This window comes from Clarias gariepinus, chromosome 25, assembly GCF_024256425.1.
Source record: "Clarias gariepinus isolate MV-2021 ecotype Netherlands chromosome 25, CGAR_prim_01v2, whole genome shotgun sequence".
Classification (NCBI taxonomy): Eukaryota; Metazoa; Chordata; class Actinopteri; order Siluriformes; family Clariidae; genus Clarias; species Clarias gariepinus.
In genome coordinates this window covers 11,305,168-11,449,346 of record NC_071124.1, presented here as the reverse complement: position 1 = coordinate 11,449,346, position 144,179 = coordinate 11,305,168, and the positions used below count along the sequence as shown (strand labels likewise).

General features: G+C 38.3%; 1 protein-coding gene across 1 annotated transcript; it reads right to left on the bottom strand.

Moving 5' to 3' along the window:
• Positions 1 to 61,752: 61,752 nt before the first annotated feature.
• Positions 61,753 to 138,234, bottom strand: LOC128513116 (integrin beta-1-like). The gene is made up of 16 exons (XM_053486763.1): positions 137,961 to 138,234; positions 126,805 to 126,871; positions 118,139 to 118,224; positions 110,670 to 110,883; positions 107,768 to 107,938; positions 98,029 to 98,267; positions 95,503 to 95,658; positions 94,750 to 94,845; positions 94,583 to 94,672; positions 91,576 to 91,716; positions 91,255 to 91,454; positions 88,208 to 88,446; positions 87,162 to 87,384; positions 84,549 to 84,778; positions 83,295 to 83,461; positions 61,753 to 63,404 (listed from the first exon to the last, which is right to left on the bottom strand). The coding sequence occupies exons 2-16, from the start codon at positions 126,869 to 126,871 to the stop codon at positions 63,339 to 63,341; spliced, it is 2,385 nt and encodes a 794-aa protein (XP_053342738.1). The 5' UTR covers positions 137,961 to 138,234; the 3' UTR covers positions 61,753 to 63,338.
• Between the last annotated feature and the right edge of the window lie 5,945 nt (positions 138,235 to 144,179).

Genomic DNA, 144,179 nt, shown 5'->3' with positions numbered 1-144,179 from the left:
ATCTTTGTGGGGGAAGGAAGCAAGTTTTTTTTGGCCCTAACTCCTTGAGAATACCTCCTATAAGTCCACCTGTTCGTGAAACACTGGGGAATGTGCTTGTGAGTGGTTGAGATAGCTCAGACTTTATGACTCTATTTGCTCGACAAAATCCCATGAATTTCCACTAACGTACTGCAGCCTACTATGGAACGGTCACCTCCTAGCACATCATACAGCCCTTCAGCCATCTCCATGTGATTTTAAATTTTGTAGCACAAGGGGCCCCCTAGCAGGAATACACACACATCCTTTACACACACACACACACACACACACACACACACACACACACACACACACACAACAGACATTATAAACATTGTACACACACACACACACACACACACACATATATCGTACACAAACATACACACAGACATACACAAATACACACACACACACACATATATCGTACACAAACATACACACAGACATACACAAATACACTCACACACACACACACACACACTACTCATCCACATACACATTTAATACATACACACATATTACAGACACACATGCACTACACCCACACACAAATACTAAAAATGCATGCTACATGCACACATGACACACACATACACTATACACACACAAACAATACACATCATATCATCATATACAGTACACACACAACCTTCAGACACACACTACACACACACTTTACATATACTTTACATACACAACACACACAAACACAAACTGCACACAAACAAAGGCACACCCAACCATTTATGCCACACATACAGGAGAAAGCCTACACACACTCACACACACACACACACACACACACACACACACACACACACACACACACACACACACACGTACACGCACACAGCCTACACACACCCTACACATCCTACACAAACCATGACCGGCCCAAGCACCCGCGCCATTTCAGACGCCACCGAGCAATTAGTAGCAATGAAGCATAGAATGACACGCGCCTTAAACTTAGGACGATGTCTTAAACTTATACAATATTTTGTGACATCAGCTTCCAGGGCATTTTAGGGGTTTTAGCGTCCTCAAAAGGCACACAGGTGGTGGCGATGGCACTGGAGCTTGGGTGCGCTAATTGTCGCTTGTTCTTCTTTTTATTTTAAAATGCAGCAGGGCCAACTTCTTGGCTTTCATCTTCAGAGAGAGCTTCTTGGTGGACTACCAGACCTGTGTGTGTCGGCCTGAGTCCTCGCCTGAGCATGCATGCTGTCGCCTGTGAGCATGCTCATCATGATGTTGGTAGCAATGAGCAAGAGACCAAGAGACCAGAGTGCTGCACAGGTCTGGCTTGAGCGAGCTTGAGGTAGGGTTTATCTTTATCAACCAGAGAGTGAGCGGTGGTACGCAACCAAAATTAACCTTTGTTGCATCTTAAATGGCCCAATGTCCCCTCCTTCAGAGGGAGGTTCTTGGAAACTTCCAGACCCACTGTCTCTGGGTGAAGGTCTGGGTCTTGGGCTCTTGCTCCGGGAAAATGGATAGACTGTGGCCAAATTGGCTGCACAGAGCAGATTGATCACACAATCCTAGGTTTTTTGTGGGGGGTGAAGGTGGCAGTTTTTGACCCTACCTCTTTGGAAATTCCTCTGATAAGTCCACTTGTTTGTGACCCTATCCGCTTGACAAGATGTCACGAGTAACCCATGCATTTCCACAAACTTACTGCCGCCTTCTATGGAACACCTACCACCTAGCACATCATGCAGCCCTTTGGCCTTGTTCATGTGCTTTACATTTGTGGGTTCTTTTCATTCCTTTTTGGTCATAGCAAAGGTCGTGGCAGACAGCAGCAATAAGCTGAGCAGGGCAGACTCTGAGTTCCAGGAATACCTACTGTAGCAAAGCATGGTAAATGAATGACACCTTCTGTCTCCCTAGATGTAAAAGGCCTAGTTACAGGTTTGTGTTCTTGATCAGCTGAGCAATGTTTAAGGTTGATATGTCAGGGACACCTGGTCCTGAAGCAGATAAAATAAGCCAATAAATGCCATGTCTGCTGTTTTTAGGACTGTTTTGAGAACACTGACTGAAACATGTTTAGGAAAGCCGCAACTTATGACAACTTCGCTGACTTTTATACGACATCAACGACCAGCTAAAAATATTTTTCACAAAATAATTTTCATTTTCATCTGATGTTTTCAGCTAATTGTATTTCTTTTTAATCGTCACAACAACTTCTGCATGTACATGTTTTTGTAACTACAAAACAATAAAGGCAGTATGGACAGTGTTTAAAACTTTTTTATATATATATATATATATAAGAATTTACACATTTGGACTGTTGTAGCTTCTATAGGTCGCAATCATTTGGTAACCTATTAGATTAATGATTTTGGCATCGGTTTAACTATAAAATGAAATAAAATACATCGCAACATAATTATGTTATCATGTAGTAACATAATTACCACAGAGACGCTGCAAAATTGGGTGATTTTTATGGTATACCTTGATGGATCTCTTCATTGTGTGCCCACACTGTTTCCCCTCTGATATTACCACACATCTGAGCTTTTGTTTCTCCAGTTCAATATAAAAAAAATGTGTGAGGCGCCATATACAGCTTAAATCAAACCTCATTCATGCACACATATGAAACACTAGCATACACATATATGAAACTGTCACACATACATACATATATGTTACTAACTGCTCAAACAACTACATATGAAATGCGCGTGCACACCCTTGAGACGCACACACAAACTCTGCGTGCACATAAAATGCTTGGGTTTCTCGTGCCATCTCATCAACAGACAGAACATTCCATTTCTGGGTTGGCTGAGGACCTTCACAATCTTCCTGGCCTTGGTCCAGCACCGCTTGCTGTATATTGAGTGCAGGTCAGGGAGCTCGGTGCGGGTGATGCGCTCAGCTGATCGCACCACCCTCTGTTGAGCTCGTCTGGGCCGCCACTGGGCTCTTGTTGATAACAGGGGTCTGATAGGGGGTCTGGTAGTTCCTCTTCTTTGTACTAAAGTCCACTATCAACACATTTGTCTTGCTGACATTCAGGAGGAGATTGTCCCTCTGGCACCATTTCTTCAGATTTCCAATCTCCTCTAGGTAGGCCGTCTCATTGTTGTTCGTGATCAAGCCGTCAGCAAACTTGATGACAGTGGTGAAGTTGGTAGTAGCCACTCAGTCGTACGTGTACAAAGAGTACAGCAGGGGGCTCAAAAACAAAATTTAGGGGGCTCCAGTGCTGAGAGTGAGGGAGGCTGAGACATGTCCGCACATCCTTACTGCCTGTGCTCTGCCAGTTAGGAAAACGGAGATCCACTGACTCATGAATGAGCCCCAGGTGCTCCAGCTTGGTGGTGAGTGTGGAGAGAATTATGGTATTAAATCATTAGCTCTAGTCGATGAAGAGCATTTTAACATAATCCCCCCTTTGAGTGTCCAGGTGAGTGAGAGGAGGAGATGAGAGATGGCATCATCTGTAGACCGGTTCGGGTGGTATGCAAGCTGTAATCATTAACCTAGTTAACCCAGTGTAAGTATGTATCCAATGATGTAAACTTAAAAGCACTTTTTGTAAGTCGCTCTGGATAAGAGCGTCTGCCAAATGCCTAAATATAAATGTAAATGTAAATGTAATAGGTCCAGTGTGTCAGGTAGTGAAGAAATGTCACCGACTAGCATTCACGCATTCACGACACAACATTCACGCATTTTGGCATACATTGTTGTAAAACATCTTTTTCGTTATTCTATAAACTAGTTTTGTATGTTTATAAACTCGTTTTGTATGTTTTACATTACTATCCATCACCTGTGAGAGAAAACCGCTTTCCTGAGGTCGTACAACCCTAAGAGCGCAGCTAACGATTGATCTCAGCTTAAAAAAGACAAAAGATCTAATAAATGATAATTTCCACAACATTCATGCATTTTGGCATACATGTTGAAAAACAACATCTTTGTTATTGTTTTTAAGATTTTGACCATGAAAAATGAACTCGTTTTGTATGTTTTGCAATGACCATGCATACAGATGTGGCCATTAAGACTGCTGTCACATCTGTACCACTACGGTCCGGGGAAATAAGATCTGGGTCTCCGGAATACTGAGCCGCAGCTTTGTCCCCCCCTAGTGTGGTAAGGTGGTAGGTCTCCCCATCACTAATGATGTGCACCTGTGTCTCTCCCCTGTGTGTCTCTATTTAAGCCAGTCGAACCCGTACAAGCTTGTCCGTTCACTGTTGGTGTCACCTGTTTGTTTTATGTCTGCCAAAGCCGAGCTATATCCACATGTCTCCTCCTCAGGACTAGCTGGAATCAGCAGGGTTGGGGATGGCCTGTCAAGGGACAGGCAGAGAGAGAGCAAGAGCAGGCCGAGACGCCGGCCACACCTGTGTTAAACTGCTTGTGACTTGGTTACTAATCTTCTGTGTCTGCGTGTGTGTGAGTCCGCCTGCAGATCCGGCCTGAGGAGGGTGACCGGGAGCTAAGTTTGTTTGGTTTTGTTTGTTTTATTGTTTATGCCTTTTTGGTTCTAGTTACTGTTCAGCTGATCCCTTGAAGGAGAATAAGGGTAATCTAAAAGAAATAACTATTGACGCTAACAAACCTGCGTTTGCGTCCTCTGATTAATACTAGAAGCATGACAACTGCGTGTGTTTTCACGCGAGATGCCGCAATTTAGCGCGTGGCGTGCCGCGACTTGCCGTAAGCAACATTCGGGAATTTAAATAAATGTGTTGTGCTTCACTGAATATCTGCCAGATGGCGCATGGAAGGACTTTATCTAAAAGCCGGACCAAGTACTGTACAACAAAGAATTGTATATAATTACTTAGCCTAAAACAATATTGTTTCCAATGCTGAAGCAAACATGAATTTTATTTTGTTTTACAACAGATCTTTCATGATGAATGTGTGTATATGTGCTTCATATTATTTTCACAATGATGAAATGAGACGCCCAAATTTGTGCTTTAAAAGTTTCTTATATAGTTTTGTAATGTCTTAACAGGGACAAAACAGTAAAAAAAAAAACATGGCAATCCCTCGGTTTAAATGGTTTTGCCAGCAGTGGTACAGTGCAACTGGGGTCATTATTTACTATTAAAGAAACTTATGATGATCTGTCATGGCGTGCGCGTGTGATGGGTGTGCGCCCAAATCTACTATCTCTACTCGCTTACTCCATAGGATCCCTGAATAGGCGGCAAGGGGACGGAGCCGCCTATTCGTTCCGGCTGGTGATAATTAACGTTAATATGATCTCGGGCTTGCTCCACATTATAAAAGCAAGGCACGGAGTTTAGTCCGTGGACCCCCAAACGTCCCCCCCGGTCAACGCCACTTCTAACCCCCCTGCGCGATGTGTATAAATGTGTGTGAATAATATGAAATTATATTTGATATAGGTATATATTAACTTATGCTCGGGTACTTTTACTTTGCTAAATTTATGAATTACACTCAAAGTATCAAATCCAATTATGAAGTCTGATTTAATTGTTACCATTAAACATTTTATATCTACGTGTTTATTTTTCTATTTCTGTTTATGTTTTGCTGGCGAAATACATTTTAGGGGGGCGCTCGAGAGCACCGAATGGAGTAGACGTAGTTTTGAGGAGCTCCTCTATTAACCTCGGAAAAACTAGTTATATTTAATTATGATCAAAACGAAACAATATAATTTGAAGCCTGAAGTCAAGATGACGAAACCAAGAGCAAAGAAATGTGACCAATCGGTTAATGTAGATGAACAGTCGATGGAGAAGCAAACACTGGCTGAACACGCGGCCAGTGCTACTGTCAGCGACGAGGCCACGGCCTTAGCCCCAATCTTAGCGGCAATCCAAGCGTCTATCCAAACTATGGATAAGTCGATGAACGACAGATTTAACTCCATCGAAAACACCTTGTCACAAATGCAAGCATCGCTTAACGAAACTAACTCTCGTATATCCGATCTCGAGGGCGCGAGAGTCGAGCATGACGGTCGCATTTCCGAGGTTCTTTGCAAGGATATTGTTGCCGCCAATAAAGCCCTACGCGTCAAGCTTGATGACCTGGAGGGTCGCTCCCGTCGGCAAAATATTAAAATTGCGGGGCTACAAGAGAAAGTTGAAAATGGTCGCCTAACGGAATTTGTGGAGAAGCTGATACCGGCCATCCTGGGAGACCAAAATTTCCCATCTGGAGTAAAAGTGGATCGCGCATATCGCATTGGACCCCTGCCAGCCAAAGGAGGGCGCCCCCCGGTTGCTAATAGCAAGAATCCACCATTACCCAGTGAAAGAATTAATCCTGAGGTTGTCCAGACAACAGTCACCCCTGCAGTTTGAGGGCACGCGGATCTCTATATATCCTGATCTGACAGCGGAGGTTCTGTCGCAGCGCCGAAAATTTGACGGAGTTAAGAATAAATTGAAGGAGGCTGGTGTCAGGTATGGACTACTGTTCCCCGCGCGTCTGATTGCCACTCAGGGATCGGAAAAGAGAATTTTCAATTCAGTCGAGGACGCCGAAGCATTCGCCAATGCAATTATCACAGCTTCTTGACTTCTTCCTACACACGTACACTTGACAATTTTCTCAATTGTGCTAAGTATATTTACATTTACATTTACATTTAGGCATTTGGCAGACGCTCTTATCCAGAGCGACTTACAAAAAGTGCTTTAATGTTTACAACATTGGATACATACTTACACTGGGTTAACTAAGTTAATAACTAAGTACCATTAGTCCAACACAACTGAGTTTTTTTTTTTTTTTTTTTTTTTTTTGGGGGGGGGGGGGTTAGTCCAAGTACTGGAGAAACAGATGAGTCTTGAGTCGTCGTTTAAAGATAGTCAAAGTCTCTGATGTACGGACATCTAGAGGAAGTTCATTCCACCATCTAGGTGCCAAAACAGAAAAGAGCCTGGATGAATGCCGCCCTCGATCCCTGAGAGATGGTGGGATGAGGCGAGCAGTGCTGGAGGATCGGAGGCAACGTGGTGCAGTGCGTGGTGTAATTAGCGCAGAGAGGTAAGTGGGTGCTGGGCCATTTTTGGCTTTGTAGGCAAGCATCAGTGTTTTGAATTTGATGCGGGCAGCTACAGGAAGCCAGTGCAGGGAGCGGAGGAGTGGGGTGGTGTGGGAGAACTTGGGAAGGTTAAAAACGAGTCGTGCTGCTGCATTCTGGATCAGTTGCAGAGGACGAATCGTGGACAGAGGCAGGCCTGCCAGGAGTGAGTTGCAGTAGTCCAGTCTTGAAATAACAAGGGACTGAACAAGCACCTGAGTAGCCTGTGAAGAAAGAAATGGGCGAATTCTTCTGATATTGTAAAGAAGAAATCGACAAGAGCGAGTAAGGTTAGCGATGTGTGGGGAAAATGACAGATGATTGTCCACGGTTACCCCAAGATTGCGGGCGGTGGTTGAGGGAGTGATTTGGTTGTTGTCCATGGATATCACAAGGTCTTGACCTGGAGATGAGTCACAAGGGATAAACAACAGTTCGGTTTTACTGAGATTGAGCTTCAGCTGATGAGCAGCCATCCAAAATGAGATGTCTGCCAGACATGCTGAGATCCGGGTGGAAACCTGAGTGTCAGAGGGAGGAAAGGAGAGGACAAGTTGTGTGTCGTCTGCATAACAGTGGTATGAGAATCCATGCGATGATATGACCTTACCAAGAGACCGGGTATAGAGGGAGAACAGAAGAGGACCAAGTACTGAGCCCTGCGGGACACCAGTAGAGAGTCTACGTGGGGCAGATGTAGATCCCCTCCATGTTACCTCATATGACCTATCTTTAAGGTAAGAAGCAAACCATTGCCACGCTGTTCCACAAATTCCAAGGCTTGTAAGAATAGATAATAGAATCTTGTGGTTCACGGTGTCAAATGCAGCTGACAGGTCCAGGAGGATGAGGACAGATGAATATCAGATGTATGAGGACAGATGAGGATGAGGACAGATGAATATCAGATGTATATCAAGCCTGTGAGTGTGGTCTGGTTTATGCGCCGCTATACTAAGCGGTGACCCGGGCTCTCGGACGTAGGACATGCGCCCGTCCGCGCCCACTAGTATAACCAGGACTTTTGACTACATTGAAAGTATCCTTTTGCGTGATTATGGTTCCGGTATTTTGGTATACTAATGTTTGGTAATGCTTTTGGCTTCATGCTAATGCTCAAAATCACTAGTTTAGTTCATTTTATGCGTCGAGGCTAGAGGAGGAGCCATTTGTTTGTTTGTTTTTTAAATTTTTTTTCTTGACAGTTAAGTTCACTGCCGCGGATAAGTATCCTTATTGCTCCTTAGAAAGCCTTGTAGCTCCACGGTTCATATGGGGTTTGTATTTTGTATTCCACTTCGTTTGGGGAAGCGGAAGGTAGAGAGGGAGGGGGGGAGTGCGCTGGGGGTTCTCTTTTTTCATGAGTGTGTGTTAAGTGTTATATGTTTTGTCCTGTTTACTGTAATAACTCATAAGTTATCATAAAATTGAAGCTCAATTGTACTGCCATATAATATGCAATCCTCAAATTGTAATGTCACCTTAGCCAGCTGGAATGTACGAGGCATTAATAACTGGGTCAAAAGGTTCAAAGTCTTTTCTTATTTGAAGTCAATATCTGCTGATATCATACTCTTGCAAGAGACACATATCAAGCATAATGAACAAAGACTACTTAGGTGTAGCTGGGTTTCGCAGGTGTTTCAGTCTACCTTTTCATGCAGGGCTAGAGGAGTTGCCATTCTGATCCGCAGAACAATACCTTTTAGGCATATATCTACCATTAGTGATCCAAATGGTCAATATGTGATAGTCTCGGGTTTAATATTTTCTGTACATATTACACTATTGAATCTATATGGACCAAATCATGACGACCCATCCTTTTTCCGTAAAGTTTTTAATCCGATTCAATCCTACATTACTCTTTGATTCTCATTTTTCCCAACATGTAACCGAATGGTTAGATGAGTATCTTATGTTCAACGACACAGGCGAAGTATCTGATTCAACACTGTGGGAGTCACTTAAGGCGGCTTTCTTAAAAAAGGAAAAGATGAAACAGATCCGGCATCATATCGTCCCATAGCCCTTCTAAATTCAGATCTGAAAATCTTTACTAAGATTCTTGCAAACAGATTAAACAAATGTATAGCAAAAATTATTCATCCTGATCAGACCGGTTTCATCCCTGGGCGCTTTTCCTTCTTTAATGTGAGACGCTTAATGAACATTTTATACTCAAAACAAGATTCTGTTTCAAATGTCGCCAACTTATCTCTGGATGCCGAAAAAGGCGTTCGACCAAATTGAGTGGAGTTATATTATTGCAGTGCTCCAGGAATTCGATCTAGGAGAATCGTTCTCCTGCTGGGTGAAAATGCTTCATGCCAAACCTAAGGCTTCGGTGCTCACCAATTTTGACAAGTCTTCACAATTCGCATTGCATAGGGGCACTAGACAGGGGTGCCCACTCTCACCCCTGCTTTTTGCCATAGCTATAGAACCACTTGCGACTGCTATTAGAAATAACCCACTTATTTTTTCACCCAAGATAGGCCAATTAGACCACCACATATCTCTCTACGCCGACGATATTATTCTCCACCTACTCGATCCAGAACGATCCATCCCACCCCTATTAGATTTACTGAAGACTTTTGGAAAGCTCTCTGGTTACTGTGTAAATTGGCAAAAGAGTGAACTTATGCTTGTGACTAATAAGACTGACCCAAGCTTTATACAAAACCTACCTTTTAAAATTGCAACAGATAGTTTAAAATACTTGGGGGTTACCATTCCAAAAAATACAAAGGATATTTATAAATTAAATTATTTAGCCATGTTAGAGAGCTTCAAGCTTAATATAGAAAGTTGAAGGACCTTTCCGCTGTCTATGGTAGGGCGCGTGAATGCAATCAAGATGGTGACACTGCCAAGATTTCTATATCTTTTTCAAAACCTGCCAATCTTTTTGCCCAAAATTTTTTTTTAAACTCTGGATTCAATCGTGTTACCATTTGTGTGGGGCTTTAAAGCGCACCGTATCTCTAAACGACATGTGTATAAACCAAGGTCGCAGGGTGGACTTGGCCTGCCAAACTTCCAGTATTATTATTGGGCTGCAAACTGCAGAGCCTTATCATATTGGAAAAAATCTTATCCAGCGGGGTCTTTAGGTGACATCCCTTCTTGGCTCGCCATCGAACAGAGTGCTACAAATTACTCTCTTTCCTCTCTGCTTTTTGCGGCGCCTGTATCATCCATAAAAGTGGTCAACAAAAACTTTATAGTAAGCAGCTCTCTCAAAATATGGTGTCAGGTCCGGAAGGTATTTAAGTTGCCATCAACCTCATTGTCCACCCCCATTGCCTATAACCACGCCTTTAAGCCATCACTCATTGACTCCACGTTTTCGATTTGGTCCAGCAAAGGAATGGTCACTGTAAGAGACTTGTACATGGATGGTAAATTTGCTACATTTTCTCAGCTGAAACAGAAATTTGATCTTTCACCATCACATTTTTTTAGATATCTACAGCTGAGAAACTATGTCCGTACATCTATCCCCCACTTTGAACAATTAGCAGACGAACATGATATATATAAATTACTTTCTGCCTCCCTGATGCCTCTAATTTGATTTCTCATCTTATGGATGTTTTTACTGGTCAGTTAGACATGTCTACCCTGTATTTGAAAGATTCCTGGGAAAAGGATTTAGGTATTCAAATTACTAATGAGGTTTGGAAAAAGTCTATTAAGGTCATAAATAAATGCTCTATTAACTCAAGACACCAACTTATCCAATATAAAGTAGTACATCGGCTTCATTATTCTCGGGTTAAGCTTAACAAATTCTACCCCTCCATCTCCTCTAACTGTAACAAATGTGAATCTGCAGAGGGATCCTTGGGACATCTTTTTTGGTCATGCCCAAAACTTTATGAGTTTTGGAGCGAAATTTTCAGATTCTGCTCTAAGGCTTATTCTTGTAATCTTGCCCCTGATCCAGCAATTGCTGTTTTTGGTTGGTCTGACTCACTTCGTGGGTTCAGTCATCAAATTAAAAAAGCTGTCCAATATGGAATGGTGGTAGCTAAAAAAATTATTCTTTGTTTATGGAAAAAGGCATCAAAACCACTTTTTAAATCCTGGCTTTCTGAACTCTCTAGCACTTTGCATTTAGAGAGACTTAGACACAATCTTTCTGATAGCATTGCTGACTTCAAATCCACCTGGGAACCCCTTTTCAGTTACCTGTCAAGTGTCAAGGATAGTAGTTTAAAGTTATGACCTTTTCATGGTATGTAAGATCATTTAATTGCCCGTGCCCACTGGCCCAGAAATATATGCATAACATTGTTAACCTATGTATAAAGCTGGAGGAACTGATGTAACAATGGTTTTAAAATCCTTTTTTTTTTTGTCTTTCCTTCTTTGTCTTTATAGTTGTTGTTGCTTTTTTGTATTGTTCTGTGTTTAATTTGTGATTAAAAAATAAAAATATAATATTCAAAAAAAAAGAAATACATTTTAGGCAGAGACGTCTACTCGGTCTTGTTAATTTGTTTTAAAACCCAAAATTCTGCGAATTCCCCCTGCAGCGAAACCGGTTTGATGACTTCACACCTGTCGTAAAGGTGAGATGGGGGATTACAGTAACTGTGTGGATACGCTTCACCTCGGAGCGCGCTGTCGCGTTGTATTCAATGAATAGACTAAAACAAAATCATGTTTGCTTCAGCATTGAAAGCAATATTGTATTAGGCTAACTTTATTAAAGATTATACACTTTTGTATTCTTTGTCCACACACGTGGGCATCTTTAATTTTTTAGATATTGATCCTTTCTCGATGCAGCGAATTTTCTGAGCAAATTAACAATAATTTCCATGAATGAAAAGGAGGAAGAAGAAAAGTTTACGCGAAAATAAGAAGTTTTAGAGGTAAATGCTGTAAATGCTTCAAATGAACAGATTATGCCTATAACAGGTCAGGGACAGTGAGGCTGGATCTAGCAGCGCACCACATCATAATACACTGGCTCATTAAAGTGGAGATTAATTTTTAAAACTACTTACTAGTATTGTAACTGCCACATTTTGATTTGAAGTTTTTTTGTATTTTTGTTTTATGTGCTTTGTTTGGCTTGTAAAGTTTATTTTATTACATGTAATTTTGTACAACACCATCGGAGGGCGCTGTTATGAGGTAGATGTTATAATGATTAGAAGAACGAAAAGAAAACACAACGCATGTTGTAAGCTAATAATGAAGAGTCAAAGGAAGCTAAAACTCTAATTCCTTTTTGTTTTGCACACAGCCAACAAGGTATGTCATGTTTCTGTTTGCATTTTGTTGTGAATGCACTTTTATATCAAGATTTGTCTTTTATTTTACACGAAGGTTAATTGTTGTTTGTCTTTAATTGATTTTAGTTTTCACGGTGTCTATTCATTAAAGTCATCTGTTAAAAGAAAACCACTTGTGCCTGGACGTGCATTAAGGGAATTATAAGTATAAAAATATAACACAATACAAAAACGTAAAACAAAGTTTCACTGAACATATATTCGGTCATATTTGTAAAACAAAGGAAAGAATAATAAGACAAACAACATGTAAAAATACAATATTCTCAGTGTCCAGTTGCACCAGTCATACAGAGAGCCAGGAAGTTTGACAACAAAATGAGACATTTTGTTAGTATTGTGATTTTTTAAATTTATTTATGTATTTTAAAAGATGCAAGACAATACTGCCAAAATGTATCATTTACATGCTGTTAGAAAATATTCTTTGCATTGTCTCTTATTGAGTCACAAGGGTGTTAAAAAGCTATTCATATCATTCAAAGTTATTCATATATCAGTGTAGTTAGTATGATTTTGAAAGTGCTATAACTCCACGTGGCGCTGTTTAATCCCAGTGGAACAATCTGACTACATGTGCAGTGCCATTAAAAAAGGATTTGCCCCTTTCTGTTTTTTTTTCTTTGCATATTTGTCACCCTTGTATGGGTGGAATTTCACCTTACCACTTTATGAGGAAAAGACAGATTGGCCTTTTTTTGTGAGTTATCATGAACATTTTGCATTTCTGGGGTATCATCTTGATGCATTGTAAGACATACCACTCATCAGTGAGTGATGAGATTAATCAAATAATATGTTCAAATAGCATTGATTTCTGGATTGTGTTATATTTTTATACTAGTAACTGGTGTTAAAAATTTATCTTTACATTAATGAGCGAATGTATTATGGTGTGGGCTGCTGTGGGCCAGGAAGTCCAGGGCCACTTTTTGGTCTCAGTCCGTCCGCCCCTGGCAATAACGAATGGAGAAAGCGCAGTCAAAGCCCAGGGATTCTGCGTTCCTCCGGGGGGCAGTCGTGAATAGCTGACACTCAGTGACAGCCAATGAATTTAAAGCATTTTTGCGGCGTTCCATGTGGTGTGGCGTTGCTTAAATAATAGTATAAAATCGTCCAGACCCCCGCTCTGGGTGAAAATTTAATAAATGTGAATCCTTTGTTTTACACTTTTTGCTTATGATTATCTTAAATTATAGCAACTGTGAGGTGAGTGCTAATGTGTTTCATAGCTTAAGAAAAAAATTCTCAATTGCAAACATGCATTTAGTGCTGAAGCATAACTTGATATTGCAATGGCTATATCGTGGCATTTTAGCGAATAACACCGGCACTTTGGGCACTGGCTGGGTATCGAACCCGGGTCATCCGCATGGCCAGCGAATCACTTACCACTGAGTATATATTTTACTAACAGCCCAGATTAAAATAAATGGTAACGTCTACAGCCAGACCTGGACTGGGACAAAAAATCGGCCCGGGCATTTTGACTAGAGACCGGCCCACTAGGTATTATTGGCAAAGCCATAAAGCCTTTGAATGAAAACAAACGCTGTTCTGACAGCGATGTACACTGTCCTGTTGTTATATATGTATCAATCTAATAAACTTAAACCTACACCATCCTCCCTATTCTGGTATTCTAAACAGTACTTGGCGGAAAACAAAAGACTGCTTGGTCGAGTTAACCTCCTTAACTATCTACAACACATGGTGGAAACCTGAAATTAAGACAGAGAAGACTAGAGGTGAGACATAATCATTAATGAGTATTAAAATGAATAAATTACAGATTTAGTGATATTTTCATAAACTATTTATTTACCACAACAAACAGCATGGCAGCACAAAATATTTTTTTAAACATGGCAACCTTTAAAAAGTGAAAGGACACAGAGAAAGAATGTTAAGAAAGAATAACACTTAATTGAATTTTTGATGCCATTTTACACACAGTACTGGTACAGTATCTAGAAAATGTTGGAGAATACTGACATCATATACAGTACTTACTTCTTAAGAAATTATGATGGGACCATGAAAAACAGGACACAAGTGAAAGGACAGAGAAGGGTGAGAAAGAATGGCATTTGTTGGCTCATATGATCACAGTACTTGTATCTTTATTCTACAAAAATAGCTGAATCATATACAGTAGTACTTACGTAGGAACTTAAACAGTTGCATGGTCTAGAGAACCCCTTAAAGGATGATTAGACCCTGAAAAACAGGACAGAAAGGAACAACGATTAGATAAATAATAAAATCAATTAAGGATAGATTGTGATTGAATTGTATCACCAAAGACTATTTACTCACTGCATCAATAAAAAGTCACCCACAACACTTCCACAGCAGCAACACTGAACATATCTTAACATATGGTAACCTTTAAGAAGTGAAAGGACAGACAGCGAAGGGTGAGAAAGACTTGCACTTAATAGATTTTTTCAGACGATGATAGTACAGGTATGTTTACTCTAGAGAAATGGTTGAATCAGATTCTATATAGTACTTACTTAAAATGAACCCACTTCAGGCTTCCAAAATTGACTGACAGTCTGAAATGAAACAAAGACAGATTAAGGCTGTAAGAAAACATGTTTATAAATGCCTAATATCCCAATCTCATATTAATTCTATCTACTGTCTTATGCATTAAAACCTATTAAGATGGACACATTCTAAGCATTTCCTGAGCATGTGACATGTTTGAAGTGAAGATAGATACTAAACCTATTTATTTACTTTTAGGCAATAACAATAAAGTTGAATTTAATCTTAACTGATACATAATTAGGAATGTTTTGATCATTTTTATTTCACCTAACCAGGTTACAAAAGCAGCTTTCGCAGCAGGTCACTCTTCTCAGCTACCCTGTCAATGACCATGTCGCAGTTCAATGACATGCGAATGTCCTTTTCAGTGGCAATCAGCATAAACATCTCCAGCCTGTTTCCAGACAGGCTGCTTTGAAGTCTGCTTTTAATGAACTTGAGTGTAGAGAATGTTCTCTCACAGGCACCCTGAGTAAGAGAGAGGGTCAGCAGGTACTTGTATGCCAGCCCAAGGAGATGGTAGGCATCAGACAGCATGTTGAACCACCTGAGAACTTGATAGCAGCACAGTGGGCAATTTTTGCAAGAATCACAGATTTTGGTCACAATTTCACTTCCTTCGTCCCATTCTTTAGATCTGTCCTCTGCTGTTCTGGTTCTGTAGTCATCTACATGTGATGTCTTAAGCCTTTCCCACTGTCCAGCAAAACTTTTCAGTTCTGACTGAAGGTTATTTACTGTAGCCATGCTGTCAAATTTGAGGAGACATGTGCTGAGGTTTTAAAGTGCATTACTAGGAAGAGAAACTGTTCTGACCTGGCTAAACTTCCTGGGGTCCAACCATGCCAAATCTGCAACAGGAGGGCCATTTGTGAAAAATCGTCTGTGAATTGCTTCAATAACTGTGTCCAGGATGGTGTTGTGCACTTTCATCTCTAGGTTTTCTCAGCATTGATTTGCAACTCATCTTCAGTCATCTCTGCGGCCATGCGTTTTCTCTTCTTGGCTCTCTTTTCAGGAAGTGCAGCCTCCACTTCCATGTCTGTGTTGTCCTCCCTCTCCTCGAGTTTCTGATGTGTCTGCAGCTGCCTTCACAGTTGGGAAGTCCCTGGCGATACTTTTGAGGCTATCTTGTGTGTGCAGTCACCATATGATGGGCAGAGAGAATGTCCATCCCCTTTGACTGGAGGTACTTCGACAGAGGAGATGTTTGCTCAAACACTCTAAGAAATATCTGTGCTGTTAAGACAGTTTTATGCTTCAAGAAACATTCTTTAAAGCCTTGTGCTTTGGCACGAACAGCTGGCTTTTCTTTTTCCCTCTTTTCAATGGCTTCCAGCGTGAGCACTAAATCAATGAAGAGGCCATCATCTGGTTTTTCAAAATGTCCAAAGATTTTTTGGAGGACATCATGCTTGGCCCACCACCGTGTCTCACCTATTGACAAGACACAGACGCCTACTGAGGCGTCTGTGTCTTGTCTCTTCCTGGGCAGCTGTGTCTTGTCTCTTCCTGATTTGTTTCTCCCACAGATTAACCCTGTGATAGGACTCCTTGATGAACACAGCTATGTCATTAAGTAAATTAAAGAGTGATCCACTCTTAATGACACTTTGTGTTGTCAGCAAGCACAAGATTAAGTATGTGTGCACATGAGTTGGAGACTGGGCAGTCATAAGTGCTGAAAAGCCTTTGTACTGGCCCTGCATATTTGAAGCACCATCTGTTGCATTCTCAATGCACATGGCCTTGTCCAGATTCAGATGCTCTAAAACTCCATAAAGCAAGTTTACAAAGTACTGCCCCGTGGATGCTTCACACCTCACTATGGAGACAAGCCTCTCCTGCACAGCCTCAGTAACATACCTGATAATTACTGAACACTGATCATAACCTGTGATGTCTTGGGTTGTGTCCAGCTGAACAGAGAACATCCCAGCTCTCTGGACATCGCTGGTGATGCTCTCTTGAATGAGATGGCCAACTGCATCAATCATTGAGTTGACTGTTGTTTTGGAGAGTAGGGTGATGAGAGACTCTCTACCTCTTGATCCACTGGACTGATGCAACTTCTTGCTTTTCTCAATGTGTCACACCTGTGCCACCACAGTCCGGGGAGTGAGATCCGGTTCCCCGGATTATTGAGCCGAGGCTTTGTCTCCCCCTAGTGTGTCTACGTTGGTATGTCTTCACTTAATCACAAATGATGTACACCTGTGTCTCTCCCCTGTGTGTCCTTATTTAAGCCAGCCGAACCCGTAGTGTCTTGTCCTTTCACAGTTATTATTATGTTTGTTGTGCACGTGTTGTCCCAACCTCACAGCTATCTCCTATCTCCTCCTCAGGATTAAGCAGAGTCTGCAGGATCTGGGTAAGGCCTGTTGTGAACAGGCAGCAGGGCCAAGGTCACGGTCAAGTCGCCAGCCAAGCGCAGCATAGAGCCCACGTGACATTACTATTAGTTTACTGTTTCAGCTTTTGTGTATTCGTACCCGCCTGCAGACCCAGCCTGAGGAGGCTGTCTTTTTTGTTTGTTTATGTTTGTGTTTATTTGGTTCTGTTTCTATCATCCTCATTTACGAAGAGATCAACATAAGTGGGGAAAGTTTACCCCAAAATGATAAAATAAAAAGACTCACGTGTGTTTTCAACTCATACCTGCATTTTGCGTCCATTTCTTTGACCCGAGATCATGACACAATGCAATCATTCAAATGTTCTCTAAGGCACAGATCATGCTTGCCTAATAACACAATCAGTTCCAGATAGTTACCATGATCGATAGTGTTATCACCCAAAGTGTATGCAGCCTCATTCTCCACATGCCTATAGCTGAGTCCCCTCTTCCCTAGTACTTTGACCACGTCCACAACTTGCCGTCTCTTTTTCACTTCTGCTCTGTGAGGTGACAACGGACTGCCAGCAAACAAGCTGTTGATGTTGCCTTTTGAGCACCTTAAGAAAAAAGCTTCAGCACAGGTCTGGTGCTCTTTTCATGCTCCTCTGTGTGCATATGTACATGTCGCCAGTCACTCATGCCTGTTATAAATGCGCGGGTGTAAGTCCGCCTTGTAAATACCAGACACACAAAGCAGAACAATAAATGGCGTTCTTTGCAATAAGTAAGCCACTTCCTGCTGGTGCCATCTTTACGGCTGAACACCCTCATCACAACTGCATTACTGCTGTTCTGCTGTGGATGGTAATCTAAGAATGCCTGTAATATGGCGGGGTCAGGTCAAGCAAAGTAATCTATACCCTGGCTCTTTCTCTCCTGCTCTTCTAACTCTTTCTTGTCCAATACCTTTCTCTTGCTCCATTTCTCTCTCCTGCTCTTTTATTTCTCTCTCTTGCTCTATCGCTCTCTCCTGCTCTTGCATCTCTCTCTTCTGCTCTTGCATTACTCTCTCTTCTTGCTCCATCTCTCTCTCCTGCTCTTCCAACTCTCTCTCTTGCTCAATCTCTTTCTCTTGCTCCATTTCTCTCTCCTGCTCTTGCATTTCTCTCTTTTGCTCTTCTGTCTCCTCTGTCACAGCCTTCTCTACTTGTGATGATGGATCAACCTGGTGTAACGTAAGGATTGGCACAATTTTTTTTTTGTTATTGAGTTCCTCAATAACAAGGTGACCAAAGACTGCATTACAATAATCAGTGATAAAATTGCCTAATTACTGTTTAATAATATCAAACATAAATTATATATATATATTAAAAAATATAACAATAACGTACCAAATGCAATATGTTTATTTTTAACCTTTAACTATTAAAGCTTACAAGTAGGGTGGCCCCATATCATACCATAGTTATAACTTATAACATCAAGGTCCAAAAATATTTAAAATTGTTTGGAAACACGCAGACACTAAATAATAACATGGCAGTGCACAACAGTGCAGCGGCTTCTCAAGCTCCCGGTATCAAGCCAAGCCTTATTATTATAATTATTATTATTATTATTATTATTATTATTATACCGGGACCTGAATCTTAATTTCGTACCAAGAACATGCAAAGGTTCTTTGTATCCTTGTAAAATTACAGGCAATTATCATTCACAAGATTTTGCTGATACATTTTAGCATTAAAAAGAATAAAATAAAAACTCAACTTATCAATAAAAAAAACATTAAAGTAGTTAGGCTACTTAAAAATCCAAGCAACTTTTATGTTAATGTGCAGCATCGCATCTGGTGAATCCTAATTTGAATCTATCTAAACTATATCTACAAGTGTAGAGGGTTTATGATGAATTCTAGCCAAATCATTTGGTTTCTAAGTTGGTTTCTGCGTAGTGCACTATATCAATAATGAACACTCAAACATTAAACAACCTATTTAATAATTACATATACCTAACTAATAGGGTTGCCAACTTCCAGGAAAAAAAATAAAAATAATAGAGAACCACCCCCCACCTCATGATGCTTAATCGATGTAATCAACTTTAATTTAATGCACGTGTAAAACAAATTGTTACGATCTAGCTGGTTGTGGCAGCCCAGGTCTCTGGATGACACTGCAGCGATCGTGATCTGTGTTTTGTTGTGTTGTCAGTTCTTGTGCCATGTGCTCTATGTTTACATACCTGTCCCCTCATGTCTCTGCCTCGTTTGTGACCCCCCCTGTCATTAGTGTTTGATTATCTGCCAGCTGTCTTTCCCAGTTGTATTGTCTTTAGTCTTTGATTGGTCTGTGTATTTGTGTCACTCCCTGTCTCAAGTTCATTGTCGGATGTTAACACTTCATGTATGCTTGTATGTCGTTGCACTGCTCTTCGCGTTTTCTTTGTTTTCATGTTTCCACCCGTTTCCTTGTTTTCTGTACTCTATTGGATTTATCGTTGCTGACCCTTGCTCACGTTTGGATTATTGCCTTTGCTTTTCCCTTTGGACTCTGATTGCTCGTTGTTTTGAGGGGGACAGGTATGTAAACATAGAGCACATGGCACAAGAACTGACAACACAACAAAACACAGAGATCACGATCACTGGAGTGTCATCCAGAGACCTGGGCTGCCACAACCAGCTAGATCATAACACAAATGCACAGAAATCAATTATTTTTCTACAATAATTAAATAGATTCAACATCTTTCTTTGACATAATTTCAGACTGCACAGATGGTAAGCTTACTGGGCTTACAGAGACTTAATATTATTTAGACTTAATATTTACTATAAACGATAATGGATTTCTATACATTTAAAATCAAATGACCACTTTTGTTGTAAGATTCAGATAATTATTTAAAAGCTAGACATTTAAACTGAGAATAAGAAAAAAAAGTATTTCTTTGTGCCCCCCTTTCCTTGTTAATGCCCTACCTGGCCCCTTGGCAAAACTTTGCTAGACCCGCCCCTGCACAGTTACCAGCTGTCAGCTATGTAGAAAAGGATCCTGGTGTTATTTGTCTCTCAGAAACAGTTCATAACTTCCCTTCAACTTATTCATGTCACCTAAAAGATAAACCTGTTTCTCAATCACCTGTTCAACTCTGATGATTCAATAAGGACATCTCCTGGTTTCACCTTTATGTTTCTCTCTCACATATCCAAACCGATCATGACTAGCAGCTTTTATGGCTGTGGCTCCAGCAAACAGCTGATAAACCGATCAGCTGATCAACAGGAGAAGGAGAGGGAGAGAATGAGAGAAGCCGAGGCAGCTGTGCAACGTAAAGACACATAACTCCAGCTTTGTGTTTTTTTTGTTTGTTTGTTTGTTTTTTCATTCTAGCTGAAATACAGGACAAATCGCGTTCCTTTTCACCTCAATACGTAACGCGCAATATTTTCTCTGAATACGGGACGATTATGTTTTTTACGTTTGGCAACCCATACTAACTAACCTTATCAATAATTCACTCTCAGTAACATCATAGCACCAGCATAGAAACTCTGTCATCATGCTAACTAGTACACAGTAGGAGTTATTGTAACTGACTGTAAAAAGTTAGCAAGCACAACGAAAATAAGCTACACCTACTTGGTTTATAAGTTTTTTTATGGTTTTACTTGGTTTTACTTGGGCCACCTCAAGTTCAGTTCTGCCACTTGGCCCTGCGGCCGCCTCGGGTCTCTCCTCCTCCTGCCTCCCCTTTCCCTCTTCAATCTGCGGCTGCTGGCCTTCATCACTTGCTAATTTTACTGAAGTGAAAGCTCCACTATAGCCACCAAACAACTGTGATATTTTAGCACATTTGGCAGCATCTGCCTGAAGGGCTAGTTTCTTTTTGGCCCTAATTTTTTCGGCTCCTCCTGCTCCTTTGCGTTTTTTGTTCTCCATTTTTGTTCAGCAATGATATGTGATTGCTGAGCCGTTGCAAAGGGAAGGGTGCATCTGACCTCCTCGGCTGTAATTGGTCCAGCCCAGAGTTAATCATGACCAATTGGCCAATCCGCCGCCTTTAATAGTTTATAACGTTACAAAAAACAAACAACAACAAAAAAAAAACATCGGCGGCCGGCCCACAAAAGACGAAAATCACCATCGGCCCACCGGGCAAATGCCCGGTATGCCCTATGGCCAGTCTAGCCATGGTGTGTATTCCTGCTAGGAGGCCCCTTGTGCTACAAAAATTTAAATCACATGGAGACGGCCGAAGGGCTCTAGGAGGTGAGCGTTTCATAGTAGGCTGCAGAACGTTAGTGAAAATTCATGAAATATGTGTGCCATTTTGTTAAGCAGATAGAGTCATAAAGTCTGAGCTATCTCAACCACTCACAAACACAATCCCCAGTGTTTCACAAACAGGTGGACTTATAGGAGGTATTCTCAAGGAGTTAGGGCCAAAAAAACTTGCTCCCTTCCCCCACAAAGATCCTAGGGTCTTTTCCTACAATCAATCTGCAGCCAATTTTGTTACCATCTACCCATGTTCCCAGAGCAAGCCCCTAAGGAATGTAAAAACCAAGAAGTGGGCCATGAAGCCTATGAAAAAGGAAGAAAAATAGTTACAAGCTACGATGAGCTAGCCCAAGCCCCTGTGCCATCGCCACTTGTGCGCACCTCACAACTTGTGCACAAATATGACATGCATCGTCATGGCTGGACGTCTTTTTGGAGCACCATTCCTAGCTGTCACTCAATGTAGGCTGAGTTTGGAGGCGAATGTAACAGCGCCATCGCCACTTAGATGCACATCATAACATATGTGCCTTTTCAGCACGCTAAGACCTCTTAAACAAATATGGCTTAAGGTTAGGTCATCGTCATGTTTGGACGTGTCTTTCTAATCCGCCATTGCTAGCAGTCATTTAATGTGGACGACGTTTGGTGGTGACTGTAATGGCTCAGGTGCTTGGATAGGTCATCATTTGTGTATGATTCATAGGATACGTGATGTGTGTGTGTGTGTGTGGGTGTGTGTGTGTGTTTACGATTTGTATGTCTGTCTGTAGGATTTGTATATATGTATGCAGTGTGTGTGTGTGTGTGTGTGTGTGTGTGTGTGTGTGTGTGCAGTATGTGTGATTGTAGGATGTATAGGATGTGTAGGATGTGTTTTTGTGTCTGTCATAAGTATGTGTGGTAAGTGTGTGTGTGTTCAGGATGTGTCTGTATTCCTGGAACTAACCCTAAACCCCTGGTTTAGTTTATCGCTGCTGTCTGCCATGACCTTTCCTAGGACCCACCCTTGTGGCATAGAAATAAAAAGCATGTGGATGACGTATGTTGTGCTATCTGAACCAATCACATGCCAGTGTTTACAAACAGGTGGAAATAGGAGATATTTTCAAGGGATTAGCGCAAAAACCCAGGCCCAATACACACCACAAAGATCTTAGGAGCTGGTCTGTGCAGACAATTTGGCTGTCGTCTACCGATTTTTCTATTGAGTTGAAGCCATCATCATGGCTGGACATGTCTTTATAATTTTCATTGTGACTGTAATGGCACAGGGGCTTGAGCAGGACATTGTTTGTGTAGTATGCGTATAAGGTCTGATGAATGTGTTTTGTTTTTTTATCTGTCTGTGTGTGTGTGTCTACGGGTGTGTTTAGGATGTGCACTGTATGTAATGAATAAGTATTTTTTAGGTTTGTTTTTGTATTTGTGTCTGTGTGTGTGTGTGTGTGTGTGTAAAGTGTGTGTGCACATGTGTGTGCTTAGGATGTGTACTGTATGTGATAAATACGAAGATTTTGTGTTTTTGTGTGTGTGTGTGTGTGTAGTATGCATGTACAGTGTGGGTCTGTGCAGGATGTGGAGTGTCTGGGTACTGTGTGTAGTGTGCGTGTACTTGTTTCTGTAATTGTATTTGATCTCCTGTTTAATTAGGCGAATGTGAAACGTGCTTTTAGTTCGATGAGATGTTGAGAATCCAGATGTATTTATAAATACATAAATAATAATCCATAAAATAGCAAGACAGCGCTTGCTGATTCATGAGATCATCAAAACTTTGCGTGATTAAGCGTTTGCTGCGTTCTTAGCGCTGTACGAGCTTAGAAAAGTGGTTTTCTCACACAACTAATGCATGGTCATCGTAAAACATACAAAACGAGTTTATATACAGTTTTCATGGTCAAAATCTTAAAAACAATAACAAAAGTTGTTTTTCAACATGTATGCCAAAATGCATGAATGTTGTGGAAATGATCATTTATTAGATTTTTTGCCTTTTTAAGCTGAGATAAAGCGTGTAAGGATTTCTTGAATTTTGGTAGAGCCCCTTTGGTCTACTCAGTGCTCCGCCTGTATTCTGCTGTCCCGCCTGAGCTCAGGGAACCCCTCAATGAAGCACACAAGTCAGTGTTCAGGGAGACGTTCCAAGTTTATTGTGGGAGACAGGAGTATATATACGCTCACACACAAAGAACCAAAGAAAAGGTGGATGCAGGAGTGTTTACATCCAGTCTGGAATGCTTTTAAAAGATAAGGTAAAGAAGAACATACATTTAGCAGTAACTCTGCATTTACGAGCGTTCATCAGTTTTACGACCTTTAACATAAACTACTATAGAATGTGTTTATTGAAAGTTCAGCTTGTGTCGTGGTAAAGAAAGACACTCTGTTCTCACGCACACAGAATATCATGAAACACACTAAGAATTAAATATTTCCTAAAAAGCGTTTCCTGCGTTCTTAGCACTGTACAAGCTCAGTTTCTCACACAACTAATAGATAATTAAGTAAAACATTACTTGTTTTTATTTTTAAGCATCAAAATGTGAAAAAGAATAATGAAAAAGTTGTTTTTCAACATGTATGCCACAATGCAAGAATGTTGTGGAAATGACCATTTAGCGGAGATAAAGCGTTTCCTGCGTTCTTAGCACTGTACGAGCTCAGGAAAGCGGTTTTCTCACACAACTCATGCATGGTCATTGTAAAACATACAATCAAAAGTTCATATACAGTTTTCATGCTCAAAATCTTAAAAACAATAACAAAAAATTAACTTTTCATCTTGTTTGCCAAAATTCATGAATGGGTTGAAAATGATCATTCATTTGACCTTAAGGCTGCTGATGCTGAAATAAAGCGTATTTCTTGATCAAAATGTGAAAAAGAATAAAAAAATATATTTTTCAACATTTATTCTATATTTTATCATTCTTTTGACTTTTTGGCTGCTGATGCTGAAATTATACTGCTGATGCTAAAACTGCATTACGGAGCCCCTAAAGGGACATAGGTGATTTATATATTTTTTCCTGTATCTGGTGCGTACCAGATACTAACTGGTGAGCACCAGAAAGTATCTGGTGCGCGCCAGATATTAATTGGTGAGCACCAGAAAGTATTTTGGTGGGTGTTTCTGTGCTGAAATATTGCTAATATTGCTGGATATATTTTAACCTGGGACTTCATTATAAGGATATTGCTACTTTACTTGCAAGTCACCATAATATTGTCTCCGAAAGACATTTAAAATGAATTTTGAAGTCTTGTAACCTGTTTCGGCCCAAGGGATACACAAGCTTAGATCTGGTAATTGATTTCATTCATGAACAATTACAAACATCTGGCCAACTCCACGGGTATAGGTGGATGTACACTAAATGCAAAGAGAATGGATTACACGTCAAAAAAGAAGACATACGCATAATTCTACAAGAACTAAGCTCACGCAGCGTTGAACTCAGAAGAAGGAGACGGCTCCATCTCCGAAACTATTTTGCAAAAGGGCCTAATTATATTTAGCACTTGGACTTTTATGACAAACTGAAACCATTTGGTATCTGTATCAATGGCTGTATTGACGGGTCTTCCAGAAAAATCATCTGGATGAATGCATTTACTACCAGCAGTGATCCAAAAATCATTGGAGGCTACTACATGGAGGCAGTCGAGAGATTAGGTGGTTGTCCAAGAATTGTCAGAGGCGACCGGGGCACAGAGAATATTAAAGTCAGAGACTTTCAACCTTTTTTCTGTCGCAACATTCACGACGGCTCTGTTATTGAGTGCTACATTGAAGGGTCAAGCACAGCAAATCAACGAATAGAACATTTGGTGGGGGTTTCTCAGGAGGGAATCAATGGAGTTTTACATCTCTCTGTTTGTTGATCTGAAGGACCGTGGTTTGTTTGATGGTGCATATTTGGACAGAGGTCTAATTCAGTTCTGCTTCATGGGTATCATTCAGGTAAGCCACAGGCTTATCATATTATGTTAAGTCTTTCATTATAAGCTGCGGCCCACAAATGCTTGTTTCTTTAACAATAATAATTCTTTATAAAAAAAAAAAAAAAATTGCTTTAACAAGGTTTTGGGCATGAAGGCGGCATAACGGTCATATACGTTAGATTTTTTTTTCACAAGCACATCAATAAATAATGTATTTGTTTGATGAAGTCTGTACAAATTCTCTTAAAGACATTTATAATATACATTAAATTAACATTTTTGTCATTATGTAAACATGGAACAAGTATTTCTTTTAATTGACATTCATGTTCTAGAAATTTAAACTTATGACATATTTATTTTTGTTTAATGTGCAATCAAATTTGTTGTGACGAATTGTCAACACAGTGAAAAAGAATGTTTAAAAAAGTACACTTTAGGCATTTAATTTAAAATATAATAAATTAGAGTGAAAGAACTTATTACTTAAAGCACTAATATCGATTATTTGTTATAATTATTATTGATTATTATTATTGGTATCGGATGCACAAAGCATGCGAGTTCTACACATTGTTCAAGCTCAGAATCCCAGAGATCTTGCAAGATCTGTACAAACACTTGTACATTGTTAAGTGAAATAAAGTTCTGAGAAGTATTGTTTGACACACTAATAATGAATTAGAATTACACACGTCATTGTTTACAATACAATCAGTAAACCACCTCGGTCAGGTAATCCAAAAGTTTCCATTACATGAAGTTTTCTACACGTTCATAATAAGTCATTACGAGAAATTTGATTTTCACTTTATGTGAAAGCAGATTTACACGCTTATGTTTTTAAATACAGTTAAAAAGGAAGCAATATGAATGACAGAAGTTGCGAACATGACGTTTATATAATAGATGATGTTAATTTAGGTGAATTTTTGTTTCAAATGAAATTCAAATTTAATTTGTCACATACACAGCCAAGTACAATAGGATATTCAGGAGAAATGCTTTTACAACCTCCCATGACTTAAACATAAAAAAAAGTAGAGTATTCAAACTAAGAATATGACTATAATAATTTTAAAAAATGCAGTACAAATAAGAAAACATTTTAATAAATATAAAATAAGAATATAATAATTATATAAATACAGAAAAAAACTTTACATTGTTTATAGAAGAAAATAATAAGGATTCCTTCAGTAAGCGGTGAGCAGGGACAGAAGAGAAGAACCATGGGGAAATGGTGGCTTACAGACGTCCGCCTGCTCCAATCGGCCTGAGTACTTCTGATGGAGGGTCAGCCTTGGGACGGTGTGAGCTAATGTTTCTGTAGTGGAGAGACACATCGAACTGGACCCCAGCATCCCAGGAATGGGGCGTGCCAAAACATGGGTCTTTAGCTTGTTGTTTGCTTTATGTGTGGTACCAAGTTCAAGTAGGATTTTCTTTTCTTTTTAACCATATACAGTTTAGTACACAGTGAAACAAAACCACCTTCCTCCTACATCCAACATAAATTAACAATATAAATGAACAAAAACTAACTAGCTTACTAAGTGTCCTGAATAGCCAACTGGCTAAGACAAGACAGGTTGACATTTTTAAGTTAACAAAAAAAAGTTCTATATTAAAAAAAGAGACAACATAAAGTGCTCATACAAATAGTGACAAAGAGTCAGAAAGTCACTCAACGCAACAACGTAACACATTTCAATACTTTGTGATGATGACATAATGAGTTGCCAAATTTCCAAAACAAAATCAATAACTACTCAAGCACTGAAATAGCAAAAGAGTTTATTGCAGCCAAAAGTAAATGGACAGCACTGGGCCAGCCAGACAAAAGACAGACAAACTGCGAAGCTGTCTATCTCTCACCTCCTCCAACTTCCCTAATTTTACATGGTTTATATACCTTCATTTAACACTTACATCATTGTTTGCTCCTCCTTAAGTCAAGAAATCACTTAATATTTATTAGATGTAAGCCAATTTTGCCTAGGTTAGGTTGATGTAGCGCCTCCCAATTGCGTAATCTCCCTTTTTCCTTTTTTTTTCATCTCATATTTATTTAAGTCTGGGCCTAAGAAGTCTTCTGCTTTCCCTTTTTTGGAGAAAATTTGGTTTGTTCCTTTTTCTTGACCAGACCATTGACCACCGCTGGTGACTTGAGGTTTTGTTGAAGCCGCAATCAATTTTTCTGAAATTTCCTCATCAAGATGTGTAAGTGTGTTATTTTCATAATTATATTTAATTTTTTATTATTCTCATCACAGTATATTTTGTCTTATTTGTTTTTAACTGTCCATTATATATTTTAGAGACTTTAGCTATTTTAGAGACATTTATAGAAATTATTTGTCTATTAGTACTTTAACATATGTTCTGGGTATTCATTTAGATTATGCTTATAACTAATTAATTTAACAGACTATTTTAATGATTTTTTTCCTTTATATTTTAACTGAGATAAGCATTGAGGTATATTTAATCAGCTTAAATCTGATTAAAGTATTGAAATGACTTTAATCAGATTAATTCAATCAATTGATCATGTTTGTTAGTTAGTATTTAATTTTTGTTTACTTACTATTCCCATATTAGTGGGAATATAAGGTTAGTTTAAACAATCACATTATTCTGATCATTGCATGATTATTTGCCAGTTTTGAACTTACACTACTAAAATCAAGATTACGTGATTACATGTATACATATATATAAATTATTATTGTGTATATTACAATATTCGTTCAATTTGGTTACTGGTTGGTAAAGTAGTAATTATTTTTTTTAGTTGTGCATGTTGCAGTATGCTTTGTTTTGTTATATTGTTTTTTAATATGTGCAAAGTGCATTTGTTTCATATATTTATTTAATATATATATATTTTTTTATTATTTATTGTTCTAAAATATTTATTGTTCTAGTTCGCAGGCAGCGCTCTTCTCGTACATCTTCTCGTCTAAGATTCCTTCTGAGAGCAGGTGGCTACACCTTCCCTTACCCAAATCGTCACAATTTGCGTCTGATTCGAGCACTGATGGGCCTAGTCCGCCACCTGGAAATTGTGATTGCAGGGATTGAGGCCCTCTCTCCACCACGACGTTCCCCAGTGGGACCTTACTACAGGTCCACCGGTGTTCCACCCCTGCTTCTCCTCCATCTTCACCCACCGTCAGCCTCAATCCCACCTCTCCAGTTCGTTATCATTATTCTTCTGAGGATGAGGATACCGCTGAAGATCATTAATTTACTTTTTACTTCACCTGATATACTTCTTATATTTTGTTAACAATTTGATAAATCTGATCTTGTTTATCTGTTTTTCAAAGCAGAAGTCTGGCTTTTTTGCACTTTGTCCCAATTAAAGCAGAACCGAAAGTTTATTTTTATATTTTGGATCACTGCCTGCACTTTCTGAATTTTCCATTTCAATAAAGTTGCACAACTTTTTGCACTCTGTGTGTACGGGTTGTTCTTGGGTCACACTTTGCACATTTTCTTTAATTTACATTACCCAACCATCGTTAATCATCTTAAGCGTAAACGTAGTAAATATTATTAGTATAATTATTAAAGATTACAGGTTATTATTTTTCCTGATGTTAGTTTTCTTATCTTATTGCTCTATTATCTAACTCCTGCCTTCTGCCTGCATGTTTTTCTCACTTTCTCAATTTGTCGTGCAGGCTGCGAGAATTAAGGCCTCTTGAACTAAGGCCTTCTGGGTATTTGGTACCTTCCACTCAACTTCAATTATAGTTCAATAATTTTTTTCCACATTCCCCCCTGAAAGCCATGAATATGGCTTTACTCAATTTTTTCCACATTCCCACCTATTCCATGATTAAGGAGGAGCTCTAGTAACAAGTTCTAGATTATACACACATTTATAATAGAATTGATACCTTTAACGATTGCTTTTTCTTCCCTTTCTCGGATAGACCTTGTGGTCTCTACCTTGTAATCAGGAGAAATTATAGCTAATTTTAGGTTCTCTGCTCAGGGGTAGGCTAAATTCGAGGAAAAATTCCTACCCTGCCAGTGGTTTAACACTCGACAATGCATTGGCATCTGGTCAGAGGACTCAATAGTAATGAACACAGATCATTATAGCACATAACCAGTTGTAAACCGAAATATCAGATATCAAATATTTAAAATAAAACATTAAGACAAAAATCAAAAAATGATTATAAAGTAAAATCATTAATACCTAACTTGATTACAGTGAATTTACATTTATATATAATTTTTTTTATGGACATAATTATGGCATGGTTCCTGCTGACTACGATATTGTTGGTAGCGACGATAGCGTTTATGCATCCAGGTTGGCAAGTTGCTTACGTGCGTTGACCAAATGTTTTTTATGCATCCATAGTCCGCTTTGTTTTTATTGGTATAGTACAGATCAGAGTTATCTCGCGTGAATGTTCTATTTGGGGAGGTTGTTGGCAGGCTTGCCAACCAGACTTGTTGCTTTGGGTTAGAGTTCCATAGTTCAAAATCGTTGATTGAGAAAGAGACAACGTTAAATGTCCGGTATTGACGAATGTCTTCCGAGATTAAGTATACTTGATAATTTTCTGTCTCATAATATTCAGAGACAGATACTGTTCGTAAGCAGTACCATTGAGTTGTGGTAAGGCATAGTTCAGGAGTGGTCTTTATGAAGTATCTTGTTACAGTCTTACGGTTTACCTACGTGTCTCGATTCAATATTAGATTTACAAAGTCACGTAGGAGTTCAGTAGGCCGAAGGAGCTCATGCACCGTAGTCCATTGTTTTAACTCTGTAAGGCTACGATCCGGTGTGTATTGTCCTCTCCAAGGTGCAAAACTTGTATCAGAGCGATGTAGTCTTGCTTGTTGGCAGACGTAGCATATGGCGTCTCCTCCCACATTTTGGCATTCTTTGTGGATCAACTCATGCATGAACATGTCAACAATGAGATGGCAGTCTCTGCCTCCTGTCGCCATGATAAAGTTCTGGTCCTGCACACAATAAACTACATACATACTAAACAATTTCATAATAAAAGTTCACAAGTTCAATCAAGAGTTTACATTTCATCAGGTTTATAGTTCCATCAATATTTTGTCTATATGTGTGAAAATTCTTTGATATGTATATTTACATGGTTATTTGTTTACTGGTTATACAGTTTATACAGTTATACAGTTATGCTATTTGTTTACAGTGTGCTCTCCCCTACTCTTTCCATGACCATGCTAGTCCTCTCACTAGGTATTGTATCATAGCTATGTTCAATAGGTGATTCATGTAATTCATGCGTTTCCGTTTCATGTATTGACATTACGTATTGTCCTAGCAAAGTACTTCCGAGTTTACTAATTAACCTTCTTATTAATTTCTTCTCACAACAGATTATTAGTAATGTGGCTAATAGGATTATTCCTATCATAGTACCTATTCTGATTAAGTATGCTTTCCAGTCAGTTGAGAAAAACCATGGTGTCCACGTTGTATGTGTTTCAATAGTATTTTTTACATGTTCATCTCGTAGGGCTTTCATTCTTTCGATAACTAACGTTAGAGCTCCATGTGGGCCAGTGTGTAGGGGGATTTGTGTACAGCATGAGGTTCCTATTAACTCACATACTCCCTCATTTGGGGCTCTCATCATGTCTATGGCAAATCGATTTTGTACTGCCATGAGTGTGGTAGCATGCAATTGTCCTTTAACCAAGTCTAAAGCAGAGATAGTATAATTGATAAATCGTTGTTGATTGTACCATACATAGTTAATCCATTTAGTATTACATACAATTTGAAACCAGGGAAATATGCCAGTTGTGAGTCCTGTTCCTGTCATATCCATTATAATGTGTTCCTCTGGAATCCCTACTGGAGTTCCAGACCAATCGATTTTAACATTTGGATCAGGTGCCCATTTTTGAATTTGCAAAACACTAGTATTGTCTGTAAGTAAGTATTGCGTCCAATCATCAGTGTCGCGTTTGTGTCGTAGTCTGGACCAGTCAAACTGTATTATTTGCACTTTACCTTCTAACAATACAGGTGCACAACAACCATACCATCCATCTGGTAATGTTTGATGCACCTGGTTTTCTCCACAATACCAAAAGATATCAGCTAGTGGTCGGGTACCCCTGTGTAAGCTTGGTATTATTAAAAAGGCTTTACTTGATTCCGTGCATGAGTAGTCTAATTTCCTATTACATATAGTGCTAGTCGCGATTAGGGTGTTACGGGTATTCATTACAGATTCACATTGCTTAGAGGCATTTCCTACTGGAATTAGCCCATTGGAACATAGGCACAATGGTAAAGACGTTGTGCCTTTTATGTATACAGTAGGATGTGCTTCTTCTAAAGTGTCCAATGGTGAGTAAGTGCAGCTAGTACTTAAATTTCGCATCCATTCAGCACCAGCCGGTTTGGCCGCTGCTCCAAGCAGACAGGCGATTGGGCATAGAAATTTGGTGTTATAGGGAGGTTGAGAGCATTCATCTAGCCCTCTAGTGGGTTTAACTAGTAAAGGACGACTGTTTCTTTCGTGACATACAATGCATGTTTCATTAGTTACACTAAGGGCACTGTATGTTAGCCATTGTTTATATAGGTGTGTGCATTATGCGCTTTTGGAGGTGTGATGACATCGGTTACCAGTTGATATGCTGTTAGCCTGAATACCGTAAAGGCATAGTGTGCGGGTGGTATATTCTTAGACTTGTTGTTGCTGGTTTCAGCGAAAGGCCAACATCCGACTTTGATGCATTGAAAGTTGAATTGAATCGTTATTGAGTCTTTGATTCCTTTTTCTGCAGTTAGGGTATTGGAATTTATTAGGGTGTAAATCTGGCCATCTATATCATTTTTCCAACCTAGACACTGTTTGCCTTTAGGTTTACCAGTCATAATAAAGAAATTAGTTTCTAATGACAATGTCATATAGTGATTGTACCTTTGGGCTTGGTATGTAGCAACTAGTGTTTTGTAAGGTGACACCATGGTTTTTCCATTTCCTAGGACTAGCATAGCCATTCCACATTCTACATGTTGATGGAGTGTTTCTTTTAGGTGGATCAATTTTCTAGAATCCAAATTAATAACTATGTTGTTGTGTATGGAATGGTAATGCGGTTGCGAGTCATATTAGCGGCTCGCTTATATCGATAACTCATGTTTGGCAGATAGTCATTGCGGGTCGGGTTTAAGGGTTCTGGGTTTGTTAGTACTATATACAATATTCTTATCATGATGACAGTTCCAAACATAAAACCCATTGCTAATGTTAATGCATGTATGTTAGCATGATTTAGTCTGCTTTGCTGTCCATGGTGGTGGATTTACTGTGTTTTACTGTGTGGTTGTGTATGTTGTGTATGGTTACCAATGTCCAAATAATTTCTAGTAGCTGTTTAGATCCTAATTTGACAGAGTTGTGGAATTTTTCCACTTTCTTTATAAAGCTGTTGGTTGTGTGGCTTTTACTCGTGCTCGGGTATGGTGTGCTGGACCATGTTCTTCATTTTCACTATCATCGTCGGTGAAATAATTGTTTTCTGTCGACGGGATTTCTATGTCCTTTGGTGGAGCTTGGAGGTCTCTAGGACCTTTTGCCTTGCAACAGTGATTTAAGTGATACCAGTGCTCTTTACCTACTACCTTGATGGCTGTTGGAGTAGCAAGTACCACCTTGTATGGTCCTTCTCTGCGACCTTGTGCCCAGTGTTTTCTTTTAAATACTTTGATATATACCCAGTCTCCTATTTCTGCTGATTGAAGTCCTTTCTTGTTAATTGTTCCTCCGTGAGTTGCTGCGTTAGTCTGTGAAAATAGAACTTTATGAATATCCGTTAAGTGTTTGACGTAACTCTCCATTTCATTTTCAAGTTGTTCAAGAGCAGGTCCATCATATGTTGTGCGAATGTGGGGGACAGACATTGGTTGTCCGGTAAGCATTTCATGTGGAGTTAAGTGTGTCATGCGATTAGTCTGAGACCGCATCTTCATTAGTGCTAGGGGTAGCGCATCAATCCAAGATAATTTAGAGCTTGCACAAATCTTGGCAATTTTGTTTTTTAATACTCCATTAGCACGTTCTACCATTCCTTGTGATTGAGGGTGATAAACGCATCCTAATTTGTGTGTGATGCATAGAGCCTCTGTGATACGTTTTATAATGTCATTTACAAAGTGGGATCCATTATCCGAACTCAATATATCTGGGATTCCAAATCTTGGAATTATTTCTCTGACTAGAAATTTTGCTACGGTTTTTGCATCTGCTTTAGCAGTTGGAGCAGCTTCTACCCATCGACTAAATCGGTCTTCCACAACTAAAATGTATCTTTTTCCACTTTTGCGCTCTATCATGTCTACAAAATCCATTAAGTGTCTAAATGGGCCCATAGGTTGAGGAATATGTCCTAGAGGTGTTGTTGATGCTTTTCTTATGTTATATTGACCACAGATTTCACATGTTGATAGATAGTTATCGACCTGGCTAGCAAGATAAGGAGACCACCATTCTGAGCGTATTGTTCGCAGGATTTCCCCCCTGGCGCAGTGATCAATTCCGTGCGCGGACTTTATTAACATGGGAAGGTATGACGCAGGTGCTACAAAAAGTCCTTCGCAATTACGCCAAATATTAGTATCTTGGTCAAATTTTGCTCCGCGCCTTATCCAAATTGCTTTTTCATATGCAGGGGCTGAGTTTTGCATTTCTGCAATGGTTTTTAAAGTTAATTCAGTGTCACACGATTCTACGTCTCCTGTAAATACTGGGACCATACTGCAAGTAGGTCCTAAGGCTGCTTTCTTTGCAGCTTCATCTGCTGCAGCATTGCCTTGTGAAACAAATGACCAGTCTGACTTGTGGGCACGGCATTTTACAACAGCTAATTTTGATGGGAGTGTCATAGCATGTAAGAGGTCAGATATTGCTTGTCCATGGGAAATTGGCGACCCGTCAGTACGCAAAAATCCTCTCTGCGCCCATATTGTTCCGAAAACATGTATTACCCCATATCCGTATGATGAATCAGTATATATCGTGCACCTTTTTCCTGCGCCGAGGTTACAAGCGGCTGTTAATGCTTTAATTTCCACCAGTTGAGCAGAGCATGGCTGAGGGATGAAAGCAGAGGAAACGACCTGATACGTTTTATTGTTCGCAGATAGGGACACTACAGCGTATCCAGCTTTATTTACACATTGGTCTCGGAAACATGATCCGTCTACAAAGAATACCTGCTCTGCTTCTTTTAGTGGTTGGTTTTCTAAATCAGGTCGGGCTTTAACAAATTTATTACACTCCTCTGAGCAATCGTGAGGGGTTCCGTCTATTGGCAGCACCATTAAGCTAGCCGGGTTTACAGTCTTACATCGTTCAATGGTTAATTCAGACGCGGATAAAATTACATCATATGCTGAGCGTCTAGCATTAGTTATAACAAACATTTGACTAGTTAGTAACGCGTGTATTGCATGAGTAGTATATAGTGTGGTTGGATGCCCCATGGTAATACTTGATGCTTTTTCATACGCAAATGCAGCTGCTGCAAGACCACAGTAACAGGGGGGCATCCCTTTTTCAATATTATCGAGGGCAGCACTATAATATGCTATGGGCTGTTTGCCCATTCCGTGTTGAGCTTGGGTTAGTACGGCAGAAGCAAATCCTTGTCGTTCTGACACGTATAATTGAAACGGTTTGGTATAATCAGGACTGGCTAGAGCAGGCGCTGTGGCCAACGCTGTCTTAATACAGTTAAATGAAGCTAATGCTTCAGGTGTCCAGGTAAGAAGGGAGTTAGGTTTAGTTCGATCATCAGCTTTAATTAGATCTCTCAATGGTTGCACTTGAGATGCAAAATCGCATATCCAGGGTCGGCTAAACCCTGCCATTCCCAGAAATGATAACATTTGTTTTACGGTTTGGGGTTGAGGTGCCTTTAGGATGACTTCAATGTGGGTTGGTGAAATTTTTTTGTTCGTTCCTTCTAACACTCGACCTAAATATTCAACTGTTTGTTTACAGAATTGTAGCTTGTCTTTGCTTACCTTATGTCCATTTTCTGCCAGCATAGTCAATACTTTTATTGTGTCCTTTTGACATTGTTCTTTTGTTGGACTGCAAATCAAAATGTCAACATATATTAACAGACGACTTGGTATCGAGAGCGTCGCTAAATCGCGTGCTAACACCTGGTTAAAGAGGAAAGGAGACTCCACATATCCTTGTGGTGTGGATTTGTACGTATATTGTTGCCCTTCGTAAGTGAATGCGAATAAGTACTGTGAGTCAGGATGTAGAGGAATGCTAAAAAAGGCAGAGCATAAATCAATAAATGAGTACCACTTAGTCCCCTCAGGGATATTTGACAATATTGTGTGTGGATTAGGAACTACGGGAGTGTCTGCAATGACTATATTGTTAATAGCTCTGAGATCGTGAACTAATCTCCACTTTTGTGAGTTTTCTTTTTGAAGTGAAAAAATAGGGGTATTGCAAGGACTTGAAGTAGGAATAAGTACTCCAGCTTCCACTAATCCTAAAATTGTGGGTCTGATGCCTTCAATTGCCCTGGACGACAGCGGATACTGTTTTATGTATGGGAGACGGGCATTGGATTTAACCTGGATTTTTACTAATCCTGCTGATTTGACTAGTCCTACATCTGTATGATGCTTTGACCATACTATTTCTGGAACTGCTTGAAGTATTTTGTCTTCTGTTTCTTTTTCTTCCTCTTTAATCACTGACATCTGTGAAATTGCCATGTCTTTATCTTGCAATTCTATGTCTACATGTGTGGCAACAACTCTGCCTATGTTTTCTTGTGATATATACATGAACTTTTTATCAGGTGATAAATGTATACATGGATTTAAAGTTGGTTCCCTATCACTTATTTGTTTGGCTTCCTCAACCATCTTACCTAAATCTTTTTGTTCAAAGTTTTCCGCAATCATCAGAGAGACATGTGGCGCTGCATGTTTAACTTGGTACCACTCTTGAATTTTCTCGGGCAGTAGTGCAATGGCTGCCACTCCTTGTGGGCCGATTATAATCTCCATGGTTTTCATGTCCATTTCATGGCCTTCTATTAAGTCTTCCCACAATGTAGCGAATTCTTCATCATGTTTTGAGTCATACTTTATGGTGCAATGTAGGGGTAAGTCTGTTTCTTGACAATCTGGACGTAAGTGCGTAATCCATGGTTTCCATTCTTGATAAGTATTCCAAAGGCCAGATGGTTGGTTGTATTCTAACCAGTATACCACATTAAATTCTTTCGGTGTTATATATGGGTTATGAATGAGTAAACATTGTGTTACTAAGGTTTCTGGAAAAGTCACCCAGAGTCCTGTTGGTCCACAGTGTATTTTTGCTCCTAATTTACATAATGCGTCTTTCCCCAAGAGATTCATAGGTGCATGTGGGGAATACAGCAGTGGAGCACTGATAGTTACTCCGTCTAATGTTAGTTCTTGAGGTTCAGTAAACCGTAAAGCCTGAGTTTTTCCCGAGAAGCCCACTGTTTGTATTGCTTTACGGGTCAGGGAGAGTCTAGAGCCTACTTGTCCAATGCTTGAGTACGTAGCTCCGGTGTCAATCATGAATGGTGCCTCTAGATATTGTCCTATTTTCACTGTCACCGTCGGATACAAAGTGGTGACAAACTGCATAAGTTCCCCCTTATTAGGCTTCTCTGGGCATCTTCAATAATTGGGGTTTTGGCCTTCTGAGGGGCCTTCCCATTGTCCACTTTGAATTGGTGGAGGTAGTTGATCATGTCTTTGGTTTGGTTGGTTTTGTCCCTGCCATGTATCTGACCAGCCAGATTGTTGTGTAGCTGGCAAAGGCGGGGACATTTGGGCTGTCTGTGGTCCTCGGGGTCCCAATGTTTGACCTTGTTGTTCGGCTCTTTCCACTCTGTCTCCCCACAGGAATTGAACATGGGGACAGTCTCTTCTAAAGTGGCGTAAATCACCACAGGCCCAACATCCTCTTCCTCTGCCTCTGCCATATTGGGGTGGTCTCGTCATTCGATATCTTGGTGTAAATGAAGTCATTGTCTGCATTGGGGGGTTGTTTTGATAAGGCTGGATTATGTGGGCTTGGAAGGTTTTCCAGGCCATGGTGTTGAGGCCGATCACTCCATCCAATTTCTTCTGCACTGAGAGTGGCAAAGTTTTCTTCAACATCATTCTAAACAGGCCTCTACTTGTATCATTTTCATCCCAATGACCACCAGTTTCATCTCTCCAAGCATCTTGGAAATTTTGTATGAATTCAACTACATTTTCTTCTTCAGCCAGTTTAATAGTTTCCAATCGTCCTGGATCCATCTTCGTTGGGTACATTTTCCTTAGGGCTCCCCAGATTGCATTTCTGTTGGGTCCCAGTGGGTAATGATCATATCTAGCATCTTCGGCCTCAGGTGGCATTCCAGCTTCTTGCAAAACTTCAGTGGTTTTATTTTTTCCGATAGTTTGACCTAATATGGCCTTGATGTCTCCAAGGGCCAGTTGGTGGCCCATCGTTTTTTCTTCAAATTGGGTGATCCATCTCTGTGCTCCCTCGCATAGGTCTGGAAGTCTACCTATGAGTCCAGTCACATCCATAAAGCTCCATGGCACATAGTGTAGTGCTGTTCCTTTTACTATTAGTGGACACTGGGATGAAGAGGCTGTAGGTACATCTTACGAGCGTCGTGCTGCTGTATCGATCTGGTTGTCTCAGAGTGGATCTGTCTCTCAGTGCTCTAGTAGTTTGAATGTTTTTTTCCCCTTCCACCTCCATATCTATCTTTATGAGGCTTGTTACATTTGAGTCATGATTTTGTGCCCTTAGGCTACGTGGAAGCTTTTTTCTTCCTTGTGGGTTGCATCTTCTCTGTTATTAGGTTCTGATACTTCCTTGTTTGCAATCCAGCTATGTTCTTGCATTGCATTTAGTCGAGTTATATTTTTAATACTATCTGCCATTTCATTTAAAGCTTTTACTAAGCTTTGACTTTCTTTAAGGGCTTCTTTTTGTTCTTCTATCAGTCCTATTTGTCTTGTTAAGTCGGTAGTGTTTCTTCCATTAAGATCTTCAAAGACTCCATGAAGTAACTTATCTTCCTCTTCTAGTGGAGTTATCTTCACTTCCCCTTCTAGCTTGACTAATTTTCCCTGATTGTTTTCTTTCATATTCTTTCTTTCTTCCAACTCGGAACGAGTATGGGCAAAACTCTTTGGTCTTGTGCTTGCTTCACCTTGCTGAGGGATAGGCAGTTATTTTTTCAGGCATGAACTTTCACCAGGACATGAGACCCATCGAGGTTTAGTGATGTCTTCGGTTCCTTGCCCTCGTGGTGAACTAGTGCTCGGGTATTCATTCCAGTATGTCTGAGCATTTTTATTCATCATGTTTTTCCATGACTGCTCTTCAGGAAAAATTGAGATTTCTTCACTTGGTAACCTTTTTTCTGCAATACTTTTTGAACCTGGGGTTGAAGATTGAGCTCTTCTTACAGCTCCTCTGCCAGCCGACATTAGATTTGGTTCCTGCTCCTTTGACCGTGCTAATCCTTTCAGTGTACCATTAACTTGTAATTCTACGTTTGTCCATTCATCTTCAATTGTTGTTACTCCCATCATAGGGATAGTAGGATACACTTTATTCTCCTGGGGCCAATTTTGCCTAGGTTAGGTTGATGTAGCGCCTCCCAATTGCGTAATCTCCCTTTTTCCTTTATTTTCATCTCATATTTATTTAAGTCTGGGCCTAAGAAGTCTTCTGCTTTCCCTTTTTTGGAGAAAATTTGGTTTGTTCCTTTTTCTTGACCAGACCATTGACCTCCGCTGGTGACTTGAGGTTTTGTTGAAGCCGCAATCAATTTTTCTGAAATTTCCTCATCAAGATGTGTAAGTGTTCTATTTTCATAATTATATTTAATTTTTTATTATTCTCATCACAGTATATTTTGTCTTATTTGTTTTTAACTGTCCATTATATATTTTAGAGACTTTAGCTATTTTAGAGACATTTATAGAAATTATTTGTCTATTAGTACTTTAACATATGTCCTGGGTATTCATTTAGATTATGCTTATAACTAATTAATTTAACAGACTATTTTAATGATTTTTTCCTTTATATTTTAACTGAGATAAGCATTGAGGTATATTTAATCATCCTAAATCTGATTAAAGTATTGAAATGACTTTAATCAGATTAATTCAATCAATTGATCATGTTTGTTAGTTAGTATTTAATTTTTGTTTACTTACTATTCCCATATTAGTGGAGGAGAAACAGTAAACAGGACACATTCCTTTAAAGTAGCAGCAAAGATCAAATAGGCATGTGCAAATGACAAGTAATGGATATTATGCAAAAGCGCAATTACAGATTGGTGTGAAAACTTTTTAGATGGTTGTTGATCAGGGTGTTTGCACATGTGTCGTTTATCAGTTCAGTCTCAATGTTTTGAGGTAGTGAGTTATCTGAGTTAGCTGTTCAGTTTAATGAGTAACAGATGAGTTACACAGTGTGTAAACACACACACAAACAAACACACACACACACACACACAATAACTTGCACACAATAACAATCATTTGTGTTTGTTTATCAGTCCAGTCCATTTTTGTTGAGAAGACAAATGGCTTGTGAAAAGAAAAGCTCTTGCACAGTCTAGATTTGAGTGCTTGAATGTTTCTGGTTGGTCGTGAGATGATGCTCTTGTAGACAGTGAACTCCTCCAACTCAGTGAAGGCGCCCTTAAGTTGCAGTCTTCTTTAACAGAGTTCTCAAAACTTTCCTAAAAAGCAGAGATGGCTTCCATTGGCCAGGTTTTCACCTGCTTCAGAACCAGGTGTCCCTCAATCATCGACTGTGACACTGGTCAGTTGATCAAGAGCAAAAACCTGTAAATAAGCCTTTTACATCTAGGCAAACAAGATAGATATCATAGATTTATTATGCTAGGCTACAGTATGTAATTCCTGGAACGCCAAGTCTGGCTGGCTCAGCTTACTGCTCTTGTCTGCTACAACCTTCGCTAGGAGCCGCAAGGAATGAAAATCAGCCAGGAATGTAAAGCACACGGAAAAGGCTGAAGGGCAGTATGATGTGCTAGGTGGTGAGTGTTCCGTAGAAGGCCGCAGAACGTTTGTTGAAATGTGTGGGTTACTTTTAACATCTTGTCAAGCAGATAGAGTTTTCAAGCAGATAGAGTCATAGAGTCTGAGCTATCTGAACCTCCCACAACCACCTTTCCCAGTGTTTCACAAACAGGTGAACTTATCTGAGGTATTCTCAAATAGGTAGGGCAAAACTGCCACCTCTACAAAGAACCTAGAATTAATCTGCTCCCCTGCAGCCGATTTGGCCACCGTCCACCCATGTTCCCAGAGCAAGAGCCCAAGGCCCAGAGCCTCACCCAGGACTATGGGTCTGGAAGTTCCCCAAGAACCTCCTGGCATTGGTAGAAGCCAAGAAGTACATTTGGCCATTTAAGATACAACAACGATAAATTTAAGTTGCGTACCATCAGTCACACGCTGGTTGATGAAGATAAACCCCACCTCAAGCTTGCTCAAGGTAGTCCTGTGCAGCACTCTGGAGGGTACATTGCCAAGTTATAGTTGGACATTGTCTTTGCTTGCATCATTGCTAGTGATTGCTTGATGTCAGCTGTAATGACGGAGGTGCTTGGGCCCGTCAACATTTATGTAGGAGGCGTAGGGTGTGTACTGTGTGTGTGTGTGTGTGTGTAGGATGTATAATTTTTGTGTAGGATAAGTAGTTTCTGTGTGTCTGTTTCAAGATGGCGGTGGTGAGGTCGGCTTTAACTCTGGGTCCAAGCTGGCCAAGTGAGATCCTGAGGGAGAACTATGGACGTGAAGCGAAGCGGCGGCATCAAGGGAAACGAGCCGGCATCAGAAACAGGGTGAGAGCCTGTGCACACAGCACACCTCTGCCTAGCATCCTGCTCACCAAAGTCCAGTCACTGGAGAACAAACTTGATGACCTTAGGGCCAGGGTAAAGTTCCAGAGAGACAGTCGAGACTGCAGTCTTCTCTGCTTCACTAAGACATGGCTGAACCCAGCGGTGCCAGGTCACGCCATCCAGCCGGCCGAATTCTTCTCGGTTCACTGCATGCCAAGGTGTGATGCCAAGGCTGCTGCAACACCGCAAGCATTGTGCCTCTCACAGGCTCCTGCAAACCCAACCTGGAACTACTGTCCTTTTTACCCTCCTTGGGAGTTTACATCGGTCATAATCAGCGCCGTTTATATCCCGCCTCAAGCGGACACGGACACTGCCTTAGGGACTCAGCACCAGACACAACACTCTCATTGTGTCGGGGGACTTTAACAGCGCCAACCTCAAACACGCATCGGCAAACTTTTATCAACACGTCACTGTTATTGTTCCGAAGAAACCCCATCCTGCTTCCCTCCTTGACTATCGCCCTCTAGCCCACACCTCAGTAGTGATGAAGAGCCTTGAACGGCTAGTCGGAGACATTTCTTCACTACCTGACACACTGGACTTATTACATATACATTTACATATAAATTTATATTAAGGCATTTGGCAGACGCACTTATCCTGAGCGACTTTCAAAAAGTACTTTAAAGTTTACATCATTGGATACATACAGTACTTACACTGGTTTAACTACAGATGTGGCCATTAAGACTGCGTGTGTTTTCCCGCCAGATGCCGCAATTTAGCGCACGACGTGCCGCGACTTGCCTTAATCCACATTTGGGAATTTAAATAAATGTGTTGTGATTCATTGAATATCTGCCAGATGGCGCATGGAAGGACTTTATCTAAAAGCCGGACCAAGTACTGTACAACGAAGAACTGTGTATAATTACTTAGCCTAAAACAATATCCAATGCTGAAGCAAACATTAATTTTATTTTGTTTTACAACAGATATTTCATGATGAATGTGTGTATACAGTATGTCCTTTATATTATTTTCATAATGATACTGAGAGATACAGGAGCAAGCCAATCATTCATTCTAGCAGACATTTTGCCATTCTTAGCAGAAACATACTCCGGTACTGATGTTTTGGTCAGGGGAATTGAGTTAGGATGTGTAAGGGTGCCAGTGCATGTGGTTCTTCTTGCGTCTGATCTAGTTACAGGTACTGTTCTTCTTGGGGTGCGATCCGAGCTGCTTGTAGAAGGAGTAAGCCTTATCCTTGGGAATGACTTGGCAGGTGGTAAGGTCTTCTCATTTCCTATTGTTGTTGATACACCAGAGCCCTCTGACTCTGACGTCGCCGTTTGTTTTCCTTCTGTGTTCCCTGCTTGCGCAGTAACCCGTGCTCAGGCACAGAAGTGGGAGGAGGAGGTCAATCTTGCTGACTCATTTTTGAGCCCAGCAAAAGACCCATTGGAGTGTACTCTATCCATTGACCCACCAGTAGCTCCTGATGTCTCTGTAAACTCTGATTTAAAAGCGGATGCTTTAAAGTTTAGCAGAGAACAGTTAAGTGCAGCTCAGAAGTCTGACAAATCTCTAGCCTCCTATGTCGAAGCAGCTGTTCAGTCAGATGACCTGCCTGATGCTAGAATAGCTTTAGTTTGGAAAGACGGGGTTTTGATGAGTCATTGGAGGCCGCATGGGGTTGATAAAGCTTTGACTATCCATCAAATTGTTGTTCCTTCTGATTGTCGTTCCCAGGTATTGCAGCTGGCCCATGAACACCCTCTCTCTGGTCATCTTGGGGTTAACAAAACCTACAAACAAATTTCCCGATACTTCTTTTGGCCTGGGCTGAAGTCTAGTGTTTCCAACTTTTGCAGATCTTGCCATGTCTGTCAGCTTGCTGGTAAGCCGAATCAGACCATACCTTCTGCTCCCCTCCACCCAATTCCGGTAATGAGTGAGCCTTTTGAACGTTTGATTCTGGAATGTGTTGGTCCACTGCCAAAATCTAAATCAGGGCACCAATACATTCTAACGCTGATGTGTACTGCCACTCGTTTTCCAGAAGCTGTCCCTCTTCGCACTCTCAAGGCCCATGCAATAGTTAAAGGGGTGGTGAGGTTTTGTTCAACGTTTGGATTGCCCAGAGTGGTTCAAACAGATCAAGGTACTAATTTCACCTCAAAAGTCTTTGCTCAAATATTGAAGGAGTTAGGTGTTGCTCACAAGATGTCCAGTGCTTACCATCCAGAGTCTCAGGGTGCTCTGGAACGTTTTCATCAAACCCTAAAGTCAATGTTGCGTGCATCTTGTTTAAGTACGGGCAAAGACTGGGTTGGGGGTTTACCAATGTTAATGTTTGCGGTAAGAGAAAGAGTCACTGGGGTTCAGCCCAGCTGAACTTGTTTTTGGTCACACGGTCCGTGGACCCTTGAAATTGCTGAGTGAGCAGTGGCTGTTAAAAGACCCAGTGTCTAGTAATATTTTAAACTATGTAAGTGCTTTCTGTGAACGTCTTCATAAGGCTTGTGAGATAGCTAAGTCCCATCTGGCAACAGTTCAGTCCAAGATAAAACTACGGCATTATAAGACCTGTGTCAAACGCTGTTTTCAACCTGGTGAACTGGTTTTAGTCTTACTTCCTGTTCCAGGATCAGCGTTACAGGCTAAATTCCAAGGCCCTTATGCTGTGGAGAAAAAACTTACAGACACTGACTATGTAATCGTGACTCCAGATCGTAAGAAAAAGAGTAGTGTGTCATTTAAATATGCTGAAAGCTTACGTCAAGAGTGACGCTGCAAAAGAAACTCCTATGTGTGATTCTGTGTCTGCAGTTACTGTACTGTCTTCTGCATGTTGCCCTCTGGAAGATAACCTGGTGGGAAATGAAGAACGTATGAGCTGTATCAGTCTTAACAACTCTGCGGTACGGAGTGACTTGGACTCGTACCTTGCCCACTTACCGGAGAACCAACGTGCTGATATAGTTCAGTTAATCAGGAAGTATGACCATTTGTTTTCTGATGTTCCACGCCAGACTACCATCCTCACACATGACATTGATGTTGGTGATTCTCCACCTATTAAGCAGCATCCATATCATGTCAATCCTCATAAACGAGAGATAATGAAGTCAGAGATTGAGTATTTTTTGCAGAATGGTTTTGCTACACAAAGTAGTTTTGCTCCAAAGTCTAACCTCTCTTATCGTTTTTGCACAGACTATCGCAAAGTGAATAGTGTCACTAAGCCCGACTCTTTCCCTCTTCCTCAAGTAGAAGACTGCGTGGATAGAGTTGGTTCGGCTCGGTATGTCACAAAGTTAGACCAAGTGCCTCTTACTCCTCGTGCCTCAGAAATCTCTGCTTTTGTCACCCCTGATAACTTCCTGCAGTATTCTGTTATGGCGTTCGGAATGCCAAATGCACCAGCCACCTTTCAACGTCTAATGCACAAAGTGTTGTTAGGGATTACTAATTGTGAGGCTTACTTAGATGATGTGGTGATCTATTCAGACAGTTGGGAGAGCCATATGAGCAGTCTGAATCAAGTTTTTAACAGATTATCAGATGCATCTTTGACTTTGAACTTAATGAAGTGTAAATTTGCCAAAGCAGTGGTTACTTACCTTGGTAAAAGAGTTGGTTAAGTGTCAGTAAGGCCTGTTGAAGAAAAAGTTGTTGCCATACTGAACTTTCCCTCTCCCACCAATAAAAGAGAACTGAGAAGGTTTTTAGGTATTACTGGGTACTACCGAGGCTTCTGCAAAAACTTTGCTACCGTGGTTGCCCCGTTGACTGATCTGCTCAGTACCTCTAAGAAGTTTGGGTGGAGTCAGGATTGTAACTACACTTTTAATGCTGCAAAAGACTTGCTGTGTCATGCCCAGTTCTCTCTGCTCCTAACTTCTCTTTACCGTTCAAGCTGCAGGTGGATGCAAGTTCGTCGGGTGCTCGTGCCGTTTTGTTACAGGAGGATGTAACTGGTGTGGAGCATCCTGTGAGTTACTTCTCCAAGAAGTTTACGAGGTGTCAAATGAAGTACAGTACTATTGAGAAAGAAGCTTTGGCCTTACTCGTAGCACTGCAACATTTTAAAGTATACCTGGGTGGTAGATAGTTGTAGAGATAGTTGTAAAAGTAGTTTATTTTAATTACAAACACTTTAGTGAGTACTGTTTGTAACTTATGGATGGGGGTGTTACGTCCAAGGACGTATTAATTAATTTATCATTGTGTCTGGTGTAGTTGTTCTCAAAGCCCTGTCTTCTGCTCTCCAGGTTTTTTTGTCTCTCTATCTCTCTCTCTCTCTCTCTCTCTACCAGGGAGAAGGTTAACACCAAGGAGGGAAACAGCTTAAAAGCAGTTCTCAACAGTCAGCAGACGAGGAAATTCTCCAGAGCTGTCGGGTGGCCTGCTTAGTACAATTTGTTGTTGAGCTTGACCATCATAACCGGTTGTACCTTATCTCTTCTCCTGTTTTAGCTGTTTTTATTAGTTGCTGAGATTGTTGCTGAATGTGTAAAGGTTAACAGTGAATTAACAAACTTAACCTCCAACCTCAAGCATTGTGGCTTTGAGCGTTGCAGATTCATCCTTATGTACAGGGGAACCGTAGGGAGGTGCCCGACCTTTTTATTCATTGTAACCCCCCCATTTTTCTCTGCTGAACCACTCCTAAGTTAGAGGGGAATTTTTGTTTGTTGTTTTCTTGCCTGGCTGCTCCTGAACTTATGTTCCCATCCTTGTTTGATTACTTTGTTAAAATAAAAAAAGACTATAAAGATAATTGTTGTCTTTGTGGTACGACGGCAGGACACCCCGACATACAGTAAAAGCTCATTCACATAATGCTACGTTTCTTCATCCCCTAGACACTGTGTGGGACGTAACAATTGTTTTATGAACACAAAGTTCTTCGGGCTTCTTTTTAATAATAATCATCATATTTGCTGTTTGTGTCCAGCATTAAATAATTATTTTATCCATTATTTAACCACAGCTGGAAATAATAGCTGGATTGTGAATTTATGACTGAAATAAAGCTGTTCGTCTTTTGTAAAGTACTTTACTTCACTTTTGCTGGGACTTATTAAATCGTTTTAAACCCCTCAAAAATGTGTGTATACAGCTCAAAACCTCCATCAGTTATTAAAGATAGCATCTATTTAGAAAAAAATGCCCCAGTGATTTCGGAGCTTCAGGAAATCTCCCGGCGCTCTGTGCATAACACCGGGCCAACTCATGTCAGAAAGAATTTATAAACTGTTTCTAAAAGTGGGCTATTGTTTTTTTTACGTATAATATTTGTTATTTTAATTTAAATTAGGTTTGGGCTCAGGACTTCGATTCGGCATCGTGATTCTCTTCTTTAATTTACTACATAGTTTTAATCAGCGGTCAGCCGCATGAATAAAGTTTTTCAAAGCGCACCGGCAGAAGTAGACTAATGATTATGAACGCGTCGGGAAAACAGCAAGCAGACTGACTCTGACCATTTAAAAAAAACGTTTGCGTTCATTTTCTGACACGCTCAAGTTCACTAAAAACAATACAGAACAGCGCACCTTATTTGCTTTCAAACATTTACAAAATCACAATGTTTTTTCGTTATTGTGAGTGCGCTTAAATAAAAGTTGAGTCTTATAAAGGCTATGTAGTCTTATTATATAGTTTTTGCACATTAATCTAAGTCCTCATCTGTTACATTTTTGAGGATGATAGGTTTTTCAGCCTACAGAGCCCTGGAAGTCACCTAGAGGAGAAAAAAAAAGTTAGTTTAATAATCCGTTCCCACAACTTCTTAAACTGTTCCCTCAGTTTAATTATCCGTGCACTCAGATTTTGTAATCCGTACCCACAAATTCATAATTCTGTGCGCACGCTTTTGCAATCTGTTCCCACAGGCTTGTATACAGCCTTCTTTTAGAAGAACAGGAAGCTTCCCACTACATGTTAATGAATCTTATTATCCTATTTATTATGGATTGTTAAGTGTAATACACCGAACTGTCTTACAGCATGCTTACAGTTATTCTCTAGCTATCAATTGTAGTAATTATTGTTGTTATTATTATTATTATTATTATTGAGATTATTATTAAATGAGGAAGAAAGCAGTTAGTCAACAGTCTGTCATAAAACACAAATCCGGGTTTATTAAATATTAATAATAATAATTTTTATTTTATAATGATAAAAGATTACATTTAAGTACACTTATTATAAATTAATTCAGAAATGCTTTATTTATAAATAACCTGAAAATTAAGCCAAATCTGTCTATCCTATAGGGTGAGGAAAAAGTAAGCTCAAGGTGGATGGAACCCTAAGGGTAGACAGAGACTGTCATTGGGCAGCAATTCGTATGATGTATATAAACCGTAAGATGCTGAATTGACTTATTTACTTTTACCTTTTATAGTCGGAAAAACACATTTCCAAAACTATAATAGGTTATTTATAAATTTAGCATTTATTAATTATTTTGTATGCTATAGTTACATAGTAGTATAGCATTTTGTTACATTTAGGCTATGCATTTAGAATAAGTTTTTATCCAAATGAATTCCAAAAGAGAAAGAAAGCAATTAATAAACAGTTGGTTACAATACACAATGCCAGGTTTATTAAATAATGACAATAATAATAATTGTAACGTGCTGATTATCACAAATTATCACAATATTTTAATGCAAATCATTCTTATTACCTCAAAGCTGCTACAATTGATATCTAGAGAATCACTGTAAGCATGCTGTAAGAGAGTTTGATGTATTACACTTAATAATCCACAATAAAACAATATGTAATAAGATTCATTTACACGTAGCGAGGAGCTTCCTGTTCTTCTAAAAGGAGTCTGTGTACAAACCTGTGGGAACAGATTGCAAAAGCGTGCGCACAGAATTATGAATTTGTGGGTACGGATGACAAAATCTGAGTGCACGGATTATTAAACTGAGGGCACAAATTACAAAACTGTTGCCACAGATTTTAATTTTTTTATTTTTTCTCCTCTAGGTGACTACCGGGGCTTCGTATCAGCCTGTCACAACGAGCGCCCAAATCAATATCGCTCCTCGCTTACTGGTTAGGCGGCCTACCCTTCAGATATGCGAAGGAGCGGGGCCGTGGAATTAGGCACGGATGGTAATAGTTAAAATATTAACAAGGGGAACGTTTGATGTCATGTGGGCATTATAAGATTTGTACTGAAAACTTCTAACTAAAAGGTGGCAGCTGGCACGCCTAAAAATACACGCAGGTAAATTTTTTAATAGTCTAAATAAAAATCCTCCTCTTTAGTGCCCCCTATTCCTATTAATCCTAAATTGTTGTTCTTTTAGTGTCACTGCGCTTTACAATGCCAGACAACATTCAAATGCCAATTATTCACTCTCCCCAAGTGTGAATCAGCTGTTCTCACCTATCCATTTAGAGGAACTGTAATGCACCTCTCCACACTTTAAAAACCTCTTGAATCTGAGGCTCTTCTAAAGACTTTCAGTGATTAAGGCCTCTTTTTAAATTTGTGTAAATTTAATCTTCTGGATTCTAGATTCTAAAGTTGACATTGTTACCGTTTTTAATCCTTGGGATGGAAGAAATTGAGATTTTCCTTATGATAGCATAAATTTCATTGTTTTTAATCACTCTATAAACAATAATATTCTTTGGTATTTTTATAAAAAAAAAATAAAAAAAACGAGTATGGGGCTATCTTGGTTTATTAATCCTTGTACCTGGTTTAGTATTCAGTGCGCACTGTACATCTGTTATTTTACAACTATATCCTAACACTCAAAAATACCTTTTAGTTGGGGTTAAGTGACTGATGCCCTTGTCAAAAAAAATATACTAAGTATATTAAATCCAAGCATATTTAAGTATGCTTGCAGCAGACTAATATAGTATACTTGAAGTGTGCTATTTTCAACATACTAATTTTGTGCTAAAATATATTTTAATTGTAATAAAGTTGTAGTAAAGCACAATTTTAAGTGTATTTTGTATACTTTTATGTGCTAAATTGAGAGAATTTTAAGTATACTTAGTACACTTAAAGTATATGGCTGTGGACGTACATACCTGACGGTACTTAATACAATTTAAGTATATATTTAATATATTATAAGCACATTTAAAGCTATTTTTACTGTGTTACAAATACATGATTAATATACTATGAGTATAGTCTTATTGCAGCAATAACATGTTGTTATACTTCTGGTCAATTACAAATACTCAAAAAGTACACTTTGTGGTTAATACAAATATACTTTATTATATCATACAGTACACACAACCTTCTACCTTCTTCCAAATGTATTTCCAGTACACTAAAGGTGTTTAGAATAACTTACAAATGCTAAATGCATTTTCTACACTATAACATGTCCTTGAAAAGCATTATATCATAAAGGGTTTTATTTACTATTAAATTCTTTGTCTATTTTGTATGATTGTTTAGATAAATCTCATAATTAACCATAAAACAAATTAAATTAGAAACTGTTAAAATATTGATTACATTTTTTTTTACACCCATGGCCATTATTTTGCAACATGGCAAACCAAAATAAATAAAATAAATAAAGCTCCTTCAAAAAGAAATGTTAAAAATGATAATTTATAGGAAATAAAAACAATACATGAATCAGTCAAAACACAAACAAATAATTCATACCTGATTTTAAAACCAAGTATTTGTTGCATTAAATATGCAACAGAGATAGATTGTACAAAACGTAAATGTAAACATTTATATGCTTTAAACTACATGTTCCAGTGCACATGAGGTAGATCTAACAACTTACCAAATGTTTAAACTACATGTTAAACAATATACACTTGTAAACAACTTTTAAATAAACACAATCTGATTACAAAAATCAAGTTTCTTTTGTAAGAGTGCAACTGGGGTAGATCTGGTGCAGAAGACAACATACCAAATGTCAAAATAGTTTAAACTATATTTTTTACAACATTAGACATTTTACAAAACTACTAAACCCAAAGTGCAATCAAGATAGATTTGGTGGCCAGGACAAAACCTACCCAATGAAAACATCCAAGCACTTAAAACAGCACTCAGGAAATGTGGGGATGTCGCTTAGCACAAACTCATCTTTCACCACAACAGCGGTCCTTGTCGGATTGAAACAAACAGGACCAGTGTTCTCAGTGACTTCCATCACAAGGGCAAGAGGGGTACCAGTGATGTCTGGCTCAACCAACTCCTCCATCTGGAATGCACAAAGAGGGTCCAACTGTAAACATGTCTAGTAATTAATTACATCAGCTATATCATCATAATTTTTTGGTTAACTATCACTTTAATATCATAAGTATCATACTTAACCAGGCAGGCCTTTTCAGTTTACACTGAATTGGCCCAAATTTTAAAAACTAGACAAGAACATACATAGAGAATTTGCAAAAGTAGAGTGAAAAAAAGTTGAATATATGCTATGGTAATTCATTAATGAAGCAAAGATTTAAAAAAAACCTGGTAAGCACAGAAACTGATCCTGTTTGGTGAGTGCACTGAATACTTTGTGGTTTAAGGTTTAAGTGGTTTAAGACTTAACAATAACTTCTTTATTAAAGCCGAAGTGTTCCATTACCAAGTACAAATACTTACATCTAATTGCCAAAGATTTTCAACTATTTTTTCTCATGTTCTTAAGTAAAAATAAAGCACGTCTTACATTATTGTGTGTCTGCCTATTTTTAACAAATCCTGTTTGGTCAGTATCAATTAATTCAAGAACTATATTTTTTTTATCTTTTTGCTATTATTGATGCATATATTCTGTAATCTATATTATAAACTGAAATAGGTCTGTATGAGCTGCATCCTGTCTTATCTTTTCCAACCTTTGGTATTACAGAAATAATAGCTTGTTTCCAGGACACTGGCGTTCCCCCTCCTTTAAGAATATGGTTTTAACATTTTAGGAGCATGGGTTTCAGTAATTCCTTAAAGGTTTTATACCACTCTGCTGGGTATCCATCCCCTCCCGGTACTTTGTTTGTTTTTAAGTTTGATATTGCACTATCAATTTCTGTTTCTGTAATTTCTTGTGTTACTAATTTGTTTTGTTTCACTCTCACTGATGGTACATCTAAAGATGTGATCTAAAGATTCCAAAAAACTTTGTGGGATCCGCTGCTTCTGGCTGACAGAATAGTTTCTTATAATAATTTTTAAATGATTGTGATATTTCTTCCGGTTTATAACACATTACATTGGTTTCAGAATCCCTGATTTTAAAAATGTATCTTTTTGTTTGTTGTTTACAAAGTCTCCAAGCTAACATTCTTTTAGCTCTGGGACCGCTCTCATAATAGGTCTGTCTAACATATTTGAGTTTAATCTCCACTTGTTTGTCAAGAATCTTATTTTCTTGTTGTTTTATTATTTTTATTTCATCTAGTAATTTAGGGTTATTTAATTCAATATGTTTCTGTTCCAGTATTTTTAATTTATTCGTTAAGACATTCATTAATATCTGTTTTTCTTTTTTTCCCCCTCGATGCCCACTTTAAGAACTTTCCTCTCAGCACTACTTTGGCAGTGTCCCATATAACACATGGTGACATATCCTCATTACTATTAAACTCAATGTAGTCCTTAATTTCCTTTTTAATGTATTCTTTACATTGGCGATTATTTAGAAAACTTGTATTTAATCTTCAAATAGTGTTTTTGGGTTGAACATCAAGAGTGGAGTGGAGTTCCCTCCATATATCAAACAGGCCTGTGGCCTTTAGCATCCTCTTAACAAACAGCGATTCAGAATTTATCTTCTTTGTTGGATTTGAAGAGTCTAGGGTAGGGTGCAACTGTATGTTCCAGTCCCCCCACAAATAAGAGTGCCTGAAACTTCTGAATTTATTAGGTCAAATATTTTCTTAATTAGTATTTTATCCTGTCCTGGTGGTCTGTAAATGTTAAACAATGTTACTTCTCTGGAATCAAGGATCCCTTTCACTAGAATGTAACGTCCTTCTTTATCAGAAATTTGGTTGGTAGCCTGAAAGGTCACGTTATTTGATATCAATATTGCAGAGTAAAATGTGTTTCTGAATCCTAACTTTTTATATTTTTCATGTTTAAACAATAGTTTAAAAAAGACTTGTAGTACTCCACTGGAAAACCGTCTGGACCAGGGTCCTTGTTATTTTACAGGTCATTAATGGCTTAAAGTACCTCTTTCTCAGTAATGTCAGAATTTAATAATTCATTATCCTCATCATCAATCTTAGGTAATTGTAATTTATTTAGAAAAACTTTAGCCTCAATATTTCCGCAATTATAATCTGTCTGATATAATTCTTCATATAAATTCTTGAATAAAGTATTAATCTCTTTTGTATCTTTAATATAATTTCCATCATTTAATGAACGAATGTATATATCAGTCCACTTCTTCTTTCTTAATTTGCCATGACAGTAATCTGCTAGTCTTGCTAATTTTGTTTTACAGGACCTGTTTTTTAGTGAGTTGTGTTAAGGTTTTTTCATTGTTAGACATTGAATGCTCTAGTTCCAATGTTCTTATTTCTTTTTCTAATTCCCTTAGTCTTGCTTTTTTTTCTTTTATTTTTTAAAGCCCCATGTGACAGGATATGTGCTCTTATAAATGCTTTGAGTGCTTCCCATATAGTGAAATGAGAGACTGAATTAACATTACTTTCCAAAAAAATAATAATTTGGGTGGTCATAAACTGAATAAAATTTGGATCCTTAAGCATGTAAGTTCTAAATCTCTACCTTTTAGATTGGGGTATAATTATTGTTGGTTCCCATATAAGCTTAACAGGAGCTTTGAGGATCTGTCTTTTCTAGGATCTAGAACTAAATTAAAGTCGCCTCCAATAATATAGTTGCCTGTAATATTGTGGTTGCTAATCGTAATATCAATTTCCTGTAAAAGAAATCGTCATGGTTTGGTTTTCAGACATTTACTTATGTTATATATATAATATAACTTATAAGTTATTTATTCCCTATTTATCTCACATTCAATAATCATATATCTTGATATAGACAGAGTGGTCAGAATCTTTGTTAATTAGGTTAAATTGTAGCTTTTTCTGTAATAACAAAGCTATGCCCTTCCCACTGGATGAAAATGATGAGTAAAATACCTGGCCCACTCACTCTCTCCTGAGTTTTTTATGTTGATCAGTGAGATGAGTCTCCTGTATAAATGCTATATCAGTATCGTTTTTAAGTATGATAATATTTTTTACCCTTTTGTTTGGATTATTTATACCCCTGACATTCCATGATACACAATTTAAAGAGTTAGTCGTTTTATTTTAAGAGAGAGGATATCCACCATACACACAATAATTTTACTACTATCTTTACACAGTGTAACAGGGGCATTTTGTTGCGCAAAGATAGAAGACTTTAAATCCACCAATATGAGAGGGAAAACAAAAGAGAGAGAAGAAAAATAAACTAAAAATAAAAAGGGATAATAAAAAGAAAAAACCTTATACCTACATCTATGATACCAAACTTGTATCTAGCGCTAAAGAGGCACCTCACCTAAAGGATTATTAGGAACACCATACTAATACGGTGTTTGACCCCTTTTCGCCTTCAGAACTGACTTAATTCTACGTGGCATTGATTCAACAAGGTGCTGAAAGCGTTCTTTAAAAATGTTGGCTCATATTGATAGGATAGCATCTTGCAGTTGATAGAGATTTGTGGGATGCACATCCAGGGCACAAAGCTCCTGTTTCACCACATCCCAAAGATGCTCTATTGGGTTGAGATCTGGTGACTGTGGGGGAATTTTAGTACAGCGAACTCATCGTCATGTTCAAGAAAATGTCCCATGTTCGTGGGTAATACGCAACCTTGCCGGTACATAAGGGTGAATTTTACTCCTTTCCCATTGAGCTCGCTTTTTACCCATCTCGGCACTAAAATCCTCATGAAAAAAACCCTGTGCCCGCAAAAACACGTCCTTTTTGTCAGCAGAATCGAATGGTACAGTGCTTATTCTGAAAAAAAGGAAAGTGCACCAAGAACATTCTGGGTTTGTTCTGACTGGCCTTAGCCTCGTTATTTAGCTTGGGACCGATTCGATGGGCTCGTGAAAAATTTTCCCAGCACTTCTTCAAAGAGGTTTCTTATGAATTTAATTCGGTCTGACCCCTAAAGCTTCTCTTTTAGATTTCCATCCATGGAAGCATCAACGCTCACTAGCCTGTTACTATAATCATTTAGAACATGTTCACTGGTGACAGTATTTGTTAGTCCAGTTTTTAAGGTCATCTGGTAGCATCCCCAGGGAGAGGTGCAGGGTCATCAGATTTACCAGAGGGCTCGCCATCTCTTTCTCCAGTTTTATTTCGCAGTTGCATTCTAGACGTAGATTATTTATTTAGATTTCAACTTTGCTCAGAACACCAGGTAAGTAAATTAAAGTAGTGTATGTATCAGTTATGCTCTCTCTACATATATATTCAGAAACATTAATGAAAAATTTATTACTGCATGCACTCTGATATGCAAAAAAAGAATTAAAAAAAGGCTTAATTTAAGTTCTACAATTTAACTTTATTGTAGCACTGCAGGTGCAACACTAATTACTGTATGGAAAAGTAGTCCTTGAAAAAGAAGTTGACGTGCAGTTTTCCGAGTTAAAATGTGAACCAGAATGTTTAAAAACCTTTTGTGTTTAACTTTTTACACATTAATTAACACATTAATTTGTGTTCTAAGCGATCAGTCTTTTCACTCTTGTGCTGAGGAGGCACTTCCGAATGTAATGATGGAGCTACATCATGAATAAGGAAATCTTGCAACACTCTTAAATGTTCATGACACACTGGTGAATGTTCACAACTGTAATAACTTGGAAATCGGACCTCTAACCAGGATAAAACCCCGACTGACTATATGAACCACAGACTTCCCTCCGAAGTTTCTGTTATTTTAGGACAACTGGCGCTCTGAGACACACAGTTTTATCTGTTAATGTTAATGATTAGGGGCATTTCTCAATCTACTCCGAAACTTGAAAGTGGTGCTTGTTGTTAAGTGTGTAACGACTCACCTGCCAAATAAACTAGTTCTAATGTTAACGCATGGCTCTGGATCGCTGGGCCCTTCCTGTTGGAGGCATAAAAGAGATGGGCGGGGTGGGGGGAGAGCAGAGGCCGGGTCAGTCATATTCCAGCATGGGCATGCCTGATCCACATATTCATGGAATAGTCTTGGTTTATGTGTCCACATGTGGTTGTACACTTGCACAAAGCATGGGGCTTTAACTCGGTGTGATTTACATGTTTGTGCACACTTAAACCGAAGTCTCGGCTTTTTGCATCATCAATGGGTAAACACTAGTTAGTTGTTTGGGAGTGCTATCCTCTAACTAGGCCTATAACATCTAGTAGAAGTACTTTTACTCAAGCAAAAGTAAAAATTACGGTGGAGTAAAACCCATAGTTGGTAGTCCTGGACAGAGTTGAGTAGTAACACATTACATTTACTTAGTACCTTTTTGAAAAAAAAAATTACTTCTTTAAGTAGTTTTACTGCACCATATTTTTACTTGAGTAGATTTGTAAAAAAGAAAGGCTACTCTTACTCCACTACATTTGGCTACACTCAACTTGTTCCTTTTTTAACCATTTATCCAACTAAATTGTTAGTATTTCAAATAGCATGGAAGGAGAGCATCCTGAACTATAGAAAAGCTCTTAGTGTAGCTAGATCAACATATGTCTCCACTCTTATAGAAAATAACAAAAATAATCCTAGATTTTTATTTAATGCTGTAGCCAAATTAACCAGAAATAAGACCACTGCAGAAATCTCTACAACAACATCATGTAACAGTGAGAACTTCATGAACTTTTTTAATAATAAAATTGTAAATATCTCTAAGATTCTGGAAAAGATAGTAGCGGAGCAGCTATGCTCATATCTACATAGAAATGGCATACATGAACTGTATCAGTCAGGATTTAGGCCTTACCACAGCACAGAGACAGCACTCGTTAAAGTAGTAAATGACATCCTATTGGCCTCTGATCAGGGTTGTGTAACTATGCTTGTATTACTCGACCTCAGTGCAGCTTTTGACACCATTGATCACGCTATTCTTCTTCACAGATTAGAAAATGTAGTAGGAACAGGTAGGTACAGCCCTCTCCTGGCTCAGATCCTATCTGACCCATCGTTATCAGTATGTAGAAAAAATGGTGATTAATCTGCATGTTCTCTAGTGGAGTTTGGCGTTCCGCAGGATTTAGTTTTAGGTCCACTGCTTTTTTCCCTTTACATGCTTCCTCTGGGCAACATAATCCGTAAGCATGGTATTTGTTTTCATTGTTATGTTGACGATACACAGTTATCTATGTCTCAGCAAAACCTGATGAGAAAAAACAGCTTAGCAATATGTGCAGGACATAAGAAATTGGATGCTAATTAACTTCCTTCTGTCCGGCCATCTGTTCGTCGACTCAAGCTGAAGCGATCTTGGGTGCTGCAGCAGGACAATGACCCAAAACACACCAGCAAATCCACCTCTGAATGGCTGAAGAAAAACAAAATGAAGACTTTGGAGTGGCCTAGTCAAAGTCCTGACCTGAATCCTATTGAGATGTTGTGGCATGACCTTAAAAAGGCGGTTCATGCTAGAAAACCCTCAAATAAAGCTAAATTACAACAATTCTGCAAAGATGAGTGGGCCAAAATTCCTCCAGAGTGCTGTAAAAGACTCGTTGCAAGTTATCGCAAACGCTTGATTGCAGTTATTGCTGCTAAGGGTGGCCCAACCAGTTATTAGTTTCAGGGGGCAATTACTTTTTCACACAGGGCCATGTAGGTTTGGATTTTTTTTCCTCCCTAAATAAAACTGCAATTTGTGTTTACTTGTGTTATCTTTGACTAATAGTTAAATGTGTTTGATGATCAGAAACATTTTGTGTGACAAACATGCAAAAGAATAAGAAATCAGGAAGGGGGCAAATAGTTTTTCACACCACTGTTTAAAGCATTAAATGGTCTGGGGGCAGAGCTTTTTTTTTTACAAAGCCCCAAAATTATGGAATAGTCTTCCAAATAGTGTTCGGGACTCAAGCACAGTCTGTGTTTAAGTCCAGGCTAAAAACCTATTTATTTAGCCAAGCATTTTTATAAATAGATATGCCTTAGGCAAAGGAGTAGATCTGGGGGACTCATGGGTGTAGAGTATTATGGTGAACTGGTATGTTTGGATGCTGTCTTCCTCACTCTCATTGATCACTCAGGTTTGCTGACGGTGAGGTGATTGTTTGCTTTACATCTTAGGAAGCCCTCATGTTTGTGTTTCCTTCTGGCTCTCCCTTTTAGTTATGCTGTCATAGTTAGTCCTGCCGGAGTCTCTGCTTGCACTCTACAGTTAATATACATTCACATTATACATTAATCTTTCTCTCTCTTTCTCTTTCCTCTCTCCTCCGGTCTCCCCCTTTCACTCTTTCTCTCTCTCTATCAAGTTACACATGTCGTTCCCGAGCTGCCAGTGATCCAGACTCCCTCTGCCCTCCGGACCTGTCTGACCCATCCTGATGCCCCGCTTCTGGTTGAAGATCTCATCACATGGATGCCCCGTGTGTCTCTCTGGGATGCGTCTGGTGTCTGGGGATGATTCTCTCTACCTAGAAGATGGTTCTGGCCTTGACTGGTGTTGGCAACTGTTTTTCTGGGGACTTGACAGTTCGATAGTTCAGGACTGGAACTTCCTACAAGTCTACCTGGGTCTTTAATAACTACCTGGACTCCATATTAACATCAATTAACATCAGCTATTATAGCTGAACTGCCTGCCACCTAACACACTGTATAAATGCAGATCATTTACTGCTTTCTGTTTCACCCAAATGAGGATGGGTTGCCTGTTGAGTCTGGTTCCTCTCAAGGTTTCTTTCTATTACCATCTCAGGGAGTTTTTCCTTGCCACTGTTGCCCTCGGCTTGCCCACCAGGGACAATCTGACCATTTTGATTCATACACATTCACATTTCATACAAACTTAAATAATTTTTTTGATTGTGTTTAGCTGCTTTGCGGCAATGAAAATTGCTAAAAGCGCTATACAAATTGAATTAAATTTAATTGAATTATCCGCTGGTAGATGTACCATATGACTGTTTTACCAATCAGACAGAGAATCAATAATCACCACTCCATTTGACCAATGAGCCGCAGTAATAATAACCACATCTACTTACATGACTACACTCAAACCAAAGCAGGCAAAGCAGAAAAAAATCATCAGCCAGCATTCATGGCCTCATATACTAAACATTTTTCGATTACACAAAGTGCAAAAGAGCAGCTTCATACTGCGGTGTCGTCTGTGTCTTCCAAAACACCTTGAATGTTGCAATGTTACCATATATAATTAATAGAATTATACTATAATACACACACACACACATATATATATATATATATATATATATATATATATTAATAATTTTGGACATTCCACATTTGGTTAAATTGTAAAGAAAAGATGAGTAATAATTTTTTCCACAATGATGCCTCTTGTACATCGACTTATCTTCTGGGAGACGCCTGTGTCATTTCTTATCAAGAAAAAAGTTGCTGATTGAATAAAATTAACCAAGACAGAATTTGCCAGGAGTGAGTAATTTGGGGGTTGACTGTGTATGTATACATCATTATAATAATAATAAAAAAAAATCGGACATTACGATTAAAAGTTACTCAGTACTTGAGTAGCCTTTTCATCGAATTCTTTTTTTACTCTTACTTGGGTAGTACAGTGGAGCCTCGGATTACGAGTAATGCGGTTTACGTGTGTTCTGCAAGACGAGCAAAGGTTTTTAATAAAATTTAACTTGAAAAACAAGCATTTTCTTGGTTTCCGAGCACCGAGTATCATGTTTCACGCATGCGCTTCTTGTTTAGACGCCGAGCGTCACGTGATCACAACTGAGCCAACGTTTTCTCTCTCTTGCGCTGCGGAATCGTCTCCTCTGCTGGGTCTTAGTGCTCGTCTCTTACTGGTATAATCAACATCCGTGTACTGTTTACTATAACACTGTAACTATATGTGTGTAAAACATTTTATTTTGTGTTCGGAAGCGCGTGTGTACAGCATGTGTACTGTTTCTTATAACACACGTGTGTGCGCGCGAGTAATGCAAAAGAAATTCTCAATACAGAGGTTAAAAATCTATTTTCTTCCTCATCGCGGTGTGTTTTTGTGTGTGTGTGCACGTGCGTAATTAAACACTGTGCCAGCTGTGTGTGTGTGTGTGTGTGTGTGTGTGTGAAACCCTCATTCACAAACACACACGCGCGCACAGAAATGAAGGCAAGAGACACACACTCTGCTCTCCGAAGAAACTCTTCACAAATCTTTTTAAGGTGCTGGGTCATTTGTTTGTTTTACTTTAAAAGAACGGGCATCGACAAGTTTGTCCATCTCATCAGTACACGAGCATGGATTAACAAGCTGTTACTCTGTCACGAGCAACATAAAAATAAGCGGAGAAGCTTTAATAATTTAGAACAGAACTACAGTCTTTCCGTTAGTGTGTATGAGTGTGTTAATGTGTAAGATGAGGAAAGGGAGACAGGAGGGGCTGAAAGCAAGAGTCTCCACTTACTCTAGCCTCACACACACAGCGCCGGCATGCGCAAAGGGAAACGCTTATCTGCCGGGATTTATTTTTAACATTTTTGAAAGGTAACGTGCAGATTCATTTGTTTTATTTTTGTATTAATTATTTTTATGTATACATTTTTTTGGGCTGTAGAACGAATAATTTAAGTTTCCATTATTTCTTATGAGAAAATTAAATTTGGTTTACGAGTGTTTTGGAATACGAGCCAACTTCCGGAACGAATTATGCTCGTAATTCGAGGTTCCACTGTATTTTGGATGACTAATTTTTTCTTTCTACTTGAGTAACATTTCAGTACAGCTACTCTCACTTGAGCACATTTTTTGGCTTCTTTACCCACCCCTGGTCCTGGAATTCCAGCCGGGTTCGGCTCATGGCTTTTTGCTGTTGTCTCCCATGCTTGCTGATAAGGTGATTATAAATCACTGAATCAGTTATATGGCATTGTCACTGGTCAGTCAATCAAGAGCAAGTAAACTAAAAAATGATTGTATGGTCATGGGCTAATAGCCAAATGCCTCTTCACCTAAAGCCCGTTTTCCTCCACAATAAACCGGATGCTATTTTATGTCAATAACAAATCTCCTAAGAACTAGCTTTTAAAAACAAGTTACAGTAGTTAGACTTGTTTTTCCATATTTCCAGCCATGTTCGCGGCAATGATATTGGAAATGCTAGAACTACAGGTAGTAGCTATGCCAGAGCAAAATATGTGCAAAAACTTTTAAGTCTAGGAACTTTCCCCAAAATATGCTACGTTGAATTCTCCAGAAGTGAAGTTGTAGGCCGATAGTGGAAAAGAAGTGTGCCTAAGGGCAGGCAAAATCATCCAGGAGGATTTGGCCTTTTCACAGCTTTTGGGAGTCCAAAAATTCTGAACATTACGCCACATTGGATTATCCAGGGGTAATGGTGTAGGCCGAAGGTAGCAGAGGAATGTATCTAAGTACGGTCAGTGTGTTCTAGATGGATTTGGCCACCTGATTTTGGAATTCAATCCTTTTTTTGAGACCAGACCATTTTTAAAAATCCCCCCAAAAATTGGGGACATGCAAGTGATTCAGCTAGGCCACATGTGCTGGGATTTTCCATGGCCTGGAGGTCGCATATCCCAGTTATGCTTAGGGCTAGAGGCTCAAGCAAAAGCTTGCTGTATGAGCCTGGTGAGTGGTATACAAGAATTATTTAACTATCTTTTGTTTGAAACAAAGTGCCAAGCTGTAGTTTCATGATAGCACTCCAAAGCAATTTACAATAGAGCCCACCCACTAAGTTTGATTATTTTTATTTTATGGTGCATGTCTGACCATGAAATAACTGAATCATAAAATAATAAAAATTGAATAACATTAAAAGAAATATTAAATCTATAACAATAAAAGGATTTATTTAATGATCTTTAAGATGGTTTCTGTTTTGGTTTTTCCTGAAAGGACTTCAAGTGACCAGTGCGGTCCCCCTGGATGAATTAAAATGGCTTATGTGCTGCTTTGGAAAAGAATTTTAAACAACATACCAAGACCATATTAACACCGTTTTAGCACAAAAAAAGACATACAAACAAAAAACATAAAACATTAGTTCTTTTGGTCATTTATTTTTAATAAATAACTACTAAAACAAAGAATCAAACGTGAACATGATGTACAAATAAATTGTACTTTTAAAATGCAGTTTGTGAGGCATATGGTTTTTGGAAATAACAGTATTAGAAGACAGTTTAGAATATAATGAATTCTCACAATGTCCAAAAAATGATTATTGCATAATTGATTGCACCTCACCCCACAAGCTTAGGCTCGAGGTGAATGGATATTTAGACAACAGTGAATCAAATAGAGAAACAATAAAAAGTAATCAAGTTTTACAATTGCACTTCTGTTAATAAACTTGGCATAATGAAAATAAAGCTCGCCTATGTTTTGCACAAAAGACTAAGTATTTGGTTTTGCTGATCAAGACAAATTAGAAACCTGAGCATCAAACTTTTGAAGACTTAAGTTATTACACACAACATACATTTGTTGTTTGATTGCTAAAGATATTTTAAAAAATACATTCAAATTAATCATACTGTTGTTCATGTCCCTGAGATGCACCCACATTCAGGTCAATGTTTCATAGTCAATGACTTTGGGATCCTGTCCACCACACAGTAGTGGCACGGCACTCAAATTTATTAATAATGCAGTTCTGTTTCTTAATTATACAGTGTTGTAATAGTGTGAAATTGTCTATGTTTGAACAACAAAACTTCAGAATCAGAATAGAAGTTTAGAACAAATAGCAAGACAATGTCATTTTTGTACGCAATAATAAAAATCTATTGAGTGCATCTCAAAGTATATTCACAGAAAGCAGGCAGTCTTATCTTGAAGGTAGATCCAAACAAAAACCAACCAGGGCTACATGCAAGATACATATCCATGAGTAGTTGTCAGTCTTATCCACTGCACCTTTTCTTGTATTTCATCCCCTAGCACAGCTAAATAATCAGGAGTATAGGTAAAGAAAAAACACTAATGACAGAATTCGGAACACAGCACCAAATACTTTCAAACCAGTGACCAGCTACATGCTACATCAGTGAATAAGATTTTTCATTAAATCTCTGTAATAAATTTGAGTATTCAAATTATTAAGATATGAAATGATGATGCAAATTTGTAGAATGTTTCCATAAACGTATCACTAACCAGGTGTTTATAAAACCAATAATCTTTCTTTGTATAAAGTCTATTAACAAAGTTTCTCAGTCCTGATCTAATTGAAATGCACATTTGTGCTTTCCTAGTTTCTCTCTCTCTCTATACACACACATACACATTTTTTTAAGAAGTGGCAAGGGAGCACTAATGTGCAGTGCAGGAGGAGTCTGAAATTACAACAGTAAAACATGACAATAGCATAACATTACTCCATTCAAAAGAAGACTTGCATGTTACAGACCAAATCCAGTCATGTGACAAACAAATATAATTTTTTTTATCAGAAGACAATGCATTTACTACATAATACAAAGAAATATAAAATAAGCAGATTATAAATGATGTGAACAGGCTAACAATGTGTGTGATAAAAACAAAAACGTGTAGATGGAAATAAAAAACATCTCTTTTGCTCCTGAACTTATTCGCTTACAGTGTTTGCCATAGACAGCTTGTTCCTCACTTTCCCTCATATTTGGGATTAACCACTGTTGTCACTGCACTCTTATAAATGGGATTCTCACCCTGGGGAGAAAGAAAAAAAAATTGTTTACTGCAGAAAAATTAAGATTGGGTCACTTTATAGCACAGTAAGTAGAACGGAAGGAAAAAAAACCCAAGACAAAAATGTAATCAAAGCGGTGGCAGCCAGAGTCTAGTTACTATTTTAAAATTTAACCTACACAAGTAGTATGTTTTTTTTTATCAAAGTGTTTTATTTATTTTCAAACTGTACAGAAAAAAAAGCACAAGAAAACACAACAAAAGAGAACACAAAACCAAACCCCCTCCCCCCAACACCAGACAAACACAAGGATGCCATAACAATTAGATGTCCATAAAAAAAACCTAAAATTAAATAATAATAAAAGGTAATCTTTCCCACAGTCTTCCTTTGCAGTACAATATTATCTTTATTCATGCCCTCAGCAAAAGATGAGTACATAAATCTGAAAACGACGATCTTGCGGTTTCGTGTGTACAGCCAATCCGTATATTTTGTGAAACGATGATGTCATCACATCACGTGTCGGCTGCGTCACACATAACAGCAACAACAATAATGGCGGACTACATGATTGTGTTCGTGTTGCTACAAAGCCTACTAGCTTTATTACAGAAAAACCTATTGCTTCTACGCAACTGTTATGAGCAACAAGCGATAATGTACAACATCATAATACAACATGATAATAATGGACATCATCATCTTGGTTTGTATACAGCGCGCAAGGTTATGCTCAAAGTCTTCTTCTCCGTGTATAGTGTATCTCTATGGCAGAATTACAGCGCCCCATACTGGTCTGGCATATATACTACATTCTTTTTTAGTGGTTTTACGTGTACGCAGATATTTCTTGAGACGACGCCGTGTTTACTAACACAGCTTCGTGTGGACTAACCCTAAAATTGTATTACAGCATGTCTAAGGAAAATGGATGATGAGAAAATTCCCTGTATTATTCTGTGCCAGATTTCCTCTGAAATTGGTTCATCTAAATTGGTCCCCCATTTATTTCTAAGTAAATCTAAAGGTGTTGAATTATACATATTAAGTAATTCATAAATCCTGTGTATAGGTTGTTTTTGGACTGATTTCCATTCAAATATTAAATCTAATAAAGAAAATGGAGGGCATGATGGGAAATTATTAGAATTCAGTGCCACAAAGTTCCAAAGCTGCATGTATCTATAAAAGTGATTTGGAAATGTCGTATTTCTGAACCAACTGTTTGAAGGATGCAAAATTTCCATCAATATAAAGTTCAGACAATGAGACCAAACCCTTTCTAGTCCAAACTTTAAAAGCATTATCCATCATTGATGGAACAAACATGTAATTTTTAGCAATTGAGGCAGCCTGTGGTAACTTTTTAAGGGAAAACGATTTTAACTGAATGTATAACAACTGGATCAGAGGACAAACTAAAGTTTGGTTAAATATGTGGTATTTTAGAACACAATAATGCTATTAAAAAAGTGGGCCTAACTAAGGCCCCATCCAGAATTGTCCAAATAGGGGGATTAATACATGAAATTTGAAAGTGCCATCCCTCCTTTTGCACGTGGTCTCTGCAATATACTTCTTTTAATTCTTGGTGTTTTTTGTTCCAAATAAAGGTTGAAATCTGATTATTTAGTTTGGAGAAGAAAGATTTTGTTAAGAATAACGGAAGGCATTAAAATATATACAAAAACTTGGGCAATACACTCATTTTTATTGTATTAATTCTTCCACCCAATGAAAGATGGAGGTGGTCCCAACGCTCAAGATATTGTTTTAGATTAGATAAAAGAGGTGGATAATTGGCTCCTAAGTCCTTATGATCATGCGCAACCCAAATCCCAAGGTATTAAAATTTTTCAGGGCTAATTTTAAAGGGAACAGAGCTTAAAGATGACAGACTGACCCCATTACCAACAGGCATTAGTTCACTTTTCTGGATATTAACTTTATAGCCAGATATTTTGCCAAACTCTATAAGTATAGTCACTAACTTGGGTAAGTTTATCAGGGGTTGTGACAAGTATAATAACATGTCGTCCACATGAAGCGAAACCTTATGTTCCAATTCTGCCAGCTGTCTCAGAGTTAAAGCAAGTGGTTCCATTGTGACTGAAAATAGAAATGGAGACAGAGGGCATCCCTGCCTCGTGTTGTGTTAAAGCTCAAAATAAGCAGATATGCTGTTATTATTACACAGCTGCTAATGAGGATGTGTATAAAAGTTTTATCTATGATATAAGCTTACAACCATATCCAAACCTCTCCAGTGTATTAAAAAGATAACCCCACTCCACACGATTAAATGCCTTTTCCGCATCCAATGAGAGAACTACCGCCGGTGTGCCAGGTGAAGAGGGGCCATAAAAAATATTCAAAAGTCATCTGATGTAAAAAAAAAAAAAAAAGAAAAAAGAAAAAAGAAAAAAAAAAAGAATAACGATTCTTAATAGACCCCGTTTGGCCAGGTGATATGTTTAGAGGGGATGTTGCCCTCCATCATAAGTCACGCAAGGACTTTAGCAAGCACTTTGGTACAGTATTAAGAAGGGAGATTGGATGGAATGACCTACACTCGAAAGGGTTCTTGTCTTTAAGGATTAATGAGATAAGTGCCTGATGCATGATTGGTGGTAGGAATTATAATGAAAGTGACTTCAAAAACTGATAACAGTTTTAGAAACTAAAGAAATCTTTTGGGAAACCATCCAGTTCCGGTGATTTGTCACTCTGCATATATCTAATTGCTGAGGCTCTCGCTTCCACCATGAGATTTTCTTCCAATTTAGCAACTGTCACTGGATCTATAAAAGGGATATGTATATTTATCGAAAAAGTCCTCCGGGGAAAGAGGATCGACACATGAATCGGAAGGGTATAGTGACTGGTAATTTAGCAAACATGCATTAATTTTAAGGCTTTCAGTATTAAGCCTTGCTCATTGTTAATTACAGGAATGGACTGATTGGCAATCCTTTGTCTTAGCTGATAAGCAAGTGTTCGCCCAGCCTTGTCCCCATGCTCATAGGACATATGTCTTAATTTAAAAATAAAATATTCAGCCTGCCTTGTTGACAGGAGATCGAACTCAGTCTGCAAAAGTATACACTTTCATCGTGTCTGCAGAGGGTAGATAACTATATAGTCTATCTAGCTCCAGTATCTCATCAACCAGTTCTTTAAGGTGTCCAGTGTCATTTATATTCTTCCTTGAGCAATATGAAATTATCTGGCCTCTTAAATATGCGTTAAGTGACTCCCATATAGTTGAAGAGGACATCGCTGGTGTTTGGTTGAGCTTAGGAATAATGTAATCTCAGAGGAAATAAATACGGTAAAAGCTTCCTCAGATAGAAGCAGAGAGTTGAACCTCCAGGGACGGTAGCTGAATTGTGTATTGGGGATACGCATTTTCATTATTAGGGGACCATGATCAGATATAAATATAGCTCTGTAATAAAACGAAGAAGTCTCTTGTCCAGAAAAAATATCCATATGGGGAAAAGGTCTTATGAACAGAAGAAAAGAAGAAATATTCTCTAAAAGTACGGTTACAAAACCGCCAAACGTCAGCTATACCATATGATTTAAAAAAAAGTTTAACGAGCTGATTTAGAAAGGGGAGATGTTTTGGACGAGCTACGGTCTTAAACGGGGGAGAGTACACAATTTGTGTCGCCACCAAGAATAAGGTGGTGTGATGTCATATCTGGTAACTGAAAGAAAAGGTTTGAAAAGAATGCAAGGTTATCCCAGTTTGGTGCATAAATATTGGCCAGGATGACTGTAAGGGAATAAAGCTGGCCTACCACAATAACATATCGCCCTAAGGAATCAGCTTCCACATTAGTCATAGTGAATGGCGTATTTTTCCTAATGAGTATGGCCACACCTCTAGCTTTTGAATGGAAATTGAAGTGATATCTGTTTCACCCAACACCCTCTGAGCTGGAAATGATCCGTCGTATCTAAATGAGTTTCCTGAAGAAACATGATGTCTGCATCAAGTTGTTTTAAATGTGCAAATATCTTTTTACGTTTCACTGGACGGTTAAGTGACTTAACATTCCAGCTTATGAAATTAACTGAACAGCCATCCAGCTCTTTGGAAGTTTTTATAACCGTCAATTTAAGTGGAAGTATATATATATTACCATCATTGTTATATTTACTGTGACGAGTGAAAATGTAGACATTTTCACTCGTCACAGTAAATACAATAGTGATGGTAATTTATACATGAGTACTTTACACAACAAACATGAAAAATCTGAACCAGAGCTATTGATATGTATTGTACAATAATGAGTAAAAAAAAACATTGGTTAAATGTTGTTTAGATCAAGTTCACTAGCTGACAATTTGATTTGTACAAAGTATAAACTGTTATATAGCGTATCTCCGTATCTGTTTATTGTTATTTAAGTTCTGGGGTATTTCAGGTACTTTAAACACATTGTTGGGTTGCTCATGTTGGGTTATATGAGATGTAGTGGGTCATTTACAAATGAACACCTGGTTGGGTTATTTTAACCCAACAACTGGTTTATTAATTATTCTTTCGTTTCTCCAAATGGCAGCCTGCAAAATGTTAGAAATATTACTGTTATCGTGTCACAGGTGTAGTTTTAAGAGTTGTTTAGGCAGGAATGCGTGTGTATACAGCTCAAAACCTCCATCAGTTATTAAAGATAGCATCTATTTAGAAAAAAAGGCCCCAGCGATTTCTGAGCTTCAGGAAATCTCCCGGCGCTCTGTGCATAACACCGGGCCAACTCATATCGGAAAGACTTTCTAAACGTTTTCTAAATGTGGGCTATTGTTTTTTTACTTATAATATTTGTTAATTTAATTTAAATGAGGTTTGGGCTCAGGACTTCGATTCGGCATCGTGATCCCCCTCTCAAGGATGGGATACAGCATCCGCCAGACACAAGTGAAGACCCCCTGGCAACAACTGGATAGTAAATCAGTCTCTCTCATATAGTAAGAAAAAGCTGTTTTTTAACGGCTGTGATGTCGTAGTCACTTTTGGTCATCATGTGGGGCGACCACCCCAAAACTGTGAATTATAATTTTTTTCCACTTTTTTTCAGCCATTTTCCATTCCTTTTATAGGGATAAACATTTATTTTAACTGGATAATGAAGGAAACTCTGATATTATAGAATAAACTTGTGAAATAATGGTTCAAAATGAAAGGGCACTAAAGTTTATCTTTCTTCATCAGTTTATCTACTTACTGATATGAGTTCAACTAGTCTTAATGATACATAAAAATGTGAATTCTGAGATATATATTACGGTCGCCCCAGATGACTTTTTTAAGGCTTTTTTTTTTTTTAAAAGTCTTATCCGTCAATTACCCATATATACAGTGGTTAATCAATCGGACTGTAGGTCCTACCGTCGCCGCGCTCGGCGGTACCGTTTGGCTTTGTGCGTTTGCTGGCTTTTACCGTTGAGTGGCGCTATATAACTACAGACTGACGCCTCATGCCTTAGTTCATTCTCTGCTGGATTAATGAGACATGGAGTTTTAGAACTGCACGTAGTAGCGGATAAAATCAAGTAAAACATTGTAGTTAAACAAATTTATAACCACAGAACTAAAATGACGATACAAATGTAAAATTTAAATTAAATTAAATCTTATTAGGATCAAATTTAAACAAAATAAATGTTAACACAGTGAGCCTTTAAATTTTATCACGTGTAATTAGAAAAGACGCGTGTAGGGTTTTGTGTCGTCTTATATCTTGTGTTCTTTAAATTTATAGTAGATTTATTAACTAAAATAAATGACCATAAAAATTATAACATTGTCAGGACGTTCTACTGCGTCAGCTGATGTTGGTCATTCAGCCCCGCTTGTGTTTGTGCGTTATTATAAGAATGAAATGCAGTAGACTGTTATGATCTGTAACGGATTCGACCCATGTTGCACGGGCGGCACCATAAAGCACGGACACGAGGCGAGGTCTTACGGGAAAAGGGTAATTTATTTAGGCAAAATGGGGAAGGAAAGTGTTGAAGGAGGGAGAATGGAAAGAATGGGATAAAGGTTGTGCATGTGCAGTTCCGGGGGCTGTGCCACACTGGCATGCGGGCACACAGCTGACGATAAGTGTTGGTGCGAGTGGCAGAACTGAGCACGCGGAGGCAGCGCTCCTGCACGCTCCCTCGTGACGGCGCTTCTCCCGCTGTCGATGGCCGGCGCGAGTTCTCGCTGACGCAAAAACCTAACCACACTTTTCCTCTTCGGCAGCGGGGCTGCGAGGGCGGGCACGGTGCGGGAGTGAAGATGCCGCGGGAGCTCGCGCAGCTCTTTCTCGCGCTGTCCTCAGCGCGGAGATCTAAGGGCGGAATTCTAATGTCCTTGTTTAAAGTCCCCGGGGCGCGTCACATCTCCCCACTGACATGCTTCTTTCATATTCTCCATTACATCACGTACTTCCCAGACCTCAGACAAACCTCCGCGCCTTGCTTTTATAATGCGGAGCAAGCCCGAGATCATATTAACGTTAATTATCGCCAGCCGGCACAAATAGGCGGCTCCCGTCCCGTTGCTGCCTATTCAGGGAGCCTACGGAGTGAGGGAGTAGTTATAGTAGATTTGGGCGTACACCCATCACACGCGCACGCCGTGGCAGATCATCATAATTGTCCTAAACTTGTATTTCATAAGGTTTTCCGAGCGGTGGTACAGCGCAACGGGGGTCATTATTTACTATTAAACATTAAACAAATTTACAAAACTTAATGCGTGCGATTAAGCGCTGATTCTACATAGGAAAGTAAAGAAGAGGATCCTGATGATCCGGAGACCAAACCCCATTTAAATTAAATTAACAAATATTGCAAGTAAATAACAATAGCCCACGTTTAAAAAAGCATTTTTATTTAGATTATAAAAAAATAATCCTGCATCTGTTTTAGGTGTTCCAGCTGCCACTGTTCTAGAATTCAAATTAAATCAAATCTTATTAGGATCAAATTTAAGCACAATAAATGTTAACACAGTGAGCCTTTTGATTCTATCACTTGTAATTAGAAAAAAAGCATGTATGGATTTGTGTCATCTTATTTCTTGTGTTCTTTAAATTTATAGTAGATTTATTAACTGAAATAAATTATCATAAAATTAAAACAGTGTTAGGACGTTCTACTGCGTCAGCTGATGTCGGTCTTTCAGCCCTGCTTGTGTTTTTGCGTTATTATAAGAATGAAATGCAGTAGACTGTTATGATTTGTAACGGGTTCGACCCATGTTACTCAAACAACTCAGTTCAGGTGTAAGTAAATGTCTGTGCTGTTTGGGGGAGGGACGTGCTAATGATTTGGTCGGCTCTGTGTGTGTGTGTGTGTGTGTGAGAGAGAGAGGGGGGTGTCGCGGTGGTTGATTATTCAGTGAAACAAAGGCTCAGCTGAAAAATGTTAGGCACATCAGTCACTTAACCCCCAATAAAAGGTATTTGAGTGTTATGATAGTTGTAATATAACAGATGCGCACTGAATACTAAACCAGGCACGGAGATTAATGAACCAAGATAGCCCCCATACCCGTTTAAAAAATAAATAAATAAATAAATACCAAATAATATTATTGTGTATAGACTGATTAAAAACAATGCAATTTATGCTATCATAAGGAAAATAACAAGTTCTTCCATTCCAATGATTAAAAAAGGTAACAATGTCAACTTTAGAATCTAGAATCCAGGAGATTAAAATTACACAAATTGAAATCACTGAAAGTCTCCAGAAGAGCCTCAGATTCAAGTGGTTTTTAAAGTGTGGAGAGGTCCATTACAGTTTCTCTGAATGTATAGGTGAGAACAGCCGATTCACACCTGGGGAGGGTGAATCATTTGTATTTGAATGTTGTCTGGCATTGTAAAGCACTATAGTGACACTAAAAGAACAACCCAGGATTAATAGGAATTCTTATACTGCATAAACATTATTTAGCACAAAAAAATTCCTCGCGCTCGGGAAAACTATGCGTGCGGTTGAGCGCTGGTTAGACTATAGGAAATTAAATCGGAGGGTTTTTATTTAGACTATTAAAAAAATAACCTGCGTCTATTTTTAGGCGTGCCAGCTGCCACTTTTTAGTTAGAAGTTTTCAATACAAAGCTTATAATGCCCACATGACATGAGGAATAAGGCACGGCTGGTGATGATTGGGGTTTGTTGGGTTACAGTGGATTTTACTACGCGGTGTGAGTGCAATGGCCATCCGTCTGCTCGCGCTGACTCTGCTCTCCGCGGATGGCCCCCTCCCACCTCTCGCTCCTTTGAAGTCCCCGGGCGCGTTACATTTGCCCTGCTTGCATGCCGCACTTCCGCGTTGTTGCACGCGCGCTGCATACACAGCGCGTAGTAAAATCCACTGTAGCCCAACAAACCCCGAGTATTTTATAGCGCGGGGTGCAAGCCCGGGCAACCATAGTAACGATAGCTCACCAGTCATGTGTAATTCTGCGGTCCCGCTGCTTCGCATGTCTGAAGGGGAGGCCGCCTAACTAGTGAGCGAGGAGCGATATTGATTTGGGCGCACGCCGTGACAGGCTGAAAAAACTGCTGTCAGATTAATGTGCAAAAACTATATAATAAAACTATATAAGACTACATGCCTTTATAAGACTTAACTTTTATTTAAGCGCACTCACAATAACGAAAAAACGTTGTGATTTTGTAAGTATTGTGATTTTGTAAGTGTTGTAAGCTGTGCTGCTCTGTATTGTTTTTGGTGAACTTGAGCGCGTCAGAAAATGAACGCAAACGTTTTTTTAAATGGTCAGAGACAGTCTGCTTGCTGTTTTCCCGACGCGTTCATAATCATTAGTCTACTTCTGCCGGTGCGCTCTGGAAAACATAATGCATGCGGCTGAGCGCTGATTAAAACTATGGAGTAAATTAAAGAGGAGAATCACGATTCTGAAGTCCTGAGCCCAAACCTCATTTAAATTAAATCTACAAATACTATAAGTAAAAAAAAAAACACAATAGCCCACGGTTAGAAACCGTTTATAAATTCTTTCCGACATGAGTTGGCCCGGTGTTATGCGCAGAGCGCCGGGAGATTTCCTGAAGCTCAGAAATCACTGGGTATTTTTTCTAAATAGCCGCTATCTTTAACAACTGATGGAGGTTTTGAGCTGTATACACACGCATTCCTGCCTAAACAACTCTTAAAACTACACCTGTGACACAATAACAGTAATATTTCAAACATTCTGCAGGCTGATATTTGGAGAAAGGAAAGAATAATAAATAAACCAGTTGTTGGGTCAAAATAACCCAACCAGGTGTTCATTTGTAAACTACATCTCATATGAGCAAACATGAGCAACCCAACAATGTGTTTAAAGTACCTGAAATAATCCAGAACTTAAATAACAATAAACAGATACAGAGATACGCTGTATAACGGTCACTGTTGTATTTACGGCAACGAGCGAAAATGTCACTTTGCGCCACCTGGCGGCCATTTTACGAATGACTTTGAAATGCAACTAATTTATTTTGGCCGCTGTCGTTTTCACGCGGCGGTGAGCGCGACGGTAATAACCATTCCAATTGATCAACTACTGTATATATATATATATATATATATATATATATATATATATATATATATATACACACACATATGTACAGTACAGGCCAGAAGTGTGTGTGTGTGTGTGTGTGTGTGTGTGTGTGTGTGTGTGTGTGTGTGTATATATATATATATATATATATATATATATATATATATATATAAAAGGTTAAAAGTTAATTTAGATTAATTAATTACACAAAAATAACGCATTAAATTTTTTAAATGCATTTTAATTGCACTTATTTTTGCACCGCGGAACGTTTCTCACTGGATGAGATTCAGCGGACCGATTATACTGAAGCACCAACTAGCGTTCAGACAAAAACAAACCACAGTGAACATGGACAAAGAAGCAGATGAGACCACTTTGGTTGGCCCTGTGGATGGGAAATTTTGTAATAAAAAACTAATGGATGGAAGCGTCGATAAGAGCATGGTTGTGTGCAAGCTATGTAACAAGGAATTCGCATATCACCGCAGCACATCGAGCCTCAAGTATTACCTCAATGCTAAACATATAGCAGCTAGCGTGGACATTAGCCCGACTCCGACTACAAGGACCCACACCCAACCCACACTCCACCAGATGACTGGTTTAAGGGCCAGGATAACCAAGTCCACGTCTGAAAAAAAACCAATAGCCTGGCTCGCTGGGATGCACTCGACTGTAGACCACTTGGAGTGGTAGAAGATAAGGGCCAGCAAAATGTACTACAGATTGCGTCATCTGACAACATACGAGCTGCCATGCAGAAAGACAGTGACAAAAAGAGTCCAGCAGCTTTATGACGATGAAAAGGAAGATAAAGAGAATTTATTGGGGAAAGCCGAATGTGTTGCCCTGACTGGGGATCACTGGACCTCGGTAAGCAATTAAAATTACCTTGGTGTAACGGCACACTTTATTGATGTCAAGTGGCGTCTTCACTCATTTGCCTTAACTATGCAGAAGACCACCACTAGGCACTTTGCTGAAAACGTGGCAGAAGATTTTGAGTCTGTGTCAGATGCCTGGGAAATTACAAAAAAAAGTCACCACAATCGGAACAGACAGTGCCTGAACCATGGTCGCTGCAATGAGACAGCTCACATTCCAGCACATGCCGTGTGTTGCTCACGTGTTGCAGAGGACCATCACAGTTTACCTTGCTGACAGTGGGTTCACAGCCACACTGGCAAAATGTCGTAAAATTGTGGGGCATTTTAAACATAGTCCCTCAAACACAGAGGAACTGCACAAGGCGCAAACACAACAAGAACAAGACAAAGTCACTCATACAGGATGTTTCCACAAGGTGGAATTCAACACTGTTTATGATCTCTCGTCTGCTAAAGAACAAAGAGGCTGTGAATGTTACTCTAGCCAAACAGAAGCACAAGCTCACCATGTTAGCTACAGCAGAGTGGGACAGATTGCAGAGGCTCAATACCCTCCTTAAACCATGCAGATAAATACCCGCCGACTGTTTTTAAATTTATTGTACTGAATATCAATTTCACTATGACTATAGTATAAAGTTGCTACTGTTTTTAATCTACTATTAATTGGCACAATAATTAATCAATTTCCAAAACTTTCCACTGCAGATATGTGACTGAGCTCTTTGGGGTGAGACTTTTGTCCCATGCTCTGTTGTGTTACCTGCTCTCCGCCACCTGACCCACACCATGGAGGTCTCAGATGACGACCCAGCCTATGTGGTGAGGTTCAAGGGTGACTTTAAAAAGGACCTGTCTCAACGCAAAGATGCACTCAACCATGGATGGCTCAGGTAGCTACAGCACTCGACCCACGCTTTAAGGTAACGTGTATAATGGTCTTCTTTTCTCTTTCTTTTTGACCCCCTTTCCCCTGCCCCGCCCCCTTCTTTCTATGGGAACCATGTATGGAATTAATTTCACCCATCTTTTTACTCTGTAAATCTGTGATGTGACAACAAACCTGATTCTAAGGACCTAAAGCATAGGTCGGCAATTAGTGGCCCGCAAGCAAAAACATCTGGCCCCTGAGATTGTTTAAACTAGAAAATGAAAATAAATAAATTATATATTTTTTTAAATCGGACTGACAGTCTAAAAAAAACTTTGTTTGGAAATCTCATTTTTCAGAACAGAAATATTTCAATCTATCTAAATTCTTATTTGTTATATCTGGATACGAGGGTGAATAAGCGCATCAGCGAGGTGCAGAGCGAACGCTCAACATGCAAAAACAAATGACGTCTTGTTGTGCTTTACGAGCACCCAGGGGTCCGTTCTTCGTCTGTCTCTAACTCATTTAGCTGGATTTGATTGATGCGAATTTGTCCTGATCTTGGATTGTTTCGTTCTTCGATGCGCTTCTCGCATTTGCTGTCATAGCAACCTATCCGTAAGCTTGAACCTGCTCGGGAGCAGCTTTATTTCATGTAAACAGGATTTAGCCTGCGCTCCTGGTGGGTTATGATTGGTTGAAATGGCGAGGTCACATCTGATTGGTTAAAGAGCATGACTGACGCGGACTGACTCACGTGGGAAAAGAAAAGGATCTTGCATATATCCTTGCATTTGCATTTATTTTTCAGGGGTTTGTCATGAATATGCAAATAAATAATTGCTTATAATAAAAATAAATATTTTATAATGATAAATTATATAAACGAAACTAATTTTATAACAAACAATATAAAAGTATACATGTATTTCAAAAATATTAATATTTCTATTTTTTCATATACAACATATTTATTTTCATATTGCTTATTTTGTTTCATTGTCTCATGTAATTTATAAAGCATTAACCTCTAAATTTATGTTATAATATAATATTTAATAGCGATTATGTGTGTGTGTGTGGGGGGGGGCAATCCATGGCAGGGGGCATTTCTGCGCATAACACGTGTTACAAAAAATAAACCGCTCTTTTTTCATTTCGTCAACCAATAGCAGGGCTTGTGATCAGTGAGTAGACAACTCAATCCAGCCATACTAATCATCAACAACAGGTGTGCTCGAAGAACCAACCTAGCCGGATCGTAATTAGCACGATGATCTCATCTTAGATATGTCAGTTTATCTCGGATCTCGGTTCTGTCATTTTACGAGCGTCTATCATTCATCCTCCCCTATTAATTCAATAAATTAGCCAATGTTTTGGTCGTGGCCCGCCATGTAATGGCTTGGAAAAAATCTGGCCCGAGGCCAAACTTAATTGCCGACCCCTGACCTAAAGTGTCTACCAAGAGGAGAGCGAGAAGGGGTGTGGACCAGCATTGAGGCACTGCTGGGAACAGAACCAAACAGAGCCACTACAGAACCCACAGAGGAGCCAGCAAGGAAAAGGAGCCTCCTGCTGTTTAATTCAGACAATGAATCAGAGGATAAAGAGGGGCCCAACAGGGCTCTGGCCCGCTACAGGGCAGAGCCCACCATCAATGAGACGGACTGCCCACTGCAGCGGTGGTCCAATCATGACGGAGCCCATTCACAGCTTTCTGCCCTGGCCCGCAAGTTTCTGGGCAGCCCTGCCACTTCTGTCCCTTGTGAAAGACTTTTCTCGTTGGCAGGTAACATAGTTCAAAAGAAAAGGGCAGCCTTGAGCTCTGAAAATGTGAACAGGCTAGTTTGTCTTAGCAACTGGCTAAAAGAGAAGTAGAGGAAAAGTTATACAGGTATCCTGAAACCAATGGGGGGTTGTTCCTGAAATGTTAATTAAACAGTGGCCTAAGCAACAGAGAGATTAATTTTTTTTATCAGATTATTGGAAGAATAGGGACTGAGGTCAATCACTGGCACTTTTTTTTATTTTGAATGGTACACTTTATGTTGAACTATGTATTATGTTGTTAGTGCAACTGGCACTTTATGTTGAACTCTTTATTGTTTTGGCCAAGGTTATTGAGAGTTGGACTGAAATTAATTTTATTTTTTTTTAAACCAGCTGTTGGTAAATTAACAAAGTCTGTTATGGCCTCTGAAGCAACAAAGATGTTGTCTACAGTAATAGTCAGGGTTTCCAATGTTCTGAATGTACTTGAAAGTATTGTTTTACTTAAAACAACAGTTTACAGAAGGTCTACCTACCTATAGGGTACCTGAATTTCCGAAATGTAGGCTACCATATTTCTAAATATTCTATTGCTACACTTAATGGCAATATTGCATTTTTTTTATTGTTGGACTTGGTTGAACAAAAATAAACAATATTTTGTTGCTTAAGCTTATGTATTCAGTCATTATTCAATGGTATACTAAAAATCCATATAAAAAAAAACTTACTTCTCACTGTTCTCAGGTCAAATATTTATATGCGATTAAAATGTGATTAATTAATTACAAAGCCTCTAATTAAATAGATTTTTTTTTTTTATCGAGTCCTATATACACACATTCAGTCAAAACACTGCCTTTTGTTAAGTGAAAGTGTGAGCCACGGGTTTATACACGCTGATGAATGAATTTTAAAGCATCATCTTTTGACCTAAATTTTTATTTTTATTTATGGCCAGGTGTATTACGAAGTGAAGACCTGTTGTTCAGTTATTCCCTGCACGGTGTGTCTGCACAGAGTAATTGTCTGTGTGTGCGCACACAATACAATTTTTGTATTCTTGGTGTGTTACAATAATAATAATAATAAATTCGGAGCACTACTACTACTACTACAGTATCGCCATTAAAAACGCACGTTTCGAGAAAAGGGATCCCGTGACTTGCCGTGCTGTGAAAATGCCCTTCATTACCTGTAGGGGGCAGTCATGTTTCAGTCTGAAGTATTGTGTGTCTACAAAATGTGTTATGTCTCTTAGGCGCCCATTGACGGCAAGCGAGAGAGCTCATAAACGTGTCGAGCTCAAACTGTAAATACTGATATGCATTTGTTTATTTCCTTCTCTCCTTTAATGATACTTCTTTGACTCCGCTTTCGCTATTCAGTATTATTATTAGTAGTAGTGCTCCGAATTTGTTGTTCTTCTTCTTATCATTATTATTATTGTAACGCACAGGCGCATGTGCAAAAAGACTACAAAGATGTATATGTAAGTCTAAAACATTGTTTTATTGTGTTTATGCGTTTTAAATATACACTAAACATTAAACACTGCCTTGTGCAAAGTGAAAGTAAGTTGCGCATGCGGCTTTTTGATCAACGCTGAACCCAAACAGCAAAAGAACATAATCAAAAGAATAATAATCATCGTGATTTTAGCTGTTTATGTCCAGCATTGAATTATTATTTAATTATAAACAATTAAAGCTACTCACACCACGCTCGCTTTCACTTTTCATTTTCACATAATGCAAACGCGCTTCGCTTTAAAAAAAAAAATGCAGTGTTTAATCAGCAAGTAAATGTCGCTTCTCTTTATGATTGATAAATATTATGATTGAAACAAAGCTGCTCGTGTCGGTTCATATCGGGAGCATTTTTATCAAAGGGGAGATAAAAAGTAAAAGTGTGTACCAACAACATAGCACAATGCATGTGTGTGAATGGCTGAAGTGTGGTTGTTAATAAAGCTTTTAGTAAATGTAACTAACGTCAGATGAACGCGTGCGTTGCTATGAGAGATTTATAAGAGATTTCTCTTTCCCAAAAATACAACAAACAAATTCATACGTGTTAAATAAGCGCGGCGCTGTGCGGAAAAAAAAATTCTGTGTAGTGGACCATGCGCGCACAACCTCTTGCGGAAAACACCACACCGGCAGAAGTAGACTAATTTATAAATGCGTCGGGAAAAACAGCAAGGAAACTGACTGGCCAAACAAGCACCAACAACAGGTCAAGGGCTTGTAATTTTTTTTATTATTTAGTCTAGCTAATTAAGTTCACTAGCTAACGATTTTATTTGTACAAAGAATGAACTGTTATATAGCTTCTGTTTGTATCAGTTTATTGTTATAAAAGAAATTACATTTAAAGAAATTTAAATATAGAAATAATTAGGAAAATGGACCTTCAGAATAGAACATAAAACAAAAAAAAATACACTTCTATCTTTGGTATAATATGGTTATAGTATAATATATCAATGAAGGGTGTAAGCAGGAAGCGCACCCTGTACTCTGCGTTTTAGACTCTTTGGTGGAAGTTGTTAATGTTTATTTTATTTATTTTTGTCTTTGATGTTAACTACACAAAGCAGTGTGAGAGATTGATGGACATGAGTCACCCTCGAGGCCGGCTCTAGGGAGGGGCCAAGAGGGGGCAGCGCCCCCTCAAATAAATGTCTTGCCTCCTAAAATCAAAATTTTAAAATGTTGAGACAGCACATGTTAATATATTCATAAAATGAATATATTACAAATTGATAAAATGATCTGCAGTAATCGGAAAAATCCGCCGAAAAAGGGACACTACACAATACGCTATTAGATTTTCCTCAAGTCTGTCTCTCCGCTGCGTGTATTCATTCACAGGTTGCACGCGCACACACCTCCCCTGAGCCCTTGGTAAACATCCAATCACCATCCGTATGCAAATGAGTCAAGACATAGCAAGAGTGGATTGGAGAAAAGAAAGCTGTTCATTTACTATAAAAGAAAAAAAAAAAACATTAATTGTTCTATAGCCCATCTACTTTAAATATATATATTTTTTATTATTCATAAGACAAACTTTCAGTTTTGTCAATATTCTAGTTATAGTATGTTAAGTCTTACTTTAGGTTAAACGTTTTTGAGAATTAGACCATCCAGCTAAAATAAATATGTCGTTGATTAATGAGAGATTGCCACCTTATTGTGGTTAGTGGGTTTGCGTGCCTCAGTGACACTAAGAGCTATGACAGCAGGAGCTTAGTTTTCAAGTTGGACAGGTCCGAAGGTAGAGGCCTGACAAAGTGCAATCCAGTTCTCCAGGCTTTGGACGCAGCTAACAACACAATTTAGCAAGGACAATACTGTTACTATAAGCACAGGGGGAAAAAAAAATAAATAAAAACTCAACATGCCCCCTTCACATTTCTGACTGCCCCCCATATGTGCCTGTCTAGAACCGGCCCTGATAAGAACAAAAATATATGATATGGTAGTGTATGTAATGAAAAATCTATTTACACGAGTGCTTAAAGGTAAAACAAACAATTATTAATGTATTGTGTATATTTAACTTTATTCAGCCATTTAAGTTATATGAAAAACAACATTCCTACCAGCCTACTACTATTTTCTGTTTAAATTTAAAGATTCCCGCCGCGTGTGCAAAAAGATGAAGTACAACAAAAATACAAAAGTGAATAATCTTTAAAAGTTAGCCTAATACAATATTGTTTCTAATGCTAAAGCAAACATGATTTTGTTTTAGTCTATTCTCTGAATACAACGCAACAGCGCGCTTCGAGATGACACCCACAGAAACTCTGTTACTGTAATCCCCCTCCTTACCTTTCATTCACAATAGGTGTAAAGTTATCAAACTGATTTCGCTAATGGGGGAATTAGCAGTATTGAGGGTTTTACAACAAATTAACAAGACCGAGCAGACATCTTTAGCAAAACATAAATAGAAAAATAAACATAAGTAGATATTAAATGTTTAATGGTAACAATTAAAATCAGACTTCATGGTTGGATTTGATACTTTGAGTGTAATTCATAAATTTAGCGTAGTCAAAGTACCCTAGCATGAGTTAATATATACCTATATCAAATAAAATTTCATATTATACACACACATACACATTATGTGTATATATATATATATATATATATATATATATATATATATTAGGGATGCACCGAAATTTCGGCCGCCGAAAATTTTCGGCCGAAATAGCATTATCGGTTTCGGCCGAAACGTAAGAAAGCGCCGAAAATAAAAGCCGAAATTGTCGCCACGCCTCTCCCATCCTCCCGTCTCGTTCGCGCTGTCATTACGCATCAAACACGGAGTATGTCGGCGGTTTGGAAGCACTTCAAAGTTTCAGCTGAGGACAGCAAAGTTGCAATATGCAACATTTTTTTAATACAAACAAAAAGAAAATATTTTAAACATGTTTTTTAATGAAGCCATTTTCGGTTTCGGTATCGGTTTTCGGCCAAGTGCATCCAAAAATTTCGGTTTCGTTTTCGGCCCAGAATTTTCATTTCGGTGCATCCCTAACATATATATATATATACACATATACACACATACACACACACAGTAAATATAGATATATATACGCAATGCTTTGTGGGTAATGCAGTCCAACGTGCGAAAACGCGAAAATGTGAGATAAGCTGGAATATAGAGCCTAAGCCTGTTTTCTTAAGTAGTTTTTGGTTTGAGTTAAGTACGGAACCCAGCCGGAAGTTTGTAATATCGCCTGACAACGCAGAAATTAAAAGAATGGACATGCATCGACTCGTTTCTCTTTCTCATCACTGCATGGGCATGAATTAACGGGCTGTTACGCTGCCACGAGCAACGACAAAAAAAAAAGCGGAGAAGCTAACACAGGGTAAGTAGCGTACTGAGAGAGATACGAACGCGATGTGTTTACTGATGTGTTTACATGACTTCTTAATCATTGACAGACACCGTTATAAACCGTCTAGCGTTACAAAGGTAAGCATAATATAGTTTTCCGACTAGGTACACAGTTTGCAACTAGACAATCACCCTAATGCATTGTTTATTATAAACGTGCGATTAGGAATTATATAGAGACGGATGTACATAGAGAAGACGACAACCATGTCCTATGAGAGTGTAAGTTAACTTACACTCCGCATTCTTCGTGATTATTAGAAAAGGCGATCTGCAAAAATTCATAGAAAAAGTTTTACACTCACCGAGCCTGGTGAAGATGAAGCAGGAACACAGTGTTAGTACAGATCTATTTTTTTGGAGCTGCTTTCTAGCAAAACCTGATTTATATTGACCCGCGTTTATAAAGCAGTCTGGTGAAAAATGATTAGCGCAAACATGAACGCATTTAGGTAGATCAGCTGGGACATTAGCTTCAAAAACAAAATTTAGCCACTGCGTCCTCAGTGGCTCAGATGTCGGTAGTGAATGATGACTGCTGTGTTCGCTATTACACCCAACAACTGTACACCACACTCGCTTAGGCGACATTTTGCTCCAGCGTTGAAAAACAATGGCCGACAGCTTCTTCTCACTAGGGGCGGGTCTTTGCTAAAACACCAGTGTCAATCAACTATAATAGAAGCGGCCTCTGTTGGTGTGGCGTCACATTGACAGGCATTTGAGATTGGCCTGATTTCAGAAGGGGCATCTTATTTTAATAAATGAAAAGAAAATCACTGGGCGGCTCTTTATCATTGTAGAGTGGTTGTGTACACACTCTCCTAACACACATTTCAGTCCAAACAGCTTGAAAAAGTGCATGACCCCTTTAAACCAGTCTGGCTATTCTCCATCAATCATCCTCATCAACAAGGTGTTTCACTCAGCAGACTATCTGCTTATGTGATGTTTTTGTTTCTCGTCATTCTGTGTATCCTCTCAAAACTTGTTTGTAAAATTCCCATGTAATCAGAAGTTTCTAAAATAAATCTGATGCTAACAGGTAGAAGGTAGAACAGAGATCACTTCTTCCCTGTTCCAATGTTTCATGTTAAAATTAACTGGAATTCCTGATTGTTTATTTCATAAACTGAAAATCTTAATATTTTTATGCACACTGCTGCTGACACATAATGAAATGATTGGATAGATGCAAATATTTTCATGTGTACAACTGTTTAAAGTAAGTACCAAAAGTGAGTCAAAAGTTATCTGCACCTAATTATTTTCTGGGATTCTTAAGGGCCAGAGTATTGGAACATTATCAGGAAAATGGTTTAAACAATCAGCAGTGCTCATTGCAGCGAGTTGCTTATTAAAAAGCTGAAGCCTAAACTTCAGATTAAATGTAGAGAACTGCTATCCAAGAACATTGTGATCTTGAATGACAATGCATGTCTGCACACTTCTGCAATCACTGTTAACACTTCATCCTGCGGTGTTCCTCCCTTTATTAAAAAAAAAAAAAAAAACCCGTAATGTGGAACCTCGGATTGCGAGCGTTCTGCAAGATCGCTCAAGACAGCAGCCCTATTCCCCCTCCTCTCCTCTCTCTGGTCTCAATCACTACAGCCACAATTCTTTTTAGAGAATAATTTATTTTATTTTTACTTCATATTTTGTATTAATTCCTTAGTTAATTATATTTCCTTTTATTATGTAAACAATACCTCACCTCCTTCAATTATTTCAACTTTGAAAACAGACTGTAGGTTGGATTAAGTCAAAAATATTCTACAGCAACACATGTTAAAGCAACACTCTGAAAGTTATTAAACAGATAGAAAAAAAAATTATACGCACCGCATCCCACTTGGCATTCATCTTCTCTTTTTCAAACTTTGCGAATTCTCTGCGATCATGAATGATCATAAGCAGCTTCCAGATAAAAAGGAGGGCCAGACCAATTAGAACGATGCCAGCAACCAAACCCGCTACGATTGGGATAATGTCAGGGCCAGTAGGGCATTCTGGGAACAGACACCAGTGATTAAATATTAGTAACATTGTTCCCCTCACCTTTTCCCTCTGACTTTGACAATTTGATACTGACCTCAACCAAAGCTTTATTTCTGTCACTCTTACCCTCAAAAATCCCCCCCCCCCCCCACAGTTGTTTTAAACATGTCAGCAGTGAAGAAAAGAAGAAATACAGGGCCTGTTAGGATGCTTAACCAGCAGGGAGGATAACATATTTGAAGTACATCTCTCACAAAATTTCAGTAAACTAAGACAAGTATTTATGTACTTGTCGCTATCTTTCTTTTGAAAACATTGATAATATTTCCACTTTACATTTGAGATGTGAATAAGGATTGTAAGGTATTTTTTATTAAATGTAATTAATATTTCCTCACATAAAAAAGCTATAAAAGCTAATATAAGTTTGCTATAAATGCCAAAGAACGAAGTATATCCACATATCACCAAAATGAACGCTGTTAAATCTAGTGTATGTGCAAGTGCCTGTACTGACTCAAAGATAAGTCATGCACATTTTAATAGTTTGCATGTAGTTTAGAAAACAAGAGCACAAATTAACCAGTAAATGCTTTAGCAATCTGTTCTTGCAAATTATTCATCCATGCACAGTCCATTAGCATTTCAAAATGATGTTAAAAATCAATCGACAATTAAATACAATTGGCAAAGATATTTTGTGGTATATAAGCTTATAAGCTTCAGTTTATATACATATAACAGGAAAGTTTTAAAAGACATTTTATATGAACTACTCTTTAGTGTCTTAATTGTTAGATGCCTAAAACATGGATGAAAACATACTGTATAATTATTTTGTAGAATAAAGCATCACATTCGGCCCAAAATATGTGAATCCAGAGCTTTAATCTTACACTTTAAGATAGTTGTTGTAAGTGTAACAGATCCACAAAAGTCACAGAATTGTAACCATAAACTTCTTACATTATTTTTAGGTATAACATTAAACATCTATTAACAGATTGAATGTAATGCCATAATTGCTCAGTGTCCATCCTAAAAACAAAGTGTCCATCCTAAAATATTAGCACAAAAATTAGGCCATGCTCCGCTTACCCAGTTTCTCGACCACATAGACCTCTATACTGTCATTCTTGGTGGCATAAGTGAAGAAGAACCAGCAGTCATTGGCATCACGCTCCTTGCAGTGACTAAGGTAGGGCTGGCTGTTTGGCTGTGGAAGTTCATCCTTTTCCTTTACCTTGATTAGTGTAAAGTAGTTGCATTTCTCTTCACAATTCTCTTTCATTTCTCCTGTGTTAAAGGCACGGCACTGAACACATGGTCTGTGAAAAGCACAGGGTGACAAGATGAATTTGTATATGTATCAAAATAGATCAAAATGATTAATTATTTACCATAAACTGAAGAAAAAGTAAAATACAAAATTTTAAGATGAACAATTATTTGACAATTTTTGTAAGTCGGACAAAGTGAGTCTTATCTGCATTTCACACAGATACAAAGCATACCATTCACTAGTTAAATCTGTTCTCTTTTCCAACACAGCCATCATGTAGCCAACAACACTCACAACTGTGAGTCCAATGGTCCACATGTACTAATTAAATGTACTATTACTATTAAAAAAATGTATGCGCGCGCATGTAAAGCAAAAGCAGGTCTTAGAGAGGTTAAAATAAAACAAATTAACCTGCATTTTACCCTTAAAAAGAATCGCGACAGAGCAGTGTTTCTGTGTAGAGCAGAGAGAAAGTGTGTGTTTGTCTGTGAAGGCGAAAGCAGGGGGGGTCTGTGTGTGGCACAGTGTCCAATGATGCGCGCACAGACACAAAGAGCAGCCTTGAGCAGAAAGAGAAAATGGATTTTTCTCCATCATCTCTAATGAGACTTGCTTTTGCTTTATTCATCATGCACGCTGTACAGACACAAAATAAAAGATGTTTTACACACACACACGGTCACAGTGTTATAGTAAACAGTGCACGCGTTGTTGATTACACCAGTAAAAGACAGGTATAATCACCAAGACCCAGAAGGGGAGTCGATTACCCATAATTCGCAGCGCAAGAAAGAGAAAAATCAGTGGCTCAGTTGTGATAACGTGACACTCGGCGTCAAAACAAGAAGTGCATACGTGACATACATTGTGTGACTGTGACCATACCCAACCGTTATCTCTCCCCTTCTGCTCTCCCCTCTCCCTTCCCTCTCTGCCTGTCGAGCTACACATGTCGTTCCTGAGCTGCCAGTAATCCAGACTCCCTCTGCCCTCTGGACCCGTCTGACCCATCCTGGTGCCCCGCTTTTTGATTGGGGGAGATCTCGTCGCATGGATGCCCCGTGTGTCTCTTTGGGATGCGCCTGGTATCCGGGGATGGTTTCACTCTACTATGAAGACGGGTCTGGCCTCAACTGGTGTCGACAGCCGTTTCTCTGAGGACTTGACTTGGCTGCAGTTCCTCGATATTTCAAGACTGGAATTTCCTACAAGTCTACCTGAGTCTCCAATAACTACCTGGACTCCATATTAACATCAACTGTTATAGCTGAACTGGCTGCCACCTAACACACAGTATAAATGCAGATCAATTCCTGCTTTCTGTTTCACCCAAATGAGAATGGGTTGAATAAAATTAAACTGAATATGTGATAGTTGGCACTCGTAAACCAAGACTTGTTCGTTTTTCAAGTCAAATTTTATTAAAAATCTTTGCTTGTCGTGCGGAACACTCGCAAAGCGCGTTACTCGCAATCCAAGGTTTCACTGTACTTTGCTAGATTTTAAATCATATTCGCTATGGAGTAAAAAAAAATTATGAAAATGAAAAATAAAAATAATGCAACAGGGAAGGGGAAAAGAAAAAAAAAAATGCACCTCGGAAACCCCTGCACTGATTGATTGATGGACGGGGAGAACAAACACACTAAATTTACAAGAACGAAATGCCATAAAATTCTTATGAAGCAAACCCCAGGCCATTGTTACGACCACAAGATGTCGCTGTACGTGTTTGAATTTGTCAATTTGTTGCCACAAAGCACAGCATTTATAAGTGAATCACAGCTTATGTGATTTAATTTATGAGTGTTTTAATGTACATGCATGATTCCAGGAACAAATTATGCTCATAATTCAAGGTTCCACTGTACCAATATTTACAATGATGTACAACATTTTCAGCGTGCAAGTGAATATATAAAATTTCTAAAATCCGGTATATTATGTGCACGTGTGTGTGGTGGTGCATGAGAAATGAGTGTGTCTCACCAGTATCAGTCCAAGAGCACGATGATAGAAAATTTCTGTCCAGTAAAGCTTACCTGATGGTAAATAATCCTTATTTCAGGAAAAAAAATAAAAAAACAAAAAAAAAAACAGTTCACAGTCCAAGTAAGTGTGTGTGTGAAAGAAAGTGTGGCAACCAACAGCAGGTCAAAAAAAAAAGTCAGGAGTCTTAAAAATTTGTTGATAATTTATGTAAGTTAGGTAAACTAGGAAACTTTGCTGGGTTTATATTATGCATAAGTAGTTAAAAACTGTTATTTTATTTGTGTGTTATTAAAACATTATCTGTCAGTCATTATCATACATTATACGTGCTGATTAAAATATTATTATTGAATAAAGGACTTGGCCTCTCCAAATCACTACTATTCTGTAGTACACCATTTATAATTAAAATTATTGTTGGATTCTACACTCACTTGTGTTCAGTGCAGACTCCAGGACAAGTGGGGCAAATCTCACAGGTGGAACCTTGAAACTTTTGGTCAGTGCATTTACACACACCACAATCACAGGTCCCACGACCATTACAGATCTGTCCATTACTGGCCACACAGGGCTGCTTGTCCAGTGGACAGTCGCATGCGCTGCCTGTGTAGTTTGCATCACACACACACACCCTGCATACACACTGACCATGACCTGTTGGTAAAATAAATAAAAGTATTAATTATAAACACTGATACTTTTCAATAAAAATAAAAAAATAGAGCTATTAAATAAATCAAAAATAATTTGTAAACTATATGTCTGATATTTATTCACTCATCTTTGGTAACTGCTTTATCTTAATCAGGAACATAGAGCATCCAAAAACTTTTATCAGAGCAGTGTTTACTGTGTTTTTTTCCCTTATCACAGGAGAGCTAACTGGGAATTTAGCCAGAGATAAGGCAACATGAAAAAGCATTGGGGAGTAGGCAAGTGCCAATATGAGATTCTGATAACTTGCTTAACCTTTAGAGTTAAGTTACGGTTTAATTTCTCCAAAATGTGTTATTTTTAACTGTCTGGGTGAAACTTTTTTCCCCACTGATTACAATCTATTTTTAATTTTAATATAAAAAGTTTAAATAAAATATAAAAATATTAATAATACATTTTCTAAAAAAAAAAAAAAAATTAGGAATTTAGAAAACTTAAATAATTTGACACATCTGAACTTACCCAACCCTCAAACATGCACTTGAAATGGCCATTAAATTTTTAAAGGGATTCAGCATCTACCATCTTAGCTACGCCTGTGCTTTGATGCCAATTGGCAGTAAACTAAACCCACCAATGACAGATGTAGTGCTATTTTATCCAAGTGGTTTTAACCTTGTGGTTATCCAAGCTGAGCGCAGGGCAAAATATGACTGCCCCGTGAACAGATGAAATTACAGATTGAAGAACAAACAGCAATTTATTAATATGGCTGAATCAATACAAACGTTGAATGACATGATAGAAATAGCAATCTGACCTCCACATAGTTTGTTGTTGGATCGGTCACAGTTGAAGTTGTCACACTCGCAGTACTTTCCTTCATACCGCTCCTCTGGGTTGTCTCGCTTCTTGCATTCACATGTTCCACAGATGCAGTCTCCATTGTTGCTACAAATATCTGTGCCATTGCCCATGCGGCAGTTTGCATCCAGATCCTCAGCCCTGACGTCATCTTTGCTACATTCACAAATCCTTCCAATACGTCCCTCATTGCATCTGAAAATGTTACAAGGTAGCATGTTTAGGCGTTACTGTACAACAGAGCTTTAACAGGCAACATAATTTTAAATAACTCAGACTGGTGCCCTTGTAAAGACAGAAAAAAAGGTTTAGAACGTACGATATTTAAAAAATGCAAATTCAGAAATCATCCAAAAAGTTTCAATTTTGTGGGTGGGGGAAACAAAAATTTCCCGCCCAGATAGCTCGCTTATAAACCAGTGATATAGTTTGATACATTATAAAACAGTAATACATTATTAACCTGCAAATAATCACCAATACTGAGATGCTTGCATTTAACTTAAAAATATCTAATTAATCCTCTCCTCTAAAGCTACCTTAAAATGTTAGATGGTTGAATTTCATATGTATTTTTGCAGTTCACCGATTGATTTATGGCTGCTGGTGAGCTTAAAAAAATAACTTCATTATAAACGCATGTTTCATATCTCATCACAAAGAAATAATTTTAAAACAAAAACTTTCATGAAATCCATCAGTCCGGATTTAGTGTAACTTTTAATAGCACAGATAGATAGAGAGGGAAAAAACAGGTAGCTAAATAAAAAGATAAATAAATACCACATGGTGCAACAAAATTAACTCACTCCTCATGGTGGACATAAGTATAATATAAAGTATAATAAAGAGTAACATAAATATACAATACAAGTATTAAATCACATGATCCATCTGTAGTATTCAATATTACATTTACATACATTAATTTTATTACATAAAGGAGTTGAGATATTACACTTAATATCGCACATGTGAATCATGTGATTCAGCTAGATTGTACACTAAATAAAATATTTAAAATAAAATAAAGACCCAAGATTTTGCACATCAGTAACGCACATCTGTTTGTAAAATAGATATTGTGCCTCATGTACAAGTTTTGCAGTTGGAAATAAACTGTTAAGTGTGCACGTATGAATGTGTAGAGCAAATGGTTCCTAACACTCATCTGCCAGAGGGCATAAGGGCAAACAGATGGTGTTCAGGATGGTTAAATCTGTCTGTTTTTTTGCACTGCTGTGGCAGACATAGCTGAATTGTATGGAGAGTAGTAAGCAGCCAATTATTATAATTTTTTTTTTGGGAGGTGTTGACCCTATGAAATTTTTCTGTCCACCGACATACCACATAGTTAAACATCAGTTAACATTCAATGGAACAGCAGTAGGACGACAACTTCAGCTTCTCCTGCAAGCTGTTTTTTTTCCCTGAGAATCCTCGGAAAGTAGAATTACTTCTGTGCCTTCTATACCAAAGCTGTGGTGTTTGATCATCGGTGATGTGCGTCTCTAATGAGTTCCTTAGTTTTTGTGTGTTCAGGACAAGACTTACTTTCTGACCCCCATGCTGCCAGATTTTGGACTTTATCCCTTTATCCCTGAGTCCAACCAACAGGGATAAAGTCACAAGTAATGTCATCCACAAACTTGATGTTAGAAGGATGGGTGAGAGCACCGTCATCGTGCTGAGGTGTAAAGGATGGGGCTCAACATGGGGCCATGTGTGGTGCCAGGGCTGAGTCCAATCATGGAGGAGAAGTGGTGGAATAGTCTATCCAGTGATTGTGGGGGGTGCAGGGTTGGCAAGATGGTGACTAATCTACTTGGAGGGAGTATTGAAGCTAACAGTATTAAAGGTAGAGCTGAAATCTACAAAGAGCATCTTCACATCGCGACCCCCCTAGTGTTCAAGGTGGGATGCTGCAGTGTGATTAGCTATGGCATCATCTATTATCTCTGTAGTGGACTAGTCTGGATCAGAGGAAGGTGAAAAGCTGTTTCTGCGGCATATCAAAACCAACCTCTCACCTTCCTCTGAAAAGGTTGAGGAATGTCTTGATGTCTACTGGAGTAGTCACTAAGACTATATGACTTATTCGTTTTTTTTCAGAAGAGGAATGAGTATGGCAGACTTCGGGCAGGATGCAAACAGGGATAAGCTGAAGATATTTGTAAAGATCATAAAGAGAGCTGGTCTGTTTATAATTGATAAACCGCAATAGTTTTCAGGTAAATGGTAAATTTACAGTGTCGTGAGAACACCAGGTTGTTAGGTGTGAATGACTTTGTGGCAATAGGAGGCAAATCGCATTAAAATCAGCAGGCATCAACATATACATTTAATAAATTATAAACTAGGTCGCTAGAATACAAAAAAAAATACATATAACCTGCCACCGCAGCAAATCAGGCAAATCAGAGTTTTCCAAACGACGTTTGAGTTTGAATTTTTTTTTTTTAGACGACGTCCGTCATTTCATCTATGCATTCGGACGGGACTAACATCTCCGTGTTTATTACGGAGGTAGGAGTGTCTGTGTTTTACATGTGGGCGTTGCACAAGACCACATGTCCAGAATGCGTGAATCCTATATCCATTATTGGTGTGCAAACTTAAATACCGGCACGCTAGAGATGGTAGGGTAGTTCACGTTGACCAAAACACAAAAGAAAACGCGTTTTGGAAAAAACATTTTCCCCAATCACAGACATTCGCATTCCGACGGGATTAGTTTTCTCAGAGGACCGTCGAGTTTGCTGAAAAACAGTAGGTAATTTGCTCTGGAATTTTTACAGAGGTCGTGTGAGAGAAAGACAGACATGGCAGATTTGGACAGAATTAAATCTGTCACAAAGTACGACTCCCTGTAAAACTAGTCCTGTCCAAATAGGGCTTTAGAGAACATTGAATCCTATCAAATGTTAATGCCTTAATCCTATTAGAAAAAATATGAATAAACAACAGGGTGAATATACAAGAAGTGTTCAAGTACTTTCCTACCTGCATGCTCCACACTCAAGGGTTCCATTGCCAAAGTGACAGTCTGGACTGTTGTGGATTCCTTCTCTGGAACATTCACAATCGCAGATGAAGTTTAGACCAATCACTAGCTCCTCATTGAAGCCCAGTGGCTTAATCTTTATCTCTGATGTATTATGTGATGGGCAGCCCTTAGTGGTGATGGCTATGTCAAAGGTCACCTGTATGATAAACAGAAACATTTGTGCAGACAATAATAAAAACATGAATGGCAGATATAACCATGCATTAGCTTATTTGACATTATTTCTGTTCACTTCTACACACTGTACTTGTTCATACCTCATCACCAATTGAAATGTTTGAGCACTTTCTTCCATTGTCTCCCGTTTCACTCACTCCGTTCTTGCAATGGGACACGTATGAGATAGACACTCCCTCAGGCAGCTTGCTATTTTCCAGGATCACCTCAGATGACAGCGACTAAAGCAAAGTTTTGGAAATTATTGAATGGAAGCATATAAATTTCGTATGAGAAAACAATTACCTAACTTTAGGATATCCTATAAATACAGATGCATCTCAATAAATTAGAATATCACAGAAAGATTCAATTTATTTCAGTGATTTAATAAAAAAAAAAAAAAGTGAAACTCATTATATAGATTCATTATACACAGACATACATTTCAAGTGTTTATTTATTATAATTTTTATATTACTTAAGACCAATTAAAAAGAAACAAAAAAAAAAACAAAAAAATGTTGACTACTGAAAATGTACAGCACTCAGTGCTTGGTCAGGCTCCCTTTGCCGTCTGCGGCACTAGTAAGCCTTCGGCACCTCTGCGTTGTTGGGTCTGGTGTTTCGCATCTTTCCTTTCAATACCCCAGAGATCTTGTATGGGGTTTAGGTTGGGCTAGTTTGCTAGCTAATTAAACAAAGGGATACCATAGGCCTCCTGACTGTACAAAATTTACACTGGACCTCAAACAGCTTGAATTCTTTGCCTCGCGTCTCTTTCTCCAGACTCTGGAACCTTGATTACCAAATGAAATGCAAAATCTACTTTCAACTGAAAAGACGACTTTGACCCACTAAGCAAAAATCTAGTCCTTAGCTCAGGTAAGATGCCGCAGACATTGTCTCTGGTTCAAGAGTGGTTTAACGCAAGGAATGCGACAGTTGTAGCCTATGTCTTGGACATATCGGTGTGGTGGTGGCTCTTGAAGCACTGACTTCAGCTGCAGTCCATTTCTTGTGCATCTCTCCCAAATTATTGAATGGGTTTTGCTTCACAGTCCTCTCAAAGATGCACCTATCCCTATTGTCCTTTTTTAAACAAAAATATATATACAGTAGGGTTGCGCGATAATGCCCATTGTCATATCGTCCTATCGTCAGCCTGTAAGATCGCCGATACACGATAGTAGTCAAAGCCCAGGGATTCTGCGTGCTGTCGCGTTGTATTCAGAGAGTAGTACATATTTTTGTGGTTATTTTTTTCATTTCATGTCTGTTGTTTTATCAATAAATCTGCTCATATCGGCGCACGCGTTTATCAGCCTTTTGATCAAAAAGTTGCACGCGCAACTCCCTTTTACTTTGCACAAGGCAGTGTTTATTGTTTAGTGTATATTTAAAGCGCATAAACACAATAAAACAATTGTTTTAGGCTAACATATCATACCTCATTGTAGTTTTTTTGCACACACGCGCGGGTGCGTTACAATAATAATAAGGAAAAATCACAATAATAAATTCGGAGCAGTACTACTAATAATAATTATACTGAATGAAGAAAGCGCCGTCGAAGAAGTATCATCATTGAAGGAGAGAAGAAAATGAAGAATTAATACATATCAGTATTTACAGTTTGAGCTCGACACGTTTATGAGCTCTGTCGCTTGCTGTCAATGGGTGACTAGGAGAGAGAACACATTTTCGGCTTCAGTAGACACACAATACTTCAGACTGAAACACGACTGCCCCATACAGGTAATGAAGGGCATTTTCACAGCTTGCCGTGCGCAGCCGTGGCAAGTCACGGGATTCCTTTTCTTGAAACGTGGGTTTTTAATGGCGACATCTGTATCGTCCATATAGCTGACTATCGTCGATAGACGAGACTATCGTCGATAGACAATAGTATCGTCTATCGGCACAACCCTAATATACAGCACTCTGAACAGCCACCTACTTTAGCAATGACCTTTTGCGTCTTACCCTCCATGTGTAGGGTTTTAATGATCATCTTCTAAACAACTGTCAAGTCAGCAGTCTTCCGCATGATTGTGTAGGCTACTGAACCACATGTTTTCACAATATTTTAATTTTCTGAGATACTGAATTGAGTTTATTAGCTTTAAGCCATAATCAAAATAAGCACCTGAAATATATTAGTCTGTGTACAATGAATCTATACGAATTGAATTACTGCAAAAAATTTACTTTTCTAAAATATTCTAATTTATTGAGATGCACCTGTATATAAAAATACAGCTAAACTATAATGACCAAATTTTTAGGGACAAATGATACTGCTTGTGCCTGTTGAACATTCTATTTTAGATTTAGTCCCATCATTGTGGTTATAAAAAAAAATTTCCCGGATTTTTTCCCTAATTTAGTCGTAGCCAATTCCTCCCCGTAACTAGGGGGCTACCACATTAAGGCTACTACCAGTCTTCGGCCCTCCCGGCTGAATATCACGTCTTTCCTCCGAACCGCGTGGCGCCAGCCGACCGCACCTTTTTTTGCTCACAGATGCCCCTGATTGGCTGTAGAGCCATGATTAATGTGGGAGCACAAAGTACCTTTCATTCCTCCCCTCTGAGAGAGCTCGACCAATCAGCTCTCTCTAGGAGAGATCAGCTCTCAGCTCTCTCACAGCCTCCGGGTGTGAGAGGTAACCGCATCACCCGGGGATCGAACCAGCGATCCCCGGATGATAGGGTGAGCACTTGACCACTGCGCCACTCGGAGGCCCCTCCAGTGTGGTTATTACTTTTACTCTTCCCAGAAGGTTTTTCAGTACAGTACACAGTGTTGCTGTGCATGATTTTCCCATTGAGCCACAAGAGCATTAGAGAGGTCAGGTCATTGATGTTGGCCAAGGAGTACATGAATCTTTAATTCTTTAAAATCTTTAAAATGTTTGCACAATTTACAATTTATGCGTTCATTAAAGAGAAATTTCATCACAAGCCCTAGTTTGACTGAAATGCCTATTGTCGATGAAAGATGAATATTAATCCTGCCAAGAATAAAGATTTAATCATAAGAGTAAATTATTTAATCATAAACAGAAATTATGCAATACGTTTTTTTTTTTTTTTTTTAACTTACATTGTATGCATCGATGATGAGTTTGATCACATTACTGGAGTTTGCAGACAGCGTTCCCACAGCTGACTTTGGAATAAGATTTTTAAGCTCCTAAAAAAGAAATAAATCTTTTCAAAAACTGTTTGCTTACTTTGCTGTTTATTATTGCATGTATCAAAAATAGTTACTTTATAGACAGGCTGAAACTCCTCAGTCACCGCAAAAATTGTCTGAATGTTGTTGTCGCTCAGTTTCTGTACAAGATGCGCGATTGAAGGGTAGTCCTATAACAAAGATGATCTTCAGTATTACTTTATATGTATGTATACATGCATCTTTTTTCATAAAGATTTCATTTCATACCTATATTACATTTACCTATATACTGAGTATCTTCGTTATCTGTTAATCCTTTATTTTATCATGTAATAACACATTCAAGCTGGTAAGCTAAGGCCTAGTGCATCTGTTTAGCTACACTATGCATTTTGTAAAAAAAAAAAAAAAAAAAAAGGAAAAATTTCACAGGCCTAATTTACAATGCCTAATGTGAAGTTGCTGTTATTTTTTTCTAAAAGAAATAGGCTTGCAACCTTGTCGAAATAAAGATTAAATTAAAAAAAGTATCAGTCATAGTCCTAGTGGTAAAAAATACTGTCACCATACACGTTTCCCTTTCTGTTAATCATGAAATTATAAATGAAAATTCATGTTCATTTTGCACAATAAACACATATACCCATTTACAAAACACAGGTTCGCTGCAATGAACCATGAATTGCAAGTAACAGCTTGGTCACTAAAATTCCTCCACTGGCTGTGATAAAACATTAATTTAGGGTAATCTGTGTCACTGCCAGTCTAACTTTTATTTATCTTCAGGATGTAATCCCATATTAGGTAACATCCTACCCGTAGAAGGTGTAATACAGCAAACTTACATAGTAATGGCTCATTGTGTACATGTTATCCTTCAGGTGGCATTTTCCATCATTGGGAAGTACAATGCCACCCAGTTTACCATCTCCCGCGAAGTGAAAGCCAGCATCAGTGGAAAACACTAGCAGTCGAGTGACATCCCTCCAACCAATCTGATTCTAAAATATTCAAACAATAAAGGTGTTATTTAAAATTATAAATATAATGTGTTATATAAATTATAAATGTAATTGTAGGGTATTAAATATATCGATGGAGGTTTATACGGTATATTGGAGGTAAAATATATTGAAACACAATAGGGGTGTTTGGCCCATCACTGGGAGATTTAGATGGTGGGTGTCAACTGAACCAAATAATATTATCCCATTAGGTCACTTACATGCATATGACCTCTGAAGGTGTAAAGTAGTATTTGGCACAAAGATATAAGCAGCAAATCCTATAATTCTTGTAAGTTGTAAGGGAGGGCAGAGGTGGGACAAAGTCATTGTTTGGCAAGTTACAAGTAAGTCTCAATTCATTGCCCTCAAGTCCCGAGTCAAGTCCCGAGTCAAGACAGGCAAGTCCCGAGTCAAGTCCAAAGTCCTACGGTTTGACTTTCGAGTCTTTTCAAGTCTTATTAGCAGAAAAATAAAATGTATACAGATTATGTATGGTTGTAAGATCTGTATTTATTAAACAAACCTTTTTTTATGAAAGAACATTGCTCAGATACATAAAAATACAAATGTTAGTAAATGCTAGTAGCAATGTGAAATGGTAGCACATATTCTCAATGAAGTAGGCTACTTCATACAAACAATAACGTTGTTTTCTTCACATAACATTAAAGAACTTTGCTCCCTACCTTGTGTGATACACTCACGTAGTCTACCTCATACAAACAATCCGGTGCTGTGTCGAAGTTGGTTCCCCCATTAGGAATGCGTTTTTTTAGCCCCACCCCCGTGAAAAGGCCACAGGGAACACGCATTTAGGAGAAGACTCGCCCGCGAAGGGTTATGCGCGGACCACTGAGATTCTGCAGAGTGCGGTAAAGAATAAAAAGGACAGTTAGTGTTTTTTAATCCCTGACGAACTCTAGCCAACAGGATGTGTTTACCTTGTTATCTTGGACATATTTAGAATGATGAACCTCGGCTGAGTCACTGGTAGGCTGTAAACATGTCAGTATTTTGTCTGATATTTCATATCAAATATGCCTTTTCAGCAAAACCATAATGCCAAAATAGAGACCCGTCAGATACAGTCTCAAGACATTAATAATAATAGTAATAATTATTATTATATATAAATTAATAATAATTATTATTATTATTATTATTATTATATTATAATTAAATATTATACATTATAATATTAATAAGTATTATTATAATTAACTATATAATAATATTTATTATTATTATTATTATGCGAGATAATTAGCATTTTATCCATGTGATGTCAATTCACTAGGTCACATTATTTGAATAAACCCAAACTGCATATGAAAGAAATCAGCAAATCATGGGTAGTGTATACCAGTGATTAAATATAAAACAATACAACGCATGTACTGACATGTTTACAGCCTACAAGTGACTCAGCCGTGGTTCATCATTCTAAATATGTCCAAGATAACAAGGGAAACACATCCTGATGGCTAGAGTTCGTCAGAGGATTAAAAAACGCTAACAATTTCCTTTTTGGCCTTTACTGCGTTCTGTAGAAGCTCAGTGGTCCGCGCATATAGCGCCAATGAAGCCAAACGAAGCTACCTTCGGTATCATTTCGCGAACTGGCGCATTCACGTTGTTGTCACGTGTTGGACGCTGTCGAATCAAAAGAATCTACGGTACTTTGATTGGATGTCGTGCCGAATGCGCGCATGCGCTCTGTCACACACACGCGCACAGACACATAAACAGAGATAGAGCGGTCCGTGTTAACATACTTTTTATCTTTGGGCTTTTTATGGGAAGTAGCAAGTCTTTACAAGTCAATAGGCGCAAGTCCAAGTGAAAGTCCGAGTTATTTATGTTAAAGTCCAAGTCAAGTTGCAAGTCTTTTTATATTTTGTCAAGTCGAGTCTAAAGTCATCAAATTCATGACTCGAGTCCAAGTCACATGACTCGAGTCCACACCTCTGAGGGAGGGCCTCCATGGATTGGACTTGTTTGTAGAATTTATCAAATTGAGATTTGGGAAATCTTTTGTGTTCCTCAAACCCTCCCTGAACATTTTTGTTAAGTGTAGTTAGGTACATTTTGAATGATTTAATGACTTTGTGACTTTTGAATGAGGCCAATGACAGTAGAGAATAATATTGCCTTGAAGGGGTATACTTGTGCACACCAAGCCAGGTTTAGATAAGTGGTATAGCACTTTTATTTTCAGGAAAATGTGATAAAGTAGCTCATTGGTGGGATTGGACCAGGTTTGACATAAGTGTTTTTGCATGTTGTGCAAACGTTAAATGTAATATAAACATTGGGCCATTTTTTTTTTTTAACTTAATGATGTCATTACTTCTATAAGCTCACCCCACAGACAGCGACTTGCATGATGGCATCAAAGCCTCCCTCTGGTGAGTCCAGGTTTCCAGAGATCTGTTGCTTGCTGACGAGGCTGTTAAACTCATTGCCATCCGGAGTCAAACTTAGTACATTTTTATAACTAAAGGGGCTTGTGCAGTTCTGATCAGAAGTGCAGGGATTCAGCAACTTAGCTGGGGTTGTACTGATGTAGGGCATCACAGTCTTTTCCACAAATGAACCAAAACCTGTAAAAATATTCCAGAATATATGTTCAGTTGTTACACACAAACAACTTTATTTATTTCCTTGAATAAAAATGCCCCTATTATGCTATTTTAAAGATTGCTAATATTGCTTATTGACTCTCTTAAAACAGGTTTACATGTATGCAAGGTCAAAAAACACTTTAGTTTACTCCCAAAATAGATTTAATTTTACCCCTTTTCCAAATGATTTATAAACGACTTGTGTGAAGCAGTTTGAAGATTCCTCCTTTCCGTGAGCCCTCACTGCTTTGACTGGTCAGATGGCATGGTCCTTTATGATTGGTCTACCGCTACAGTGTGTGTCAGAAAATTCAATTAAATTCAATTCAATTTTATTTGTATGGCGCTTTTAGTAATTTTCATTGCCGCAAAGCAGCTCTACAGAGTCAAAAGAATTATTTAAGTTTGTATGAAATGTGAATTTGTATAAATCAAAATGGTCAGTTTGTCCCTGGTGAGCAAGCCGAGGGCGACAGTGGCAAGGAAAAACTCTGAGATGGTAATAGGAAGAAACCTTGAGAGGAACCAGACTCAACAGGGAACCCATCCTCATTTGGGTGAAACAGAAAGCAGTAAATGATGTGCATTTATACTGTGTGTAGGGTGGGAGGCAGTTCAGCTATAATAGCTGATGTTAATTGATGTTAATATGGAGTCCAGGTAGTTATTGAAGACCCAGGTAGACTTAGTTCGATAGTTCAGGACTGGAACTTCTTACGAGTCCCCAGAGAAACAGTTGCCAACACCAGTCAAGGCCAGAACCATTTTCTAGGTAGAGAGAGAATCATCCCCAGACACCAGACGCATCCCAGAGAGACACACGGGGCATCCAGGACGGGTCAGACAGGTCCGGAGGGCAGAGGGAGTCCGGACCACCGGCAGCCCAGGAACGACATGCACGACAGAAAATGAAACACCCATGACGATAACTGAACGACGGCTCTGGAGACCCGTGAATTATCCACAGCAATCTCTCCTTCTCTCGTCCAAACAAATAACGCCAGCGCTGGTCCACTATTACTACTCATGCATTTTCCCCTCGGGGCGCATCACACACACACGCAAAGTATAAGTGCCCTTACACTTCGCATGTGTGTGGGATGCACGAAGTGCGCATGCTCCGTGCCCTTACACTTCGCATGTGTGTGTGATGCAAGTTGTTCGTGACTTAGAACGTGGGCGGACATTATGCAAATATGTTACGGAGTGACGTAGATCCGTAACAGAGGAAAAATTAGATTTGCTAACGATTTGTTTAGGCGAATGTGAGCCAAATCTTTAATAGACTAAAAATTCATTTATCGTGCACTGTCAGCGTCACAGATAGTGCAGATAGTTTATGTTCACATACAGCTAAAGTAGTTGATCAATTGGAATGGTTATTACCGTCGCGCTCACCGCCGTGTAAAAACGTCAGCGGCCAAAATAAATCAGTTGCATTTCAAAGTCATTCGTAAAATGGCCGCCAGGTGGCGCAAAGTGACATTTTCGCTCGTTGCAGTAAATACAATAGTGACTGTTATACAGCGTATCTCTGTATCTGTTTATTGTTATTTAAGTTCTGGATTATTTTAGGTACTTTAAACACATTGTTGGGTTGCTCATGTTGGTTCATATGAGATTTAGTTTAGAAATGAACACCTGGTTGGGTTATTTTGACCCAACAACTGGTTTATTCATTATTCTTTCGTTTCTCCAAATATCAGCCTGCAAAATGTTCGAAATATTACTGTTATTGTGTCACAGGTGTAGTTTTAAGAGTTGTTTAGGCAGGAATGCGTGTGTATACAGCTCAAAACCTCCATCAGTTATTAAAGATAGCGTCTATTTAGAAAAAAATGCCCCGCGATTTCGAAACTTCAGGAAATCTCCCGGCGCTCTGCGCATAACACCGGGCCAACTCATGACGGAAAAGAATTAATAAACGGTTTCTAAACATGGGCTATTGTTTTTTTACTTATAATATTTGTTAATTTAATTTAATTTAAATGAGGTTTGGGCTCGTGATTCTCCTCTTTAATATGCTCATGAAGTTTTCCATGAAGTTTGATTATGGATGCGTCGGGAAAACAGCAAGCAGACTGACTTTGACCATTTAAAAAAACGTTTACCAAAAACAATACAGAACAGCGCACCTTATTTGCTTTCAAACATTTACAAAATCATTATGTCTTATATAGTTTTATTATATAGTTTTTGCACATTAATCTGACAACAGTTTTTTCAGCCTGTCACGGCGTGCACCCAAATCAATATCGCTCCTTGCTCACTAGTTAGGCGTCCTCCCCTTCAGACATGCGAAACAGTGGGACCGCAGAATTACACACGACTGGTGAGCTATCGTTGCTATCGTTGCCCGGGCTTGCACCCCGCGCTATAAAATACTCGGGGTTTGTTGGATTAAAGTGGATTTTACTACGCTCTGTGTATGCAACACGCGTGCAACAAAGCGGAAGTGCGGCATGCAAGCAGGGCAAATGGAACGCGCCCCGGGGACTTCAAAGGAGCGAGAGGTGGGAGGGGCCGGTCCAGCCATCCGCGGAGAGCAGAGTCAGCGCGAGAGGACGAATGGCCATTGCACTTACACCGCGTAGTAAAATCCACTGTAAACCAACAAACCCTAAGTATTTTATAGCGCAGGGTGCAAGCCCGGGATCATAATAAGCCGTGCCTTTATTCCGTCATGTCATGTTGGCATTATAAGATTTGTATTGAAAACTTCTAAATAAAAAGTGGCAGCTGGCACGCCTAAAAATAGACGCAGGTTATTTTTTTATAGTCTAAATAAAAACCCTCCGCTTTAATTTCCTAAAGTCTAATCGGCGCTCAACCGCACGCATAGTTTTCCCGAGCGCGAGGAATTTTTTTGTGCTAAATAATAATTATGCAGTATAATAATTCCTATTAATCCTGGATTGTTCTTTTAGTGTCACTATAGTGCTTTACAATGCCAGACAACATTCAAATACAAATTATCCACCCTCCCCAGGTGTGAATCGGCTGTTCTCACCTATACATTCAGAGGAACTGAAATGCACTTTTCCCCCACTTTAAAAACCTCTTGAATCTGAGGCTGACTTTCAGTGATTTAAATTTGTGTAATTTTAATCTTCTGGATTCTAGATTCTAAAGTTAACATTGTTGCCTTTTTAATCCTTGGAATGGAAGAACTTGAGATTTTCCTTATAATAGCGTAAATTGCATTGTTTTGAATCAGTCTATACACAATAATCTTCTTTGGCATTTTTATTTAAAAAAACGGGTATGGGGGCTATCTTGTTTTATTAATCCTTGTGCCTGGTTTAGGTTTGGTATTTAGTGCGCATCTGTTATATTACAACTAAATACCTTTTATTGGGGGTTAAGTGACTGATGTGCCTAACATTTTTCAGCTGAGCCTTTGTTTCACTGAATAATCAACCAACCACCCCCCTCTCTCTCTCTCTCACACACACACACGCGCGCACACACACAGAGCCGACCAAATCATTAGCACCTCCCTCCCCCAGCACAGCCATTTACTTTCTATCCATTTACTTACATCTGAACTGAGTCGTTTGGGTAACATGGGTCGAACCCGTTACAGATCATAACAGTCTACTGCATTTCATTCTTATAATAACGCAAAAACACAAGCGGGGCTGAAAGACCGACATCTGCTGACGCAGTAGAACGTCCTAACACTGTTTTAATTTTATGGTCATTTATTTTAGTTAATAAATCTACTATAAATTTAAAGAACACAAAAAATAAGATGACACAAAACCCTACACGCTTCTTTTCTAATTACAAGTGATAAAATCTAAAGGCTCACTGTGTTAACATTTATTGTGCTAAAATTTGATCCTAATAAGATTTGATTTAATTTGAATTCTAGATAAAAATAGATGCAAGATTATTTTTTATAATTTAAATTAAAATGCTTTTTTAAACGTGGGCTATTGTTATTTACTTGCAATATTTGTTAATTTAATTTAAATGGGGTTTGGTCTCCGGAATGTTGAGCATCAGGAGCCTCTTCTTTACTTTCCTACGTAGAATCAGCGCTTAATCGCACGCATTAAGTTTTGTAAATTCGTTTAATGTTTAATAGTAAATAATGACCCCCGTTGCGCTGTACCACCGCTCGGAAAACCTTATGAAATACAAGTTAAAGACAATTATGATGATCTGCCACGGCTTGCGTCTGTGATAGGCGTGCGCCCAAATCTACTATCGCTACTCGTCACTCCGTAGGCTCCCTGAATAGGCATCAAAGGGACGGAGCCGCCTATTCGTGCCGGCTGGCGATAATTTTCCCCGCTGCCGAAGAGGAAAAGGCTGCGAGGATGTTTGTGTTAAGTTTTTATGTCAGCAAGGACTCGCGCCAGCCATCGACAGCGGGAGAAGCGCTGCCTCCGCGTGCTCAGTTCTGCCACTCCGCGCACCAACACTTATCGTCAGCTGTGTGCCCGCATGCCAGTGTGGCACAGCCCCCGGAACTGCACATGCACAACCTTTATCCCATTCTTTCCATTCTTCCTCCTTCAACACTTTCCTTCCCCATTTTACCTAAATAAATTAGCCTTTTCCCTGTAAGACCTCGCCTCGTGTCCATGCTTTATGGTGCCGCCCGTGCAACATGGGTCGAACCCGTTACAGATCATAACAGTCTACTGCATTTCATTCTTATAATAACGCAAAAACACAAGCGGGGCTGAATGACCAACATCAGCTGACGCAGTAGAACGTCCTGACAATGTTATAATTTTACGGTCATTTATTTCAGTTAATAAATCTACTACAAATTTAGAGAACACAAGATATAAGACGACACAAAACCCTACACGCGTCTTTTCTAATTACACGTGATAAATGTTAATACAGTGAGCCTTTGGATTTTATTTTGTTTAAATTTGATCCTAATAAGATTTAATTTCATTTGAATTCTACATTTGTACTGTAATTTTAGTTCTGTGATTATAAATTTGTTTAACTACAATGTTTTACTTGATTTTATCCGCTACTACGTGCAGTTCTAAAACTCTATGTCTCATTAATCCAGCAGAGAATGAACTAAGGCATGAGGCGTCAGTCTGTAACTACAGACTGACGCCTCATGCCTTAGTTCATTCTCTGCTCTTAGTTCATTCTCTCTCTTAGTTCATTCTCTGCGCCACTCAGCGGTAAAAGCCAGCAAACGCACAAAGCCAAACGGTACCGCCGAGCGCCGCGACAGTAGAACCTACATTCCGATTGAGTAACCACTGTACATGACACACTGCGTGAAAGATATTTGAAAAAGCATAGAAGGACCTTTTTAAAAGAAAGAAAAACACATAGGAATCACTAAAATAACTTGAAAATAAAAGAAGTAAATAATTAATAACATTGACTATTGAAAATCAGACATTTTTGTATTCTAGAAGTACATCTAGTGGACATTGTTTAGTACAGCATAAGTCAGGAGAGCTATCTAAGGAGATCAGAAAGAAAATAATAGACAAGCATGTTAAAGGCTAAAGGACATCTCCAAGCACCCTAATGTTCCTGATACTACAGTTGCAAATATTCAGCAGTTTAGGGTCCATGTAACTGTTGGAAACCAACGGCAAATTAAGCAAAAAGATAATACAAATGGTAAAGAGCCAAGAACGAAATATAAAGTATATTATACAGTAATATAAATCTTTAATACTAAATATAAAGTAGAAATAAAACAAATGAAACCTGCACTTTAACTTTGAAAACAATCATAGCTGGTTTAAGGGGAACAAGAGATAGAGGAGGGAGGTTATTGTGTAGGATGACGTTCACACGCAGACAAACAAAATCACTGCTCTGTCAGCTCACTGAAATCTTTTTTTGTATGACCAACAAGGGAACCGCTTTAATAACACTTGCTTTTGCGGCTAATGTGACATAAGCAATGTTATTAAACAGATTAATCTTCTGCAGTTGTACAGCCTTTTTAACCTTTTTCTTCATGGGGGCCATTGTTGCAGTACAGTTACCAAAAAACAATCACTACACTTTGACACCAAATTTTTTAAAAAACGCTGTACGCGCGCTGAGACGGAGCATGAAAAACGATTACCAACAATCCCGCCTTCAAGAGAGAATAACCATTGGCTTAGTTGACAGATAAAGCATATACATACTTCTCATATTGCAAGATACTGCATGTTTAAAGGTTAAAATTCATTTAAAAATTTAGTTTGTCTGGCAAAACACTCGCAGATTAAGTTACTCGCACTCCAAGGGTTAACTGTGATGAAAAGCTTAACTGGAATTTGCCAAAATGAAGGATGACAAGCCACAACGCTTCTGTGAGAATGTCTTTTAAACAGATTAAAAGATTTTAAACTTTTTTTTTTTGCATCGGCTGTACATTCTCAGATGCAAAAAATAGGCTTTCAAAGAAAAGAACACTATCTATTATGAAATAAGGAAGAGGCTTGGTTATGTTCTGGGGCTGTATGCTCCCTCTTGGATCGGATGCTTGGAATCTGTGAAATCTCAGTGTTTAGAACACAATAAAATCTCAAGACTATCAAGGCATTCTAGACAAGCATACTGAACAGTGTCAGCATGCTTGGTCTCAAACACAGGTCATCGGCCCTCCAACAAGACAATGGAAAATTCTTAGAAAAACATCTAAGAATAGCTAAGAAAAAACAAAAAAAACAACTAGACTATTCTGAAGAGGCCTTGTATGAGCCCAGTCTAAATCCTATTGAGCATCTGTGGAAAGAGTTAAACATGCAGTCTGGAGAAAGCATCCTTCAAACCTGAGACAGCTGGAGCACAAGTAGGCCTAAGTACCTGTTGACAGGTAGGGTTGTAAGTGTTAGTGGTAGGTACAAGAACTGAATCTGAATGCAAATTTCAGTGACTTACTATGGTGCTACTGAAATGTCTGAGCAATTAATTAAAAAATATCTGTTCTCTAATTCTCTGAAACAGACGTAAGAAGCATCACCCTAAAAATTATTTTCAGACTGAGAAAATGCACATGCAAGTTGGAAAAGTCTTATATTACAAATGCAACTAATCTACATAGTAATGCAAGTGTCCATGTTTTCACATTCCGACTTAAAAGCACTACTCGGGGGGAAAAAACGCTAAAAACGCTAAAATTAAAATGCCTCAAGCGAAACAAGTGCTATATTTCACAACAAAGGATTGTTGAAAATATCGCTCATCACAATAAGCAACAAATGTCAAACCTAATGAAACATTTAAGGACACACAGGATGAAGTTAAAAGCAGAGGCATGCACCATGTTTAACAGCTCACGGACTTCAGCTGGCAGTGTGGGTGTCCCCGGTCCCAATCAGACCAATCCTAGCAAAGTCAGGAGAGGTGTCAAATTTTGCCAGTTAGACAAATACGGTCATATTTCTGCAACAAATTGCTTAAATTTAAAGCTGGTTTGTAGCATACCAAGAATAACTATTTGCTGTTTTTGGTGTTAAATTATTTTAGTTAGTTCTTCACTTACTTATATTTATGTATACTTTAAACGTTTAATGTATTGTTTATTTTAAAGGGGTCATACAGCACTACATGCACTATTTTAAGCTGTTTGGACTAAACTGTGTGTTAGGAGAGTGCGTACACAACCACTCTACGATGATAAAGAGCCGCCCAGTGGTTTTCTTTTCGTTTATTACAGTAACATCCCCCTTCTGAAATCAGGCCAATCGCAAAAGCCTGTCGATGTGACGCCAAACCGACAGAGGCCGCTCCTACACAAGTTGATTGACACTGGTGTTTTAGCAAAGACCCGCCCCGAGTGAGAAGACGCTGTTGGCCATTGTTTTTTCGCCGCTGGAGCAAAATGTTGCCTAAGCGAGTGTTGTGTACAGTTGTTGGGTGTAATAGCGAACACAGCAGTCGTCATTCACTACCTAGGGTTAGTGACCTAGGGTACCTACCTAGGGTTAGGTATCTGAGCCACTGAGGGCGCAGTGGCTGAATTTAGTTTTTGAAGCTAACGTCCCCGCCGATTTACCTAAATGCGTTCATGTTTGCGATAATCATTTTTCACCAGACTGCTTTATAAACGCGGGTCAATATAAAGCAGGTTTTACTAGGAAGCTGCTCCTAAAAATCGGATCTGTACTAACGCTTTGTGTTTCTGCTTCATCTTCACCAGGCTCGGTGAGTGTGATTTATTTTACTATGAGTCTTTGCAGATCGCCTTTACTAATAATCACGATGAATGCGGAGTGTAAGTTAACTTATACTCTCATAGAACATGGTTATGGCTTCTTCTCTATGTACATCCGTCTCTATATAATCCCTAATCGCCCGTTTATAATAAACAATGCATTGAGGTGATTGTCTAGTTGCAAACTGTGTACGTAGTCGGAAAACTATATTATGCTTACCTTTGTTACGTTAGATGGTTTATAACGATGTCTGTCGAAGATTAAGAAGTCATGTAAACACATCAGTAAACACATCGCGTCCGTATCTCTCTCGGTAAGTTTCTCCGCTTCTGTTGTTGTTGTTGCTCGCGGCAGCGCAACAGCCCGTTAATTCATGCACATGCAGTGATGAGAAAGACAAACGGGTCGATGCATGTCCATTCTTTTAATTTTTGGGTTGTCAGGCGATATTACAAACTTCCGCGTAGGATCCGTACTTAAATCAAACCAAAAACGACTGAAGAAAACAGGCTCGGGCTCTATAATCCATAGTTTTCCAGTTTGGACTGCATTACCCACAAAGCAATGTGTTGTGGCAATGCTTTGGACTGCATTACCCACAAAGCATTGACACAACGCATTGCTTTGTGGGTAATGCAGTCCAAAGCATTGCCCGCACTGGACTACACTTCCGTCGCTATACCCGACGTGTCACGCCCCACAGAACGGGGGGGGGGGCGGGCTTAGCAGAGGTCATGAGCATTTAAATTAGCATGTACTGAAACAGGTTGCTGAGAACAGAGCTAGTTTTTACCAGGTAAAAGTAGTGTTTTTTTACACAATCCTTTTGAATTTTTAATTAACGTATAATACAAACTTTTCATTAGGACCCTAAAGATCATATTAAAATTTAATGAAAAATATAATGTGTAGGACCTTTAAATAATTTATTTCAATAAAAAGAAGCAATGGTTCAGTCACCATTTACGCATAGGTACCGTTTTAAAAGTAATGCTAGATTTAGCACTGGTATCGAAAAAAACCCTAATGATACTAAAACATATTCACAGGTGCAGAACTCAAATTGGGAGTTACAGAAATGGCACAACAAACATTAGGTTAAGGCCCTCATCATTTCTATGTCCAGAAAAGTTTTTTTTTAATTTTTTTTTTTACATTTGGTTCAATTCATAATCAATGTCTGGTTTTCATTAATCAATGTTCATTAAATCATAGTAAACTACAAATCTACTATCACAAATCACACTTGGTTTCGTGAGTTAGTTAACATTCACAATTATAGGCTCCATTACTGCACTTTAATAGTAAAAAAAACACTCGTACCAATTCTGAAATCAGACGTGACCGACTGCATCTCACGCATAAGGTCTGTTCCCAAATTCTTCACGTTCTCCAGGTCATCTTTCATGGAGAAACTCAAGTCCATCAGGTAGTACAAGTCAATGGGGTAATCCTCTGCCCTTTTAAATTTCAGGGTAAACTTTTGAGATTCACCTGTAACAAAAATAATACTGATAACAACTGAATACACACTAAGATGATTAAATTGGTACAATAGCAGCTTTTATTCATAGGGTAATTGACACTTTCTACGTTATATACACTTGCTGTTCACTCTACTATGAAAACCTGCACATTCATTCAGTCATTTACTTAGCCAAGAGCGCTTTAGTAGTCAGAAGCTTTAAATGTTAACATAAAATATTAAAATGGTGAGAAAGTGTGATCTTAGTCACTGTAATGATAACATTACAGTCATCCAGATACCAGATGGGCTGGTTTAAGTATTTTGAAAACTGCTGATGTTCTGGTATTTTCATAGACAACAGTCTCAAGAGATTATGCAGACCATGGCAAAAAACAGAAAAAAAAATTGTGTGACCACACTGGTTTTTAGATGACAGGATGTGTATACTGTAGTAACTTAAGCACGTTTTGCAAAAGTGGTAAGCAGAAAGGCATCTTAGAGCATCCTTCAAGCCTTGAGTACAGCAGAAGGCATCATTAAGAACTGAGGCTATCCCAAGCACAGACCCACCAAAACTATACAGTTGAAGACTGGAATTTGACTAGGTGAACTTTCTACTTTGGTGAAACTAGTGGTGGGCGATACGGATCAAAAAGATTTTTTTTCTAGGCATTCTTGGCAAATTTTCGCATACTTCCAGTTGGCCATACCTTAGGTAGCTGATAAAATTTGTTTGTCAGTAAAAAGCCAAGCGAAGAGAGAGTTTGCATATTTGTGTTGTGTTTTTTTTTTTTTGCATTTTGCGCAAGATTAAGTGAAGACATAGCACCATTGGTCCAAAGTAAGAAGAAACGTGAACCCCTTTCAGTTTCGTTATTAAAGCAGCTGGTGTAGTCATAAACTTGGGTCAAGTGAGTTTCCATGTCTATTTATTTTAAATAATACCTGGTTGGTATTAAAGAGTTGTGAAAATGTAGTTTGGAGGTGTGGACTAGAGCTACTTTGTCTGAAAAAAAAAAAAACATTAAAATGTTTTGAGTTTGCTCCATACAAGAAAAATACTCTTATGTGAGCAAGGGCTTACCAACAAGAGCTTTCAGAAGATCTAAAAATCAAGAATTTTTGATTTACATAAAGCTGTTACAATGGCTTTCTTTAAAAAAAAAAAAAAAATGTGTTTTGCATTTTGCGCAAGATTAAGTGAAGACATGGTCCAAAGGAAAAAGAAAACGGGAGCCCCTTTCAGTTTCGTTTTTAAAGCAGCCGGTGTAGTCATAAACTTGGGTCAAGTGAGTTTCCATGTCTATTTTATATATTACCTGGTTGGTATTAGAGAGTTTTGTGCATTTATTGCGGTATTAGCAATTTGATGTGGATTGATATTGTGTGAGGGGTTATAACCCGTCTCTGAAAGCGGTATATAAAGTGTTTCCATGTCTTTGCAAATAGGGATGAGGAAAGGTATACAATCTGCATGCATGCTCATTTTTCCAGCAATTAATTGCAATAAGGATCAAAATACTGGTGTTTTCCGCACATTGATTCATTACATTTCTTCCATATACCCGAGGTACAGTGTGTTGCTTAAAATAAGCGAACTGTGTCACTAATAAAAATGAATATATCTTGGGTTTTAAGCATTTAAATAACAGAGTGGGGAAATGGATAAATGCTAAAATATGAACATTATTTGACTCGTAAAACAGAGCTCTGGTCTTGGAATTCAATTCTTAAGCTTGTCAACCCAACCTCCTTATGTGCCCGCCACTCCTTATTACAGTTTAAAGGTTGTACACAGGGCTCATTTCTCCAAACTTAAACTCGTTTCTACCCAGACATTGATCCTTGCTGTAAAATGTAAAAGTGGAGAGGCGTTTCTTATTCATATGTACTGGACATGCCCGAATTTGGAAAATTCTGGAGGAATGTTTTTAAAACCTTGTCGTACATATTGAAATGCAACCTTGAACCAGACCCTCTGATCGCTCTTTTTGGTATCACTGGAGAGAAAGATAAGCGTCTAACTCCAGCTAATCAGCGTTTGTTATCTTTTGCGACACTCCTGGCTAGGCGTTCTCTTTTATTCAAGTGGAAGGATTCCACGTCATCCACTCACGCCCAGTGGCTCAGAGATATTATGTCCCGTTTGTCCCTGGAGAAGATTCACTACTTAATCCGTTATTCAGACTTGAAATTTTAACAGGTGTGGGGGCCCTTCCTTCACTTTTTCATATACATTTATAGTTTGATTCCCTTCTTATTTAATTGTTTGTCTTTGTTTTCTTTTTGCTTTTTTTGCATGCAGAACCAAAAAACTTCCAGCTCCTTATTTTTTTCCTCCGTTTTCTCCTTTTTTTTTAAATACCTGGCATCTGGTCTTTCTTATGCATATAAAGCTGGCTTGGAGTCAGGGAGGGGTGGGGTGGGTGCTATAGGGTTTATAAAATTTAAAGTATATTAACACATTACATGTTTACCCTGTTATATCCCTGTTTAAAATCAATAAAAATATCGTTGAAAAAAAAAAAAAAAAAAAAAAAAAAGAGCTCTGTAGCTTGCTGCACTGCCGAGAGTACTTCTGTACGAGACGCATAATAAATAACTACCCAACAGTGATCAGTTGTTAAACACACAAGCACACCCCAAAATACTTGGGCAAGAAAAAATAGCAAATGGTACGCACATGGTAAGAAACATCAGCAAATTCAATTAGTAATTCACTATTTGATAAACATCACTATATTAACCATAATTTACCTGCTCTTAGGTTGATTGTGAGTTTCTGAGGTTGAATCTGAATGAATTTTTGGTTCAGTTTCTCATCTTTCTCACGGTTTGTGACTGGTTTGTTCTCATTGACGAGGACTGAGCCTCGAGGATTTTCCACATTGTTCGGAGGACAGCCCTTCTTAACCAGAGCCTCAATTTCATCACAGCGTGCTGATTTGGATTCACCTTGCTTCAGAAAGGCCTGCAGACAAAGGGGGTATGCAACAATTAGGGAAATGAAGATAAAGATTAAGATCTTGATCAGATTCAAATATATTACACAAATACATGTGATCATATATGTGATCCTTTTTGAATTTTATGGTTTTCTGTATTAATTTGTTATAAAATGTGATCTGACCATTATCTAAATCAAGAATATTGACAAATATAAAGTGCCTAAAATAATAACTCATGTCTATTGAGAACAACCATAAAACCTTATAGTGGTACGGGAAAAAGTATGTAAGTTCTTGAGTTAATGATCGGAGTCAGGTATTAAGCATACCTGGAGTCGGGTTAAGAAAATGTAGTTTGGAGGTGTGGACTAGAGCTACTTTGTCTGAGGAAAAAAAAAAAAAAAAAAAAAAAAACATTCACACTTTGAGTTTGCTCCATACAAGAAAAATACTCTTATGTGAGCAAGGGCTCAACAACAAGAGCTTTCAGAGTGTCTAAAAATCAAGAATGGTTGATTTACATAAAGCTGAAAAGGATTACAAAGTGCTTTTTTAAAAATTTACCAGTCTATAGTTGGACACACTTTCAGACTTTTTTGAAGACTCATAATTGAAGTAAAGAAACAACCCAGGGTGATGGCGTTAAATCTTTGGCTATCATTGCAACTGGCAAACATGTGTTTATGAGTCTACAGTACGAAAAAAAATTAACAAGAAGGGTGTCTAAGGCTGGACACCACGTAGGAAGCCGCTGCTTAGTAAAAAAGGACATTGCTGCATGAATGAAACAAGTGAAAGAAGACAATGACACAGCAGTATTAGCAACATGTTTTGTGCAGTGATAAAACAATGATTGAACTATTTTGAAAAACACAGCACATCTGACATAAAAAGGGCACTGTGTGTCATAATGAAAACAGCAAGAAGTACAGCAGAGGAAACGATGATTTTGACCTGCTTTAAAAACAAAATTCACCTTTTGGAGTTGCCAAGCCAGAGCCCAGGATGAATGAACGATATGCAGATCTGATCCACTGCTACATAAAAGGTTTGCCAGTTATTAATTCCAAGGGTTAACTTATTTTTTTTTTCACTATTTTTTAAAAATACTGAATGTGTGTGTTCAATAAATGTCAGTGGCCTCCATCTGTAAAACCATTCTTGATTCAATCTTTGCAGCTTATGGTAAACTTTTACCGTTGTGCTATAGAAAGTGTGCTGACATATGGACTCCTGGTGTGGTTTTCCAGTTGCACTAGGGCGGAGCAACAGGCACTACAGCGGGTGGTAAAAGCAGCGGGGAAAATCAGGACTAGTCTTCCGGCGATAAGTACTATCTACACTACATGCTGCCTTCGTCAAGTGCACAACATCCCGCAAGATCAGCATCACCCTGCACATCACCTCTTCCAGCTACAGATCTGGCTTAAAAAAAAACGCACGTTTTCGGAAAAGGGATCCCACGACTTGCCGCGAGTGCGCGCGGCAAGCTGTGAAAATGCCCTTCAATACCTGTAGGGGGCAGTCGTGTTTCAGTCTAAAGTATTGTGTGTCTACTGAAGCCGAAAAATGTTATGTCTCTTAGGCGCCCATTGACGGCAAGCGACAGAGCTCATAAACGTGTCAAGCTCAAACTGATATGTATTTATTCTTCATTTTCATTCAGAATTATTATTATTAGTAGTAGTAGTAGTTCTCCAAATTTATTATTATTATTATTATTGTAACGCACCCGCGCGTGTGCAAAAGGACTACAAAGATGTATGACGTTAGCCTATATTTACGCGGTGGCTCAGTGGTAGGTGATTCGCCCGCCATGCGGGAGACCCGGGTTCGATTCCCAGCCAGTGCTCAAAATGCCGGTGCTATTCGCTAAACTACCATGATATAGCCATTACATTATTAGCTTATGCTTCAGTACTAAATGCATGTTTGCAATTGAGAATTTTTTTTCTTAAGCTATGAAACACATTAGCACTCACCACACAGTTGCTGTAATTTAATGATTATCATAAGCAAAAAGTGTAAAACAAAGGATTCACATTTATTACATTTTCACCCAGAGCGGGATTCGAACCAGGGTCTGGACGATTTTATAGGATATACGGATATTATACAGATATTAAGCAACGCCACACCACGTGGAAAGCAACAAAAATTCTTCAATTTCATTGGCTGTCACTGAGTGTCAGCTATTCACGACTGGCCCCCCGCGGAACACAGAATCCCCGAGCTTCGACTGCGCTTTCTCCATTCGTTATTACAGAGGCGGACTGGGACCAAAAAGTGGCCCTGGACTTCCTGGCCCACAGCAGCCATAATACATTGGCTCATTAATGTAGAGATACATTTTTAACACCAGTTATTAGTATAAAAATATAACACAATACAGAAATCAATGCTATTTAAACATGTTATTTGAAGTATCACTGAACATATATTGGGTCAAAGAAACGAAAAAAAAAGAACATCAAGACAAATATAAATCTATAAAGACAATATTTTAAAAAGAAATGGCAATAAAACTGAACAGGTAAGCTGAAATAAAATCAGTAGCAGCAGTAGCTCACGCTAGTAAACTAGTTACTTATTTTAATTATTAGGGTAGTCAATATTAACACGAAATAATGCTAATAACCACCATCATAATAACTAGCACAAGTTAGTGCTGCTACTAATTTTATTCTGTTTGATTGCCATTCTTTTTACTTGGCTCTGGTAGATCAGGGGAGACGTGTTGGTCATCATCAGCATGTATTATGATGTGGGATGTGGTGCGCTGCTGGATCCAGCCTCACTGTCCCTGACCTGTTATAGGCAGAATCTGTTCATTTGTAGCATTTCACAGCATTAACCTCTAAAGCTTTTTCTTATTTTCGCGTAACCTTTTCTTCTTCCTGCTTTTCATTCATTTAAATTATTATTAATTTGCTCAGAAAATTCGCTGCATCGAGAAATGATCAATATCTAAAAATTTAAAGATGCCCACGTGTGTGGACAAAGAATACAAAAGTGTATAATCTTAAATAAAGTTAATCTAATACAATATTGTTTCCAATGCTAAAGCAAACATGATTTTGTTTTAGTCTATTCATTGAATACAACGCGACAGCTCGCTCCGAGGTGAAGCGCACACACAGTTACTGTAATCCCCCATCTCACCTTTACAACAGGTGTGAAGTCATCAAACCGGTTTCGTTGCTGGGGGAATTCACAGAATTGGGGGTTTTTAAAACAAATTAACAAGACCGAGCAGACTTCAGACAGGGGGTTTGGTTGGTTAGAAGTGGCGCTGACGGGGGGGCGGGAGGGAGTCTCGCCCGCGGAGCAATTCAGTGTAGAACCGCCACTGCCTATTTTCCACCACATCGCGGACTTCCCTGATCTCCATCTCCGCGCTTTGCTTTTATAATGTGGGGCAAGCCCGAGATTATATTAACGTAGAATTCATCATTCAAAGTTATTCATATCAGTGTATAGTTAGTGTGATTTGAAAAGTGCTATAACTCCACCTGCTACAGTTTCAGCCCAGTGGAACAATCTGACTACATGTGAAGTGCCATGAAAAAGTATTTGCCCTTTCCTATTTTTTTTCTTTGCATATTTGTCACACTTGTATAGGTGGAATTTCACCTAAACACTTTAGGTGAGAACGTATAGGTTAATATGTATAGGTGAGAACAGCTGATTCACACTTGGGGAGAGTGAATAGTTTGCATTTGAATGTTGTCTGGCATTGTAAGCACACGCAGTGACACTAACAGAACAATAGGATTAATAGGAATAGGAGGCACTACAGAGGAGGATTTTAATTTAGACTATAAAAAAATTAACCTGCGTCTATTTTTAGGCGTGCCAGCTGCCACTTTTTAGTCTTATAATGCTAAATAATATAATGATCCCGGGTTTGCACCCTGCGCTATAAAATACGAATACAACGGCCATCCGCGGACAGCAGCTCCTGCCTCCGTCCGCTCGCGCTGGCTCTTCTTTGAAGTCTGGGGCGCGTTCCAATTGCCCCGTTTGCATGCCGCACTTCCGCGTTGTGTGCGCGCGTCTCATTCACACCGCGTAGTAAAATCCACTGTAAACCAACAAACCTCGAGTATTTTATAGCGCGGATGAACCCGGGATAATTAGCAAGGAGAGCTCTTCTTCACTATTCGTGCCTAATTCCGCAGCCCTGCTTCTTCGTATATCTGAAGGAGAGGCCGCCTAACTAGTGAGCGAGGAGCGATATTGATTTGGGCGCATGCCGTGACAGGCTGAAAAAAAACTATTGTCCTCAAAAATGTAACAGATGAGGACTCTGATTAATGTGCAAAAACTATATAATAAAACTATATAAGACTACATGCCTTTATAAGACTCAACTTTTATTTAAGCGCACTCACAATAACGAAAAAACGTGATTTTATAAATGTTTGAAAGCAAATAAGCTGCGCTGTTCTGTATTGTTTTTGGTGAACTTGAGCGCGTCAGAAAATGAACGCAAACGTTTTTTTAAATGTTCAGAGTCAGTCTGCTTGCTGTTTTCCCGACGCGTTCATAATCATTATTCTACTTCTGCCGGTGCGCTCTGGAAAACTCCATGCATGCGGCTGAGCGCTAATTAAAACTATGGAGTGAATTAAAGAGAAGAATCACGATGCCGAATCGAAGTCCTGAGCCCAAACCTTATTTAAATTAAATTAACAAATACTATAAGTAAAAAAAAAAAAAAAAACAATAGCCCACGTTTAGAAACCGTTTATAAATTATTTTTGACATGAGTTGGCCCGGTGTTATGCGCAGAGCGCCGGGAGATTTCCTGAAGCTCCGAAATCACTGGGGCATTTTTTCTAAAAATAGATGCTATTGTTAATAACTGATGGAGGTTTGGGGCTGTATACACACACATTTTTGAGGGGTTTAAAACGAATTAGTCCGAGCAGACCTACATGAAAGGTGAGAAGTGAGTAACTGCGCGCGCTGTCGCGGTGTATATATTGTACAACACACGTTTATCAACCTACATAAAAACGCTGCCTTTAAAAAGCGCTTTATAAAAACGCTGCCTTTTGTAAAGTGAAAATACTTTACAAAAGACAAACTGCTTTAATTTAGTCATGAATTCACAATCACATCACATTCCAGCTATTATTTCCAGCCGTGGTTAAATAATGTATGAAATAATTATTAAATGCTGGACACAAACAGCAAATATGATGATTATTATAAAAAGCCTGAAGAAGTTTGTGGTCATAAAATAATATTAACTTAATAATATAATATATATATAGTTCATTCATGTCTTCTGATGATGTCGACACATTTTTTACGTTTCAAATAAGATATGTTGGCATATTCACGAATCAGGACATTCGCATAGTTAAGACTATCAGCCTACTATCAGGAAATTAAATTAATTTCAACACCATGTAAACCGAGACATTGCCATGTCTTTCACTGTTTTGTCCCTGTTAAAACATTACAAAAAATATATAAGAAACTTAAAGAATTTTAAAGCACGAATTTGGGCATCTCATTTCATCATTATGAAAATAATATAAAGGCCCACATACATTCATCATGAAAGATCTGTTGTAAAGCAAAATAAAATTCATGTTTGCTTCAGCATTGGGAACAATATTGTTTTAGACTAAGTAATTATACACAATTCTTCGTTGTACAGTACTTGGTCCGGCGTTTAAATAAAGTCCTTCCATGCGCCATCTGGCGGATATTCAGTGAAGCACAACACATTTATTTAAATTCCCGAATGTTGCTTACGCGCCGCGCGCTAAATTGAGGCATCCCGCGGGAAAACATGCGCAGTCTTAATGACCACATCTGTACTGTCCTTAGGTAGAAGGTACAGGTCCATATGGGCCAGAACCACCGGACTGTCCAACAGCTTTTTTCCTACTGCTGTGAGGCTACTGAATGATTAGGCACCCCCCTCACGGACCTTGCGCCCATCTATTACATTTCACACATTACAATGACCGAACTGGACTTTGCATTGATGCAGCACAATACATACATACACGTACCCCCCGCCCCCCTATATCCAACCTCAAATAGCCGTTATGGTTACTGCATTGCTGCACTATGGTTGCATTTTATCACATGACAGGAGATGTTGCCAAATAATATCTCATTGAAATAAATATAATTAGCTGAAAACATTTTGTAAAAAAACCTAGTGCGCCCCTATTATGCAATTATAAAGGTTGCCAATATTGCTTAATGAGTCTTTTAAAACAGGTTTACATGTATGCAAGGTCAAAAAACACTTTAGTTTTCTCTAAAAATAAATTTAATTTTACCCCATTTCTAAATGATTCTTAAACGACTCGTGTGAAGCAATTTGAAGATTCAGTCTGTCTAAACCACTCCTTTCCATGAGCCCTCATGCTGTGATTGATCAGATGGCGCGGTGATTTATGATTGGTCTACCGCTACAGCGTGTGTCGGAAAACGAAACGGCCATGACCATAACTGAACGACGGCTCTGGAGACCTGTCAATACATAGAAAAGATGGTGGCGGATTTACCGTGTAACGACCAGCTAATTTTATATTAACTGTGGCTACAAAAATCGAAAGGTCTTTTATCTTTGTGTCGGTGTTGCATTAAAAGGCCGGTGAGCAAAAAGGAAAAACACAAAAAAGTAGATAAAGCAAATGTGTATTATACAAAACTAAATAAAGTAAACGAAAAGGGTGCACAACAGCCAAACAAAGATATAAACAATATTTACAAACTATATATAAAAAAAACTGTACGTGTATGTGTGCGAGTGAGTGGAAATGTCAGAAGTCCGTGTTTATTGTATGTGTGTTAGAGGAGTATGGTTTGGTTTCACTGGGATTGAAGTCCGAGAGGCCGATGACAGTGAGTGAGAAGTCCGGGGAATATGTCCAGTCAAAGATAATCTTGTTAAAAAATCTTCGAAAGAAAATGATCCACAACAATCTCTCCTTCTCTCATCCAAACAAATAACGGCAGCGCTGGTCCACCATTACTAGTCATGCATTTTCTCATGGACTTACACTTTGCGCGTGTGTGTGTGATGCGCGAAGTGCGCATGCTCCGTGCCCTTACTCTTCTGCATTTTTCCCCTCTGGACTAAAATGTCCAGACTTTTAGTCAACTAAAACTTGACTAAACAAAAATAGGATAGGCTAAATAGGATTGACTAAATATAATAATCAGGGACATTTATCCTGGGACTAAGTCTAAAATTTAAAATAGCTGACAAAATGATTTTGTGTGTGTAGTAATGTTCCTTACTTCATAGGAGCACCAGCCACACTTTTCTCCAACCTGTATACATTCACCACAAGATTGAGCTGAGGCCTTGGTGCAGTCATTACCATCTAAAAAACAAACAAACAAAAAAAACACAAGATGGTTTGCATTTATACCAGGGCTACCAGCATTAAAGATTTCATGTTGGTGATTACTTCAAAACTCTTAATGCAATAAAATGATTTAATGCATATAACTTCCATTTTTACAAATTACCTTAAATGTGATGCAGGGAAATTTTCATACAATGAAATGTGAGGCCATCTGTCCGACATGTAAAGCTTCATCAAAATTGGGTCATGACAAGGCTCCGAAGAACATCAGAAAAAAAATCTACATCAACTTTGTCTTTTGGCTGTTCCCTTTCAGGAATCATCCAGCATCATTATCTGCCTCTATCCCACCCTATTCTCCGCACCCTTTTCTCTCTCAACAGCTAACATGTCCTTTCTCATCATCAGAATGAGATCATATAAATAATATGTATAATAATGATATATGCAGATAAATAGATCAAGGTTTTGGAATGGCCTTATTCAAAGTCCAGACTGCAACCCAATTGAAATGCTCTGGCAGAAGCTTAAAAGAGGTGTGCACATGCAACTTCCAGAACACATTTAATAAACTGAATCAAAGCTATACGAGAAGAATGGGCCAGAATTCCTCCACAATGATATGCAACACTGAAAGTCATACATGAAATAATTACTTCAAGTTATTGCTGCTTAAGATGGATCTACACGTTATTCAATCAAGGGTACTTAGTATTGCTGCCCTTATGTTTTACTTTTTGTCTTTTTTTTTTTAATAAATCATGGGACAGTGGAAGTTATATCTTCCGAGGTTGTATTTGCCTAATACTAAGACCTGCTAGGTTTAGATGATTGTTCTTATGTTTTATACAAAAAAAACACATACAATTAAAATGGCAGATACTATCTTATACACAAGACTGTGTGCTTTTTGGAAGTAGTAAAGATCAGCCAACAACACAGACCACAGAATTATCCCATCATTGACCTATAAGATGTTAGACCCAAATCAGAAATGCTAACCTAAATCAACACTCCTAAAGCCTTCTGACAAGGTTTGTTGCTCTACCCTTGAAAGATGTGAAAATGAGGTTCGATTCTGTTTTTTTTTTTTTAAGGCCTTGTCAGAGCAATTTATTTTAAGACCATAATCTGTTGTGCAAACACAAAGTTGTCATTATACACCACTACATAAAAAAAACACATGATTTATCACTTTTTTACAACACAAACATTTTTTTTTTGTTTTACAGTTGTGTTTTTTCCACCAAGAGTTTTTGTACACAAACATCAATCTATGTGGGTCTAAATGTGGATCAGGATTCTTTTGTTCATTTTTTTTACAATACCAAAAGAAAAAAAAAAGAAAAAGTTAACCTTCTATTTTAAACCTTATTTTTTTTCCAAATCCCTTTAGTTCCATTAGACTTCTCATTTAAACAAATTATATTTGAAAGTATTCAATACAAGCTTAAAGGAAAGTGTGAAAATTAAAGGAAATTTAAGTTTTGCATACAGTCCTTTTGTGGTATGTACAGTACAAAAAAAATAGACTATACTAAAGAGTAAAATTTTTTAATTTAAAGTGTTTTGCCATTACCAACTAGGTGCCACCTGCAGTATCTGTGGTTGTAAATACATTATTAACATGAAAGCTGGTCAGTGCTTTTATGTTAATCACCATCAGTCACCAACATTTCTACAAGTCAAATCTGCCACCTTTATAAACTTGGATGACTTTGTGGTGGTCCAGTCCATGAGAGACAAAAAGGAAGTATAGTATAAAAACCTGGTCAAAACATGGTTGTGGTTTGATGTGAGGAATATGAACTGCCTAATGGCAAAGACAGAGGAGATAGCACTGGTCTACTGCAATAGGAGAACCACAACCGGCCCCATTATCATCAGGGGTCATGTTTTGATCTCCATATGTACACTGGGTGTCCATAAAATGTTTATTTCAAACAGAATAAAATATAACATATAAAAAACCCTAAAATGATAGCACTGAGCCATCAACTTTTAAAAAGAGATGTTAATAGACTTTGGTAGGATACCAGGGTCTGGATATACTGTAGCGATGGTGAGGGGACAAATGTCCTTTTGAGCATGTAGGACATTAAATAAGCATGTTTTATGACACCGGCAGATTTTCAAATCTTTGCAATACGCTGTGGTTTGTTGGGGAACCAGAAACATGAAGACAGACAGCAAGAGAATGAACAAACTGGTTAAGAGAGTCAGTTATGTTGGCCAGTTGTCTGCCTGCTTGAAAGAGGTGGCTTAGAGGAGAAAGTTGGCCAAGCTGAAAGCACTCAGACATTATACCTCTAAGAGAGGCATAAGAACGTTGTAGAATATGCCTTCAGCAGCATATTGTTATACCCACAGAGTAGAAAGAAGCGCTACAGCAGGTCTATCACTCCGACAACAGTCAGACTATACAACGCAGACATCCAGTAAAACTGTTTCTGGATCATCATATTGTCATCAATTTGGTACTGCATAACATTATTTAAATATACAAGTAAGTATTGTGCATATTAAAGCTAGTGCAGTTTAGGGCCTCCGAGTGGTAAAGTGCTGACCCTATCATCCGGGGATCGCTGGTTCGATCCCCGGGTGATGCTGTTACCTCTCGCAGCCGGAGTCCTAGAGAGAGCTGATTGGTCGAGCTCTCTCAGAGGGGAGGGATGAGAGGTACTTTGTGCTCCCACATAAATCATGGCTCTACAGCCAATCAGGGGCGTCTGTGAGCTTGCGCACGCGGAAGAAGCGGCTAGCGCTTTCCTCAAAGTGTGTTACTCCGCCCCTAACAGTGCGTGAGCAAGCAGTTTGAAAAGATGCGGTCGGCTGGTGTCACGCGGTTCGGAGGAAACACGTGATAGTCTTCGGCCCTCCCGGCTGAATTGGTAGTAGTAGCCTTAATGTCGGAGCCCCCTAGTGACAGGGAGGAATTGGCTACGACTAAATTAGTGGGAAAATCCGGGTGGGGGGGGGGGGGGGGGGGGGAGTTATAATGATGGGACTAAATCTAGAATGGGATGTTTAACAGGCACAAGCAGTATCATTTGTCCCTAAAAATTTGGTCATTATAGTTTAACTGTATTTTTATATACAGGTACATCTTAATAAATTAGAATATCTTAGAAAAGGAGATTTTGTGCAGTAATTCAATTCGTATATTCGTATAGATTCATTGTACACAGACTAATATAGTTCAGGTGCTTTTATTTTATTTTTTTGTTTATGGCTTACAGCTAATGAAAACTCACGTGGTTCAGTAGCCTACACAATCATGCAGAAGACTGCTGACTTGACAGTTGTTTAGGAGACGATCATTAAAATCCTACACATGAAGGGTAAAACGCAAAAGGTCATTGCTAAAGTAGGTGGCTGTTTAAAGTGCTGTATATATATTTTAGTTTAAAAAAGGACAACAGGGATAGGTGCAGCTTTGAGAGGACTGTGAAGCAAAACCCATTCAATAATTTGGGAGAGATGCACAAGAATATGGACTGCAGCTGAAGTCAGTGCTTCAAGAGCCACCACACATATATCCAAGACATCCAAGTTACAACGGTCGCATTCCTTGCGTTAAACCACTCTTGAACCAGAGACAATGTCTGCGGCATCTTACCTGGGCTAAGGACAAAAAAAAAAGGACTGGACTTTTGCTTAGTGGGTCAAAGTCCTCTTTTTAGTTGAAAGTAGATTTTACATTTCATTTGGTAATTAAGGTTCCAGAGTCTGGAGAAAGAGACGCGAGGCAAAGAATTCAAGCTGTTTGAGGTCCAGTGTAAAGTTTGTACAGTCAGGAGGAAAAAAAAAAAAAAAAAGCTAGTGCAGTTTGCAACAAGCAATGTGGAACTGCAAACAGAACTTTTTGCTTTCTTTTAACAAAGGCTTTCCTCTGGCCACTTCCATACAGGCCCGATTTGTGGGATGCACAACTAATAGTTGTTTCTCCCACTTAAACTGTGGATCCCTGTGGATCATCTTACTTCTGAAAACGATTGGTTCCACTGGATTTTAGTTAGGGTTTCAAGAGTAAAAGAAGCTTAATACAATTGCAAGCCACACTTTTTAGAAAATTAATTTCTTTCTTTTCCACTTCACAATTATGTGCCACTTTGTTTGATGATTTGTGTTGATCCATCACATAAAATCCATTAACATTTGTGGTTGTAACGTAACTAAATGTGGAAAAGTTCATGCGGTATGAATACTTTTGCAAGGCACTGTATATACACAGTACCCATTGCCATAAAGTATTTGCTTTACTTTCTCATCTGTTCTTGAATTTCTTTAAACCATATTGTTTTTTGAAATCTTTAAATTCAAAGAATTGCTTTTTAATCTTTGAATTTTTTACTTTGTCAGACAGGAACTATTTAAGTGATTTCTTGATTTAACACATCTGGCAGTAATCAGGCCTGGGTGTGGTAAGCGCATTTTTAATTCCGCTTTTCAAAAATCACAGTTCATTTATGATTCATCAGGGGACAATTACTTTTTTACAAAGGGCCACAAAGGTTTGGACAGCTTCCTTTAAAAATTGTATTTTGTATTTACTCTGGTTTGTGTAATATTAAAATTTGTTTCATGAGCTGAATCATTTAACACTAACAAATATGCAAAAAATTAATTGGGATATTTTTTCGTGGCAATGTACATGGGTATTTAAGTGCAGTTATCTGTGCAATATCTTAGTACCAGTGCAAATTAAATTTTATTAGCTTTTCTCCTTTGTATTTACTTTATTTCTTTTTTTATTCTAAAATATTTTACTGTGTGCATTAATCTTTGCAATAATCTGCTTTTTACCTTATTCATGTTAGTCCTATCTACACTACACCACCGTGGGATTAATAAACTTATCTAATAAAGATAGGACTTTGGAGCAGTGGAAAAAAAGGGCCATGTAGTCTCATGATTACAGACTTACCCTATTCTAGAGCAGTGGGTTTGTCAAGGTGAGAAAGCTCATAAATAAAGCACTGTAGTCTTTTTTCAGAGTGCCCATTGTACAAGCCTCTGTTATGATCTGTTGCTCAACTGGTCAGGCCTAGCCACAGCAAGCTTATGTGGCAACAGTCAGCTAATGTACTGAACAACTAGGTTATCCCATCAGGTTTTTTCCCTGATGGCACAGGCATACCCCACGACAAACTGTGAAAGACTGGTTCTGTGAGCTAGTATAACATGGTATACCGGTACTAAAAAGTACGGTGCTAGTATTTAAAAAAAAAAAAAAAAAAAAAAAAAAAAAGGTCCAATACCAGTACAGTGAAACCTCGGATTGCAAGTAACGCAAGATTTTTTATACATTTTGACTTGGAAAATAGGGAATAAGTCTTGGTTTACGAGTACCGAGTATTATGTATAAAATATATCACGTAATCACAACTATACCAACGGTTTTTCTCTCTCTTGTGCTGCGGAATCGTCTTAGTGCACGTCTCTCACTGGTAGAATCAACACCTGTGCCCGCGTGTACTGTTTACTATAACACTGACCACGTGTGTGTGTAAAACATTTTAATTTGTGTCTGTATGCGTGTGTGTACAGCGCGCATGTTCTGTTTATTAAGCAAAAGCAAGTCTCAGAGACATTAAAAAAATATTTTCTTTCTCTGCTCAAGGCTTAGTCTGCTCTTTGCCTGCTGTGCTTGCTTGTTTGTGTCTGACTACTTTTGCTTTCGCAGAGACAAACTCTCTTTGCTTTACACAGAAACACTGCTCTGTCGCAATTCTTTTCAAAGGTAAAGTGCAGGTTAATTCTTTTTTTTTTTTTTTTTTTTTTTTTACTTTACAGCAGTGACTCCGTAGAGAGTAGCAGGTAGAGAGTTGCAGGCTTTACTCCTTTATCTATCCATTTTGATTGTAAAGCTGCTTTGAGACAATAACAATTGTTAAAAGCGATGTACAAATAAAATTAAATTTGATTGTGTTCTTTCATAGTTTGGATTTGTACAAATGTTAAAAATAAAAATAAAGAAAATCCAACAAAGGAGAAGGTGTCCCCAAACATTTGGCTAGTAGTGTACATAAGATCAGGTCTTTATTTAGTATACCGTGGCCAAAAGTTTTGAGTGACAAATTAGTTTTCACAAAGTTTGCTGCTAAACTGCTTTTAGATCTTTCAGTTGTTTGTGATGTACTGAAATATAATTACAAGCACTTCATATGTTTCAAAGGCTTTTATTAACAATTACATGAGATTTATGCAAAAAGTCAGTATTTGCATATTGCCCCTTCTTTTTCAGGACTCAATCAACTTCTGGGCCATATCCTGACTGATAGCAACCCATTCTTTCATAATCACTTCTTGGAGTTTGTCGGAATTAGTGGATTTTTGTTTGTCTTGAGGATTGACCACAAGTTCTTAATGGGATTAAGATCTGGGGAGTTTGAGTGCGCCCACTCATTTGGATGAGAAGCAACCCCACACATGAATGGTCTCAGGATGCTTTACTGTTGCCATGACACAGGACTGATGGTAGCGCTCACCTTTTCTTCTCTTCACCATACTTTCTGCAGAAGATCAATCTGTCCCTGATGTTTTTTTTTGGGAGAAGTGGCTTCTTTGCTGCCCTTCTTTACACCAGGCCATCTTCCAAAAGTCTTCGTCTCACTGTGCGTGCAGATGCGTTCACAGCTGCTTGCTGCCATTCCTGAGCAAGCTCTGCACTGGTGGCACTCCGATCCCGCAGCTAAATCCTCTTTAGGAGACAATCCTGGCGCTTGCTGGACTTTCTTGAACGCCCTGAAGCCTTCTTAACAAGAATTGAGCCTCTTTCCCTAAAGTTCAAGATGATCCTATAAATTGTTGATTTAGGAGCAATCTTAGTAGCCACAATATCCTTGGCTGTGAAACCATTTTAATGCAACGCAATGATGGCTGCACACATTTATTTTGCAGGTCACCATGGTTAACAATGGAAGAACAATGATTTCAAGCATTACCCTCCTTTTACCATGTCAAGTCTGCCATTCTAACCCAATCAGTCTGACAATGATCTCCAGCCTTGTGCTCGTCAACATTCTTACCTGAGTTTACAAGACTATTACTGAAATGATCTCAGCAGGTTCTTTAATGACACCAATGAAATGCAGTGGAAAGGTTTTTGGGGGATTAAGTTCATTTTCATGGCAAAGAAGGACTATGCAATTCATCTGATCACTCTTCATAACATTCTGAAGTATATGCAAATTGCTATTATAAAAACTTAAGCAACTTTTTCAATTTCCAATATTTATGTAATTCTTAAAACTTTCGGCCACGACTGTACAATATTTGCTTTACTTTTGTGTTTTACTATACAGGGAAAATATTGTATAAAACAGCGATCATGGGGATAATTCTGTCATAAAAATGACGGATCTTGCTAGTAATACCCTTATACAGTATATACTGTACTTTAGAGAAATACCCTTACAATACTTAAATTAAAAAGGGAAAAAGGAAGAAAATATTTAACCATGATCCCATTTAGTCAATTATTTAATCTAATCAGTTCATCTCTTGGTTACAATGATGATATGAATCCTTAAATCCTTAAATAATAATAAAATAAAATAAAAAGTAAAGTACACTATAGTAAAGTACAAATTATTTATCCTTAAACTCTAATTTATTAAATCAAGAGACTGCAGTATTACTGTAAGCACTGAATTGTTTAAAATGTTATTTTAATTCATAGTTAATTACAACTAATTGGAAAAAAACTATATCTGGTAATAAAAGACATGCTTGGCTTGCTTGATATCTTCGTTACATGTAATCACTTCATGAGGAATTAATTTTTTAGCCAAAATTAAGACTTCACTGGAAATACACACCAGTCAAAATTTGGACACACCTAATTTTATGTGTCTCCTGTTTTTTTCCCCTTCTTTCTACATTGTAAAGCAATGCTGAAGGCATTCAAAATATGCAGTTACTTTGAACAGTTGATATTAAGATGTGTCTGCTACTTATGCTCTGTTAAACTCTAATCTAAGGAGTTGGTGATTTGGTGAAGGCTGGTAACTCCAAATTAATTAAACGTTTGTGGGATAGTCATTGATAGAGAGCCTGTTTCATCATGGTGCTTGATGGACTTTGCAAATGCATTTGACAATACTGTTCTTGCCAGAACTTTTCCAGAACAGCTGATCTTCATGTCTTAAAATAACAACTGGATGCCGTTACTTAATTACCTAATTTCATCTGTGTTCCATATGCTATTTCATAGTTGAAATCCTAAGTATTGGTCTAGAATGTAGGAAATAAATTATATAACAAAACACAGTGAATTAAAAGGCAACTTTTGACTGGTATCCCTGTGGACTGGGTCTCACAATTATATAGTTATAATATAAAATTATAATAATAATCCCTTTTCAGCTGTAAAAGGAGTACAAATTGAGTAAAACATATGCACATGAACTGAACTAATCAATGAAACAAAAAGTGATTTATATGGTCACCATGGCCAAAAAAAAAAAAAAAAAAAAAAAAGTGTAAATGCATACACCTGTTAGGTTAGAGAAATGCCCAGTGACAAGCCCAGGTAGGGTCCATTTTCAACTTGATTTAAAAGATGTGTACATGTGTCTTGCATGACCTTACCTAGTTGAGCTGAACAAAACGAGAAGAACTCCAGAAGAACAGATATCAACAGCACCTTCCCTTTCATCTACAACATATACAAAACACTTGTTTAAAAAAACTAAACAAAAAAAACATTCACCATCTGCATTATTCGGCTATAAAGTGAAACCTTGGATTGCAAGTAACGCGGTTTGCGAGTGTTCACAATTGAGCCAATGTTTTTTCTCTCTCTTGCGCTGCGAAATTGTGGTTAATCATCTCCCCTGCTGGGTCTTAGTGCGCATCTCTAACTGGTAAAATCAACATCTGTGCATGCATGTACTGTTTACTATAACACTGATCACGTGTGTGTGTCTAAAACACACATTTTGTTTTAGACACACACATTTTGTTTTTGAAAGCGCAAACAAAAAGTCTCATTAGAGGTTAAAAATCCATGCTCTCCCTTAGCCTGTCGTGTGTGCGCACGTAATTTGACACCGTGCCAGTTCACACACCCTCTCTCGCCTTTAGTGTGCGCAGACACTCTGCTCTACACAAAAACAATTTTTTTTTTTTTTCGTTGCAATTTATTTAAAAGGTAAAGTGCAGGTTAATTTGTTTTACTTTACAGCAGTGATTCCATTAGTATGCACTCACAGGAGTGACATTAGCGATGTTCCTTGCTAATTTTTCTGACAAAACAGTCTTTCCGTTAATGTGTTTGTGCGAAATTCAAACAAGAGAGGAGAAAGGTTTACTGTGTAAGATGAGAAGGAGGAGACAAAGGGGGCTGAAAGCAAGAGTCTTCTCTTACTCTAGACTCACATACACACAGCGCCTGCATGCAATTATTTTTTTGGGCTGTGGAACGAATAATTTGAGTTTCCATTAATTCTTATAGGGAAATTAAATTTGGTTTCGAGTGTTTTAGAATAGAAGCCCGCTCCCGGAACAAATGTTGTACGTAATCCGAGGTTCCACTGTAGATCAAGCACAGTGATAAATAATGCAAAGATACACATAGTTAAAACTATCTGGCCAATTATTAGGCAAGTACACAATTATCGATTTTTCTTACTTTTTGAGGTGCATTTAAGCATTGCTAACCAGAGTGGTCATTCATTCTCAGCACAGCACTGTCATATCCTTCATACATATATGACCAAAAGGTCAGGATTCCATTGACCAAAACAAAATTAAAAGAAAAAGTGAAAATATTGATAAGGTAATTGTACACACACTATAAAAAAAAAAAAAAAAAAAAAAAAAAAAAAAAATTACGGAAGTTTCGGCTTAGAGGGAGGACAGACAAGTTTGCACCCGTCTTCGCAGTAATATTACACCTCTCCTTAACTCAACTGGTAATCCTCACATGCTTCTGAGTGAATAATTGTTCTTGTCCCAAAGAAACCCCATCCTGCTTTCCTCAACAACTATTGTCATGTAGCCCTGACTTCAGTAATGATGAAGTGCTTGGCTTGGTCAAAGACTTCATTTCTTCACTACCCGACACACTAAATCAGGGTTATTCAACTAAAACTCAAAAGGTCCTTTTTAAGATGTTTTCCAAGAGTTTTAAGATGTTTTTTTAAGAGTAATTCCATCTTAAAACAACCAATGAAAGAGAAATTTTCCACCATCACTTCTTAGATTTTGCTGATTTTTTCACCAATTGTTGGTTTTGCCATGAAAATAAAAAAAACCCAATTTTTTTTGTCCCAACTCCCACTCGTTAAAAAATGGCAGCCATCTTAATTTTTGGCCTCAAAGTGCTTCAAGACGTGTCACGCCCCTTTTTGAAATCCTCTTTTCCTTGATAACTTACTTGCTATATGTCATATGGAGATGAAACTTGGTATATTTATGTAATTTTTTATGTAGATTCAGATTCTGCGATCAGATTTCGTGCTGTGGTTATGGAGATATTTCTAAAAAAACATTTTTTGGGGTATCCCTTTTCGACCCCCCAGAACCCAAGGTCTGCATGTATATATGTTATTTAAAAAAAAAATAGGGGTTACTTCACATCACCTTATCTTGAAAATAAATAAAAACCAGAAGTGTGTTATGCCCCGTTTTATAGAAATCATAAAAAATTAATTGTCCAGGTTTTGCAACATTTTATGATTTAACACACAGAAATGTACTGCAATATCTGTAGAATACTGCTCCTTTCAAAGTAAAATTACCTCAAATTTCTCTGTAATGCATATCTAGTCAAAGACTGATAATGACATTATTCATCTCTCTACACTAAAAGGACTAATCAGTTTTTTTCATCACCCTGGGTATCCGATTGTGAAAGAACAAAATGAGTTCATGAAATAAGACCAAAAGGGTACATGTACGAGACCTGTCAAGTTGCAGTGACACAAATAATATTAACTAGGAAAGGCATGCACTTTGTAGCTACCAAAGTCATTTTGATTTAGGGGGGCACTGCTCACACCTGTGCAACATATAGTCACGAGAATCCAAAGAACAGACAAGCTTTGCCATCAAGTCTTTGTAATCAGATTGTGATTAAGATAACAAACTACACTGGAAAGCTTCAGTTAATAAATTAACATAAATGAAACACGCCCACCTGCTTTTGTTTTTCTGCACTTAATTAGTACCAAGAAAAAGATGATGCAATCACCAAGTTCCTTGAGTGCGAGGTCACTCATGGAGTTGGTTGGAGATAATTCAACTTTCGAATCAGTATGAACCTGAATGGTTCAGTTACAGGATACTGTTTGACAGTGATACATGTATCTTACATGTGCCACCATAAAATGACACATTTACTGGTAGATAAGGCCTATTGTGTAGATCCATGTACATTTTCTGTATATAAAATGTGTATCAAATCGAAAAACATTTGCAAAACCTGGACAATTAATTTTTTAATTAAAGATTAATTTAAAGATTTCTATAAAACAGGGCATAACACACCCCTGGTTTTTATTCATTTTCAAGATGAGGTGATGTGAAGTAACCCCTATTTTTTTGTGTAACATATATACATGCAGACCTTGGGTTCTGGGGGGTCGAAAAGGGGTAATGTTTTTTTCAGAAATATCTCCATAACCACATCAGATAGCCAAATTCTGATTGCAGAATCTGAATCTACATAAAAAGTTACATAAATATACCCAGTTTCATCTCCATATGACATATAGCAAGTGAGTTATCAAGGAAAAGAGGATTTCAAAAAGGGGCGTGGCACGTCTCGAAGCCCATCGAGGCCAAAAATCAAGATGGCTGCCATTTTTTAACGAGTGGGAGTTGGGACAAAAAATTTGGGGTTTTTTTTTTCATGGCAATACCAACAATTGGTGAAAAAAATCAGCAAAATCTGTGATCATGTGGTGGAACCCACTGGTTGATTTGAGATGGAATCACCCACAAGCATATGTCAGGAATATCATTATTTCTAATAATAATTATTTTTATTGTGATATACAGTGGTGGAGAAAAGTTTTCAGACACCCTTAAAATTTTACACATTCTCAAAAACCATAAAATTTGTTAAAAACTTTTTGGCTATTTGTATCTTTTTTATGTTCAAGTTTAAACACATTCTCTGTTATTTGTTGAAAAATCATCAATTGCATTTGTTTGTTTGATGCAGCCACACCATTAAAACAGACTTATCAGCATCTATTCCATAATAATATTGGAGACTGTAAAGATTTGAAGGGTTTCATCGTTCCACCACACCACACATCATTTCACCATTGTATAATCAATATTTATGTTTAACCATGAACTAAATATGTATATTCTTTTCATATTAAACAAGAAAGCTGCATTTAAAAATAAAACTGAGAAAATAAATAAAACAAATGAAATATTTTTAAAAATTATTTACATATATATTAGATCAATTTGTTTCGCGAGATGCGTCTGGTCTTGTGAGAACGTGACAATATCCTTGCGTTATTGGCATGATTGAGTGTAAGGGAGAAGTAAGGATAGTAGATGCTCCCACCGCATTTAAATCGTTGTGGCAACATTTTGGATTCCTTGTGGAAATAAACGGCGAAAAAATGACAGACAAGACAAAGACAATTTGCAAACACTAAGAAATTAATACCGTACACCTCTGCTAACACAAGGACTATGCAAAAGCATTTAGAAAACAACCAAAGCTCGTTACGAAAAGAAGCGCCTGTTAAGAAAACGGAAAGCAATTCAGTTCGCGTGTAAGGGCAAACAACCATAAATCCCTTTGCAGTTAAACTTCCACCATACAATGCAAAAGCCAAGGCAATAACAGACATCCGCGTTTTCATTGCAGCCGATATGAGACCATTTTCTGTGGTGGAAAATCTGGGATTTCGGCGACTCATCCACACACTGGAAACAAAGTACGCCATCCCTTATTCTTAAAAAAAAAAAAAAAAAAAACATGACCATATCTTAGGCTGTTCTGTATAGGTCATTACCTCATTTCCTAGGTCTTAGCTTTTTTTCCATGCTTAAAAAAATTGTTCATTGTTTTGCACTCTGAGTTTTAAGACAGCACTACTTTGATAGTTACACTTATAATGGTTAATGGCAAGTAAAGAGATATTTAAGTTGCTTATTATTTATTTTTTATTTATACTATTTAATTTTATTGTGCAATTAATTGCCTGTCAGTTTGTGGCAAAATATTTTGCAGTGTTTTACGTTATTACTGCATATTATTCATCAAAATAGAAGTTTTATTTCATAAAGTTGATTTCAAAATGGACATGCATTTTTGGCATTTTGTGTTTTTCAGTTAAATAAAATGCTATTTTTGGTATATATTTAAACATTGAGGATTTCTTTAAAAAAAAAATAAAATGTCTAAAAGTCGTCTCGTTCTCGTGAAGCCAGTCTTGTGTCTCGTCTTGTGGGAAAAGCGTCTCGTCACACCCCTAACACACACACACACACACACATATATATATATATATATATATATATATATATATATATATATATATATATATATATATATACACACACACAACAAAAATATAAACGCAACACCTTTGTTTCTGCTCTGATTTTTCATGAGATGGACTGAAAGATCTAAAATTCATTCCAGATACACAATATTACCATTTCTCTCAAACATTGTTCACAAATCAGTCTAAATGTGTGATAGTGAGCACTTCTGCTTTGCTGAGATAATCCATCCCACCTCACAGGTGTGCCACATCAAGATGCTGATCTGACATCATGAGTAGTGCACAATAAAAGGCCACCCTGGAATGTGGCTCGTGAATTGAATGTTCATTTCTCCACCATAAGCCGTCTCCAAAGGCGTTTCAGAGAATATGGCAGTACATCCAACCAGCCTCACAACCGCAGACCACGTGTAACCACACCAGCCCAGGACCTCCACATCCAGCAGGTTTACCTCCAAGATCGTCTGAGACCAGCCACTCAGACAGCTGCTGAAACAATTGGTTTGCATAACCAAACAATTTCTGCACAAACTTTCAGAAACCGTCTCAGGGAAGCTCAACTGCATGCTCGTCGTCCTTATCGGGGTCTTGACCTGACTCCAGCTCGTCGCCGTAACAGACTTGAGTGGGCAAACGCTCACATTCGATGGCGTCTGGCACGTTGGAGAGGTGTTCTCTTCACAGATGAATCTCGGTTTACATTGTTCAGGGCAGATGGCAGATAGCGTGTGTGGCGTCGTGTGGGTGAGCGCTTTGCTGATGTCAATGTTGTGGATCGAGTGGCCCATGGTGGTGGTGGGGTTATGGTATGGGCAGGCATCTGTTATGGATGAAGAACACGGGTACATTTTATTGATGGCATTTTGAATGCACAGAGATACCGTGATGAGATCCTGAGGCCCATTGTTGTGCCATACATCCATGAACATCACCTCATGTTTCAGTAAGATAATGCACGGCCCCATGTTGCAAGGATCTGTACACAGTTCTTGGAAGCTGAAAATGTCCCTGAACATGTCACCCGTTGAGCATGTTTGGGATGTGCTTGACCGGCGTATACGACAGCGTGTACGAGTTCCCACTAATATCCAACAACTTCGCACAGCCATTGAAGAGGAGTGGACCAACATTCCACATTTAGTTGTGTATATGTACGTGTATACACACACACACACACGTATACGTGTGTGTAATCTTGACTAAACAGTCGCAAAAATAAATGTCAACACTTTGTAACAGTTATATAATTCTATATGTCTATATTTCTTCACCTGACTGCTCCTTTACTTATATCGCACTCTCTCTACTTGCATCGCTCTTTGCCTCTTACTTATCTGTCTGTAGAGTTTCGGATCGTCTAAACCACTACCAAAAAGATGGGAAAAACTTGCATCGGCCAAAAAAATAAAGCAATTAATGAAATTATTGATTATAGGTCTGTGTTCATACAGAATGGCACCACAGTCCACCCTTTAGTGATCCCTGCACAAGATCCACTACCGATTGCATACCGTCCAAACATTTTACCTTGATGACAGCTTGGCACTCTCATGGCATTCTTTCAACAGATTCACAAGGTAGTCCCCTAAAATAGTTCACAGGTGTGCTTTGTCAAGAGTTTTCTTGCCCTCTTAATGAACTTTAGACCATCAGTTGTCTTATGTCATAATTTCAATATATTTAATATTAATATATAGTATATTGTTGAAGACAATAACCATAAATACATTTGAATAAATACACAAAATATCAAAATTTATGTTTTATTATTTTTAGGCACATTGACAAATATAATGTGCCTAAAATAAAACAAAAAAGAATTCTGATCTTTCATGTATTTATTGAACACTCGGTCAACATTCAAAATGGTAGTGGAAGAAGTACATGATCAATAAAAACTGCAGAGTCTCAGTTTCTTTACTGCTGCGAACAGCTATTGTCATGTGTCTCATCTGAAATCCATTTTTGGAGATAGCACTGTTTTGTAACAGTGGAACATTCCAGTTACAATGAGTCAGCTCTGACACAGGAAAAGGAGTAGCCAAAAAAAAAAAAAAAAGTGAGGACAAGTCAGTGCTAGGGTTTAGTGAGAGAGAGATGCATACTTGCCCATATTTGGTGAGGCAGTTAGGTCAGCTCCCTCAGGCCTACAAGCTTCTAAAATCATCTCCCTTACTTTTCCATCCCCACACCCCATCACTCCCCCCCAATCTTTTCAAACCCTTGTCTGAGCATTATGAAAAAAAAACATAAATTAGGGCAGGATAAGTCAAAGAAACTACCAGTTTTCATCTAAAAAACTGTTTTCTTTAGACTGATTTTCTTTTTGGCATATATAACTGCTATGGTGCAAGTTCAAGTACTGATTATTTAAACTGTTTATCAAACTCTGAGTTTTTAGCACTGCAAATAACAGTCACAGCAAAAATTGACAGTGTAATTGCCAATCTTCAACACAGGACAGTTCGTGGTGCAGGACAATTGGTTTGCCAAAAGTTAAGAACAACCATGTATGTGAATGGGATGAAGGAAAGAGTGTAGGCAAGCCAAATCAATCCAGAGGTAAAGATTGGAGACCTAACACTTTAAATTATTAGGAGGCGTGTAAAGAACCCAACTAATAATGATAGCTAAACTAAAACTACAATACAGCTGAGTTTGAGGTTTGCACACGGCTGCTAGTCAAGATCAACTAGATGATGTTAATTCTTCAACTCTAATGCTGATTTGCTAATGATGTTTACTTACCAATCTAAACAAAACATATTATAACATACATATAACATACTTAATATTTTTCAAGACTTAATTTTCCCTATCTTACCTATGCTGTTTGACTCACGGTGAGATACAATGTTAGGCATCAAGAGATGCCGCGATTGCCCGCCGACGTTCCGCAAGCTTCCACAAGGACCGCCAAAAAAATTAAACATGTAAAATTTTTCGCACGGAAAGATGGAAACGTACTCACAGCGCCAAAACTCGCAGTGAATCATGATGAACCGTTCTTACGGCCAACGCGCAAAACCGCGTAGGTGAGATAGGGGTATTATCGTCAGCAGACCAGAAAAAAAACATCTGGAACGGTGCTATTAGCAAAACAGAATCAGAAACTTAAATATGATGGTGCTAGGGCTAGGGAATGTGGCAAAAAAAAATCATTATTTTTTTTAATTTAATTGTTTTTTACAGAAAACACAAAGTGCTCTATATTAACTATACTCATATCATTTAAATCATGCAGCACCATATATCTCAGTGTATGACTGTGCATAAACAGCAACACAAATCCATAAATGTATACTTTTGACTTTTTATTTTACTCTAATAACTTGATGTTCTTTCAGTGACCATTTGCTTGCTCTGGTCTTTTTTATTTAGGAATGACACTTACCAGCATTAATATGCAGCCTTAGTTCGTTACTACCTACCCGGGTGCAGTGTGCCAAAATGAAAAAAAAGAGATAATATAATACTCTCTACTTCTCTACTATACTACTATAATATAATACTCTACTTCTGCACAAAGATGGTGCTTTTGATTTGTTAGTTTGCAAGTAAATGATGCCTCATTTAAAAACAAACCATACTCATATCTGTAGTTTAAAATAATTTACAACTAAATAAAGTTGTATAGTTGTATTTTTTTTCCCCTGTGCACACAAGAAACTGCTAGCAGAAATGTTCCTACACAACACATTTGTGTATGGCTAACCAAAAACTAGCTGTATGGCTAACTGGTAAAGAAAACAGTTCAATTTGTACTTACTTTACTGTAACTTTAAAATATACTTTGGAAGCCATTTTAACAAGGGGTGTGGAATTTGGCCTCAAAACTTCGAAACAGTTGGTGCGCAAAGCAGGTAAAGTTATAACAGCACAGCCAATACTGCATTTATATACAGCTCAGTTCTGATTTGTTTTTGATAAAATTTGAAATAAATATTTATATATATCTCCATTTAAGAGCATCAAGGAGACAACGGTGTGCAAGTAAACATATACATCACTCAGGAATTGGTTTACTCATTGCTGATAAATTATAGAATGTTTACCCACTCCCATCATTAAGTAGTAGACATATTATGAAGGCTGACTTGGTTCATTTCTTGTTAGTTTTTGCTGCTGATTCTGGCCGATTTAATTTTATTTACTTCTAACATACATAACTGACTGTATACACAAGCGTTTTAAAACTTTCCTTTACTGGAAAATTCTATTAAATGGTAATAATAAAATGTGGATTGTTAAATTAGCTCCTACACTTAACAGGGGTAAAAGGGGGACATGGAGATAAAGTGTCAAGCACAATGCTTAATAAGTGTCAACCTGCAAAGGAATGTTTATTTTAATAGTTAACGTTCAGGGTGTGGGCACTCAACTGGTGATAAGGATCACTGACAGTGTGCTCAGAGAATTTGTTGCTGCAAGGGAAAACTCAGTAGCTCTCATTTATACAAGTTTCGCAACTGCTGTGTGATTGAATACCAACAAGGCTGAGAGTTTGAATGAATTTTGCAGGTATAAAGAGAATAATAGCTAAAATAAGCCAACAGTAAAAGTGTACAAAAACAATCTGGATTGCTCATTACTGGTCATTTAAGTTTAAGGCCGCTGCAGGTATGGACATTCCTGCAGCGGTTCATTTCTATGAACTTTACCACACATGGTCAGTAGGTCACTCCCTGGCCACTCCTGAAAGGTAATAATTAGCCCCTAGGGGGCGTTGTTGCTTAATAGACAGTACAGAGTTAGCCAAAAATATGTATACACATTTCAGAAAAAGAAAAATAGTATGTTTATTATATTAATATAATTACTTTTATAATATGCGCATATATATATATATATATATATATATATATATATATATATATATATATATATATATTTCCCCCCCCAGACGGTGTTTTTTTTTTTGCGGGGGCTGACTCTGTATAATTAAAAAAAAAAAAAAAAAAAAAATATATATATATATATATATATATATATATATATATATATATGACTTAGTCTACACACTAATTTTTTTCTGAGTTCTGGACTTTCATTTCATATGCAAACTGCACTACAGTTCCCTGAAAGTTACCCATGTTTGTTTTGAACCTTTTTTAGGTTACTGAACTGAAAACATGGATTTACAGAAAGGGTTACATTGCCACTTCTGGGTTGGGCATGCCATTTGCAAGCCAATTTTGCATTTTCATGTAGATAGATTCTTTTTACACTTCTTTAAACATTTAACACAGGTATACACTATATTTATGCCATATTTTTATTTTTCAAAATTGAAATTGCATCTCATCTCTTATTTTTTTTATTAAAACATTTGATGAAACATCTAAACACAAAATATTTATCTATACCACATTCTCCCTTGATTAGTTTTCTTAAAACATTACCCATGTCGACATCAAAAGTCCAATTTAAGCTGCATAAAACCTAGAAGACAAGCTTTTTGTAACCATTGTCAGGTTCACACACGTTCACTGATCTTAATCAAGTGCGTCACTGATTCTTGATTAAAAGTCTTACGACTTGTGTTGTAAAACAACTACAGATGTATAAGCAATTTCAGGCAGTGGCCAAACGATTCCGGACCATTTGTAATTAGTGGTGCAATATTAAAAAAATTAAACTTTGTTAGTGTGAATCATTGCATTTCCTAGAAACGCCACACAAACACATTTAGGCTAAACTACATCAGCGTGAGGGAATCTTTTATGGCGCCTCAGGGTGTTTCTGCCTGTGCTTGTTCTGATACACTCAACAATTTCAACACAGGATACAACACTTTCTTTAACTGTATTAGTTGTATTAAAAGTTGTTGGAAATCACGAGTTGCATTTTGTTTGTATTATTCTAAAGCAAGAGCTCGACGTTTCATTGCACCAGGTCTTTCTTACTTAAGGAAGTGAGCTACTACCAAATAAAGCATTAACGAGCAGCGGTTCTCCCCCACAGCTGCGGCTTTTTAGGCCTATTGTCTGGGGCGCTTTAACATTAACACAAGCTTGCCCTTGCTAAATAAAGGCAAGATAAAATAATGTCTAACATAACTGATTTTTTTTTTTTACTAATTAAATAAAATAGAAAGGTGCTTAGTTAATGTGCGGAAACTGTCTCTCTCTTTCTGATGTCGAACATCCCCACCCAAGTTATCGCGACCACACAGCCAACAATAGACAATCTAAACGCCTTCGGCTCAGATAATCCTATTGTGTAGAAGTCTTTTATTTAATTGAATGATGGATTAAAAATTACCTCGGCGCGTATTCTCCGCCGGCAGATCAATTCTCGACCACTGTTTCAAAATGATTGTCCAATGAGTTGAAAAAAAAATCCTTTAGTTATGTTTGCCTTGTTGCAAGTTACTCGATATTCAGTCGAACAAGTCTCGAACGCCGCCTTTTATGCCGCCCTTAAAATGTGAAAGGAGATTAAGGCATACATATATTTAGAAGAATTTAGAATGTCTTGTACTAGAAAAGTGCAGTCTACGTCCTGAGTAGCTAGCGGACGCGGAACGGGTGGTGCCTACCTCTCAGTCCTTAAACCCGCCCACAGCGGAAATGCAGGAGCGGCAACCACAGATATAGAACGTAGATACTGCTATTTGACATGCACATTGGAGTGGTCAAAGTGAGGAGTTGAAAGGATGTCTTTATATGCAAAAGAACCCTGTAGGCATAAATCATTTTATAATATGAATACAGGATGAGTTTCACTTTTTAAATTAAATTACGATAAACAAGCCTTTCCATGATATTCTACTTTTTGTAGAGGCTGTATTATCGTCGTTGACTGTTGAAGAGTTTTTAGAAATAGTTAAAAGGTTAGAACAAAAAAATAAGATGATCCGCTTTGATGTAATTAGTGGTGCTTACGAAGCGAAACACTACTATTATTATCACTCACTCACTCATCTTCTATACCGCTTTATCCTGTATTCAGGGTCAGGGAAGCCTGGAGCCTATCCCAGGAGACTTAGGGCACAAAAAGCGGTACAGGGTGCCAATCCATCACAGGGCACATACACACACACTCATTTACTGACTACGGGCAATTTAATAACGTCAATTACCCTTACATACATGTCTTTAGAATGTGGGAGGAAACCTGAGTACCCTGACGAAACCCACCAAGCACGGGGAGAACATGTAAACTCCATGCACACAGAGACCTGGAGGTGCTAGGCGACAGTGCTAACCACTACACTACACTATTATGTCTTCTTTTTTTTTTCTTCCGTACAAACGTTTGCCGCAGGGGCAATTAACAAACCCAATCTCATAGACGTAATGTTGAGACCAAGTTTAATGGATTCTAGAAAGGTAAAATCTACCTTTAGAAAGGTAAAATCTACCACATTTGAAGAATGTGGATCCCATTGTCATGGAGACATAGGGCTGGACTCATTTAACTCAGGCAACCAATCAGTCTTTTGCATTTATCATGATATAAATGCAAAAGACTGATCGATGCTTATAAGCCACGCCTCTAGCAACGCTGTTAGCATGATCATTATCAGTTTGTAGATTTTAATGGTGACCATTCTGAATGTTCTAAAGTAGAGTTTGGTGTTCCACAGGGTTCAGTTTTAGGCCTTTTTTCTCTTTACATGTTTCCTCTGGGCAACATATTTTATAAACATGGTATTAGTTTTCATTGTTATGCTGATGACACACAGTTATACGTCTCAGCAAAACCAGATGAGAATAACCAGCTTACTAAAGTTGAGCAATGTGTGCAGGACACAAGACATAATTAACTTTCTTCTGCATAATCCTGATAAGACAGAAGTTCTGATCACACTGTATCTTTAAATGGCCTTTCTGTTCCATCAAGTGCAACAGTGAAAGACCTCTGTGTGTTATAGATTCCAGCCTTTCATTTGAAGCACATGTACAGTAGATAATATTACCAGGATAGCATTCTTTCACCTCAAAAATATTGCCAAAATAAGAAATATATTGTCACTAAACGATGCAGAAAAACTAGTTCATGCTTTTATCGCCTCTAGGTTGGACTATTGTAATGCTTTACTGTCTGGTTGTTTAACTAGGTGTATAAACAAGCTTCAGTTAGTCCAGAATGCAGCAGTGAGAGTCCTTACTAGAACTAGAAGATACGAGCACATCACACGTATTTTATCCACACTGCATTGGCTCCCTGTGAAATTTCGCATAGATTTTCTGAGTGAACTGCTTGTGTCTTACGATCCGCCACGCCTACTTCGATCAAAGAATGCAGGGTGCAGGGGGCAGAGCTTTTTCTTACAAGGTCCAAAGTTATGGAATAGTCTTCAAATTAACAGTCACAGACTTAGTGTTTAAGTCTAGGCTAAAAACCTATTTATTTAGCCAAGCACTCTGCTTTTATTTAGCTGCTTGCACGCTGCTCCAAATATACATTCACATTATACATTGTTTGGCTGTGACCATACCTAACTGCCATTTCTTCTTCTCTTCTGCTCTCTCCTCTTCTCTCTCTCTCTCCCTCTTACTTTCCCTTTTTCCTTTTTCTCTCTGTTGTGCTATACATGTCGCTCCTAAGCTGCCAGTGATCCAGACCCGCTCTGCCCCTGGAGCTCTCTCCTGGTGTTCTGGTTCTGGTGTCCTACAGTCCACCTGGACCTGCAATAATGAATTGGACTTAATTTTAACTTAAACACATCTCCTGTTATACTGAACTTCCAGTCTCACACAGTATGACGCAGATCAATCCCTGCTATCCGTTTTACCCAAATGAGTGGGTTCCCCGTTGAGTCTGGTTCCTCTCAAGGTTTCTTCCTATTACCATCTCAGGGAGTTTTTCCTTGCCATTGTCGCCTTCATCCTTGGCTTGCTCATCAGGGACAGTCTTATTATTTTTGATTTATATATGTTCACATCTCATACAAACTTAAATATTTTTTTTGATTGTGTAAAGCTACTTTGCGACAGTGCCAATTCTTAAAAGCGCTATACAAATAAAATTGAATTGAATTAAATTATTAGAATGTTGCTAGCGTTATGCTAAAAATATTAGAATGTTGCTAGCATGATGCTAACAATATTAGCATGTTGCTGGCATGATGCTAACTATATTATCATGTTGCTGGCATGATGCTAAATATACTAGCATTTCACTAATAACATGATTAGCATGTTGCTAGCATGATGCTAGTGTGATTAGCATGTTGCTAGCATTATGCTATGTATATTAGCATGTTGCTAGCATTATGCTAACGTATATTAGCATGTTGCTAACAACATAATTAGAATGTCGGTAACATGATGCTAAAGTGATTAGCATGTTGCTAGCATGTCTCCAATGTTTTGCCATGGCAAGCACACACATTTTCTTCAGAAAACATTTTCAGAAACATTTTCTTCACGCACACACACACATACACATGCACACACACACACACCTCTCTCACGATGCACACACACGCACAAACACACTTACTGTATATCACAATGTTAACACTCTCACACTCAGACTGACATATAGACAAATATACTCATACTCATGTATATCACAAATCACAAATTTTAACACTCACATCTCTGTCTCACATGCCCGCATGCAGAAACACACACACCCACACACACTAACAAGTCATGTTTCTCACACACACATCACACACATACACTGCATGAAAGGAGCTGTATCCAGACAAATATGATATGGGAAATCTCCGCTAAACTTTAAGTTTGCAAGATGTATGAGGCAGAGTGCTTGGAAAGGTAAAATGCAAAGGAAATTTTGTGAAACGACCAGGTACCTCATGTATGTGGATGTATACGGGAATCGATTAAACTTTCTAGGAATCCTCACAGCTAGCAGTGAGAGGTGATGGCTGTGAGGTGTAAAGGCCTTTTGTATGTTAATGACTAGCAGGAAGAGGTACTGTCCTTCTTATTATGGCCGGGTGGGGGATTAGCCGTGGTGTGCCTTTGTCTCTTCAGCTTGAGGGTTTGAAGGAGAAGCAAGCTGCACACACTGCTCTTCTCAAAGAGGTTATTCAGCATCCTGATGCATTTAAGCACAAGTTTGATGAGAGAAGACCGCAGGAAGAGTCAAGCTATGTGCATAAAAGAGCTAAGAGAGCGCATAACGTGGGCATTGCGGTAAGTTGAGCTTTATGTTACTTGACAATACAGTAGTAAATAATACCTTGCCAAGTTAGCCTAAGCATTTGGCTACACATTTACTTTTTATTACTTGCATTGTTGTAGATGTCCAGCATATTTAGAAGTTTGACACATCCGAATGATACAATGTTGTTTACAGATGTATGTATTAAAGCGGTTTTAATTCAACATTACAGGAAGCTGTAAGGAACGTCCATAATTCAGAAAACAACCCACATAAATACGATCCACAAACTAGGTAAGAATGATGTTTATTTACATGCTATGTATGGTGTTTTACATAATCATTTTAAATGTAATTAATGATACTACTCTCTTTCCACACAGAATGAGTTTACTTCATGATCAGGCAGTGATGACATATCTGCTGGAGGAATTAAAGATGACTTTTGCAGATGCAGACCCTTCGTGTATAAAGGGTAATCAGAAATTGTTATTGTAATTATTTTCATGTCCCTTTATTTTTGTTCCTCTAATAATTTAAATTGTTTCTGTTACTTATCTGAATCTTTTTTTACCAACATGTTAAACATTGCATTCCATTAAGACAGGGGCTAAAAACCAACAAAGATAAGTAAGTGTACAAATTCATCTATGTATTAAGTTGGGTACATCTCTGAGTGTTTTTACGGGGTTAACGTATGGTGTGTTTTGCATTTGCTGGAGTCCAGGTGTAGAGTCATTCAAACAGATGCAGAGAAAAAACTGTGGCAGACTGCAATACTGGAACTGATGTCGGATGAGTAGGATGCAATTGCGTGCCATGCCGTCAGCGTGTAATATCTAATGGGACCGAGCTAGAAGGACATTTATTTTGGACATCTAACAAGCACTGGTGCATGTTTGTTTTAGTATTGCTTTTAATTTAATTGCACCTTCATGAATGCACATTTGTTAATTTTTCCCTTATTCTTACTTTGCTTTGTATATTTATTAGTGTTTGGTTTGATTTTAATAAAAGAAATTCTGAATCAATTAATTATTTGCAACAAATGGCTGTACCATGGAAGGATTCCTCAGCAAGATACATCTGAATTGGTATCAATCCAGAAGTATCCTAGCTTGGTGAAATTTGATGTATACGCTCAGTGGTACTTGTAGATACTTTCGAAAATCAGTGGTGTATAAGAGAGTTTCCTAATACAGATACACCTCTTTTCTTGCAGTGATACTAACACGCAGATCACTCATGTTATAGTGTGTTATGTGTACAAGTTGTGCGGTGCAACTGGGTAGCGATGGCTTTTTTGAAACAGGGCATAGGGTGCTTGGGCCCTTCATCACTGCTTGAAACGATAATAATATTTATTATTATTTTTATAAGTGGTGCTTGCGAAGCGCTACTATTATCTCACCAGCTTATTATAAATTTTTTTCCCTTTTTTTTTCTTACGTACAGAAGTCTGGCGTGTAACTAGTCCCACACTGTTTGTTGTAGACCCATGAATGAGGTAGTAATGGGTCGTTCATGAACGATTTGTTCTTTTTAAACAAATCTTTATCGTGACTCAGAAGAACGAGTAGTCTCGGAAAGTGATTAGTTCATTTTCTACTGGGCGCGCATGCGCAAATCATCGCAAAACCTTCGTAGGTTATGTACACGGAACAGAATTGAGCGATTTTTTTCAATGACTCTTCTACTGTACTCCAAGTCGTTAGTTTTTTTGTCACGTGATTCCCATAGATGCTATGCAGTGCAGTACACAGGAAACAAGATTTGAACAGTTCTCCTCAATGAGTCTTCAAGTCCCGAGTGATCCGTTCTTTTGTCACGTGACTCCCATAGACGCTATGCGGTGCAATAAATTCAAAAGAACGAATGACTCAGACTGGAAGATATGAGAGGTGAGCTTCTCATTCTGTTTATTATAATATGGCTATATACCCCTATCTTACCTATGCAGTTTGACTCACGATGAGATGCGACAAGTTAAACATGAAAGATGGAAACATACTCACAGTGCCAAAAACTCACGGTGAATCATGATGAACTGTACTTACGGCCACCGTGCGAAACCGCGTAGGTGAGATAGGGGTATTAGCTGCATTGTAATATTTTGATTACTGGAACTATAGCCAAAATTTGTGTATGTAGACGTATTGGGGGTCTTTTTACTGAAAATGCAACATTTAATTTTATTTCTGATCAATAGAACGAAATGACTCAAAAAAAGATTCATTCATTTTGATGAACGAGATTCAAAGAACCGAGTCAGTATAATGATTCAAACTTCTCATCACTAGAATGAGGTGTCAAATCATGCAGCTTATTCGGGAATGGGGTGCTATGACTTTTCTAACGGGTGTTAAGTCTATAGGATTTTTTTCCCATTGTTGTAGA

Excerpts from the sequence above, each read along its gene's own strand:
- LOC128513116 (XM_053486763.1), bottom strand. The coding sequence starts at position 126,871 with ATGAAAGGGAAGGTGCTGTTGATATCTGTTCTTCTGGAGTTCTTCTCG. Across the intron at positions 91,455-91,575 it reads ACATTTCAATTGGTGATGAG|GTGACCTTTGACATAGCCAT; the intron begins GTATGAACAAGT and ends TTTATCATACAG. Across the intron at positions 63,405-83,294 it reads TGAATGCCAAGTGGGATGCG|GGTGAGAATCCCATTTATAA; the intron begins GTGCGTATAATT and ends CTTTCTCCCCAG.